At 33.1% G+C, this 144,179-nt stretch overlaps 3 protein-coding genes, 1 long non-coding RNA gene and 1 pseudogene across 13 annotated transcripts; 1 reads left to right on the top strand and 4 right to left on the bottom strand.

Moving 5' to 3' along the window:
- Positions 1-965: 965 nt before the first annotated feature.
- Positions 966-3,148, top strand: LOC139482566 (uncharacterized; annotated as a pseudogene).
- Positions 3,149-56,137: 52,989 nt separating this feature from the next.
- On the bottom strand, positions 56,138-72,095 carry LOC139529731 (alpha-N-acetylgalactosamine-specific lectin-like). 4 transcript variants are annotated; one of them, XM_071325601.1, is made up of 9 exons: positions 72,029-72,095; positions 66,880-67,003; positions 66,497-66,564; positions 64,604-64,732; positions 62,506-62,670; positions 59,772-59,860; positions 58,810-58,924; positions 56,956-57,181; positions 56,138-56,269 (listed from the first exon to the last, which is right to left on the bottom strand). In XM_071325601.1, exons 3-9 carry the CDS (start codon positions 66,558-66,560, stop codon positions 56,260-56,262), a joined length of 798 nt encoding a protein of 265 aa, XP_071181702.1. In that variant the 5' UTR covers positions 66,561-66,564; positions 66,880-67,003; positions 72,029-72,095; the 3' UTR covers positions 56,138-56,259. The 4 variants fall into 4 exon arrangements, with proteins under 4 accessions (XP_071181702.1, XP_071181700.1, XP_071181703.1 ...); XM_071325599.1 differs by lacking the exon at positions 72,029-72,095 and adding an exon at positions 67,787-67,869; XM_071325602.1 differs by lacking the exon at positions 66,880-67,003 and having other exon boundaries at positions 72,029-72,073.
- A 4,790-nt stretch (positions 72,096-76,885) lies between these two features.
- LOC139529730 (brevican core protein-like) lies at positions 76,886-95,992 on the bottom strand. Of its 4 annotated transcripts, XM_071325596.1 has the most exons (9): positions 91,655-92,410; positions 90,749-90,872; positions 90,366-90,433; positions 88,473-88,601; positions 86,384-86,548; positions 84,239-84,327; positions 83,283-83,394; positions 77,619-77,859; positions 76,886-77,011 (listed from the first exon to the last, which is right to left on the bottom strand). In XM_071325596.1, the coding sequence occupies exons 3-9, from the start codon at positions 90,427-90,429 to the stop codon at positions 77,002-77,004; spliced, it is 810 nt and encodes a 269-aa protein (XP_071181697.1). In that variant the 5' UTR covers positions 90,430-90,433; positions 90,749-90,872; positions 91,655-92,410; the 3' UTR covers positions 76,886-77,001. The 4 variants fall into 4 exon arrangements, with proteins under 4 accessions (XP_071181697.1, XP_071181695.1, XP_071181696.1 ...); XM_071325594.1 differs by lacking the exons at positions 90,749-90,872; positions 91,655-92,410 and adding an exon at positions 95,896-95,992; XM_071325595.1 differs by lacking the exon at positions 90,749-90,872 and having other exon boundaries at positions 91,655-92,409.
- Positions 95,993-100,745: 4,753 nt separating this feature from the next.
- On the bottom strand, positions 100,746-120,035 carry LOC139529728 (brevican core protein-like). 4 transcript variants are annotated; one of them, XM_071325590.1, is made up of 8 exons: positions 119,939-120,035; positions 114,352-114,419; positions 112,459-112,587; positions 109,757-109,921; positions 106,367-106,455; positions 105,411-105,522; positions 101,489-101,729; positions 100,746-100,879 (listed from the first exon to the last, which is right to left on the bottom strand). In XM_071325590.1, the coding sequence occupies exons 2-8, from the start codon at positions 114,413-114,415 to the stop codon at positions 100,870-100,872; spliced, it is 810 nt and encodes a 269-aa protein (XP_071181691.1). In that variant the 5' UTR covers positions 114,416-114,419; positions 119,939-120,035; the 3' UTR covers positions 100,746-100,869. The 4 variants fall into 4 exon arrangements, with proteins under 4 accessions (XP_071181691.1, XP_071181694.1, XP_071181692.1 ...); XM_071325593.1 differs by having other exon boundaries at positions 101,595-101,729; XM_071325591.1 differs by lacking the exon at positions 119,939-120,035 and adding an exon at positions 115,634-115,734.
- Positions 120,036-134,725: 14,690 nt separating this feature from the next.
- Positions 134,726-137,579, bottom strand: LOC139482743 (uncharacterized). The gene is made up of 4 exons (XR_011654938.1): positions 137,486-137,579; positions 136,791-136,893; positions 135,656-135,768; positions 134,726-134,969 (listed from the first exon to the last, which is right to left on the bottom strand). It is a non-coding gene; the product is annotated as an uncharacterized lncRNA (long non-coding RNA).
- Between the last annotated feature and the right edge of the window lie 6,600 nt (positions 137,580-144,179).

Below are 144,179 nucleotides of genomic sequence, written 5' to 3'. Positions count from 1 at the left end.
AGGAATATGATTGGTTAAAAGCGTCCGCGTGCAAACCGTGTATATTTGATATTAGGTTAGTAGGGAGGCGGGGTTTATCTCATACACGGTTAGTAGTGGAGTTACGTCCCTTTATATTCCTTATTAGGTAAGAAGGGGGCGGGGCTTATTTAATACACGGTTAGTAATGGTGTTATGTCCCTTTGTAAAAAACAAAACGGTACTGAGAAAAAATCTTAAAAGTTCCAACAGACGAAGAAATTGATGATTCAGATTGAAACAAATTCATAAAACACATTTAAACCTTACAAGTCGTTATTGTTGGCATCTGTTTTTGTAGGATTAATGGAAGTATTTTCTTAGCGCTAACAGTATTGAAGACTTGCTCGTTTTGAGAATCACTAGTCTTATTTTCACACGTTAAGATAGTCGGTAAGATAAATTCGTTACATAGTGTGCTAGTGACGTAATACGGTATATATGGGGTCAGTAAATTCCATATGGGGATTCGAGCTTCGCTCTCACCCCATATGGAATTTACTGACCCCATATATACCGTATTAGGTCACTAGCACACTATGTAACTAATAATATTAATGGGATTTTACCCATTTCAAATGTGGGGCGATTTTTAAAAAAAGTGGGGCGATTTGGTAAACCAGTTTGGGGCGTTTTTTAAAAGTGGGTCGAGTTGGTGAAAAAATGGGGCGATTTGTACGTTGGACGATTTGTCCTGCTTCCTTTAGGAATGATACAAATATAAGTTATTACAATTTTTGCGGTTCAAATAGCATCTAACAACATTATATTAACTTATGGTGTTGTCTGTTGTTTGATATAGATGTTTTGATATATTTTGCACAACACACACAAAAAACTCCCTGTTTTAAATATCCAATGACGCATTAATAAAACATCATTATCGACGGAGTAACATATACTAGTATATGAGGAAAACATGAGTTTGATCTTTGGTGATTTATTTATATTTATTTCATATCGGTTAAAAATAAGCTTCTCTTATTGGATAAAAAGAGGCCACATGACATTCATTAATCTTCGGTAATTAATTCCAGCGGTCACTAACAGAACAAAAGTTTTAAACGGACCGGAAAACCGGTCATTAACAATAACTTTTACATGATATGGACCGGTGGGGCGTGGTTTGTCTATTTGAGTGACGTAACGTAATAAAACGCAATCGCGATTCAGACTTGTTTACATTTGACAGTTGGGAAGATGGAAGAATCGTCTGCTACTGCAGACAACTATAATGAACGTTTTGCAATACTTTCTGAAGCTGACAGAGATAAACTTCTCAGCAACAAGAATGCCGAGAGCACCAAAGCAGCAACAAAATATGCAGTCAAGACTTTTCACGACTATTGCATGGCAGCGGCGAACTATCAGACGATCGTGGCCATTGACCTGCTTCCCGACAATGCTCTTGATCAACTACTTGAAAAGTTCTATCCATCACTAAGAAACAAGAATGGAGAAAAGTATGCTGTCCAAAGCTTGAGGTCAATACGAGCCGGCATTCAAAGGTAGTTACACTCGAGTTGCATTATGAATGTTTACTGTTTGCCAGTCTGGAACTTTATTTATATTTGTGCTAGTGCATTTTTTTTATAGATAATTATGTTACTTTGTGTGTTGATAATTTTAAATATCAATGCATTCCAAACCCGAATCAATTTGTTAACATGTTCTCCAGGCACGTTCTTTTAATTTTCTGGTTAGATATATAAACAAGAAGATGTAGTATGATTGCCAATGAAACAACTCTCCACAAAATTACACAAAAATTGACAACAATGAGCAAATCCCATACCCCATAGTCAGCTTTAAAGTCCCTGATTCTTGTGGGTGTACACTGCAACTGAATTTGAATAACTAGTTTTAATTCATGTACTTTTTACACATACTATAATCATGATAAATGTCAAAATGTAGTGAATTGTATGTGTATTTATATGTGTCATTTATTTTTCAGGTACTACACTGAACCACCACGAAGACGGGAGATCAATATTATCAGTGGTGAAAATTTTAACCGTAGTAAGGCTATGTTTGAGGCTGTTTGTATAGACTTAAAAAAAAGTGGACTTGGTGATGTAACACACAAACCTGTGATTCATGATGAAGATATGGCAAAGATATCTGCCTATTTCAAAACTTGGAAAACAGATCCAGTAGTCCTTATCAGAAAGGTTTGGTTTGATCTAATGATGTTTTGCTGCCGTAGAGGAAGGGAAGGACTGAGAGAACTTTCCAAAACTTCCTATGTTGTTGATAGTGATGGATTGGGTCAAAAATACATTAAAAAAATGGATCAGAATTGACAAAAAATCATCGCACTGATGTAGAGGATTCGTCGGGTGGCGTAATTTATGAAGAAAAAGATAGCAACTTGTGTCCAGTTGCTTCTTACACTTATTATTTAGGGAAATTGAACCATAAATGTGATGTACTTTTTCAGCGTCCGCGACCAAATTACCATACAGCAGATGAGACATGGTTTGAGAACAAACCACTTGGAAAAAACACTTTAGGTGCATTAATGGCAAAAATCTCAAATTGTGCTGGTTTATCAAAAGTATATACCAATCACTCCATCCGATCAACATCTATAACAACTCTGAGTGAAAGTGGTTTTGAGGACAGAAAAATTAAAACTGTATCTAAGCACAAGTCACTACAAAGTATTGAAAGTTATTCCAGGGACTCTTCACTTCCACAAAAGAAAAAGATGTCAAAAGCTCTTGCGTCATCATTATACAGTACTACAGCAGAGATACATGTACCGTCTACGGAGAATAATGCAATCAGCAGTGTCAATAACATTAATCCTTCGACAGGAAATGCTGTTGCCATTAGAGCATCAACAACTGTTGCAGCAGTACCACACAGTGTTCAAAACACTAATGCATCTAGTACATGTATGCAACTTGATGATATTGATTTTCTCAATGACAGTTTTATCAGTGAGTCTGCAGACTTTGATCAAGTACTAAAAGAAATTAGTTCGTCTCAAAACAATGTGCAAAACAATTACTCAAAAAAAGAGTCCATGAGCAACAGAAATGATCATAGCATTAATATTCAAAATGTGTCTGGAGGAGTCTTTAATTTCTATGTTTCAAAAGACTGAATTTATACATGTACTATGTGGATTTATTCCAGTTGAACATTTTCCTGTTTTCATTTTATATTGCAGTTGTTGTTGAATTGTTAACCATATAATGTTTTTGTTACTTATAAAGTTATAGAAAATTTTATTTTGTATTTCATATACTGAAAATTGCACTCAAATGAATGGCAGTGACTTATAGTCATTTAAAACTATGACCGATCTTCACTCTTTCTTATATAAATACATACACATGAGGTTACTTTGAATTTATGAATTCTTTTAAAAACATGGTTTCTCAATGAAATAAACATAATAGTTCTAGAAAAACTGGTCATTATCGTGATATATGGACAGCCCGTAGGACAGTGGTATTGACTGCGACAGCGATAATGACCTCGCCTTCGGCTCAGTCATTATCACTATCTTAGTCAATACCACTGTCCTGTGGGCAGTCCATATATCACGATAATGACCAGTTTTTCAAGAACTATTATATAAGTATAACCATTCTAACAGTGCATGTATTTAAATCTAAACAAAACAAAAAAGTTATGTCTTTCGTTCGAAAAAGAAATTACGGCCACAAATCTGAATTTTGCGCAAATTTACAAAATTTCGACCTCATTTTCCTCAAAAAGTAGCACATGAAGGTATATTTTTTATTACATATTTAATTTAATCAGGTAAAACATAGCCTATATGCAAATTTTCACGAACTTGTAAATACAGGATCAAAACTGTATCGTATGCCCTTAAAACTGAGCTACAGGTGCAGAAAAAAACGTATTTTTTTTTATTAAACCTCAGATACTATTGTGCTGGATATAAATGTCTTTGTTCAATTATCTCCATTAAAACAATATAAAACGCATTTGGTCGAGTTGTTATGCATTTGATTATGGATTTTGGAATAATAATGGGCTGTCCCGGGTAACATTTGACGATGAAAACTGAAGTATTAGACTTCTTTACGACTTTTTTCGGCATATTTTCATTATTGTTTTTTGCCGCAAATTGCCATTAAATGGCATCCCATTATGATATATTTGTTTGACGGCTAATTGCGTCTTTTTCTGTCACGCCAGGCAAATCTGCAAGGTTTCATTGTGTCCCATCTCCATTTTCGAAACTGCTCTAACGAAAACAGTTAAAAAATACGGATAAATGATGTCATCAGGTGAGAAAATGATATAGCTAGTTTAATGTTGTTTTTCTGTAATTAATAAATTTTAAACGCAAAATCGGTCAAACACAAAAACAAAAAAGATCCAAATTTTTTTAATTTGGTGAATAAAATGTCACACGTTCATTTTTTGCAAAAACGTTGCGTACAATCGTGATTTAACCAAAGTAAACTATGTTAAGTTTTTGCACTTGATTGTCGACAATGAAATTCTTATATAGACATGTTATTTTTCTAATCTTTTCAAAATATATATATATATTGATCTCCATAGCATTCGAACTGTCCGAGAAAAAAATGTTTGAAAATTGGTGAAAAAGATGTCAGACGCATTAAATTTCTGACGGCGGCAACTTGACGTCGTTTCGAATAGCCAAAACAACAAAAAACGCAGTGCAATAAAAACACACAGAACAAGCGTACAACTTATATTAATCGATTGCATGTATTTGAGAACTACATATATACTGACCGGCTTTAGAAACGCAACAATAGATTATTTTGGTGTTATTTTTGAATGAATATGCCCCCGTAAAAAAGCGATTACTGCATGTTACAAGCGCAAAAATAATTGTCACAAAGGTCAACAAAGTCTGTCTGATATGTTTTGGGCTCTTTTTTGCACCTTCTGGTTTTGCATTTGTTCAACCCATTAATTGGTTTTGGCAATTATACGGTCGGAACTTGAGGGCTTTTAAGGTTTTTCTTCAGTCGATTCTTTGGCAATTCAGTTGATGGGAAACATTTATGGCATGAATCTGTACTCAATGGCACTCGGCAATTTGATTAGCAGTTGACGTTGCGGCCGTAAACCTGTCTGGCAAATGACGTTGCGTAATCAAATTCTGTTGACGTGTCATTGTCTCTAAACGTGTATCTGTTCATTGATGGCCAACAAAAACAAGGTGTCTACTTGTATCGTTGTCGGAAGGACAGTAAGACGAGTTTCTGAAGTCATACAGTATGGTTGCAGCATGTTTATGTTTTAATGTTTGCAGTATTCTTAAGGGGCAATTCAGTTTTTGGTTTCTCAGTCTTGGTCAAATGGAGATGCAACATTTTTAAACTAGTTTAAGTGAGGCAAAGGATTGAAAGAACCGTTTCACAAAGCAAAACAACCGAAACAATCTTTCATGGGTCCAAAATTTCGCTTTGAGAAATTCGTGCGACTTAAAAAATTCGGTATGTTCAATAACCACAGGTTAGTCAGATTTTGATTTTTTTGTACGGAGAAAGAAGTATGATAAGCATGGAAAGTAGTTGTAAGAAAATCAAACAAGATTTAGTTAAAAAAATCAACAAAATGAGTGTTGCGTTTCTAAAGTCGTTCAGTATATATAGAGAGACTTTTGAAACTACGATTTGATTTATCTATATTTTACTGATTTTCCGGATTCTTTTTGTTATTCCGTGATATTGATAAGTGTTGCCCTCAACCCGGAACAGATTGCATGTTTTATTTTTATTCGCAAATTTTAAATTAAGTGCAGAACTTGCAAAGTTTTTAAAACAAGTAAAACTTGGGTGCGTAATTGTACGAGCATTTCTTTTGCGTTTCTATCTTATAGCACTAAAGAGGCTTCTTTAAAATTTACGGACAAAATATTTTTCGGATGATGCTCCCAATGTCGGTTAAAAGCTCATTAGAGCTTGTTTGTCTACGTTTATATACCTTGCCAACTAAAGCTTATTTATTATATATTTATTTATTTACAAGATTGATGGTTTATATAAATATACAGTGTTAATTTCCATTGTTTAACCCAAGCGTACATTTTAGATAAATAAATTGAATGAAAACTACGGTTCCTAATTTGTGCCTTGGAATTAAAAATTCGATATGCATCATTACTTTCTTTTGTTTACAACTCTGTCTTGTATTGTTCTGGTCGTACTATTTCAAATATTCAATTTCATGACTGTATCATGTGTATCCATAAGTTTACCATAGTACTATCATATGGTTGGGTTAAAAATTAATGGTAAACCCTTAGGCTAGTTTTTACTGTTTTAATGTTTAATCTTACCGTTTTAATTTCTTGACATAACTGCACGACTCGATTCTCAATTATGTTAAGATAATCGTTGCAAAGAATCCTGCTCAAACTTTAGTGAAAGACGGGGTTAATCTTGCTTTGTTGCGAGAGTTTATATTCTTTGTTGAAGGCAATTGTAGTGACCTGCAATACAAGTTCCATTCAATTGAGTTTAGTTATTATATGTCTTGTGTTTCTGTCTCTGCCCTAGGTTTTCTATATGAGTCTATTGGCACGAGAAACTTCATGTGAGCTTGACCTTTGCCCTCAATGTAAAACTTGTATATTTTGTTTGAATTAAATGGAAAATTAACTGTATGATTGGCATTCGTACCACATCTTCTAAGATATATTAGATACATAAGATATATTGTTAGTTTAGTGTACCACAATGACCCTTTTATCAAAATCCTTTTTTTTTTCACAAGAATCTCTTGACCAGACTATGACTTTTTGACTCTTGACCTTTGCATATTGGATGTGTCTCTTGGTATGATTACCTTGACGTCAAGTCAGGAGTCTCTGGTTTTTGTTAGTCTTGTATATTTTTAATTGTAAGTTGATTTTATAATTTGAAGTTTGAACTGGTACACATTTTGTTAAGAGCCCGACTTTGGAAGAGGGATTTTCTCGCTTTGTTGAAGATATAAAAAAGAAGATGTGGTATGGTTGCCAATGAGACAACTATCCACAAAAGACCAAAATGAAACAGACTTTAACAACTATAGGTCACCGTATGGCCTTCAACAATGAGCAAAGCCCATACCGCATAGTCAGCTATGAGGACTCATAAATGGCCTTTGACTGCTTTCTGCTCTTTTGACATTGTTACTGTCTCTTTTACACATTCCACATTTCCATTCTCAATTTTTTAGAATGTTTGGTTCAAATGAAACTAAATCCTTTAATTTCCGTGAATATCAAGTAAGAACATTTACTGCTTCAGTAGCATCATGTTCTGCCAGCTGTGATAGATAATGCAAAATGTTTCAATCATTTTACCTTAGATTTCATTTCATGGACATGTAGGTATGGATAGTCTGCTTTTACATCATAAAAATTCACACAGAAGGTATACGCATATCAATAAACTGAACTCAATGCTAAGAACCATTAAAGTACACTTAGACAGAGAGCTCAATCTAGTGAAACACTTTGTTAAGTTGGTCACATTTAACTTGATATCACTGTCTGTTACCAAACTGCACCGAGATCCTGAAAAAAAATGTGCAAGTTCAGTTTATTTAAAAAAGAATTCAATGGAAGAAAATAAGCTGATTACTGAAATAAATGTAGAATATGTCTATTAATCACAGATGCCCCTGCTTGTGAAACTAGAGGCTCTCAAGAGCCTGTGTCGCTCACCTGTTAATGTGTTTACTGATGTCGGCTATCTTTGTTGGTAGGCGGGGTCATTAGACACTCTTTTTAAAAATAGATACCCTAGTATTATGATTGTGGCCAAGTTTGGTTAAATTTGGCCAAGTAGTTTTAGAAAAGATTTGTATACAAGTTACAAAAATGAGGAAAAGTTGTTTAATATTGACTCTAAAGGGCAATAACTCCTTAGGGGGTCCTCTAACAATTTTGATCATGCTGACTTATTTGTAGATCTTACTTTGCTGAACATTATTGCTGTTTACAGTTTATCTCTATCTATAATAGTATTCAAGATAATAACCAAAAACTGCAAAATTTTCTTAAAATAACCAATTTAAGGGCAGCAACCCAACAACAGGTTGTCCGATTCAACTGAAAATTTGTGAGGGGTATATCTTATTCTGATGGACATTAAAATCTTGAAAGATTTGCCCTAAATGTCTTGGTTTCAAAGATATAAAGCAAAAACTGCATTTTACCACTATGTTCTAATTTTAGCCATGTCGGCCATTTTGTTTGGTAGGCTGGGTCATCGGACACATTTTTTAAACTATAAACCACAATGATAATTGTTGCCAAGTTTGATTAAATTTGGCAAAGTAGTTTTAGAAAAGAAGATTTTTAGAAAAGTTACAAAAAATGATGAAAAGTTGTTAAAAATTGACTATAAAGGGCAATAACTCCTTAAGGGGTCGACTGGCAATTTTGGTCATGTTGACTTATTTGTAGGTCTTACTCTGCTGAACATTATTGCTGTTTACAGTTTATCTCTATCTATAATAGTATTCAAGATAATAACCAAAAACTGCAAAATTTCCTTAAAATAACCATTTCATGGGCAGCAACCCAACAACAGGTTATCCGATTCGTCTGAAAATTTCAGGGCAGATAGATCTTCACCTGATTAACAATTTTACCCCATGTCAGATTTGCTCTAAATGCTTTGGTTTTTGAGTTATAAGCCAAAAACTGCATTTTACCCCTATGTTCTATTTTTAGCCATGGCGGCCATCTTGGTTGGTTTGACGGGTCACGCCACATATTTTTTAAACTAGATATCCCAAGGATGATTGTGGCCAAGTTTGGTAGAATTTGGCCCAGTAGTTTCAGAGGAGAAGATTTTTGTAAAAGTTTACAGACGACGGACGACGGACGCAGGACGACGGACGACGGACGCCAAGTGATGAGAAAAGCTCACTTGACCTTTCAGGTCAGGTGAGCTAAAAAATGAGTAAACTTCCACATATAGATGCAGGATTCGCGTAATTTTGACCGTTTTGTGACCATAAGCATTGTGAATAAGTTTCAAAACATTTGGCTGAGGCAAATTAAAGTTAAAGAACGGAAACAATAGATTTAGCAGTTTTCCTATCTCAAGGCTCCGGGTTGACATTTGTATCATTGGTACTCTTACCACAACTTTTAACATCTAAAAAAACATGAACAGTGTCGCCATCGTGACCCAATATTGAGCTTTACAGATCTGTGTTATGGGGTAATGTGAATCGCGTATAAGGTTCATAACATTTGATTGAGTCAGACTTATTTAAAACAAAGGAAACGAAAGAGTCAGCACTTTTTATATTTTTTTAAAGGGACATGATAACTCTTGAACGGTAAAAGTGATACTTAAAAATTTCAAATTTGATTTTGTGTTGAGGTGGGGATCCCGCTTACATGTTCAACCCGCCTTATTCGGTATGTATGTGCTTGTGGTAAGTCAGGAGCCTGTAATTCAATGAATGTCGTTTTTTATGCGTTACATACTTGTTTTTCGTTCATTTTTTGTACAAAAATTTGTTCGTTTATTTTCTCGTTTGGATATTGTTTTACAGTGTCATTTCAGTGCCTTTTATTGCTGACTATATGCGGTATTGACTTTGCTCATTGTTGAAAGCTGCATATGACCCACAGTTGTTAGTGTTTGTGTGATCTGGTCTTTTGTGGAGAGTTCTTATTGGCACTCATGCCACATACGGGGGAGGGTTGGGATCCCGCTAACATTTTTAACCCCGCCTTATTTTATATGCACGTGCCTATCTTGTTTTTCGTTTATTTTTTGTACATAACTTATACCGTTTGTTTTCTCGTTTGAATTGTTTTACATTGTCATGTCGGTGCCTTTAAAGGCTGACTTTGCGGTATGAACCTTGCCCATTGTTGAAGACCGTGTTGGTGACCTAGGCTACATTGTATAATTGTTAATTTCTGTGTCATTTAGTCTCTTGTGGAGAGTTCTCATTGGCACTCATGCATCAGCTCCTTTTATATATTGTGTTTAGGTTTTGAAGTATTTGATTGAGGCAAACTAAAGTAAGAAGAGCAGAACCCGTTTTTATGGGACATTCGGGACGGACGGACTAGTGTAACTCTTTATGTTCCTAAATCATGGCGCCAACACAGAAGTTCTTACTATTGTGCTGGTGATACACATCCCACTAGCACTGTCATTAACACATGTACAATTAATTTTATTATAAAAATAATATTCAATCTTAATCTTGATTTCTTTATTTTTGGCCGAATGATTATATACATGCCCTTCACAACGACTGAATGAGTATCAAATTTGACAAATTTATTGTACATAATTATACATTTTTTTATAACTTTTTTTCCAACTAATTAAAGCTTACCAACTTATTGATCATAACTTTCCTTTATATGTCTTTTAATATTCTGTTTTGAACAAAAAGATTTCTAACATATACTTCACATGTATTTCTTTCAAATCTGACATTATTAAAAATCCATTAAATAAAATTCAGTCGAACTTGATAATAAATGTGCAATCAAATATATATGCAAGTCGTCAACTGGTCAAGTGGCTAGATGCACATATCGTTAGCCATATAAACAACATGTCCTAATTGGGTGGTTTTAAAACTTCTAGCATAGGTGGATCCAGGGGGCGTCCCCCAAACCCTTTGTAGGAGAAATTTGGTTGATTATATAGGGAATCATTGAAGCATGAATGAAGCGGGCCCCCTTAGGAAAAGTTCTGGATCCGCCACTGTGTAGACATATTTACGTAAATAAGGGATGAGTAAAGGAAAAAAAAAGAAAACAGCATGACTGAATTAAATAAAAAGATGTTCGATGTACTGTATACTTCGGTTTGTTTTAAAAATCTATACGATGCTTTATTTTTATATAGTTTCCTTATCAAAATAATTAAAATGAGAAGATAAATACCTTATAGCTTCCTTTACCGTCGATGCTAAAATGTTTAATGTTATAAAATAATTTTAGCGTCTTTGACCTACTTCACCTTTTTATTCGGAGACTTGCGGTTATCTTCTGTTATGTTCAACGGGAACATTAGAATGATCTAGAATAGAACTAAGATGGAACACCAAGAGCAGATCCAGGGGGGGGGGGGTCCTTCGTGGGAAAAATTTGGTTGATTATATAGGGAATCATTGAAGCATGAATGAAGCGGGCCCCCTTAGGAAAAGTTCTGGATCCGCCACTGTCTAGACATATTTACGTAAATAAGGGATGAGTAAAGGAAAAAAAAAGAAAACAGCATGACTGAATTAAATAAAAAGATGTTCGATGTACTGTATACTTCGGTTTGTTTTAAAAATCTATACGATGCTTTATTTTTATCTAGTTTCCTTATCAAAATAATTAAAATGAGAAGATAAGTACCTTATAGCTTCCTTTACCGTCGATGCTAAAATGTTTAATGTTATAAACTAATTTTAGCGTCTTTGACCTACTTTACCTTTTTATTCGGAGACTTGCTGTTATCTTCTGTTATGTTCAACGGGAACATTAGAATGTTCTAGAATAGAACCCAGATGGAACCAAGAAGTTGGGTTGCCTTAACCAAACAACCCGGATGTTGAACCAATTACCATGGTTTCGAACCAAAGAACCAAGGTTCAGAACCAGAAAACCCAGATGGAACCAAGGTTTAGAACCAGAGTGCCCGGATATAACCTAATTGCATTCGGAATTCTCATGACTTTTTATACCTTCAATGTATTTTCCAAATCATTTATTTATTTAGTATATTTATATATAATTTATTATGTATCTTTGAGACGATACGAATGTATTACTGTGACAATTAAGAAAAAACTTACACTTTGTCAGAAAATGCACTAAACCGGATAATATGTTAAAGTACTTTAGAAAACTTTAAGACAAATTCGCTGGACATCAGTTCCGTGCATAGTGGCAAAATGCACAACTTAAAGGTTTGAAAGAAAACTTATTATCCATACTAAGCACTGTCTTTTTCGATACTGGGCACCCTACTACTAAGCACTGTATTATAATGCATGACTATTCCGAAAAGTACGGTTGCAAAGAAAAATTTGAACTTATTTTCTGCGCAGCGAGGTATGTATCTATGTGTCCGTTATTTATCGAAATTAGAGGTAGACGAAGAAGAAAGTTTACCGGATATTTCATGTATTATCACCTTATATTATCGGTTCAGTATAAGTCACGACATTTTTTTTTAATGTTACTAAACCGACATTTGTTTCAAACACGGATATCAAATTTTCATTCGAAATTATATCGAAATTTCGTGAAAGGGACCTTAGGACGCAGCCGGGGGCTTTTTAAAGAATCAAGTTTTTTTTCGCGGGAACGAAATAATACAATCTGCGGCAGATTTTTAAAAAACTATTGTGGGAAACATTTGAACGATACTAAGTTAATGTATTGTAAGCGCCGAATATTTAGATATGTCGAGAGAAGACATGTAGATCGTGACACAATTGTCCTTTAAATCGTTCCTAATATTAAAAGTATCTATCAAGTTTTTTTTCTTCTTTGGACGATGCTTATTTGACATTTAGGTGCCTGTCATGTTATTCTTGTGAAAACTATTTGATTGGTATTTACAATGACTGTATGAACAATTCCATTTGAAGTATAAGGCGACCATACCGACAGTTGTCGAAAACAAATGAAACCGCAATTGGGGTCCCGCAGAAGATGTGATATGATTGCCAATGAGACAATTAACTCTCCACAAGAGACCAAAATAACACAGAAATTAACAACCAAAGGTCACTGTTCAGCCTTCAACAATGAGTAAAGCCCATACCGCATACTCAACTATATATAAAAGGCCCCACAATGACAATGTAAAACAATTCAAACGGGAAAACTAAGAGCCGTATTTATTTTAAAATGAACGAAAAACAAATATGTAACACATAAACAAACAACAACCACATAATTACGGACTCCTGACTTGGGACAGGCAAATGCATACATAATGTGGCGGTGTTAAACATGTTAGCGGGATCCCAACCTTCACCCTAACCAGACAGGTACATTAATACCCCGTTCACACTATGCATTTTTAAACCGGGTTCGACCCGAATTAATTAATCCAGATTAAATTCCAATAGTGTGAACACGTTAAACTGGGGCGAACCCGGATTAAAATTACCCCTCATCTGAGGTGGAGTTAATGTGGGGCGAACCCGGATTAGTTACCCCACATTCTAGTGTGAACGCAAAGTGGAGTTAATGTGGGGTTGTTGCCATAGCGTTACGTGACGTTTTCTGCCGTCTGTCATTGCCAATACAGAATATAGACATGGATGCCGAACATAATTCTTAAAAAAAGAGAGGTCTAACCTGGAGTGACCAGGAGACGAAGGCTTTACTTTTAACGTGTGGAGAAGGGAAAATTCAGTCAGAATTGGACAATTCAACAAGAAACACTCATGTATTTTCTTCAATTATAAGAACAATGGGTGGCTTGGGGTATCTTCGTACGGCACCGGAATGTAGACAGACAATTACAACTCTTAAAAGAAACTACTTTAATGCAAAGAACAGCAACAAATTGAGTTGAAATGGCAGAACTTGTAGATATTATGATGAACTTGAGGACATTTTAGAAGGGCGCCCGGCAGTAACCCCACCGAAAATTAAGGACTCCTCTGAAAACCATAGCTCGAGAAAAAACTCTTCTGTTGAATGTTTCTTTGTTGATTCTGAAGTTTTGGATCATTCTTCATCAGTAAAACCTGGAACTAAACAGTCCCACCAATTCCGTGAACGGGGTTTGCTCCATATCCTCCTTTCTGTCCGCGGTTGTAAATTTGAGCGTCTATTCATCAATATGCATTATGATAAGTTGTTTCTTGCCATATCATATGAATATGGATAGTAAACTGCACATTGCCAGAAAACAAAGAAATGGTTTTTTCAGTATATGGATATGAATAGTAAACTGCACATTGCCAGAAAACAAAGAAATAGTGATGACAACGTTAAATACGTTAATATAGTAATGCAAATAGACAGGAAATAATAAAAAATAAATTAAAAACATTGATTTACAAAAATTTTATCTGCTAACCGAGTCCCTGTGTACCGTAGCGGTTTCCACTTCGTTTGTTGTCACAGACACTGATTACAAGATGTTGCGCATGCGTGTCTATTTTTGTTGAAGGGAAAAACCCAAAGTGGGGTAATTCTTTTTCAAGTGTGAACCGGTGTAATTAATTCGGATTAACTAACCCGGGTTCGACCCGGTTTAGATTTCATAGTGAATCATAATTTCCTGTCGATATACACATCTAAATAGTATGTCCTTATTACCTACAAGGTTTCATGAAATTCTGCGGTGTGTTTTCAGAGGAGTTGTGAGGATAAATTGTTGCAGAGGTATATCGAAGCACATAAGTTCAAAGGGGCGTAACTATTAGAAAAAAAATTTAATTGTAAGTTCTTGTCGATATGCAAATCTACTTAGCATGTCCTTATTATCATGAAATTCTGTTGTGTGGTTTGAGAGGTGTTGCGATGACAAGAAACATGACCGACGGACTGATTTTCGGACGGACAGGCAGACAGACAGACAGACGGACGGACAGACAGGCAGACAGACAGACAGACGGACGGACGGACGGACGGACAGACAGGTCAAAACATTACACCCTCCGCAACTTCGTTGCGTGGGGTATAATTAGTGTAAGCATATAAGAGATAATTGCCCCTTTCATGCAAATGGCGATATAGCAAGATCTTTTCTCTCACAAGTCAGAGGGAGAGGGTGTCAATTTGTTTAAAAGTGGGAGTATTAGGAAAGGGGGGTTGAAATTTCAAAAAAACACTAGACTTTGTTTGTCTTAGATGATTTTTATTTTAAATTTTGTTTCTTGCGTATAATTCGGAGTTCAGTATGACGTCCGGTATCACAGAACTAGTATACATATTTGTTTAGGGGCCAGCTGAAGGACTCCTCCGGGTGCGGGAGTTTCTCGTTGCATTGAAGACCCATTGGTGGCCTTCGTTTGTTGTCTGCTCTATGGTCGGGTTGTTGTCTCTTTGACACATTCCCCATCTCCATTCTCAAATTAATGTAGGTGACGCGTGTAGTTTAAAATAAACAGTTTCATAGTTTAACGATCATGGTCATTAAAAATATATAGAGGGGACACCTCCTAGTATATTTCGATCTAGTACCATGATCAATTTAGATCTGTATCTGTAGGAGAACGTTGTGGATACAGATACCGGCTTTAATACCACGGTAGAGAGAGCACCGTCGATGTATTGACGATGCACGAGAGTAGTTTCTGAACGGCTGTCAACGCTCGGTGTACGCACTACGCTTCTTCAATGTGGTTCTATTCGAATACACTTTTTTTTGGAAAAAATGAGTTAGAATATTGTTGTATTTTACTCGTTGAGATCTCAAAACACCTCGTGTAGTTTTTTATCTGCATGTTTGTTCTCAACATTTCTTGACTGATAATTGTTAAATTGGGCCCTTGGTAGCAATTAAGTGTTCTTTTTGGACGAGCTTTTTTTGTTAAATTATCTGGTTCTAAATCACTGCGACCACCTCGTACAGAAATATTAGCTTCTGACTTGAGCGTCTTGTTTGTATGTCTTGTAGTTTCAGTTTGGTGAGCGTGCTTGAGACGCAACCAACTTCTCTGGATGTGTACTCTCCTGTTATAAATCTCGCCGGTTGTCGGTATATTCTTTCAAGCTTATTGGTGTTTGTAGATGTGAACTGGTCCCATACTATTGACGATATGATATCCCATTATTGACCTGAACATTTAAATATATGCGGTTTTCTCACATTCCGGTTGACAATATCTCAAATTTTAGGGCCTCGATTAGTTTTCTGGTTCCTTTAGATTTTATTACAAAATAGTGCATATTCAACACAGTTTTGATATATATTCTACATTAATTAACTAAGTGACTCATTTAAAATATTTTTTCATTCAGTTTGTTTTGCAAAGTACTTATATGACATCATTAAACATTTGTATAGATATAGGAAGATGTGGTATGAGCGCCAATGAGACAATTCTCCATCCAAATAACAATTTATAAAAGTAACCCATTATAGGTCAAGATACGGCCTTCAACACGGAGCCTTGGCTCACACCGAGCAACAGGCTGTAAAGGGCCATTCAAACGGGAAAAACCAACAGTCTAATCTAAATGAAAAACAAGAAACGAGAAACACGTATAAACTATATAAACAAACGACAACTACTGTACATCAGATTCCTGATTTATGTTCATTACTCAGGAGCCAAATAAATAAAGACTGTTCGTCCATTTGTTTCATGTATAAAAACATATCATTAGATAATTATATTCTTTTCTGAAATTTTAATGTTGAGATTTTGGGATTAATGAATGATGGTTGTCAAACCATTTCTGCCATTATACATTGAGTCTAAAATTCGCGGGCCCAGGACAATATTAGTATTTTTCCAGCACCGTCTTATATTTCATGTTTTTAGTCTTGTTTTGACCCGGGTAAATATTAATTAGAAATTTCTTGCCAAGTGACAGTAATATATTTGCGAAGTTGATAAGGAAGCCCGTTCCAGCGACACATCTATATACCTTCATAAAGGAAGTGACATATGGTCTCATTGCAGGTTTCACGAGTGACCAGTACATTAAACAAACATGTTTATACGAGGTTACCTCAATATAAAACCGAGTCTCTGTTATACATGCCATATACAACAAACAATGTATTTATCTATTTGTTATCTATTAAATGTATGCGCTGTTATAGATTTAAAGTCCTTTGGTATATATTCCATATGGCGGTACTCCTACTTACAAGAGGCTTATACACCGAAGAACCCGAGCGCCATCTTCTTCTTCTTTATTCTTTCCTCCACTATCTGGAGTACCACTACTTTTGTAGTGTAGCACGGAAAAGCAACTGATTGATACTGTAAGCAACTGTGTGCCTGTGCAGGAATATTGTACAGTGAATATGATCGGTGCATAAACCAGTATTATTTCGCCTAAAATATATTGTTCAAGATACTGGTGTAAAGGATATCAACACAGCCTGGCGTACCCACCACCAATTTACCACGCAACGGCAGTTGGTCTTATCAAAAATGAGCTAAGGCTGCGATCCCAGCTGGGTGCTCAATTTAAACATAAAACTTGAGTGTATTAAAATAACTTAATGTCAAATCACTTTTGTACACGTTCAGGTAACTGTTCCATCACCATATTATATACATTTGTACTCCATTTAAGGCACACATGTTATGTCAATTATACACTAATCAATGTATATTACTTTAAATGTTCATGCACTGGGGCATATACTAAAATCTAAAATCACTTCATGTGCCACCAAGTTATCAATGTTACTGTGACAGTTTGTAACTCAGCATATAACTCAACTTTCTATTGATCAGTCTAAATTAAACCAATATGCACATCCTTATTGGTACTTCGCTTAAGTCTCCTTACACTGCACCAGTAGCCGTATATCTCCTACTTCACTAAAAAAACACACAAGTTAAGTTAGGGAGAAACTCAGTAGCTTTACAATACACAATAGTTACTTTATCACTTATTTGGGACATATATTTTATTATCTGAGAACAACTTAGCCATTTATATCAACCCTTAAATTTCCTTACAAACTGAAATATAAGTATTGCCAAAAATATAAGAACACAAGGCTTATACTTAACATTAAATTGACATATTAAACCTTACACTTTTGATTAATAGTAACTTAATAAATTGCTTTATTTTATTTTAAACTATTTAAAAATGATTTTAAATGACATTGCCATCCTAGCTGCCAACTAAATCCAGTATAGAACATCTTTTATGGTGTAAGGCATATACCATTCCTCTTGTTACGGCCTCAATTTTCTCCATAAATAAGAAGTCTGTATTAATATTGGAACTTGTTGACTAGAAACATCCAAAATCACTCTCAATAGCACTGAATTGTTTGAGAAGACTAAATTTCCTATTTCATGATTAAAGTCATAAAGCAGAGTTCTTAGCTTTGGAATAAATTGATTCCTCACAGTATCTGTACTAGCGAATTGTAGCAAGAAATGTTCAGTATCTTCGATCTCATCCATACACAACGGACATATCGCACTTACTTCACACTTGTTAAATCTACTACGATTCGATTGCAGTGTATACACTCCTGTAAGTAATCTAGCTTTTACATTAACTTTCATTATAGAAATAGAGTCAAGTCCTGTGTTGGCCCAAAAGTTATGAACAGTTCCACAATTCATTGACATAGGTGCAAAAAGCGAAGAGTAGACTTTCCTTCTGCCATATTCGTTATCTTCTGTCTCCAGAATGTTTCTATTCTCTATTTCACATAGATTTTCCTGCTTTCTCTATTTGGAATTGAATTTAAGATGTCAAAAATAGATTCAAATTCATACAATGAGAGTATATCGTTCACATATATAAACCAGCTATGAGAGGTGTTATCCTTCATCACAAGTTGTCTAATACAAGATTCCTTCTCTATATCGTTGTTTCGCACAATGTTGCCAAAGTTCACTAAAATTTGTCTATGTAAAAACGCTTCTATTGGCATCTAGCCAGACAGAATATATATTGCTGCATCAGCGGTTCGTTCTGGCAAAGTTTTGCAGAATTTTAAGTTGTGATTTCTAAAAAAAAATTCAATTCATCCAATTCCTTTCTGCTAAGTGTTACACAGTCTAGTCCAAAAATTAATCGTGGGCGAACATATGTATTCCATAATTTAATGACTATATTTGGTTTGACTCCATTATATCCATGCATACCTGCACCCATTAGCGAATAGCAGGTTCGTCTAGCTAATTTAATTCTTTCTGGATTTTCTTATCCCAGGCATAGATTACCTTAGCCGTATTTGGCACAACTTTTTGGAATTTTGGATCCTCAATGCTCTTCAACTTTTTACTTGTTTGGCTAAATAAATATTTTGATATGAGCGTCACTGATGAGTCTTATGTAGACGAAACGCGCGTCTGGCGTACTAAATTATAATCCTGGAACCTTTGATAACTATTTACACCACTGGGTCGATGCCACTGCTGGTGGACGTTTCGTCCCCGAGGGTATCACCAGCCCAGTAGTCAACACTTCGGTGTTGACATGAATATCAATAATGTGGTCATTTTTACAAATTTCCTGTCAACAAAACTTTGATTTTTTCGAAAACTATGGATTTTCTTATCCCAGGCATAGATTACCTTAGCCGTATTTGGCACAACTTTTTGGAATTTTGGATCCTCAATGCTCTTCAACTTTTTACTTGTTTGGCTTAATAAATATTTTGATATGAGCGTCACTGATGAGTCTTATGTAGACGAAACGCGCGTCTGGCGTACTAAATTATAATCCTGGTACCTTTGATAACTATTTACACCACTGGGTCGATGCCACTGCTGGTGGACGTTTCGTCCCCGAGGGTATCACCAGCCCAGTAGTCAACACTTCGGTGTTGACATGAATATCAATAATGTGGTCATTTTTACAAATTTCCTGTTAACAAAACTTTGAATTTTTCGAAAACTAAGGATTTTCTTATCCCAGGCATAGATTACCTTAGCCGTATTTGGCACAACTTTTTGGAATTTTGGATCCTCAATGCTCTTCAACTTTTTACTTGTTTGGCTTAATAAATATTTTGATATGAGCGTCACTGATGAGTCTTATGTAGACGAAACGCGCATCTGGCGTACTAAATTATAATCCTGGTACCTTTGATAACTATTTACACCACTGGGTCGATGCCACTGCTGGTGGACGTTTCGTCCCCGAGGGTATCACCAGCCCAGTAGTCAACACTTCGGTGTTGACATGAATATCAATAATGTGGTCATTTTTACAAATTTCCTGTTAACAAAACTTTGAATTTTTCGAAAACTAAGGATTTTCTTATCCCAGGCATAGATTACCTTAGCCGTATTTGGCACAACTTTTTGGAATTTTGGATCCTCAATGCTCTTCAACTTTTTACTTGTTTGGCTTAATAAATATTTTGATATGAGCGTCACTGATGAGTCTTATGTAGACGAAACGCGCGTCTGGCGTACTAAATTATAATCCTGGTACCTTTGATAACTAATGATACCAAACATTTTTCTACTGAATTTCGATTAATTCCTACATGAGTATATGAAACAACATGTTCTACAGGTTTTTCATGTACATAATTCATACACACATTTTTCATTTCTTCTACTCTTGAAAGTCATAATTTTACTTTTAGCTTCACTAATAAAATATCTATCTTTATTTACAAAAGTTTCTTGTAAATTTAACATTGTGTGTAACGAAATAGCATCTTCCGCTAATAATACAATATCATCTGCGCATGCTGGTGAGGCAATATGTATCGTTCCAATACGGAACCCCAAATGCTTGTTTTGATACCAATCTAATAATGGATCAATTTAAAGTTTATACAGAGTAGGAGACAAAATACCACCTTTTCTAACTCCCTGTTGCTCATTAAAAGCTCTTGAGAAATGTCCATCCCACTTAACCTTTGATCTCATTTGCTGATACCATTTATATACTACAAACCAATCCTCATCCTTAATTCCAGACTGAAAAAGTTTTAACATTAAAGAGTCATGCCACACAACATCAAATGCTTTAGAGGCATCAATAAAGGCTACTTTCTTGTTACGATCCTTTGCGTCAGCTTGCGCCTCAGTAAGTAATAAAGCTGCATTTGTTGGAGATACCCGTTTAGTAAAACCACGTTGCAATTTATTTTGAAGTGTTTACCATGACTCTTGTGTATTGGAGTAATAATTCCAGACTGAAAAATTTCAGGTACATCTCTTTCTTGTAAAACACGATCAAAAAGAGCTTTTAATATTATAGGTACTATTTGTCCACCACATTTCAAATTTTCACTCATTATATTAAATTCGTCAGGTAACTTTCCATTTTTCCTTTTGCCTATAGCTGCTGTAAATTCATCTAAAGTTGCATATTGCATTCCCTTATTCCCTGAATTTTGTAGTGTCAAAATATTTTGTATATTACGCTTCACAATTTGATGCTGATGATCACAAAATGATGAACTTGTAGATAAAGTACTTAATTTTTCGAAATACGAGGCCCAGCCATCCCTTATTTCTTCTGAGTACTCAAGATTTATGCCATCAATAACTAATTTAGGCAGTTTCTTAACTTGCCCAGTTCTTTGTATATTAATGAGTTTGTAAAAGAGCTTCTGATTTGAAGTATATGAGTCCATTATTTCATAATACAGTTTATATCTATTATTGGCATCCAGCTGCCTCTGAGCTTGTCAAAGTTTCTTTTTAGCAAATTCTCAGAGGTCTTCTGATTCGAGGTCGCGGGGTAGGGGTCGAGGCGGAGTAAAACCAGCTGCGTGTGGTCCTGGAGATCGACGACTCTCCTCACACAACAGATTTTCAACACTTATCGACGAAACTGAAATGGAAATCGAAAGTGTTCCGCCACCCGAAAGGTTACAATCTCCGGGTGAGCGAAATACGAATGCTGGCAAACTCGACAGCATTCGCCCTTCTATTATCAAATAATGACTAATATCATCCAATGGAATTGCCGAGGTCTTAAAATAAATCTTCTCGAATTAACACTTCTAGTTCAGTCATTTTTACCTATTGCATTTTGTCTTCAAGAAACTCATCTAAAAGAAAGTGACAATGTATCTTAAAAAGGATACAACATGTATAGCACTTTTCTAAGGTAGATGAACGTGCTGCAGACGGATCATCCATTTTTGTGAAGGACAACGTCATTCATAGCACAGTCCAACTCACCACGGACCTGCAGACAGTTGCAATTCGTTTATCATTAGACAACACAATTACATTATGTTCGATATATATTACACCCAATTCAATTATAGATAAAGCAAAACTCAAAAACCTCACTGATCAATTACCCGCACCATTTATACTTATGGGCGACTTCAATGCCCACAATCCATTATGGGGTAGCAAGAATCATAATGCCAAAGGTAAGATCATCGAGGACTTTGTCTCTCAAGAAGGATCATGCATTTTTAATGATGGATCTTATACTTATCTTCATCCTTGAAATGGGTCTTATTCTTCTATTGATATCACTATTTGCGATCCCTCTCTTCTTCTGAATTATTCATGGCGTGTTCATAATGATCTATGTGGAAGTGATCACTTTCCAAAAGAACTTGAACATCTTTTTACTTCTGCCCAACATAGAGTACCACGTTGGAAACTTGACAAGGCGGACTGGTCCTTGTTTTAGAATCTCTGTCAAGCGGAACTTCAATCAAAGATGTTTGAGACTGTACAATATCCAATTTTAACTTTTAATACAGTTTTAACGTCAATTGCTGACAGAACTATTCCTAAGATCTCGACAAATCCGAAACATCCCAGCAAACCATGGTTTGATGACGCTTGAGATCAAGCCATAGGTGACCGTAAAAAATCTGAAAGACGGTTTAATCAACAACCAACGACGGAAAACTGGAGTAATTTCCGTATTTTTCGCGCTAAGGCACGGCGGACTTGTAGGCAAGCCCGACGAACATCCTGGAAAAAATTTGTCTCGGGGATAACATCTCGCACTCCGATGACAAAAGTTTGGAATATGGTACAAAAAATAAAAGGTAAAAATTCCAAAGCCACTGTTAAACATTTGAAAGACGGCAATGATTTATTAACATCTGAAAAGGATATTGCCAACAAGCTTGGTGAAACTTTTGCGAAATCTTCTTCTTGCAACAACTACTGGGAAGATTTTAAAAAAGTTAAAAAACAAAAAGAAAAAATTAAATTAAACTTTAAATAAAATAATGGTGAAAATTATAATAAACTATTTTCTCTTGAAGAACTTAAAACATCTCTGTCAAAAGCCCAGGATACAGCTTGTGGGCCTGATGATATTCACTACCAACTCTTAAAACACTTGTCAGATTTCTCGCTGGAAGCTCTCTTGCAGCTCATGAATAACATCTGGGAATCTGGTGATTTACCATCAATCTGGAAGCTTGCAACCGTCGTGTCTATTCCAAAACCAAGTAAAGATCATACGGATCCTATAAATTATCGACCAATTGCTCTTACCAGTTGTGTCTGTAAAACACTCGAACGGATGATCAATGATCGCCTTGTTTGGTTCTTGGAATCAAATGGGCTATTAGCCAATATCCAGTGTGGATTCCGACAGGGCCGCAGTACTCTTGATCATCTTGTTCGATTCGAATCATATGTCCGTAATGGTTTTGCGAAAAATGAACATGTGGTGTCGGTCTTTTTCGACCTTGAGAAGGCCTATGATACTGCATGGAGATATGGTATTTTAAAAGATCTATTTGATATGGGGTTGAAAGGCAATATGCCAAATTTTATTTCTAATTTTCTCTCTAACAGACAATTTAATGTTAGAGTGAATTCGACCATGTCTGATCTGTATGATCAAGAGATTGGTGTCCCTCAGGGCAGTATTTTATCTGTTACATTATTTAGTCTTAAAATCAACAGCCTTGTTGAAGTTTTAAAAAGTAATATTGAAGGTTCATTGTACGTTGATGATTTTTTAATATGTTACAGAGCCAAAAATATGAATAACATAGAAAGACAATTACAATTATGTCTTGGAAGAATTGAAAAATGGGCCTCGGAAAATGGTTTTAGATATTCCACGTCAAAAACGGTCGGGATGCATTTTTGTAACAAAAGGAAATTGCATCTCGATCCAGAACTCACTTTTTACGGCAACCCAATTAAAATGGTTGATGAAACCACATTTCTTGGGTTAATTTTCGATAAAAAGTTAACCTTTCTACCACATATCAAAATGTTAAAATCGAGATGTTTAAAAGCATTAGATATTTTAAAAGTTGTCGGCAGTACTGACTGGGGTGCTGATCGCAACATTTTACTTAATTTATATAGATCTCTAGTTAGATCTAAACTAGATTATGGCTCTATAGTGTATGGCTCTGCAAGGAAGTCCTACATTGTACATACAGATTCTCGATGCTGTGCATCACCAGAATTTGCGTCTCTGTCTTGGCGCATTCAAAACCTCACCAGTTGAGAGTCTGTATGTAGAGGCTGATGAGCACTCATTCTCTAAGAGATGTTTGAAGCTTGGACTTCAATATGCAGTCAAACTCAAAGCCTATTCAGATAATCCTGCCTACAGCTGTGTTTTTAATCAGATTTATGAAGATACTTTTGCAAAACATGAAAATAAAATTCCTCCGTTAGGTATACGTTTAAAACCACATTTAGCTTCTTTTGATTTAAAATCTGCTGCTCAAGTTAAAACTTGTAAAGGTCCTCCATGGGAACTTCCAAAACCAATAATGATATTTGATCTCCGTGAACACAATAAAAATAAAACAAATCCTCTTTTAATTCAGCAACACTATGCTGAAATTAGAGCCGATTATCTAGATTTTTCAACTGTCTATACTGATGGATCAAAAGATGGTGACAGAGTTGCATCTGCTGCTGTCTCTAGGGATAGAGCTGCAACTCTCCGTTTTCCATCTGATGCATTCATCTTTACGGCTGAAGCAGAAGCAATTATTTTTGGCTTTGAAATTTATTGCTTCTTCAGATAAATCCAAATTTATTATATGTTCTGATTCACTTTAATGCTTACACGCTATACAAAATACTAAAATTAAAAACCCAACAATTATCACAATTTTATATATAATGAGGAATTTAAAAATTCTTCTGAAAGAAATAATATTTCTTTGGGTTCCGAGTCATGTTGGAATCCTTGGAAACACAGCGGTAGACCTTGAGGCATAGAGTGCCCTGGGTGACCCTTTATCTAACTGTGATAGATTTTTAAATTTAGAAGGAAAAAACAGTGATCAACTCATTTTCTGTACGGTAAAAAAAAAAAAAAAACAGAAGAAAAAGACAGATAAAAAAAAAACCCAAAAAAGCGATCTCTGATCGACTTAAAAGGAATCAAATATGAAGCCGAAGCATAATATCCAACATGTGAAGGCCGTACACAGTATCAACATTTTCAGGACTTGGTTCTGGCTCACAAAACATGCGACGGGGTTTACTAATCTAATTACATAAAAAAAACTCTTCTGCATGGTCATAGAAGAAATTTAAAAAGAATCATAAGTACAAAAAAAAATTAAAAGATTATAAAACCGGCAAAGATTTGTCAAGGAAAAAAGAATCAGCGAAATAATGTCTGACCCGTTGACAACAAAATAAAATACAGCAATGACAGTGTAACATATAAAACCAACGATACTTGATTAACACGGACCCCATTAAACTCTATTGCAATTCCCGCTTCTTGCAAGAAACTCAGAGGTCATTTTCGAGAACAGTGGAATAGATCTACGATGAAAAGGACAACGTCTGTTGTTTTATCGGAACAAATGCAATTATATTGGAGAATCAGTTCGTGAGGACGACCATATAATTAAATGAGGGGAAACAATAAGTCATTGGACTCCCAACCCCTGCTTAGCACTATCCAAAAAGAATTTACAATGACAAAGCTCTATAGTAACTAGTATGTTGAATTATAAATTCCATACACAGGTATGTACTGCTTAAATGTTGATACATCCCCCCTTATTCAAAAAGGAAATACACCAATTTTAACAAGGTATCTCGATCTTTTCCTTCGAACTTTGAAATCAATATGTTTTTACCCCTCCCAAAATTGAATATGTACATCGGGTAAGGTTTAGATCGTTTAAAAAAAGTCTCGACCGTGTTTACAAGTGTGATAACAGACGGACAGACAGTCCAGTAATAATGTTTCAGAAATTCTCAGAAATTTTCATAAACACTTTTACAGATATACATTTGTTTTTTTTTGGAATGCGGCATAATCATCAATTTAAAGAGAAAGCTGATCAGGATGCGGAATGATTGCAGTTATTTTTTAATCAATTAAACGTGAGATGTCGTGTAAATACATGTAATAAGAATATTGTATGATAGAGAAATATTTGTATTTACATTTTATATTTTTTATATCTTCTGTAGCTATATATAACCACCAAACCGAATTTATATATCGTAATGATAATCAGACGTTTTTGTCTATGAGACGACCCCTCCATTTTACCTGAAAACTGTAGGTGTCACTAGTCGGTATCGAGAGTTGTTGAAAAGGTCTATTAGATGTCGTATTGGTTATGTTCCAGACCATATGCGTATTTGGACCGTACGTCGGACCGTATGAGTATACGCGTACGGTCCGGTACGAGCTAACCATGCATGTTATTTTATCATATGGGTAATTAATTAAATTGAAATAACTAAGCATTTATCACAATCTTTACTTTACTAGTGATTTTTAGTTTTACAAATTGTTATTGATATATCTAAAAAGAGATATTAATTTAAGAAGTCTAAATTTCGAGAAATAATATCTGATCTAAAATATGATGTTACTTATCTTTCTTAGGCTTTCATCGCCAATGGAATACAAGTGTTGCTGTACGCCACCCATCATTATGGACGTTTATACGTTGCATGAAAGATCAACAGGGATCAGCGGAGACTTCTATTGACGCTGCAAATAGGGGAGATAACCCTCCAAAAAAGAAGGAGAAAGTGGAGGGTAAATGGAAAATAGGCTGCAAAGATTAAAACAAGAGTATATGAATGGAACAAGAAATTTGATAGACTACTGGGAAGCTGTTTGTCATTGTGTTGTCACATTCTAGGCCACAGAAGCATATAGTGTGATGTCCGGCAAAAGTTAGATGGACATATAATTGTTTAACATTACAACTTTACTTTGTTTTATGTTTCTGTCAGCATAGTACTCCAAGAGAAGATAATAAAACCTTGGTATTTTTTAGTTTGTGCCAGTTTTAATGATACAATGTCCTTCGATGGTATGGATTCACATCATATCCGATCGTATTCAAACAAAATTTTATGTAGTCTTCAGATGATTTTTAATCTAATAGTTGTTTTGTAACCCTCTTTTTGTTAAATTCTGATAGTTTTCAATTGCCCCATATCTATACTTCTCCCTATCTAGCCATCCATGGATTTGTTTTCCGCAGCAATTTTTGAGACACCGTTAAAGCTATAATTTTCTTGGAACTTAATATGTATATTTAGATTGTTTTTTTTTTTAGATAAGCATTTTGTTTCATCAGCATAACTTCAATTTCCCCCTTTTTTTTTAGATGACACTAACACAGATGTTGAGCGAGGATATAGAAAAAAAAAGTATTTTGAGGTCCGTAATATCATAGGTCAAAGAAAATGTCAGTGAAATAGAGTGAGCGGTAACACCGAGCTGTCCTTGTGTTTATGGTACCTAGCCACAAATAATTCATAACGGATCTTACTAACCTAATTGCAAATGTAAAACTTTTTTTATTGCCTTCCTTGTATAACAACATTCAATCCAGAGCAAGTTATTTGAAAATCATCATTAACACCATAATGGGTACGTTTTCAGTTGGTTGCCTACTCTTAAATATTGTCATACTTTGTATATAGATATTTTATGTAACGAAGTTTCCATCTGTCACATGACCATTGCATTTTGAACTGATTTTTCATGATTCAGTGAATCAAGATTTATTGTAATGTTAATTTCTCTCTTATTATGAGTAATAGGACAACTTTATTTGGTATGCGTGTTCTTAACAAGGTCATCATTCCCGTCTGACAGTTTTCACGTGACCTTGATCTCATTTGATAGACCAGTGAGCAAGATTAAGTTTTCAGGTGGTCAATAGTCATTAGATATAGGAAGATGTGGTGTGAGTTCCAATGAGACAACTCTCCATCCAAATGACAATTTATAAATGTAAAGTAAACCATTATAGGTCAATGTACGTCCTTCAACACGGAGCATTGGTTCACACCGAACAAGCTATAAAGGGCCCCAAAATAACTAGTGTAAAACCATTCAAACGGGAAACGGTGTAATCTTTATAAAAAAAACGAGAAACACGTATAAATTACATAAACAAACGACAACTACTGTACATCAGGTTCCTGACTTAGGACAGGTGCAAATATTTGCAGCGGAATTACACGTTTGAATGGTACCAAACCTTCTCCCCTTTTCTGAAACAATAGTATAACATCACAACATAAACACAAAAACACGATAAAATATCAATTGGAAGGATTAACTCAATCAAAAAACGTAAATTAACAAGTCAATATCTCAGATACTATAAGCAATAGGTCTAGTAAAGTTGATGAGGATTGTAAGGTGTGGATGTACAAGTGGCAGTTGTCATCTGACCTTGACATAATTTCTATGGTTCAGTTTTTGAGTTTTTGTCTTTTTCCTATAACGCTATGCAATATGTCTATTTCATAAAGTGTATGGAATTATTTAAAATGGACATGTCATTTAGGTCTTTTGTGGATAGTTGTCTCATTGGCAATCATACCACATCTTCTTTTGTATATGTCAGTCTCTGCAGGTTTTTTTAACCTTGACCTCATTGCACATTGCTTAGTGTTCAGTTTTTTTTTTTTTTTTGTTTGGTCTTGGTTTTTATACGACCGCAATTTGGTTGTCACGTTGTCGTCGTCAGCGTTCTCCGAAGAAACTTGGTTTCTGGACAAAAAGTTTAGTGTAAGTGAATAGAAATCTATGAAATTTAATCACAAGGATTGAAACCACTTAAAGAAGGCTGGGATTGATGTTTTTCATTGACAATCTTCATTGTTTTACTCATTGATCAATTCTATTGGAATTTGAATAAACAATGGGTGCGAACGGACCTAGGGCGCGAACGGCCCTAACACCGAGAAGAGACAAAAAAACAGTTTATGTTATTACAGGGGACCTCAATATCGTCCAGGACAGAGAGGTTAAAAACTTTTTTGAAAAAAGGACCAAAATATCGTCCTCCATCTAAAATAGATTGGAAAGAGTGTCGTCATTTTGTAAAAAAAATGGTGTAAACGGGAAAAATCTGATAAAAAATCTCTTGATTCTTATTTAAATAAATGTATGACTGTGGAGAGAATATCACATTTTGAAAATAATTTAGAAGTAAATAACAGAGTACATAAGATAAGATAAGATAAGATAAGATATTTTTATTTCCAATTATGGGCCCCAAAGGGCATAAACATTACAACATCAATAATTTTTTTTTCATAATACAATACAAACAATGAGATAAAAAAAAAAAAAAAAGTTAAACGAGAACTATTTAAGTTCTTAAAGAATACGTAGATAAAGAATCTATAGTATGTTGGTTTTTTTTTTAATACTAATGCATTTTATTACAAGTGTGGTTGATATAGATAACAAACAAGCAGCCCAAAAAGAAAAAGAAAAAAAAAAAAAAAATAGATATCCACATATGTATAGTACACAAAAAGTTGGATCAATTAAATATATAATAATTAGCCAAAAAGAAAGTAGAAATTAAACATGTCCATGACTCATCCTGTGTCAGCAGCAAATAGGAAAGCATTATGGTTTCCTAAAGGCAGCTGACACCAGGGGACGATACCTTATGGGACGATACCTTATGGGCCATAGGCATGTAAAATGTGTGTAAATGTCTCTTTCCTACCTGTATCAAAAGCAAACAAGGAAGCATCATAGGTAACTTGAATGCAGTTGATACCAGGGGACGATGCCTCAAGGATATAAGAGAACATTTGAATAAATAATATATCTTAACAATTATTTTTTTTTTTTTTTTAATCGGCTAGTATGCTTGTGATATTCAGATGAATATAATTTTCTATGTCCAATCAAATGTATATACACACATAGATTTCCTTTAACTAATCTTCACTAAGGAAGATGTTTGTATATAAAATTATATATTATTTTAAGTAACTCAACATTTTCTACACTAAATAACCAGATAATTTTGCTTTGACTGTTCATATGATTAAAATAAGAATTATATTGTGCAATACTAGCTAACATACAATTTCTATCATCCTCAAATTTGTTACAATCAAATAGAAAATGAGCCTCATCTTCGACAGTATTGGAAGAACATTTATTACATATTCTGTTAATTCGGGGAATACCCTGATATCTACCTAATTCTATTTGTAATCTATGAGAAGATACACGTAATTTAGTAAAACTTCTTCTAAGTTCAAAATTCTTGATCAATGTTAGATATTTTTCAAAACCAAAATTTGTTTTATATAAAAGGTAGGTTTTCAGTTTACTGTCTGAAAATTTATCTATTTGTTTTTTCCAACAGCTAATAAACAATGTTGATAGCTTGGTTTGTATATATTTCTTAAATTTGTATAAGGATTCACAAAATGGAGCATTTATGGCATTTGTATAGTCAATACCAAGTATTTTAAAAACAACATTTATTGAACCATACCATGATGTTATATTCATGTGATGTAGTGTCTTTGATTGTGTATATGCCTCTTTTAATAGAGGAAAATTATTACCTAAATTCTCTAATCTATACCAGTACAATAGCATTCCTTTTATAATATTAAAATATATTGGAAATCTTCCAAGTTCAGATAACACTGCAGCATTTGTTGTTTTCTTGTGTACCCCAAGTATAAATTTACAAAATTTTATATGAAGTTTCTCACAGGGTAAACCTGAATATAATTTTTCAAAAGATATATCTTCCTTCTTACATTTAGAGGAAAGAGAATTAAACATCCCCCATATTTCGCTACCATATAATAAAATAGGTTTTACAGTGTGGTCAAAAACATGAATACTTGTTTTTACATCAGGATTAAGTGATAAAAGATCTTTCCTTAATTTGAAATGAGCTTTCAGGGATTTTTTGTATAGTTCATTTTGAGCATAACTGAATGAACCAGATGAGCTTAAATATAAACCTCTAGTAGGTATTTGTATTTTGAAACACATTCCAGATTTATATTCTGAAATGTGAATATCTGTTTTACATGTCTGCCTGCCTTGTTGAAAATCAGCACCTTTGTCTTATTAGTATTCACATTGAGACACCAATCTTTGCAAAATTTATCAAGCATTCCCAGCTTTTCTCGTAGTCCTTCAGCTGATGTAGATAATAAAACAATATCATCAGCATACATTAAACAATGTAGATCTTTGTCATTGACATTAACTGGGTCTCTAGTATCTGACAAATATCTGGGCAAATCATTTATGAATATCTTGAATAAATTCGGACTGAGGTTGTCACCTTGTTTGACTCCAATATCTAATGGGAAAAAATCACTTACTTGATTTTGAATTTTGACACATGATTTGCTAATTTCATACATACTTTTAATAATGTTATAAAAATAAGACCCAGCCCCAATATCTAGTAGTTTAATCTTGATCCCTGTATGTATAACAGTATCAAAAGCCTTCTGAAAATCAACAAAACAGGCAAACAGTCTACCTTCTTTTGAATTACAGTATTTGTTAATAAGACAGTTTAAAATAAACATATGATCTGCAGTTCTGGCTTTCCTTGTGAATCCAATTTGACTATCATGTATAATATTATGTTCCTGAAGAAATTTGTCCAGTCTTAGACTTAATATTCTATTAAAAAGCTTTCCAATTGCACTTGTTATTGTTATTCCTCTATAATTGTTAGGGTCACTTGTATCGTTGCTTTTAAAAATTGGTGTAATATAACCTTCAGCCCAAGATGTTGGGTATATACCTGAAGACAGACAAGTATTAAACATCTGTTGAAAACTTTTTAAAAGGAAAGTCTGTCCATTCTTTATCATATTATTACTAATGTTATCCAAGCCTGATGATTTATTGCATTTTAAGTGTGAAATGGCTTTGGATATTTCAGACTCAGTGATAAAGGAGTCCAACTCGTTGAAACATTTTGAGTTTTCTAACTGTTTCAGTTTTTCACATAGCTCTGTATATCTACTTTGAAATTCACCTTTCAGTTGTGACAACTTTTGGAAATGTAATATCAAAGTTGATGGTTGTACTCCACATTTTTTTTTAGTTTCATTTTTTTCCTGTAGTTCATTTATTAAGTTCCAATACAGTTTTGGATTCTCTTCGTGCAAGGAGTCCAGCTGACTAATCAATGATTGTTTGTATTGTTTGTATTTATATTTCCTTAGTTTGGAGTATTCACGATTCAGTTTATAAAAGTGATTTTTGATAATTGGATCATATGGAAATCTTGAATAAATTTTTCCATAATTAAGCAAGTTAGTTCGAGCTTGTTGTAAACTTGCGTCAAACCACTTTTTGTTTTTTTGTTTGTTTGTGTGTTTTTTTAAAGGTCGTTTAAGTGATAGATTTGCTGCTGATAAAAAGATGTTTGAAAGTTTTGATGATGCGTCATCTACTGATGTCTGAGTAAATTGAATTGTGCTGTTGTTGAATTCTAGTATGTAGTTTTGTAGTGTATCTGAAGAAAGTGTTTCTTGAAATTTTATTGCTGAACAGTCAGTCCAGATATAATTAGGTGTCATATTTTTCAACTGGATTGGAATATCATTTTCTCCAGGAACACAATATTTTGCAGATAATTCCCACTCAAGTTTACAATGACAATCAGATAATGTGGGAATAAATCTGGATACTTTAAAATACAGTACATTTTCAAGAATTTCTTCCGACACAGCAACATAATCAACCACACTTGCACCATTGGGGGTATAGCAAGTAAAATTACCAAATGTATCACCAAGAACTCTGCCATTTAAAATTCTTATTTGTTTACTAATGCAAAAATCCAAAACTTCTTTGCCTCTTTGATCAATTTTTTGGTCTCGACTTTTTCTTGTCATAATGTTTTTGTCAGTAGGGCATGTATCAAAAATTGGAGTAAATTTTGAATCATCGTTTACTATAAAGTCATTTTCAGAGCCTATTCTGGCATTAAAATCTCCACATATCAAAATTTCACCCATTTTTTTTATACTGAAAGATATCTTTTTCTATGCATTCAAAAACATCAGAAGAGAGTTCTTGGGTATATTTAGACGTAACAGGGGGGTTGTACAGTACACAAATAAATAGGTCACTTTTAAATCCAAAAAAGGATTTTTCTAATTTAATCCATTGATAATCTGGATTACTGTTAATCAATATTTTGACATGAGGTTTAACGTGACTTTTCTGTAGAATTGCTATACCCCCAAAATGACGGTTATTATTTGATAATTTTCTACATATTGGATGATAATGAAATTTGCCAATATTGTGTATTTGGGAGTTATATCCCACATGAGTTTCGACTAAAAAAACAATGTCGTTATTCTCTATATGTTTCAGAAAAAGGGGATCCTCTGCTTTATTCATGCCCTTTGAAAATAAGCCACCTATGTTCCAATAACCAAATTTTACAGAGGATTGGTTTGATTTTGGCATTTTGGTTGATACAATTAAATCTGGTATAAATAATAGAATAGATTTTCTATCTATAAAAAAAAAATAATAAAAATTTGTCTCTAAATAAAAGGAAGAGACAACAAGGAAAATATTCAGAAATGTAAATATTTGAAATAAGTAGATTTATTTAGAGGATAGTTTTTACAATGGTTTTCTAAATACAAATAGTCTATGATATAATGACAGATAATTTCTTTTCTATGTATCCTCTTTTAACTGAATAACTATTAAACTGATTTGGGTTGAATAAACATAATACACCTATTTCCAGAATAAGAAATAAACTTCAAATACTTTCAAAGCGGTTTGTGTGTGTACCGGCCGACAAAGCAGCCAACAATGTGGTTGTGGTATGACGAAAATACTACACGGACGTTCTTAAGAATGAACTTTTAAATTCATCTACATTCAAGTCCATCCGTTTCACAGAGAGTCATATAGTAAACAAGCATATCACAACCACATCAAAGCTTAAGGCTTCTTCTGAACATTTGAAGGTCCCTACTATGTATTGGCTACCTAAACTACACAAAAAACCATTTAAATATCGTTTCATCTCGGCCTCTAGTAAGTGTTCTACAACTAATCTGTCAGTGCTCTTAACTAGTTCATTAACTTCTATTAAAGAGCTTATCGTAAACTATTGTAATAAAATATATGAACATAGTGGTATAAACCATTTTTGGAGTGTAAAAAATTCTTTGGATGTTTTAGATAAATTACGGGCTTTTGGTGGTCCTTTTGATTCTGTTAATAGTTTTGATTTTTCTACTCTTTACACTACACTTCCACACTATCTTATTAAACAAAAGTTTTCCTATTTAATTAATGGTCATTTGGTAAAGCTGAATGTAGATATATTTGCTGCAACTCATTTAAAGCCTTCTTCTCTAATGAGAACGGTAAATATGCTAGATATACTTACTGGAGGTGTGATGAGATGATTGAAGCTGTTAATTTTCTCCTTGATAATATTTACGTACGTTTCGGCAACAAAGTTTATCGACAGGTTGTAGGTATCCCCATGGGAACTAATTGTGTCCCTTTAATAGCAGACTTGTTTTTGTACTGTTACGAATCACAGTTTATGACTAAACTCAGTAAAGACCCGTCGAAATTGCATTTAATTGATAAATTCAACAACACTTACCGTTATCTTGATGATATTTTTTCGTTAAATAATCAAGAATTTTCTCAATATACCGCTGACATTTACCCCAAGGAACATACTTTAAATAAATCAAATGTATTCGGTAATAACTGTCCTTTCCTGGATTTAGATATTTCGGTTTTAAACGGGAAACTACACACTAAAATTTACGACAAAAGAGACGATTTTTCGTTCCCTATTGTTAATTTTCCATTTTTAGATGGTGCTGTTCCTTTGGCACCATCTTACGGTGTTTATATTTCACAACTTGTTCGCTATGCCCGTGTCTGTTGTGACGTTTTTGATTTTAACGAACGCAACCTATGTATTACTGGTAAATTATAAAATCAGGGATATCGTTACCATAAATTTCTTAAAACCTTTACTAAATTTTTCTATAGATATATAGATTTGGTTTTGAGGTTTGGTTGTACCTGTAGAAAACTTATTTCAAACGGGATAGCACATCCTCATTTTTACGGAAATGTTGTTAACCGTGCCCGGAAATTTAGAAATGATCCATGTAAACTTGTTGCTCCTTTAAATAAACTTATTCTAAAAGGTTACCTATTCAACACTGTAATAAGATCATTGAATATTGTTTTCATTGGTATAAATATTGATTTTGTTATCAGTAGATTAAAAGCTAACTAAATATTACTAGTATGTTATTTACATATACATTTTCATGGATCTACAATCTGTCGATACCTGTAACTTGGCATTGCACAAGGTCATGTTTTTCTCTGGCTGTTTATGACGTCTTTACACTAAATCCATTGTATGTTGGATGTGTACGGATTGAGTGTTTAGTCTTAGAGGCATGATTTTTTTATTAGTTGTTAGTGGCTTTGAACTAGCTGTCAGATAACTGCGAGTACTCTCAGATCTGTTCATTGTGTCTTTTTGTGTCGGGATGTATAAGTACCCGGCCACGTCCACTTGCATTTTTTGTCTATCTGATGAGTTAAGCCTTTTTCAACTGATTTTTATAGTTCGTTCTTATGTTGTACTGTTATACACTGTCCCAGGTTAGGGGGAGGGTTGGGATCCCGCTAACATGTTTAACCCCGCCACATTATTTATGTATGTGCCTGTCCCAAGTCAGGAGCCTGTGATTCAGTGGTTGTCGTTTGTTTATGTGTTACATATTTGTTTTTCGTTCATTTTTTTACATAAATAAGGCCGTTAGTTTTTCTCGTTTGAATTGTTTTACATTGTCTTAGCGGGGCCTTTTATAGCTGACCATGCGGTATGGGCTTTGCGCATTGTTGAAGACCGTACGGTGACCTATAGTTGTTAATGTTTGTGTCATTTTGGTCTTTTGTGGATAGCTGTCTCATTGGCAATTATACCACATCTTCTTTTTTATATAACTTGTATGCCATTCAATCTGATGTAGTTGCTTTTATATCTTCTGGGCGAACACCGCTCAGGTACGTTCTTGATGACTTTTCAATTTGTTCAAACAGTATACATGGTATAGGATATAATTTTTTATCCAATTGAACTACCCTTGATTCCATTTTTTTAAATTTTACAAACTGCTTGCGTTTTAATAGTATATTAATAAGTTTATACATATAGTACGATATCCATATTCTATGAAGCAGAAGATCGAGCCTCCCCTCCCCTTCAGCAGAAGAGCTTCGTTTCGGACCATCGGACTGTCGGATTAACGGACTCACTGTCGGATTATCGGACTACTGTACTGTCGGAATTTAGGGGTAACGGATTATAGCTAGGCTCCCGACATGAGCACTATCAAAGTGAAATAGGATGCATGACAAAACAAATATTTGTGTGTCTTTAACTACACAAAGGTGGAGTAAAAGTTTTATTTTCAAAATATTTATTGATATTCTATATAATCGAAAAAAGAATTAAAAACATTTATTAATAAGCTAACTATTATCTTTGGATTTCAGGTGATTTTTGTATGTTTACAACAGTTGTTTATGTTGAAATATAATTCATGGGAACTATTATCGCAACATACTGTTGATTATATTTTTCATCACGACTAATTCTGGATGCGGGATTTTATCGCTGTGATGAAGACCCAATGGTGGCCTTCAGCTATTTTTTGCTATTTGGTCGGCTTGTTTTAGATGCATGATTTTTTTATTATTTGCTAGTGGCTTTAAAAAAGCTGTCAGATAACTGCGAGGCCTAGGACTTTCAAAACTGTTCCTGATGTCTTTTTGTTGTCGGGATGTATAAGTACCCTGCCACGTCCACTCATATGTTTTTGTCATCTGATGAGTTAAGCCTTTTTCATTTGTTTTTTTTTTATAGTTAGTTCTTATGTTGTACTGTTATACCACTGTCCAGGTTAGGCGGAGGGTTGGGATCCCGCTTTCATGTTTAACCCTCCACATTATTTTGAAATCTGGACCCAGTTGTTCATCTCTCGGTTAAATTTTAACCAAGGGTTAAATATCATAACATTTGGTTAAATTTTAACCCTTGGTTATTTTCTGTTGTCCATCCTGTGGTTAAATTAAACCCTCTGTTAAATCCTTGGTTAAAGCAGATATATTTAACCCACATTTAGGGGTAGGGTTAAATATTTAACCAAGGGTTAAAATTTTCAAAAAAGCAGCACAACAACTTATTTTCAATATTCTAAATCCTATTGTTAAAAAACCGCGAGAATTTCGGGGAGAAATTAATCCCATCAACTTAACAGACTATTTCCTATTCTCAATGTATACAAGTATTATACAACTGTTTTTTCAGTTTAATCATTTATCTTTAACTCTTTTGGCGTTCAGGATTGAGTTTTTTTTAAGGATTATTTCTATAGCTCAGAATGTATCATGTGGATAAAATGTCCTATCCGCTGGATAAATGTAGTTGGTACTTTGGCTGGTGAAGTTTTAGTCATTCAATTTGGATAAACACGGCATTGATATTGATTTACAATGGGTTTTTTTTTAATTGAGATTTTTTAAGTTTCAGATAATTCATTGTTTATAACTTTTCCACCTAAATATATTTCATAAATGGTAATGTGAACCCCATGACAATTTGATCTTGGTGTAAATTTTCACCCCCTCCCCCCACCTCCGTAAAAAATCTTCACTTTACTTCAATCGTATATCGGACACAGTAAACACCCACTTGTGCCAAGTTGTGGTGTTTTATCTGCTAATTATGAAATCAACAACTCAAAATACATATAAGATATACATCCACTTGTATTTTTTGTCTATCTGATGAGTTAATCCTTAAAGTTTTTCAACTGATTTTTATAGTTCGTTCTTATGTTGTACTGTTATACCACTGTCCCAGGTTAGGGGGAGGGTTGGGATCCCGCTAACATGTTTAACCCCGCCACATTATTTATGTACGTGCCTGTCCCAAGTCAGGAGCCTGTAATTCAGTGGTTGTCGTTTGTTTATGTGTTACATATTTGTTTTTCGTTCATTTTTTTACATAAATAAGGCCGTTAGTTTTCTCGTTTAAATTGTTTTACATTGTCTTAGCGGGGCTTTTTATAGCTGACTATGCGGTATGGGCTTTGCTCATTGTTGAAGACCGTACGGTGACCTATAGTTGTTAATGTTTGTGTCATTTTGGTCTTTTGTGGATAGCTGTCTCATTGGCAATCATACCACATCTTCTTTTTTATATGTCAATCTATAGATCCGTGTTATTTTTATTGACATTGAAAGCAGTGTCCGGCTTCCAAGTACGCTATTCTTTAAATCGCACATTGCGATTATAAGTCCAGAAATTAAGAAAACAATACTTTATCAATATATATAGTGGTAGTTGTTCCGTACAATTGCACGCATTTAATATACAGACTATACAGGTACCAGTGATAGATTTAGAGTTGTACATATTATTATGAATCCATAGTTTCAATGTAATTACCCGTTGCCATGCGTTCTATCAGGTTCGCGTTACTGTGAGGTATAAAATAAGTGCTTCAACTCTGTACCCAATATCTGTTTTGTTCTAATTAAGGTTAAGATTTGAAACAAATCTATACTTCTAGGTTCTAAAAAACTATGATATTTTACTTTGCCGTTGTTGATTTTGACCAACGTATAACATTTATTTTAAATTTAGCACGTTTTTTGATACCAAATACCGGGTATGTAGATAGTAGTAGCAGATCCAACTAATATTAATTTCGCTATTGCTCTTGTATATTACCCCAATTAAAGCAGATGTCCTGACACCTTTTTGTTTTAAACTTATAGCTATAATTGACTTTTAGTTGGATGAAAGGGAGCCAATGAATATTTTCCATAATATACTAGTATATAAATTAAGTAAATATAAAAAGAAGATGAGGTATACAACTTTCCACAAGAGACCAAATGACACATAAGTTAACAGCTATATGTCACCATACGTTCCTCAACAATGAACAAACTCCATACCACATAGTCAGCTATAAAAGGCCCCGAAATATTAAATGTAAAATAAGAAATTGACGCCGACGCCCAGAACAGCATAACTATGTCTCACTTTTTTTACCCTGCCAAGGCGAGACCATTACAAATCATGCATCTAGAAGACTATTAAAATAAATTGTTTTTTTTAACAGAAATCCTGCTTGTCATAAATACTTTATTCCGAAAACACAATTGCAAAAGAATCATTCCTGTTGAATACACATGTAATTGGAGTATTTCATGCATATTCAGGACAAAAACAAAATATGCCAAGTCTTTAAGAATTGTAAGCACAAATATAAACTGGCTCTTTTGAAAGAGGCTTTAATGAATTATGTAGGAATCTTGCCTTGCAACAGGCTCATGATCTTTCACACCACAAGGAGATATTTCAGTGATTCTTTAATGTGCAGCTGATATAGTGACATTCGTCTGCATGAGGCATTGAATTTAACGTAAACCTTCCCGCCATGACGTTGATACATATCTATTTACAGCACAGAATATAAAGTCGTAGAAAGATTAAAATGAAACTTGCAAAAGGTAAAGAGAAGTTCCTTTTACTTTTGACCGAAAATATTTTTCAGATATAAAATTGTTCAAATTTTGGCAAGCACGCAATAAGAAACAGGATTTCTTACACAAAAGTGTTTTGTTTTTGGCCTATAATTGCTAACATCCACCTAATTTTAACTTAGGTGTACAGTTGTCTCTTTGGCAATCATTCCCTTGTCTCTTTATTTTTGTATGAATAAGGGGCATTGATTTTTGGGATTATGGCCCTTACTATGAGGAATAATAAAGAGACCAAAACGGGACATGTACATTTACCTATACTTTGTATAAATTTCTCATTTCTTGGCTATTTTCAACAGAGTCGTGGATTCTTTTTATTTTTAATATGCTAAACTGTATATTCAAATGCGTTTTTAAAGCGCCGGTCTACATTGAGGACCGATGGATCCCAAATTAAACTTCATTTGGATTCATACAAAAATGATTTTCCGGGGTTCTTATAAAAATATGCCAAATCTAACCGTGTATTTAAAAAAAAAAAAACCATCCCCCAAATACTTGTGGTTTCAGCTATTAAGTTATAGATATTTCATATCTTTTGGACAGTTTTGTGGTGTTTCGTAAATTATACCATAGCTTTTGTTGAACCCCCAGGCAATAACCTCACGAGACGAAGTCGAGTGAGGTTGCCGAGGGGTTTCAACAAAAACTATGGTATAATTTACGAAACAACACAAAACTTTCCAAAAAATATGAAATATCTGTTTTAACCTATTGCATCTTTCGCTGTTAAAAATTGTGTATTTCATATCTTTTTGTTTGTTTACTTCGAAATTATTTTAATAAGAATCTGTAAAATAACCCTTTTCGGACCTTACACTTAAGACTCCGCCTACTTTTTAAAACTAGCACGGGCTTCAGAAACAGCGGGTAATCAGTTTGAAAAGATTTTTCGACAGCGATGGATGCATCTTTACATTGGTGACGAAAAAACTGTTTAAGATGTTCTTTATAAGGACACAAGAAACTTCTAGTACAGATTTCTGATATTTTGGAAGATTGCTGCAATTCCAAACTTACGTACGGTACAATTGAACTGCAAAGGGTAGGTTTTTTTTCATTTTTATTATTTGTTTTCAAAATGTTTTAATTTTTATATATTAATGATTTTGAGGAAATTAATTTCACAAGAATCTGTCTGAGAGTTTGTATGAATTATTCCACGTTTAACCCGAAACCAGAAGCCCATGAGGGAGGGTAGGAGGCTTAAAAACACGAAATCCCGAGGTCCCGAAATTCGAAAAAAAAATTCCCGGATCCCGAAAGGGTCAATCCCGAAATCCCGAGCTTAAAAACACCCGATCCCTGACTCCCGATAAAGGTCCTATCCCCCCTCGCCCATGGCATACATTAATTAAACGGGATTTCAAAATGTTCACGATTAAATTCATTGACATGCTACGATATAATTTAGAAAAAAAAAAAATAGCTCATTTAGAGCTGGAAACAGTATATCTAACATATATATATATATATTCATGTTTAGAGTAAACAAACGCTATATCTAATTTAAACGGTCAAACAAAGAGTAGCCTCTTTAAAAGTCTAGATGTCAGCAGTGTTTAATGAACCGGGTGTGGATCAAACACTTTTAAAGTGGGGGTGGGGGTAAAGCAAGCCAACATTTGAAAATACTATTAAATAGGTTATTTGTTTACCATATTTAAAGATCTTTAAAAGGGGCATGCTTCGAGTCCCTTCCATCCCCTAAAAACTAACCCGCCTTGCCAAACAAACGGTTAGATGTGATTCATATAAAAAAAAATGTGGAGTACAACCATCAACTTTGATATCACATTTCCAAAAGTTGTCACAACTGAAAGGTGAATTTCAAAGTAGATATACAGAGCTATGTGAAAAACTAAAACAGTTAGAAAACTCAAAATGTTTCAACGAGTTGGACTCCGTTATCACTGAGTCTGAAATATCCAAAGCCATTTCACACTTAAAATGCAATAAATCATCAGGCTTGGATAACATTAGTAATAATATGATAAAGAATGGACAGACTTTCCTTTTAAAAAGTTTTCAACAGATGTTTAATACTTGTCTGTCTTCAGGTATATACCCAACATCTTGGGCTGAAGGTTATATTACACCAATTTTTAAAAGCAACGATACAAGTGACCCTAACAATTATAGAGGAATAACAATAACAAGTGCAATTGGAAAGCTTTTTAATAGAATATTAAGTCTAAGACTGGACAAATTTCTTCAGGAACATAATATTATACATGATAGTCAAATTGGATTCACAAGGAAAGCCAGAACTGCAGATCATATGTTTATTTTAAACTGTCTTATTAACAAATACTGTAATTCAAAAGAAGGTAGACTGTTTGCCTGTTTTGTTGATTTTCAGAAGGCTTTTGATACTGTTATACATACAGGGATCAAGATTAAACTACTAGATATTGGGGCTGGGTCTTATTTTTATAACATTATTAAAAGTATGTATGAAATTAGCAAATCATGTGTCAAAATTCAAAATCAAGTAAGTGATTTTTTCCCATTAGATATTGGAGTCAAACAAGGTGACAACCTCAGTCCGAATTTATTCAAGATATTCATAAATGATTTGCCCAGATATTTGTCAGATACTAGAGACCCAGTTAATGTCAATGACAAAGATCTACATTGTTTAATGTATGCTGATGATATTGTTTTATTATCTACATCAGCTGAAGGACTACGAGAAAAGCTGGGAATGCTTGATAAATTTTGCAAAGATTGGTGTCTCAATGTGAATACTAATAAGACAAAGGTGCTGATTTTCAACAAGGCAGGCAGACATGTAAAACAGATATTCACATTTCAGAATATAAATCTGGAATGTGTTTCAAAATACAAATACCTAGGTTTATATTTAAGCTCATCTGGTTCATTCAGTTATGCTCAAAATGAACTATACAAAAAATCCCTGAAAGCTCATTTCAAATTAAGGAAAGATCTTTTATCACTTAATCCTGATGTAAAAACAAGTATTCATGTTTTTGACCACACTGTAAAACCTATTTTATTATATGGTAGCGAAATATGGGGGATGTTTAATTCTCTTTCCTCTAAATGTAAGAAGGAAGATATATCTTTTGAAAAATTGTATTCAGGTTTACCCTGTGAGAAACTTCATATAAAATTTTGTAAATTTATACTTGGGGTACACAAGAAAACAACAAATGCTGCAGTGTTATCTGAACTTGGAAGATTTCCAATATATTTTAATATTATAAAAGGAATGTTATTGTACTGGTATAGATTAGAGAATTTAGGTAATAATTTTCCTCTATTAAAAGAGGCATATACACAATCAAAGACATTACATCACATGAATATAACATCATGGTATGGTTCAATAAATGTTGTTTTTAAAATACTTGGTATTGACTATACAAATGCCATAAATGCTCCATTTTGTGAATCCTTATACAAATTTAAGAAATATATACAAACCAAGCTATCAATATTGTTTATTAGCTGTTGGAAAAAACAAATAGATAAATTTTCAGACAGTAAACTGAAAACCTACCTTTTATATAAAACAAATTTTGGTTTTGAAAAATATCTAACATTGATCAAGAATTTTGAACTTAGAAGAAGTTTTACTAAATTACGTGTATCTTCTCATAGATTACAAATAGAATTAGGTAGATATCAGGGTATTCCCCGAATTAACAGAATATGTAATAAATGTTCTTCCAATACTGTCGAAGATGAGGCTCATTTTCTATTTGATTGTAACAAATTTGAGGATGATAGAAATTGTATGTTAGCTAGTATTGCACAATACAATTCTTATTTTAATCATATGAACAATCAAAGCAAAATTATCTGGTTATTTAGTGTAGAAAATGTTGAGTTACTTAAAATAATATGTAATTTTATATACAAACATCTTCCTTAGTGAAGATTAGTTAAAGGAAATCTATGTGTGTATATACATTTGATTGGACATAGAAAATTATATTCATCTGAATATCACAAACATACTAGCCGATTAAAAAAAAAAAAATAATTGTTAAGATATATTATTTATTCAAATGTTCTCTTATATCCTTGAGGCATCGTCCGCCTTATTACGCGGGTCATTTGAGTTCACTTTTCAAGTCTTCCGTCCATTGCTAGCTCATTTTTATTATTTTATATTTGCAATTCGTATTTAAATGTTATTTAACTAAAAAACTAAACCCTGCCAAGGCCCAAATATTCTTGGAATCTTGTAGCCGGCTGTTCCTGATAGTACCACCCCCCTCTTTTATCAACAATATCGAATCTATATGTCCGAGACAAAGCTAGCAAAATATCTCAGAACACATAACTTTGTGCCTCCAACAGGACAAACAAGACGGCGCCCTGTCATTTTATCTGACAGCAAAGGATTTTCATTAAGAAACAATATCATAAGTCCATTTGACCAAAATATTATATGGTGGTGCAAGCAAGGTGTGACAATTGAGCAAAGTTTTGCCTGGCTCAAAAGAAATCTTCCCACTAAATTATATGAAATTGGAGACATTGCTCTATATGTCTGGCTTGGTACATGTAATCTGACAACCAAAGAAAAATCCTCAAAATACATATCTATTACAACTGATAATTCTGATACTGTTGACAAAGTTATCTCCTGTATTGATGACATCAAGAACTATATACAAGATTTTCCACAAGTCAAACTTATTTTCCTTGAAGTACCAGTATACTCAATAAAAGCTTACAATCAACATCAAAAACACTCCGACCCGAAAACTTTCAAGCAACAAGACGAAACACTTGCAAATCAAGTCTGGCAAGTAAATGAGAAAATAAGAGCTACGAACCAAATCTTAAATACACGCTCACCTAATTTTTCACTTTTCCTACAAGCCCGCAAACAACACCGTACACGGTCAAGAGTCGAAGCCTGGGAATACTTCAATTACAACCTGTACAGGGACGGGATCCATCCTGGCCAGAATCTAGCAAGAGTTTGGTTACGTGAAATAGCAGAAAGAATAAAAATTGATTGCTGGAGCAAATCTGAAGTCAAATCCTAAATTCTTATACTTATATTTAACAGATACAGGCCAGTCTGCATGGGATGCCAAGCTAACTAGGTTCTGTATCTAAAACTGGAACAACATACACAACAGCAATAGTACATTGTTTGTATATAAAAACCTTGTCCGTCATATAGAATACCAACATATAACTGAAATTTAACATCTATAATATTTTTACTCTTCTCACAACAAAAAGTTTATTATACAGACTGCATGGGATGCCAAGATAACTGCTATTATAAACTTTAGAATATGATAAATTCTAATAGAATTTAAGAAAATAAAATTAGTAAAACCAGCCTCAAAGACACATAAATAAGTATATTAATCCGTAGCTTCAAATTCAATAGTCATACATATAACAAATACAGACCAGTCTGCATGGGATGCCAAGCTAACTGATTCTGTACCTAAAACACCTTCGTAAGAGCTTATTATCCTCTCAACAAATAGTTTTGATACAGACTGCATGGGATACCAAGCTATCTGTCATAATAAACATTAAATATACAACCAATTTATAGACAAAGAAATAAATAAATAAAAGATACAATAACTTTATCAACATGGGCTCCAGGGAAATAACAAGGCCTACAAGAACTAGACACCCTCCCATGACATACACACCAAGTGTTACTCGATCACATGGGAATAAGCATATGTCCTACAGGCTAAATGCCAAGAAGGCACTAGATAAGAAAATTGATGCAACAGACAGGGATCACTCCTGTGATATGGAATTTAAAGATGGTACACTAGTCATAACATGCAATGCAGGAGCTTATGAAATCTTGAAATCCTCCATATATAAATATTACGACCAATCTGAAGATAGAACATATAGGCTACACACCAAAACAAGCAAGTCAAGTCTACCAGATGTCAGCAAACAACCAATGATAGTTGAGGAATCATTATCTGTCAAAAATAGAGATCCATCCTTGTCTAGTCGTCAGCTATTTAGAATAAACATGTTCAACACCACATGTAGAATCGATGCTAACGGATATATGGTACAAACATTTATTCAAGAAGACCTCGATAAAATATGCGAAGAACTATTGGTCAATAAATCATCTTCTGAGCTAAATAACAAAATCAAGCAAATGTGTAAGCTCACTAAAGACCAAATAAATAATCCAAAAAAGGAGCAAGCTAAATCCATCTTATCAGCTAAGCCCATACTCAACAAAACTGTGCAAACCAATACTTCCACAGGTAACAGTGATAAGGACAAGAAAACATGTGTTATTAAACAGCATTCTCACCATATAGTCCAAACACAAGTTGAGCTAAATAGTTATAACCAAGATAGTCATAACCATCAACCAAAAACAACACATAGATTAATGACCACCAATGATAAAGATCTATGCGACTCTAGCCCTACACGTATAAACAGTCATTATAACTCAATTACTAGTCTAAATGATGAACTTATTGACTCTGAGTTACATACACTTTCTCGTGAAGGCGAAGAAACAACAGATGAAATCTGCATAGTATGTGGATCTGCTATTATAGATGAAAATAATGTAGAATGTACAATATGTGGACAATGGCTGCATACTGTTTGCGAAGGAATATCCGAAAACTCGCTCAATAACCATACAGCCTACGTATGCTCATCATGCAGAATCCTAGACGATACAATTCCATATGACGAATCACTGCATAATGAAATGATCCAACAAAGGGATGAAACCCATCCAAAACAGCTAGTATATGAAACAAAGAGTCAACAGGATACTGATGCTAAAAAAATATGCCATACAACTGAAGCTGAAGCAGAAAAATCTGATCCATGCCTACCTGTTCTACCAGAATCAGCAGTTAAAGAAGATCTTACCAAAAATAATATACATATTCCACCTATTGAAGTGAAAACCAAACCAAAGCGAGCAAAAAAGAAGGACAATCTAGAACAAACTCATCTTGAATTACAACTGGCTGAAAGTCAAACAAAAATCAGCAATCTTCAAACAGTCAATCAGGAATATAGACAAACAATTGACTTACTATCATCTAAATTAGGCATACAATCTCCATTAGACAACAACAGCCAACTTCCATTTAACCAACAAATCCATCAGCTTGAAGTGAAATTTGAAGAGCAAATTAATAAAATGAAACTGGAGTTTGAGCATCAACTTAACATCATATCCATTCAAATGAAACACAATACAGAAATCAATGAGCTGAAATGTAAACTTCATCATATGGAAAATGAATGTAATCAACATAAATCTATCATAAGTGGAAATCAACAACCACCTAGTCAATCTCCACAGATGAATACTCAATTCACTCCATTTCCAAGATGTCAGAATGGGAACTCAAATCAACAAACTCAACAACCACTAAACCATCCACATACACCTGGGCTACAGTGGACAAGACCTCCAATATGGACTAAACCACCACAATACCAAGCACCTATTGGACAGGATAGACCACAGAATGAGAACTTTCCTCAACAGGCACTAAACAATCCACAGATACCTGGTGTACAATATACAAGACCTCCAATGTGGACTAGACCACAACCCTATCAAACACCTATGGGATTGGTATTCGCCCCATATGCTCCTCATGTGCAACAACAAAAAACACACATAAGCTATGATACAAGGCATAAAAATGTTCAACCACCTCGCCAAAGAGTAAATACCGAAACGCAAGGACAAAAACGGTCCAGAATGCAAAGAAATCATCAAAAACTGGCGAAAACCACTAACACCAACAGTGAACAAGTTTACAAGCAACAAACTCTCCATCAAGTGCAAGAAAATCAGGAGCCCAACCAAAATTCTCATCAAAATCTGGTACAAACTCCAGAATCAAATCAGGCTAACACCCAAATAAGGGATGGACATGTATATACAAAACATGATATGGACACATCTCATAGTACATGTAAGCCAGATATTCCACCGTCTAGAAGTAAATTACATCATAGAAGTATTTCGGAACCAGCCTTAAATAATGAACAAATAAACTCAAACAAGCCTTTTTTAGGAGCAGGCAGAGCCTCATCAGTAAACTGGACAATAAACCACATGAATTTATAATAGGAACCATCAATATTCAAAATATAAAAGGCAACACCCTGTATCTTAATTCAATCCTGGATACAGTGCAAATTCTATGTATACAAGAACATTGGCTGCTATCTTTGGAAAAAAATATAGCAATAGAAATAAATAAAAAATTCTCGTCAAATATCAAATCAGTGGATGACGAAAACCCACTAATAGACTTTAAATCTATCCGTGGCTACGGAGGAACAGCAATTCTGTGGCAGAAAGATCTAAACAACACAGTTAATATAATGCCGGATGGGAATTCTCGTATTCAAGTGATAACAATAAACAGCAGTCCAATTGCAACATGCTTAATTAATACCTATATGCCATCTGCACAGAGTAGTGGGGACATTGAATATAAAGATACACTAGATCAAATCTCCGAAATTATGGATAAGTATAGAGAAACATACCAGATAATTTTATGTGGTGATATGAATGCGTCTTTACATCGTGACAATAGGAAACGGGACACCGTCTTTGGAGAATTCAAAAATATAAACAATCTCCATATACCAGATGGTTATCCAATAAAGCCAACCTTTTTTCATCACAATGGCAAATATACCTCACAAATTGACTATTTCTTGTTTGATGAAAGAATTATACAGCAATCAAATCCAAATGTGAAAATAGCTATGAGGCATCCTACAAATACCTCTGATCATACTCTAGTCACTGCAAATATGGCTCTAAAGGTTAAAAGATGTTCTCTACGACCTGTCAAAATATATACAAGGCCAAACTGGAGAAAATGCGACAAAAGCCTCTACAAGTCAACTATTGAAAGTAGTCTAGACAATACATCTGGAGAAAAGAAATTCTCGGGTACCGTAGAATCACGTATACAAAAATTGGAATTAACACTTCATAAAGCTGGTACAAAATCTATTCCGAGCTACAGGAAGCTGAAAAAACTAAAATCTGTTGGGAAAGGCATATGGAATAGCAAAATTAGCCAAGCATCTAAAGAAGCCAAGTCTGCACATAGGAACTGGATAGATAAAACCAACAAAAATCAGGATGCAGATCAAGAAAAGCTGGCTCTCAAAAACAAAAAACGTCATCTGAGACAACTACAGAGACAGGCACATGCATCAAAGAAGGAAAAGTTCATAAATGAAATCATGCAAGCTTCAGAAAAAGACAGCAAAACATTCCATAAATTAATAAAGCAACAACGATCTAATCATTCATCAAATACTGACGTTCTTTACATTGGAAACGAGAAATTTGAAGGAGAAAGTATTCTAAAAGCATGGACAATACATTTCGAAAAACTCGGAACACCAAATCATGACAAAAATATCTTTGACCTGGAACGCTTCCACCTGGCTAAATTGCAAAATGACATCATTTTTGAAAATCAACATTCCAAAAAAGAAATTAAACAAGCAACACCTGAAGAAGTTAAAAGTGCAATTAAGAACCTAAGCACTGGCAAAACATCAGACGAAAATGGTATATGTTCTGAACATTACAAATATGCTGTAGATGAATTATCAGAAGAAATCGCAAGCATAATCAATGATATTTTCTCCGATTTGGATGTTCCAAAAAATCTAAAAAATGGTTTATTAACACCTGTTCTTAAAAAGAAGAAGGATAAAACCGTACCTGGAAATTACAGGGGAATTGTTGTAACAAGTATCTTTTCTAAAATCTTTGAATCAATCGTTAAAGGAAGGCTAGAATATGAGCTACTACCATCACAAAATCCATTACAGAGAGGGTTTACAGAGGGCGCATCAAGCCTCTTTGCAGCCTTTATTACAACTGAAACTATTCTAATATATCGTCTTCTTCAAATATTATTAGAACTTGTTGCACTGGATGCAGAAAAGGCATTTGACACCCTGAGTCATGAGATCATGTTAAATAAGCTTTATCATGATGGAATTGAGGGAGATATGTGGATCCTACTACGGAACATCTATCAAGATCTGTCTCTCAAAATCAAGTGGAATAATGAAACATCAGAAAGTATTAATATCATGCAAGGGGTTCGTCAAGGAGCAAAATTATCATCTCTGCTATACAAGCGATACAATAATACCATTCTCAATGCAATATCCAGTAGTAATCTAGGCGCAAAAATAGGCAACATACAAGTAGGCTCTCCTACATGTGCGGACGATATTGCCTTACTGAGTGAGCGGTCAGATTTACAGGCAATGCTCAATATTATAGACTTCCACACTAAAAGAGACATGGTTAAAATTAATCCAGACAAATCAGAGATAATGTGCGTATCTAAAGGATTAAAGCAACAAACGCATTCATACAGCTTCAATGGAAAAGAAATAAAAAGAGTAGAAAAGCTGAAGCATCTAGGTATCACCAGGGCAACAAATGGCAAAGTCAACTTGGACGAAAGGCTAAAAACTGGCCGGCAAACTATATATGCCTTGCTAGGTTCTGGCCTACATGCCAGAACAGGAATGTCACCGCTGGTACTTAAAAAGATCTGGAAAACATATGTTGTCCCCCGCTATCTTTATGGACTCGAAGTACAAATATGCATGAAAAAGGATGTATCTGAACTAGAAAAGTTACAGAGGAAAATGTTCAAACAATTTCAATGTCTACCAGATAGGACAGCATCTGCAGCAGTATATATACTAATAGGAGCTGAACCCATTGAATCGATACTGGACAAAAACATGCTAGCCTTATTTCTTTCAATTTCTCGCCTAGATGGCTCAATAGAACATCAAATCCTAGAATGGGAACTAGAAATCAGCACAGAATTTGACAATTCCTTCATCTGTCGTATAAGCAAAATTTTACAAAAATATCAACTCCCAACAGCAGAAGAAATTATGAAAAATCCTCCATCAAAATATATTTGGAAAAAACAACTTCAAAAAGCCATAAATGATTACTGGTCTTCAATTTGGACAGAAGAATGTAATACAAAATCAACACTCAAACATTTATCGTTGCAAAATAATCCGGTAAATAATCCGCATAACATTTGGAAATGTGTTCGAAATAATCAATATGACATCAAAAAAGCGGAATTGAAATGTAAGCTAGTAACTGGTACCTACATGCTTCAAAGTATAAAAGCAAAATTCAGTAAAAATATAGTACTGCCTGACTGTAAGCTATGTAAGGACAATGATGAAACCCTTGAACATTTTCTCCTGGAATGTACTAGGCTAGGTGATGTACGACAAAAATGCATGGCGAAGCTAGTCAACAAGCTAAGAGAGATAGAAGGGGGTGGTACAATCGACGTCAGTAATGATGAAATACTGATGGAAATTATACTGGATTGTTCTAAGACAAATATACTGAATAATCAGCCAATGGACAAGCTACTGGATATAGAAAGGCAAACACAAGATCTTTGCTACCAGTTACATATAAAGCGAACAAAACTTTTATGTGACATTAAGTAAAAGAAATGTATGAAGGCTCTAATTATTTTAGATTTTAACTTTTATAAATCTAAAGTATATATTTAAATACTGAAATAGCAAATAAGTCTTACTAAAATGTTCTAGATTTTAACTATTAAAGTTTTCAAGTAATATAACACCGAAATCGTAAATATATGGTGTGTACTGTCTGCATGGGATGCCAAGCTAACTAGTACACTCTATAATATCTTCAAATCAAGAGCAATATCCAATATAGTCTGTACAGTCTGCATGGGATGCCAAGCTAACTTGTATCAGTCTATCAAGAAGTGCGTGATTTATACTTTTTAATGATAGCCTTGGCAGGGCACTTATAGTTTTATTAAATAAGCTGTAAATAACATTTTTATCATAATATAGTGGTGAACGCTATTGCCGCAATAGTTCTGTGTACATTTCTTATCGTGATATTGTATTTGCAACTTGTGCTGTGTACATTTTTATTGTGATACAAGTGGTGAACATTAGCTGCATACATTTTTACCGTGATATCGTGTTGATTCTTATTACCGCAATTGTGATGTGTATATAATATTTTTAACTTATTATCGTCGTAATATTTTAAGACTTTTAAAATATCTCTTTTAGTCGTACATATTTTTAATGTAAATATAAAGATATCCGCATTCTCGGTGTGTAAATTAAATTGCTCATCCGATAAGTGGAGTGCTCCGATTAAACGGAGGTGAATACCTGTACAGAACAGAACAGAACAGAACTGCATTCAAGTTACCTATGATGCTTCCTTGTTTGCTTTTGATACAGGTAGGAAAGAGACATTTACACACATTTTACATGCCTATGGCCCATAAGGTATCGCCCCCTGGTGTCAGCTGCCTTTAGGAAACCATAATGCTTTCCTATTTGCTGCTGACACAGGATGAGTCATGGACATGTTTAATTTCTACTTTCTTTTTGGCTAATTATTATATATTTAATTGATCCAACTTTTTGTGTACTATACATATGTGGATATCTATTTTTCTTTTTTTCTTTTTGGGCTGCTTGTTTGTTATCTATATCAACCACACTTGCAATAAAATGCATTAGTATTAAAAAAAAAACATACTATAGATTCTTTATCTACGTATTCTTTAAGAACTTAAATAGTTCTCGTTTAACTTTTTTTTTTTTTTTTTATCTCATTGTTTGTATTGTATTATGAAAAAATTATTGATGTTGTAATGTTTATGCCCTTTGGGGCCCATAATTGGAAAATAAAATATCTTAAAAAAAAAAAAATATCTTATCTTATAAATGTAGCTGTACAGTGGAGCCTATGGAAAGTTCACCATTTAATAACCGAAAATCAACATATTTTTAAACTTTATTTTTTTGTTCTGGGAGCGAATCTCGGTTCATTTAAAATACAGGAATACAGAGTTGGTGTATGTGGGTTCGATTCCCACCCTAAGCAATCATTTATTTCAGCTGGTGCAAAGCGGGCAGTTTAGCTTAGTGGCCCCACACTGACTTTGTTGTTTCTATCAAAAAATTCAGGCGGCTGCGGCCAGGTCTTGACAATTTTTTTCTTTTGAATACCTTTTACAACAAAACCATGGTATAATTGTGAAAATTATACCATGGATAGCTATGGTATAATTTTCGGTTATTGAGATTTATACTCGGGTTGCACTCCCATAGGTTACATTGTACAGCTATAGGTTAACGACATATAAACCAAGATTCAGACAATTTCAGTCATTAAGGGAGATCAGTTATTAAACTGTCAAATTTTAGCTCGGAGAACTAGAACATTGTGTTCCTGAGAAGAATATTAGAATTTATTTCATAATATCTATTTTGTCTTTAATCTTTATATATAAAGACATTTAATAACCAAACGAATATGTTTCCCTGTCGTCATAGTACTCATGCATATTATCCAGAACCTAACCACATATATATAATACCTTTAATTGTGTGTGCCAGCATCACGTCCAACTATGAATTAACGTTTTCTTTCCAGTAGTCCCCTGTTATACATTACATTTAGTCTAAATAGTTATGTCGTCTTGAAGGAATGCGTCACAAAAAAAATAGCCTTTCAAGACGTCATAACTATTTGGAATACATTTATGATAACTTTCAATGAATGTCGGTTTTTTTAAATGATTTTATTATTCTTCAACAATATTTAAAACCGACAAGTTTTTTTTTCTTAAAGCAGCAACCATTTGATTTTCGGGAGGGGGGAGGGGGGGGGGGTATGGATTTTTTTCAGAACAAACTTTTTTCAGCGAAAAACAATCTATTTTTGGGGGGACAAGTCGAAAACAATTTTTTTCTTTCAATTTTAGCATTATTTTTTTTCTATCCATAGCCCCCCCCCCCCGAAAATTAAATGGTTGCTGTCTAATAGCCCCTCCCCCATATTTCCCCGCAAAGAAAAAATATGAAAATAAAAAATATACAATCCCCCTCCCCTGAAAATGAACGTAAAGCAAATAAAAATATGTACATCTATTCACCATACCAAAAAAAGAATGATGATCAACATATGATTTAATGCTGAGATGATAATTTTCTTCCAGGTTTATTGTTTCTATTTTTAGACATAAACGCGGTCGTGTTAGAGAGCACCCTTTTCTTCTTTATAAGTTTACGTTACAGGTTACGATCAAAGATAGAAGATGATATTGTCTTTTAAAGTATAATATATAGCAACATTACAGTCTACCCTAACTTTATAGTGTATTCAGTATACTATCAGTATGTTTACATTAAATACACTATCCTTTTGTACCTATGAGGGGGAGGACAGGGGGGTACCCTTCTCCCTTCTCCCACCCTCTTCTCCTTTCTCCTACCCCCGTTCTCCTTTCTCCCATTAGAATAAAACATCTCCTTTTGAGATATTTTTTCTGGAAATATTAGAAAAAATTTTAAAAGGAGAGATATTTTATTTTTTCTCCTTTCTCCAACTTTTTCTCCTTTCCCCCAGCCTTCCTCTCCTTTCTCCTACCCCCTTTCTCCTTTCTCCCACCACCTTTCTCCTTTCTCCTACCCCCTTTCTCCCTGTCCTCCCCCTCACCTATGGTTAGGAACACTTTTGTGAAACACTCGCAGCTGAAATCTTAATTTGCATGGGACGTGTATGTATTTAGATCTATTTATATATGTTTATTCTTTATTTGTGCTTTGTGATTATTTACTTGGGATGAGTAAAAAGTAGCTGTTTTAAAAAAAATACACCAATTTTGCTTTCGAGCAATTGAAAACTAGGCAACGGATAGTGGCACTGGTCTGGTGAGCAATAATTTGCCAAATTTAGGCCTTTTTTGTTTGTTGTTTTTGTGTTGGTTTGTTTGGAATTTAAAAAAAAGATAGTATTTTCTCGACTAAATGTTGAACTTTCAAATCTTCATCTTTGCTGAAATAAGTTTTTTTTAAGCCTTTTTTGTCTGAGGTGACTGATGGACAACAATACAAGTGGACGTGGCCGGGTACTTATACATCCCGACACAAAAAGACACAATGAACAGATCTGAGAGTACTCGCAGTTAACTGACAGCTAGTTCAAAGCCACTTACAACTAATAAAAAATCATGCATCTAAGACTAAACTATCAATCCGTACACATCCAACATCCAATGGAGTTAGTCTAAAGACGTCATAAACAGCCAGAGAAAAACATGACCTTAAAAATTGTGCAATGCCAAGTTACAGGTATCGACATATTGTAGATCCATGAATATGTATATAAGATACTAGTAATATTTAGTTAGCTTTTAATTTACCGATAACAAAATCAATATTTATACCAATAAAAACAATATTCAATGATCTTATTACAGTTTTTAATAGGTAACCTTTTAGAATTAGTTTATTTAAAGGAGCGACAAGTTTACATATGGATCATTTATATATTTCCGGGCACGGTTAACAATATTTCCGTATTAATGAGGATGTGCTATCTTTTGCATTTACAAAATCCATTATCGAACATTCTAAAATGCAGTTAGAGAACAATTTTGATCCGAAATTCAAAACACTTCAACATTTTCAAGAGGACATAACCCAATATAAATATACATGATGCATATTGGTTGTCGTATGTTAATGTAAAATGTTTAAGGCACTTTATAGCTTTGGGTCCGTGTTGAAGACCGTACCTTGACTTATGATAGGTTTTTTTTCTAAATTATTATTATGGAAAGTTGTCTCATTGGACGGAGTTTAAGAAGTTCGCGTATTTAAGATTAGTCCATCAATAAACAGGGGTTTTGGGATAAACTCATCAATGAAGTGTCCAGTTATTCGTCCCATATCATACACTCAGTTCGTTTATATATGCGTCGGTGCCACTGATGGGTGAGTATGATTCAATTAAAATTATAACGACAATCATCCCTATCACACACATCTTCAAATAGACTGTCCTTATGCAAATTAAAACATAAGCTCTGCCCGATCAGTTGAAATAACATTAGTAATAGTTGTCAGTTATGATTTTAGTGTTCCTGGTTGAGATTTATCTGACAAGCACCATATAAGGAACACGATATTTATGTATCGAAAGTGTTATTTTGATATGAGCACTGGGTCGATACCCCTGCTGTTGGACTGTTAGATCTCGAGGTTATCTTTATACCACTTATCAACATCCGGTACATGAACTGACATGACATATATTGGATAAGAAGGTGAGGAATATTTGCCAATGAGACAAAGTTTATAAGAGAGTAAATAAATAGAATTTGCACATATAGGACCGAAAACATCATGTGAAAAAAAAAACTAACAAGAAAAGTAACGACCTGATTGATTTACCAAACAATGAAACAAATCCAAGAAATGTTATAAAGCAATTAACGACAACCATTGATTTGAAAGGCTACTGACTTGGTTCTTGCACACATAGAAAAGTAGTGGGTCAATGGTTTCACATCACAACATACGAACAATAACTTATTTCATTATAATGGCCAGGTGATGACATAGAGTTTGATTCAGAAATTTGGATAGCTTCTTCTCTTTAGCATATGTATGGTCATTGTTGTCTTGTTATATTTTCCCATACATACTAACATATTTATTCATCCATGACTTTCAAATTTTACGGTTCTACATGTATCGATAGAATTTATTATATAAATATCACCAAGAACTATAAACCAAAAAAAGTTTTGTATTTAGTCTCTCAATATTTTATTAGAAATGCAATATATTCCATGTTTGGCTCCTAAGTTATTAAATAGCATGTCTCCCTCAGATAATTCAAATCGCTCTCACAAAACCGGCAATATTCAGGTCAATCTATAAAATGAAGAATATTAAATATTATATATAATGTTTGAATTTAGTTTTAGGTAGCAAACCATTTTTGGATAAGTTCATCTGTTGATGTTAGCAATATCTCACCGTTAATATCTCGTTTTGACATATATGAAAAAATAAAGAGAGCCTTATAACGATGTATCGTCAATTCAGCCACGAACATATAAGACACAACAATAGATATACGGAAATCTGGTATGGGTGCCAATGAGACAAATCTCAATCCAAGTCGACGTCACAACTTGTTAAAGTAAACCATTATTGGTTACATTCCAAACTACGGTTGTTTACGTTCATAACAATTGAAAATTAAAGCATTTAAAGAAAATAAAATTACTCGTTGATACGGTTTTTGAATATTTAATTGTTACATTCTTTTAATGAAAAGAGACACATCCACATATGCTTTTAATACAGTTTAAAAAAAAAAAAAAAAACACACGAATTGCGAGAATTTAACTTAATACTTTGTATACCTTGTATTATAGAATAATGCCCGAATCTTTTTTCGTTCGTATCGCATTATCATTCATAGATATGAAACAACTATGTTGTAGACTATGCCATATACATAGACAATTACACAGGTCCTTGAGCAACTTTTAAAAAAACCGCATATTTCTAAAAAAATTTAACAAATTAAATGTTGGTGCAATGCTACTTACTTAGTTTTGCAGATATATCTCCTATAAGCTGAACAATTTTCGTCGTGCCATTTATTAGCATATTTAGAGTCTAGCACAACACACTTAACGAGTGGGCCTGGATTATCTTGGCTATCTACTTTATCAGGTTGCTGTGGTGACCAATCACTGTAGTTAAAAGGTACACCAGACTCCCACTTAAATGACTGGTCATTGTCATCATATACTAGGCCAATCCAGTATTGTACTTGAAATGATAGTTCCAACATGATAAATACATATGGTGTGTTGAATTGTAAAACAAAACCGAGCATCAGAGCTACAAATTGTATGCATTTCTTTTGAAAAATTATTAATATGATTTCATTAACAGCACAGTTTCGATATGCATGCAATTTCAACGATTTATAATTGACACTATGCAATTAGAATTCGCGTTAATTTACCCAATGACAATGTAAATCTACAGACATAAAATGGTATTTTTGATGATAACAAACACATATCATTATCAGAATTGAATGCTTATGATATTCTATATCGTTATATATATATATATATATATATATATATATATATATGGATCTATATGGATTCACGCATTTTCATATAATACACACACGGTGTGACAACAACTAGTACACCTTAGTGTAAGAACATGTAAAAAATCAGAAATACCAAACTCGGAGATAAAGCATAGAAGGAAAATCCCTAGGCTATTTTCCAAATCAAAAGCTCATACACATTTGAATGAATTGATAAAAACTGTCATATTTCAGACTTGGTTTAGGTGTGACGAAATTTATTTTGTGATTTTATCTTTTATCAAATATTTGCTTATTATTCATAAATTGTTATTTATGAAAGTCAGTTCACTATCTTATATGCATGGCTAAAAAAGGTATGTATCCATTGCAACCTGATTTCCACCATACTCATGCATTTACACGTCAGGTGACTATCATGTGACAGGAAGCACGTAGTTTGTCATACAGGTAAAGTGGTTAGGCAAAACAAACCTAGATTTCGAGGCGAACAGACATTAAGTCTGCTGCAGTTCAGATATATTTTGTGATATCACAAGGACACAGACAATATGATGAATTTGCCCAGAAGTTTGTCCATGCAATTATGTGCTCAGTTTTGGAGCAATAGCGTTGATATGGTTAGACAACGTACATGTACGTTCAATTTATTGACTGAAAACGTCCCAAATACCAATTGAGTTTAATGTTTCATACGATGGCCAATATTATGTTATGTGGCAGAAGTTATGTAATTTGCGTATATAGAAGGTGTGGTCAGTTTTACCGGAACTTAATGTGTTTGATTTTCCAGAAGTGGCATATCAGTATTAATCTGTGCAATTAGTGCAATATTTAACGAAGAAAATATAGAGTGAGCCATACATCGTATTATTGTTATTAATGATATGCAATACAATATTAAAAAATGAAAAGTTTAAACACGTAAAAGGTTAGATTATTTCAATTTGAGAACAATTGATGTTCTAAGCAACGTCCCAGATCTTGACCACAGAGAGAGAGTCTATAGTGGTACATGTAGCTGTGATAAAACATTTTGCTGATTTGTTTCAATATATACTAAATAACTCTTTAAGTGTGTTTACTATTTGTATTCATTTGCATGTTGTAATTATATTTAGGACTGTTTAATATTGTGCAGTTAAGTTTCAGTGAATATCATTTTTACTTGTGTTTGTACGTCATTACAAGATACATTTTCTAATGTATGAGTAAAAGTGGTGGTACAGCTAGCTAAACCTCTCCTTTGTTTGACCGTCTCATGACATTAAATTATATTGACAACGATACGTGAACAAAATAATCAGACACATTAGCTAACACTTATTACGTTTTTCCCGGGCATTGGGCATTTCTGTTATTAGTGTAGCTACAACTAATATAAAATTGTTTTCGTCTTCACTTTCAATACTGGTCAAATGTCCACCTTGAGACCTGCAGATATCCTACAACAATAAAACAACTATGGTTTTTATTCTATACACAAGATACTCGTTTATGTATATAAAGACGCGTCAGTGAATCGGATTTGTTGAAAATAAAGTACGAAGCGTACACTGGTAAGTCATATCCAACTAAATAAACATCACGTGACTTTGGTGCTGATTAACCTGACTCGTTTTTATCTTTTTTAAATGTTGGTGCTGACAGTTTCATTTTTGTTTGAATATCTCTCTGGAGATTCGTTCAAAAACGTTTATTGTGCTCCTTATTTCCCCGTTGACTCAATTTTAAATCTAGCGACACCATATCTTATTTTTCTTCAAATTCACAAATTCCGTAAATAAAAGTAATACCTAACAACTCGATTCAGAATATTAAAACACATATCTGACGGAAAATTTTCAAAACAGTTTATTGTTATTGCAAATACGTCCATCATCGGTTGAAAAAAGTGATTTTGCGAGATTTTAAAAATGACAGATGTGTTTTAAAATTTTCATCATCGTTTATTTTTCGTGCAGAATCTGTGATGTGTCTGTTATATTCCTCAATGATATTTGGTTATGGTTGATTTCAAAATATCTTAATGAAAACTAATTTAGTGTGAAACAAATAACACGGGGACATTTATTTTGAGAGATATCCAGAAACGAGTTAACATTGAAATCACGGAGCGTAATTTTCCTGCTTGATTTTAATTTTCCAGCCTTATAATTTTACCGTTATGCAAATTCATAAATTTATTGCTATTTGTATTAATTGCAATTAATAAAGAATTGAGTAATAGAAAATTAAAACATGTAATGATTAAAACGATCAAATAGTATTTCAAGATATTAAATTGCTTACCTTCGCGTCAGAATAAGGGGTGTTTGAACAAACGAATTTGTACTTATACCCACGAAAGTAGGCCACCGTGTCAGGACATGCCGGTGATACTAAAGTTATAAAGATATCAAAATTAATATTTCCTGTTTTTATGTTCAGACACAATGACTGTGGTTCTTAAAAGACAATAACAATCAAAACCAAGGAGTAAACCAAAAGACTCACAAAACCAAAAGACATTTACGTCAACAGTTACAAATAATAAATAAAAAAACAACACGAAATCCAATAAAACCCGGGAGTGAAACCATTTCCTGCACCGTATATGTCGCCCGTCGTGTTATTTCTTTGTTCAGTTCGGTAATGATGGAAGGGTATTATGACTGAGGAAGAATATCATATATGAATTCTGGCCCACTTTTGTCATAATGGCCAATCAGCTCAAGATGGCGACCGTAAAATGTCTTGAGTGATGACCTTAATTTGATTGATTCATAGCCCTTTTGAAAAAGCAGTATTCCTCGTTCAACAAAATCAACGTACTTTGAGCAAGCTCTATTGTAACGTTTTAGTTGAGACACATATACTTCATATGCTCGTGCCGCTTGGATGTTGCTACACAAAAATGGAAAGTTGACTATAGGAAAATTAAAATCATCGTGTTTGTCGTAAATTTTGGTATTTAACCTACCATCAATAGTCATTTAAGAAAAAGGTCTAAATATGAAACAGATGTATCTGTGTCGGTAGTATCTTTAATATCAAGTTAACTTATATATATTTAATGTAAGTGATCACTGAATCTATTATTATTTAGAGAAAGTGCATCATCAATATACCGAAGGGTGAAATTAAAAGACTGCGCTAATTTCTTTTCCCCTTTCTGTACAAGCTCTTGGATAAATTCTGCTTCATAAGAATACAAAAACAAATCTGCAAGTAGGAGAGCGCAATGGGTACCCATTGGGATTCCAATAGTCTGTTGGAAGACCAAACCTACAAATTCAACAAAAATGTCAAACGTGGCAGTGATATCCTCTTTGGTGTATTTTTTGCTTGACTCTGTATGATTTTCCACAAAGTAATCTGAATCCCTGCCTATAACTAGATATTCAAAACGTCTAGTGCCTTTTTTGTTAAAGAAACATAACCTGACGAGGTCTTTCAGTCGACCTTTAAGTTTAGTATGTGGAATATTGGCATAAAGAGTTGAATTTTAATGTTGGTACAATGTTTTAATGATTGAGATTGTAAATTCACCAATAACTATTTTGAATTTTTCAGTATCCACATCTGATTTACACCACTTCTTGAATACGTCGTTTCGGAATATTTGTAAAATTTATGTTTTTTGTATTATTCCGAAGTAAAATCATTATTTCGTACACCTTTCTTGATGTCATCAATGATGATCCTTTGTCCTATATGCTCTTCAACTTTGTTAGTTTTTTTTTCATCAGAGCGTGACTGGTTAGTCTTGTGCTGGAAACGCGCGTCTGGCGTATTAAATTCTAAACCTGGCACCTTTTGTTAGCTATTATTAGTGTGTTTCTCAGTTCTATATGTTCTCCCATTTTTTTTTTTGTATTAAAGTTCTATCAGGTAATGTTGTCATGTCAATGTTATATTAAACATCGCCATAAAAGCAGGCGGTTTGGCATGCCACAAAACCAGGTTCAACTCACCATTTCTTTTATCAAAATGTCCTATACCAAGTAAGGACAATCGCCATTCTTATATAATAGTTCGTTTCGGCGCGTGTTACATTTTGATGTTGTGTGTCTGTTGTGTCGTTGTTCTCCTCTTATATTTCCCTCAGCTTTAGTTTGTAACCCGGATTTGTTTTATTTTTGCTCAATCGATTTATGAATTTCGAACAGCGGTATACTACTGTTGCCTTTATCCATGCAAGCTTAAGTTAAATAAGTCCTAAATATAGAAACCATAGTTATAATCCTTAATAAATTCTTATTTATTTTTAAACTCGTATATATCGAAGAGACCAGCTGTCTTAACGTTACACTCTGATTTTCTGGAAGTTTTAGCTTTGACCTTTGGTCAAATTTAACGACGACATCAATATTTTGAGGCTAGTTCTTTCCTTTCCAATGATGTTAAATACAGCCGTGTGTTATTCCGTTTACTCACATAGATAAAAATCGTTGGTTCGGGCTCCATTCTTATATTACAAGTTCATAAACTCATGATAAATGCCAATATTTGAAGCTTTGTATTTGCATCAGACGCTCGATTAAAAAGGTTAAAAAGGCCAGATAAAGTACAGCAGCGCTGACGTGTCTTTCTGGTTCATCTCATTTAGTATCCGAATATCTTCCCACTTAATTGGCGAAATGATCTCGTGTTTACGTCTTAATCAATAATCAATGTTACAAAACTAGTATATTGTTGATATAGATTATCCATGATACTTTCTATTTGCTACATATAACACAACAATCACAGGAAACAGCAGTCCTTGAATATTCTGACTTGGGCTTGGGACATAAGAGCTCGAATATTAGATGGGTAACTATAAAAATGGGGAAACGTACAAATGTACTTAAATGCAAAGATAAACAAAATGAAAAAGGGCCGATTTACCTAGATCCAATGATGTCTGTCGGCAGAGAGGCCCAACGAAATAGTGCATCAATGGATGGAAAAATATCAACCTTATGATATGGGACGAGTTCTGACGTCACACTGACACACCTCGTCTCGAACTTAGGAAATAGATGTTAGTAATTGTTCTTACCACATTGTAGAATATCCCAATGCCATACTGATGATTTACATGAGAGAGATTCGTTTCCAGCAAGTACAAATCCTGCATCACATGCAAAATGTGCCGTTAAGCCATCATTACTTCTTGTTACTGTTACAGAACCATTTTTTAGACTGTCGATTGGAATACACTGAGCTGTTGTTTAAGAAAAAAAAAATCAACAAATACAAAATAGATTAATGATGGTAAATGTTTCTTTCTTCCTTCGTTGGTCTTGTTTTCAAATGTCAAAAGAAATTGCTAAACTGGGGGAGGCATATCGATATATGGGCTGTATCGTATAAAAATCAATTTAGTGCATTAGAAATTTATTTAATATGTTATTTTTCTCGGACTAACAAATCTCTACAACAAGTCTACAACTGCTAGAAAATTGATAAGTTATCAATGGTACAAAACAGACAAGCTTTTGTATTTGAGTTTTCTTAAATGAATCAATGTATAAAGCCGTGTTCACATTGACCTATACTTGGTGGTGTTGTGTTAGTATAACTCACACGAAAACTAAACAAAAGTACGCTTCCATTGATAACAATGTTAACATATAGTTTAACTCATGTTTTGTCTACATGCAGTCGATAATAAAGGTAGAGGTTGTGTGGGTTAAGTGTACACACAACTCAACATTCAGAACATTTCCTTTTCTTCATCTGTAAGCACGCTGATGTAAAATACGTTTTCTGATACGTAATCAAGACATATTTAATATCTTAAAACTCCTGCAAATTATCAAAATGGTTTTTATAAAGGAGCAACCTCTTAACTTCAAAAAATGAAGAGGTTGGAAGTTGGGTTATTGTCAGAATTCTTTTCGAACAAGTTGTATAGATGTGAGCAAATCTTATGTACAGGTAATTAAACAAGTTGTGGAGATGTGAACAAATCTTATGTACAGGTAATTAAACAAGGTGTAAAGATGTGAACACATCTGATGTACAGGTAATTAAACAAGGTGTATAGATGTGAACAAATCTTGTGTACAGGTATTTAAACAAAGCTAAGTGTATAGATGTAAACAAATATAACGTGAATAGTACATTAAACTAATTGTATAAATGTAAACATGTTTACTATACATAGCGTTTGGTGTGAGCATGGTCTAACACATCTACATGTATATGTTCAGTAGATTGATTTGTAGCAGCTCGTATTGTATTGTATAGACAAACGTCGAGTCTTGAGTAAAAATTCTAATTCTGGTATCAATGATGAATTCAAACGCATGAGGGCATAAGATAACGTGTCGATCCTTTGATGAATTTTAATCTAAGCAATTCAAATATGTAATAAAGAAATCAGTGGTGGATCCAAAAATTTTCATAAATGGGGGCCCACTGACTGACCTAAGAGGGGACCAGCTCTAGTCACGCTTCAATGAATCCCTATATAAGCAACCAATTTTTTTCCCCAAAAGGCGGGGGCACGGGCCCCCTTAATCCGCCTCTGAAAATACCTGTATGTGATACTTTCAGAGATATAAGGGGTCAACACTTCAAACAGTTTTGGAGATTTCTATCCTATTGATAGACACACCGATTTTTTTTTATTATTTCAATAGATAAACAAAAGGCCCATATTAAATGAACCAAAATACAAATCTGTTTTACATAAAAATGCTCTTAATATTTACAACAGTCTTGTGAACCAATTTACTTTTAACAAAGTTTCAGGATTTAAGAAAGACACCTGTAAATTTGCAGAAGGAAATGTTTGTTATCACCTTGCAGGGATTTGAAGTCATGCTATTTTTGATATCGAGACAACACCGAATGCACTGTGTCCACTGTTCTATACAACTCGCTCACCTAGACTGAATGAAATAATTCACTTTTCGAGGGGCCTTGTTCCTTTCGTCATCATTTAAATCTGGAGTTGTTAGATATATAATACAGATATATTGCATCTTTATAGAATTAGTAAAATTAATACACTCGACGGAACATTGAAGTAGGACAAAATATTTTTCTGCTTATTATAGCTAAGTTCACCTTTTAAATGATCTAGCTTATATTTACGCAATAAAATGCAAAAAAGTATGTAAGTTCACGAAGACTGGTTGTATACTTACATACGCAACATGGCTTTCTGTTACAGCATTTGCCTGACTCTTTCCATCCTGAACCAAAACTACTCTCACAAGTGGAATCTTTTGTTTGGCCGCATCTGCCCTGTGAGGCTATACATTGACGAGTAAGCTCTAAAAATTTAAGATCTTTTGTTTTAAAATTTCTCTACATCTGCATCTTTGGAAATTTGAACAGTAATTAATGTGTTATTAAAAGATTAGGTTAAATGTGGCAAGGATAACGGGAATACAATTGTTTCTAAATTGATACTTAAATTAAACTTTATCTTTTTCAATCAAAAGAGATGAAGAAAATTGATTAACTATTTCATTCAAATTTGATAGTGTAAATTCATTATATTCTTTAAATAAATCAAAATGATATAACTCCATTACAAGCATTTAAATGAAAATTATTTGAAATATATTTAGTCTGACAAATATTCGACTGCAATTCTTTGCATTAATTATTTTTAAAAGAGGGGCGAAAGATACCAAAGGGACAGTCCAATTCCTAGATCAAAATTAAAATGATAACGGCATTGAAAATGAACTTAAACATTATGGTTTGCTTTCGTGTGATATATTTACCACATACATATCGTGAATTCAACACAATCAACAATGCACTTGAGCATCGGGTTACATTCATTAGGATCACGTAGTTTTAAGCAGGAACAGCCTTATTTTCGAAAGCACCCGGTAGAAAGCTATTAAACCAATAGTTCCAAATGGTACAGTTGAAATCATCCCTTCGTAAATTTTACGGACGCCATCACGAGTTGGTTGACCGTTATGGACTAACCGTTTCACAAATGATATCGGATATGTTTCTAACGTCGTAACTAGAATCCCCTATAGCTAATATGACCTACAGAATCATAAAAAAGGAGATGTGGTATGATTGCCAATGAGACAACTGTCCACAAGAGACCAAAATGACACAGACATTAACAACTATCTTAAGGTCACTGTACGGCCGTCAACAATGAGCAAAGGCTATACCGCATATTCAGCGATAAAAGGTTTCCGATATGACAATGTAAAGCAATTTAAACGTGAAAACTAACAGCTATATTTATATAAAAAATGAACAAAAAGCAATTATGTTACATATAAACAAACGACAACCACTGAATTACTGGCTCCAGACTTTGGACAGGCATATACATAAATAATGTAGATGGACTAAAACATGTTAGCGGGATCCAAATTCCCCTTGACATGGGACAGTTGTATACCAGTAAAACATTAAAACGAAATCAGTGGGAAAAGGTTTAACTCATCAGATTGACAAAAATACAAGTGGACGTTGCCGGGTACTTGTACATCTGGACAACAAAAATACACTAGGAACAGATCTGAGAGTTCTTGCAGTTATCTGACAGCTAGTTCGAAGCCACTAACAACTAATAAAAAAAAGCATGCATCTTAGACTAATCAGACTATTTATCGGATTTGTTTTAACATGAACAACACGACGGCTGACACATGTGGAGCAAGATCTTCTTTCCCTTCTGGAGCACCTGAGATCACCCCTTGTTTTTGGTGTGGTTCGTGGTACTAATTCTTTAGTTTTTTATGTTGTGGTATGTGTACTATTGTCTGTCTGTTTTTCTTGTTCATTTTTGCCATGGCGTTGTCAGATTATTTCCGATTTATTAGTTTGACTGTCCCTCTGGTATCTTTTGTTCCTCTTTTAAAGCTTTGGCCGTTTTTTTCTATCCATTAAAAATCTAAATATCATTTTGTTATTTATATTTACAGTGATCCCTTTTGACAGTTTATTCATTCATATAAATAAAGGCAACAGTAGTATACCGCTGTTTGAAAGTCATAAATCGATTGATCCGGGTTACAAACTAAACCTGACTGGCTATATAAAATGTCGCTTACTTCCTGCATCAGCCTCATGGTATATGATGAGCGCAATCAGAGTGGCGTACAAACAGTTAAACATGGTCCTGGAACATTTACATATTTTATTTAACGTGTAGAATATTTATTTTATAAATATGGCATACAGTATAATATTTACAGTATTAATATGGAATACAGTATAATATTTACATTATTTATATAACATGATTTAGAACATCTACATTTATACATGTAATTAATTGATTAAACAATTTTCGTTTGTAGCACTTAAGTAAATATGTCTAGTACGAACATACAAGGAATAAGCTATTGATTAATTATTTGTCGTTTGTATTATGTGGTAACTATTTGTAGCATAATGCTCAAAAAGATCGTATAATTGAAGCTCTTATATTTACCTGCCCGGTCTGTAAAGTTTAAGAAAATATACTTTCTGGATGCTATCAAATCTGTGTTTCTATTTCATTGTTTATCACTGACAACATATTCACAAATATCTCGAAACAAATATAGTTCTCTTTTCTGATATTTAAAAAAAAATAAATATAAATCATAATACGAACCAGTATAAAAATATGACTTAATGTGTTATACTCAATACCTTCAAGGTTATATATATTTTAAAGACAAAACACACTCTGATTAGAATTTATATATTGTTTCTCGAATTCAAACCAAATAAAGGATGTTGCAAACCAAGTTTACAGTAATTTACAGATGTTTTAATCTGGTAAATGTATATATGAAAAGACATACTATCAAACATAATTGCAAGAATCGCTTAGGTGCGACATAGTGGCGGCTGGGTCCGTCGTTGTTTACTAAGAAGCACGTTCTCGGTGCATTGTGGAATTCGGCATTACCCAGATATATGTTTTGCACTTTGAATTTTGGACGTACCGTGTAACTATGATCAAATCGATAGTGAATAAGACTGGTTACACACGTTCATCATAGAATTAAGTTATTCATATTTCAACATTCGACCCTTAGAAATTTTATATATTTGACAAAACTATGATTAGAACCCCGCCATCCTGGTCAATATTTCAAACGTGAATAATCAGTATGAAAAGGCAATAGCAATCAAAACCAAGGAGTAAACAAAGACTCACAAAGTTCTAGTATTAGTTATGAAGAAGGTTAATGTTAGTAACGTTTTTATATAAAAAAAAAATGACCAAGCTTTCACTGTGTAAATTAATGTTGTAAGTGTATGTATATGACTTTAAAACAACAACTAGATTTTACCCGATATGATACAGTATGCAACGTCTATATATTAGAAAGTATATGTACACTTACCACGATGTATGAAAGCACACCTTTGGCTATGAAAATGATGTGGCGTCTCAGATTTTAGATCTTATTCAAATGATATATGAAGGCACATGGTTTGTAACAACGATTTGTAACATATGTTGTTTTGCGTAATTTGTTCATATTCATATGATTTACGAGTTTCTTAATGAGAATATCAACAGGTTGACAGGTGTAAAAATAACTTGAAAAATATCAAATAAAAGTACAGAATTTCAAAGTAAATTTAAAAAAAAGGGAAGTGATCAGTAAAAACCGACTATACCTATGCCCTACTATATAATCGAACGCATCGAATGAAAGGTATGCAAGTGAAATTTTGCTATAAAAGAGGGACGAAAGATACCAAAGGGACAGTCAAACTCATCAATCTAAAACAAACTGACAACGCCATGGCTAAAAATGAAAAGGGCAAACATAGAAAACTAAAGAATAAACAACACGAACCCCACCAAAAAACTAGGGGTTATCTTAGGTGCTATCGAAGGGTAAGCAAATCCTGCTCCACATGTGACACCCGTCGTGTTGCTTATGTGATAACAAATCCGGTAAATAGTCTAATTCGGTGGGTCACATTCATGAAAGGGAAGGGGATTGTAGTTACGACGTGAGGAAAATATCCGATATCATTTGTGAAACGGTTATTCCATAACGGTCAACCAACTCGTGATGGCGTCCAAAAAATTTACGAAGGAATGATTTCAACTTCACCATTTGGAACTCTTGGTTTGATAGCTTCCTTGTGAGCAGAAACCCTCTATCAAGAAAATCATGATAGGAAATGCAAACACGGGAATATCGTATCAATTGGGAGATATATACCCCATATGCAGGTGCTGCTGAAATGTTTCTACTTAGAAATGGAAAGTTCACAATTGGAAAGCTGAAATCATCTCTTTTGTCGTAAAGATTTGTTTTCAACTGACCCTCATTGTCAATTTCTAGATGTAAGTCAAGATATGAGGCCGACTTAACTGTATCTGTAGTATCCTTTATCTCTAGCTCGATTGTATAGATGCGTTCCAAATAGTCAACAAATTTTGAATTATTTAGTGAAAGAACATCATCTATGTAGCGAAAAGTATAGTTAAAGGATATTGCTTACTTCTTATCTGTCTTCCTAAGAAGTTCCTGCATAAAGTCAGCCTCATAATAATAAAGAAACAAATCGGCAAGTAGAGGGGCACATTTTGTTCCCATTGGAATGCCGACAGTCTGTTGAAAAACACGTCCTCCGAACGTAACAAATATGTTGTCAATCAAGAAATCAAGCATCATGATAATATCAGTTTCAGAGAATTGGTTGTTCGAATCAGAGTGATCCTTTACAAAGTAGGATTTATCCGTCCCTAAGACAAGATACTTGTATCTACGTTGGCCATTCTTTTTTTACGAAGCAAAGCAATACCAACTCTTTCAATTTGTCTTTTAGCTTGAAATGTGGAATACTAATGTAAATAGTAGAAAAGTCAAATGTTTTAATACTGTTACAAGATGAAAGAGAGTTAGATTGTATGTACTCTAAAAGATCTTTGGAATTTTTAAGTATCAATATCTGATTCACGTCCCCTCTAGAATAGGCAGTTTCACAAAAACGTTGAAGCCCGTCTTTGATTGCTGATAAAATAGATGTTAGTAATTTCGAAAGAGGTTTCATGGAGCACATGGAAGATCCAGCAATATACCGTTGTTTGTAAGGACACTTTTGTAGTTTAGGTATCCAATATAGTGATGGCAGATCCAGTTCTTCATCTTTGGTTGAAATTCCAAAGGAACACAGAACAGACCTATGATTATTCAGGATTTCCTCTTTGGTAAGTGTCGTGAGGGTATATATATGTTGAGTTTCCGAGTGAATTGTCAATACCTAATTCGTTTATCAAGCAGTTAATGTAATGAGTTTTACTCACAAAACGATGTTGTTTGGGGCTTTATCTGCGGGGACAACAACATATTTGTCATGGAGGTAGGATAGGTGTTTTGCAACAATTGGGTCGTTAAAGATTGACGTAGCATGAGCATTGATAGACACATACAGTTTCTGAATTCTGATTTGTATCAACGACCTCACTGCCTTAATCCATTCGGAAAGAGTGTCTACGTCTTCCTTCTCGCGCTTAGCCCATTGCCTGGCATAATCCTCAGCTGAATCCATCAAAATTTTAAAGTTGTATTTCCAATTGATGGATTTAGGCTCACGATATTTTAGACCTTTCGATAACACATTTCGTAGAGAAGTGTTATTAACAAGGTTGAGGTCACCGGTAATAACGTGGCCAGCAGGATTATATGTATATTGGGAACTAGCACAAGTGCAATCAGGAGGTTTAGACTTGAAGTCGTCAATATCGAGATCCTGCAAAACGTGTTTGTAATTGAAAATTTTAGTTGCAATAGGTTTGGTATAGGTATAAGAAATGATTGGTACATACTGGTCTTTGAAATAAGGAGGTATTTTCGATTGAACTACTCAGTAATTTATGATGAAGGATATTGCCGAAGTTGTCGCCATCGATACCTTTGTTGGCAAAGGAAATATTAAGGAAAGATCTTTTCTCTTTTTCATCTTTGCCAATGCGGACTGGCTTGAAAAGTCTGTGACTTGCAATATCCGAAATTATAGCTGTAATTTTGTATTGGTTTGAATGAGGGTTTGTAACAGTGGATTCCAAACAAAAATTGAACACTGTAAAGGATGTATTCTTCTGACGTTTCAGTCTCGTTGAGGAATCTCGTTCTATAATTATTTCTAAAATATGTGATACAAGTGGAAAATTTCAATTAATTTTAAAATGTTATAATCAAACTAAACTCTGTGAAAAATTGAGTATTTCCAATGACAGTTTTTGAGTAATCAATTTGTAAAATTTTATTTCCAATGAAGTCAGTCTTTTAGATTCTTTTTTGAGAAAATGGGTGAGGGATACAAAAAATGAATTTTCCAGAAACATGTACATCCCGCATCCCTTTTTCTTTTCAAATTTCTTAAATATGTATTTTTTCAACCATTTATAACAAAGAAGTTGAAAAAATATGGAATATGTACTTTAAACAGAGAAAAATCACGAAGGAGTAGGTCCGGTAAGGGCCGATTTTGGTCTCAAATTTCAGGTTCATCTAACGAAAGATTTTGAACAATTTTAAAACACTTAAGTGTCTAGTTCAACTGATTCGATTAGTTTATGTGAAAGATTTTAACTGATTTAGTCATTAAAACGCTCCGATTCAAGCCTAAATATTTAAAAACTTTTAAATATGCCAAAAAATGTCACTTTTCAGATAGTTTTTGTCAAGATGAATGTGGCCGCAGCCGTGTTTATCCTCAACCTTTATATATGTTATGTTTTATCATCAAATACAACTTATATTTCAATATAATGAATGAACACGACTGAGTCCACTTTCATTTAAGACGGAAAACATCTAAAATTTAACTAAAATGCTAAAAATTGTGACGATTTCAGTGATTTAGCATGACTTAATGATGCTAGTACCCGATATACGTGCATTGTATTGTCAAAAACAGTCCTCATTTATGTAGCAGAAGTATTCTACTATCCAATAAATAGATAAAAGATTACATTCTCACAATTGTGTAAAACTGCTATATTTTGGGGCCAACAAGGGGTCTTACTGAACCTACTCCTTTCAAAATTTGACAACATGGTAAATTTGACACAAAAAAGGTTCAAAATATGATAAAACTTTCTTATATTAACACTTATCTATAGTTTTGTTTTAATTCAAATTTATTCAGATTGGTCCCCTTCATCCTTATTGAAAGGATGACAAAAAGATTAATTGTTGAATTGTGATTTTTTCCCTGATAATGGCTCAAAAAATAGGTACAAAATTGATGAAAAATAGGAAAATCATCAAAATTGGGTACTTTCAAAGGACCATAGCAAAAGCAGAAGTGCACCACTATATGATTTTTTCTTTATCAATTATTGTTTTACAGTCATATAACTGTAAACGTGAATAATCAGTATGAAAAGACAATAACAATCAAAACCAAGGAGTAAACAAAGACTCACAAAGTCCTAGTATTAGTTATGAAAGAGGTTAATGTTAGTAACGTCTTAATATAAAAAAAAAATGATCAAGCTTTCACTGTGTAAATTAATGTTGTAAGTGTATGTATATGACTTTAAAACAACAACTAGATTTTACCCGATATGATACAGTATGCAATGTCTATATATAAGAAAGTATATGAACACTTACCACGATGTATGCAAACAAACCTTTGGCTATGAAAATGATGTAGCTTCTCAGATTTTAGATCTTATTTAAATGATATATGGATGCACATGGTTTGTAACAACGATTTGTAACATATGTTGTTTTGCGTAATTTGTTCATATTCATATGATTTACGAGTTTCTTAATGAGAATGTCAACAGGTTGACACGTGTAAAAATAACTTGAAAAATATCAAATAAAAGTACAGAATGTAAAAGTAAATTAAATAAGGGAGAAGTCAGTAAAACCTGACTATACCTATGCCCTACTATATCAACGAACGCAACGAATGAAAGGTATGCAATATATGTTCCCAAATAAGGACACACATTTGGAAGATCTTTCAATATATTTTCCAAACTAGGGACACATATTTGCAAGATCTTTCAATATATCCCTTTTTTTGGGAAAATGTATTGAAAGATCTTGCAAATGTGTGTCCTTGTTTGGGAAAATATATTGCAAGACCTTGCAAATCTGTGTCCTTGTTTGGGCCTATATATCAGGGGTATTATAAACATGAACAAAATCTGAAACCAAAAAAACAATACTTAAAACATATTTCGATTGTATTCTAATGAAATGCATGTCCTAGCTGCAGCCTAGTCAATTTATGGCTGCACATGCGTCCAGTCCGGTGATGTACATAAATTGAATTTGGAAATTTACCTCTTTATCATATCTATAAAATTAATCATGTCTATTATAACTACACTGAATTAGTATTGTTATTAGATTACACAGCAAACTGTTTCGACAATTTAACCACTTGTATTTGGCTTGGTCAAGAAAGAATAACATTTACAGTAAAACTGATGTTGTACATATAATATGTGGGAAAACAAATTTTGTATCTCATAATCTAAGACTTTAATACAATTTAATAGTAAGAGTAAACTAAGAAAAAAAAAATTCGAAAATCAATTGTCGGCGGAAAGTCATGCTATTAGTATCAGAGATCATCATCAATTTCACGGATCAGTGAAGCTTTAATAAACAATCATTTTAATTCAGATTAGGTTAAAAAAACGTGCAATATTGCTTTATAAAATGTTCTCTGTAGAACTGTCCTTATTTTCACGGAATCAAACTTGTTTTTCATAGATATACTTTAATGAATATTTTCCCCTAGATAGTCAAAAACTAATTTAAGGGATACTAAATTTAAGCTGAAGATTGAGTAAATTGTTTGAAACAGGAAAGGTGCAATTAAACTTAATTAGTTTTAAAAAAAAGGTTGCTGATACAAACTAAGCAAATGCTATTAATTTCCTACACTTTCGTACATATTTATATGAGCCTGAGAAAAAACAGGATACAAAAGTGCTTCAATTCCATGAGCTAGTCAAGAAGTACATGTACACGAAAGCCCACAATGTATTAAAAAAATCAAAAAAGAAATCAATAGAAATATGTATATATATATAAGCAACATATGCAAACATAAACATGTACTTTAGTTAAAAGAAAATTACAAATTAGCATTTTAAGTAACAGTCAATAGTGATTAAGATTGTATAATAAGTAAGTTCAAATTTGTATTCGAGATTTGTTTTGCGTATTTACACCACTGGGTCGATGCCACTGCTGGTGGACGTTTCGTCCCCGAGGGTATCACCAGCCCAGTAGTCAGCACTTCGGTGTTGACATGAATATCAATTATATGGTCATTTTTATAAATTTTCTGTTTACATAACTTTGAATTTTTCGAAAAACTAAGGATTTTCTTACCCCAGGAGTAGATTACCTTAGCCGTATTTGGCACAACTTTTTGGAATTTTGGGTCCTCAATGCTCTTCAACTTTGTATTTGTTTGGCTTTTTAACTATTTTGATCTGAGCGTCACTGATGAGTCTTATGTAGACGAAACGCGCGTCTGGCGTATAAAATTATAATCCTGGTACTTTTGATAACTATCTACACCACTGGGTCGATGCCACTGCTGGTGGAGGTTTCGTCCCCGAGGGTATCATCAGCCTAGTAGTCAGCACTTCGGTGTTGACATGAATATCAATTATATGGTCATTTTTATAAATTTTCTGTTTACATAACTTTGAATTTTTCGAAAAACTAAGGATTTTCTTACCCCAGGAGTAGATTACCTTAGCCGTATTTGGCACAACTTTTTGGAATTATGGGTCCTCAATGCTCTTCAACTTTGTATTTGTTTGGCTTTTTAACTAATTTGATCTGAGCGTCACTGATGAGTCTTATGTAGACGAAACGCGCGTCTGGCGTATAAAATTATAATCCTGGTACTTTTGATAACTAATTATATAACTCGTCAATAGGGATAAACAGATGGCTTAGAATCCTACAAATACAAGAAATCTTAATAAAAAAACTGTTATTGCAGTGGAAAGTAGCTAAGACAGATAGGTGAAATTTTTGTAAGCAAGAAGAAGACTATGCTCACTATTTTCTAAAGTGTAGATATTAAAATAAATATTTGCAAAAAATCTATGAACTCTTTAAAAGAAGTAAAATAGATTTTGATATTAAATTGCAACATCTGGTATTTGGATATAAAATCACAGATAGTAAATATTGCTTTTTGAATTATATACTAACAGTATTAAGTTTTTTCTATTTATAAGTCATACTATGTATCCGAGCAGAGAACAAAAACTGTTGATGTCTTTAGTATTTTTGAAAATGAATTTAATAAACGTATAGATGCATATCAATCAGGATGTCCAACGTTATTGTCAATTAAAAATAAATGTTAGCATTGATAAATCTCTGCATAAGACAATTATACATCCTTTATATTATTTTTTATAAGTCAATAAGTTAGATCAGCTGTTTATTTCCATGGATAACCAGTGGAGTGTAACAGGGTAAATCAAGAGAAGCTTGGACTCTTGGTGAAATTTGTAACAAGCAAGATTAGAATAATAAATATTATTATGTTGTTAATAAAATAATCTTGTACTAAAATCGCCGAAATCACTATATAGTGATTCTAACTATCCTACTTCCTGTGGATACATTTATTTTGGCATTGCAAAAGTCATGTCTTCTAGGACTGTTCATGACGTTTAAATACTAAATCCTTGAAAGTGTTTTAGTTGATTTTAGTCCTTCTCTGGTGCATGGATTCTATTATTGATTGTTGTTGGTTTTTATCTAGCTGTCAGAAATTGCGAGTACTCTTAAATCGTAATTTCTTGTTAATTTGACATTTGACAGAAAAACGCTTCGGAAGCAAGAAACTAGTACCACTGTTGTATTCAATTTTTTACATCACTTGGTCGATACCTCTGCTGGTAGACTATCAGTCCCCGAGGGTATTATTAGCCCAGTAGTCAGTTTTTCGGTACTGACATGATTTAACAAACTTTACTAAAATTGTCCGTTTATAAATTTATAAATTATTAAGAAACTAAGGTTTTAATTCCCTGAAGGAAAGTTGGCTTTAGATGAATATAGCTATATGATTTAGGTATTTTTGACAAATATAGCTCTTCAACGGTTTCGGTACTTAAACATCTTCGGATTTCAAATGTTTTGCTTTGATCGTTCCTAATGAAAGTAAATCCAGAAAAGCGCTTCGGACGCAAGGAATTATTAAACGTTTGTTTTCAATTTCTTACATCACCGAGTCGATACCTCTGCTGGTGGACTATCAGTCCCCGAGGGTATTATCTGCCCAGTAGTCAGTATTTCGGTACTGACTTGGTTTAACAAACTGTACATAAGTTGTCCGTTTATGAATTTAGAAAATATTAAGAAAGTATTGAGCTTTCAACTTCCTCAGGCAGAGTTGGCTTTAGATGAATTTGCCTTTTTATTTTAGGTACTGCGGATTCATTTATTTTCGTGGGAATCAATTTATTATTATGGAAAGTTGTCTCATTGGACGGAGTTTAAGAAGTTCGCGTATTTAAGAATTTAGTCCATCAATAGACAGGGGTTTTGGGATAAACTAATCAATGAAGTGTCCAGTTATTCGTCCCATATCATACACTCAGTTCGTTTATATATGCGTCGGTGCCACTGATGGGTGAGTATAATTCAATTAAAATTATAACGACAATCATCCCTATCACACACATCTTCAAATAGACTGTCCTTATGCAAATTAAAACATAAGCTCTGCCCGATCAGTTGAAATAACATTAGTAATAGTTGTCAGTTATGATTTTAGTGTTCCTGGTTGAGATTTATCTGACAAGCACCATATAAGGAACACGATATTTATGTATCGAAAGTGTTATTTTGATACGAGCACTGGGTCGATACCCCTGCTGTTGGACTGTTAGATCTCGAGGTTATCTTTATACCACTTATCAACATCCGGTACATGAACTGACATGACATATATTGGATAAGAAGGTGAGGAATATTTGCCAATGAGACAAAGTTTATAAGAGAGTAAATAAATAGAAGTTTACACATATAGGACCGAAAACATCATGTGAAAAAAAAAAACTAACAAGAAAAGTAACGACCTGATTGATTTACCAAACAACGAAACAAATCCAAGAAATGTTATAAAGCAATTAACGACAACCATTGATTTGAAAGGCTACTGACTTGGTTCTTGCACACATAGAAAAGTAGCGGGTCAATGGTTTCACAGCACAACATACGAACAATAACTTATTACTTTATAATGGCCAGGTGATGACATAAAGTTTGATTCAGAAATTTGGATTATCTTTGCTTCTTCTCTTTAGCATATGTATGGTCATTGTTGTCTTGTTATATTTTCCCATACATACTAACATATTTAGTCATCCATGACTTTCAAATTTTACGGTTCTTCATGTATCGATATCGATAGAATTTATTATATAAATATCACCAAGAACTATAAACCAAAAAATGTTTTGTATTTAGTCTCTCAATATTTTATTAGAAATGCAATATATTCCATGTTTGGCTCCTAAGTTATTAAATAGCATGTCTCCCTCAGATAATTCAAATCGCTCTCACAAAACTGGCAATAATCAGGTCAATCTATAAAATGAAGAATATTAAATATTATATATAATGTTTGAATTTAGTTTTAGGTAGCAAACCATTTTTGGATAAGTTAACCTGTTGATGTTAGCAATACCTCACCGTTGATATCTCTTTTTGACATATATGAAAAAATAAATGGAGCCTTATAACGATGTATCGTCCGGTCAATTCGGCCAGGAACATATAAGACACACAAATAGATATAAGGAAATCTGGTATGGGTGCCCATGAGACAAATCTCAATCCAAGTCACAATTTGTTAAAGTACACCATTATTGGTTACCGTTCAAACTACGGTTGTTTACATTTATAACAATTGAAAATTAGAGCATTTAAAGAAAATAAAATACCTCGTTAATACGGGTTTTGAATATTTAATTGTTTCATTTTTTAATGAAAAGAGACTTATCCAGATATGCTTTTAATACAGTTTAAAAAAAACCAAAAAAACACACGAATTGCGAGAATTTAACTTAACTCTTTGTATACCTTGTCTTATGGAATAATGCCCGAATCTTTTTTCGTTCCTATCGCATTATCATTCATAGATATGAAACAATTATGTTTTTAACAACTTAAATGTTGGTGCAACGCTACTTACTTAGTTTTGCAGATATATTTCCCATAAAATGAGCACCTTTCGTCCTGCCATTTATTAGAATATCTATGGTCTAGCGCAACACACTTAACGTTGTGGCCTTGCTCACCTCGGCTATCTAGTTTATCAGGTTGCAGCGGATATTGGGGATCTTGTGACCAATCACTGTAGTTAAAAGGTACACCAGAATCCCACTTATATGACTGGTCATTGTCATCATACATTAGCCCAATCCAGTATACAACTTGAAATAAAAGTTCCAATATGATAAATACATATGGTGGGTTAAATTGTAAAACAAAACCAAGCATCAGAGCTACAAATTGCATGCATTTCTTTTGAAAAATTAATAGTATGATTTAATTAAGAGCACAGTTACGATATGCATTCAATTTCAACGATTTCTAATTTACACCATGCAATTCGAATTCTCGTTAATTTACTCAATGACAATGTATATCTACAGACATAAAATGTTTTTTTTATGATAACACACACATATCATTATCATTTATAATTGAATGTTTATGATATTCTGTATGGTAATATACATACATATATGGATCTATTTATATGGATTCACGCATTTTCATATCATACACAAAAGGTGTGACAACAACTAGTACACCTTAGTGTAAGAAGATTTAAACAAGAGGCTCTCAAGAGCCTGAATCGCTCACCCTAATTTTTTTGGTTAAATCTCTCAGCAACGATTATTTGGCTTTTCAATTTATTTAAATGTTCTTTGAATTGTCCTATTTTCTTCAAAAGCAAAAAAAAAATCATTTTCTCCTATGTTCTATTTTAGCCATAGGAGCTATGTTTCTTGACATACAAGGAAATGAAATATAAAATTTATACTAGATACTCTGAAACTCATTTAGCCTAAGTTTGGCTGAAATTGATACAGCAGTTTCAACGGAGAAGATTTTTTAAAGTAAGTCAACATGATGAACAAATTGTGAAAAAAAGTCTTTAAAGGGTAATAACTCCTTAAGGGGTCAATTGACAATTTTGGTCAAATTGACTTATTTGTAGATCTTACTTTGCTTAACATTTTTGCTATTAACAGTTTATCTGTATCTATAATAATATTCAAGATAATAACCAAAAACTGCAAAATTTCTTTAAAATCATCAATTCAGGGGCATTATACCAGAAAAACCAGTAACCCAATTCGGCTGAAAATTTCAGGACAGGTAGACCTTGACCTAATAAATACTTTAACTTCTTGTCTTATTTGCTCTAAATGCTGGAGTTTTTGAGATATAAGCCAAAAACTGCATTTTACCCTGTGTTCTATTTTTAGCCATGACGGCCATGTTTTTTGACGAAATAAAAAATAAAGCACAAACTTTATTTAATACACCCTACTGATCATTCAGTTGAAGTTTGGTTGAGCAGTTTTAGAGGAGAAGATTTTTTAAAGTTAGCAAATATGATGAACAAATTGTGAAAAATTGTCATTAAAGAACAATAACCCCTTAAGGGGTCAATTGATAATTTTGGTCATATTAACTTATTTGTAGATCTTACTTTGCTGATCATTTTTGCTGTTTACAGTGTATCTGTATCTATAATAATATTGAAGATAATGACCAAATACTGCAAAATTTCCTTAAAATTGCCAATTAAGTGGCAGCAACCCAACAATGGGTTGTTTGATTCATCTGAAAATTTCAGGGCTGATAGATATTACCCTAATGAACATTTTTACCCCATGTCAGATTTGCTCTAAATGCTTTCGTTTTTGAGATATAAGCCAAAAACTGCATTTGACCCCTATGTTCTATTTTAAGTAACGGCGGCCATGTTTTTTGACGCATCAAAAATCGAAGCACACACTTTGTGCAGGATAATCTAAGAAACAATCATGCTAAGTTTCATCCAAATCCATTCAGTAGTTTCAGAGGAGAAGATTTTTTAAAGTTAGCAAATATGGTGAACAAATTGTGAAAAATTATCATTAAAGGACAATAACCCCTTAAGGGGTCAATTGACAATTTTGGTCATTTAACTTATTTGTAGATCTTACTTTGCTGATCATTTTTGCTGTTTACAGTTTATCTTTATCTATAATAATATTCAAGATAATGACCAAATACTGCAAACTTTCCTTAAAATTGCCAATTAAGTGGCAGCAACCCAACAATGGTTTGTTTGATTCATCTGAAAATGTCAGGGCTGATAGATCTTGACCTAATGAACATGTTTACCCCATGTCAGATTTGCTCTAAATGCTTTCGTTTTTGAGATATAAGCCAAAAACTGCATTTGACCCCTATGTTCTATTTTAAGTAACGGCGGCCATGTTTTTCGACGCATCAAAAATCGAAGCACACACTTTGTGCAGGATAATCTAAGAAACAATCATGCTAAGTTTCATCCAAATCCATTCAGTAGTTTCAGAGGAGAAGATTTTTTAAAGTTAGCAAATATGGTGAACAAATTGTGAAAAATTATCATTATAGATTGAAATAAACAATTAATTTCCCCATAGGCGACAATGGTAGCCTTTTTCGAGACACAGACTTTAGGAAGTTGATTTTTTTAACGAAACCTTGCTAGAATCAAAGAAAAGTTATTAGGACAGTATTTTTTGGTCCAAAAAATATAGGTTCGCGTTGCTTTTCTTAGCGTATTTTGTACTTATCTCCCATGCCTATCAATTTTGCCCTTAAAAATACGTGTCTTGTCCTAGCGTTGAAAAGTCATCTCAGTGCCTTTAGGGCTACGGAATAATTTTTATTTTGCCTTTTGTATAAAGCAGAGTGCACGAAGTCTCTAATAATAAAAAATAACGGGCGCACATATCGACCAATCAGGATTCGCCATACTCTAAATTCTGAATACCATGTTATGCTCATAAAATGGCTGCGCCCATAAAATCTAATGGTGTATTGTAACCTATACGGTATTTAATACTTTCTTGTATCGTGCAATTCATAGTGCGTTAGATGCACAAATATATATGCCACAAATAAATCATCTTCAAACCGTTCTGGCTTTACTCTCTGAATTTTCACAATTTTTTATCGGAGGTGACCCCAGTCGAAAAATGTGAAGAAATTTTTTTTGTTTTTTTGAGTAAATGCGGTACTGTTAAAAAGGGACTGAAGATAATGCCCACTTTCTCCAATGATTCTTTATATATCATCAAGTTCTGATTATATTGATACCAAAACCAATCCAATATATAACTACTACGGTGAATTTTGAACAACAGTTTTAAATGAAACCATTTTCGTATAAAAGTACATTTTTGAAACAGACTATAGCATTTCAAAATATGGAATATGTGTAAATATTTGTGTTTTGACATCGATAACTGTTTGTTAACTACAAGATGGCATGCTTATTCTTATTCTTTTAGTTTGTTATTCGTGTGAACATTTCAATGTTCGAAGGGGATCATTTCCGTACATTTTCGCTGAATTTGGTAATTTCGATAACAGCACTTGGGTCGAGATTGTTATGTTTAAAAATCGATTTATATTCACAAACTCTAGACGTGTACTTGCTCTATTCGAACAAATCAACAGAACTTCAGAAAATGACATATTCGTTCCACAGTAAGTCAAAAGTCGAGCCCACCCATGTTTCTAAGGTGAAACGCAATACAAATATGAAACAGACTATAGCTTAAAAACTAGATAATCAATATTTCATTTGTCACCAAAAAATACGGTTTCACATCAAATGTCAAGTAAAATGACTGTTTTTGACACTTTTTGAGCACTATGATAAAGAAATGTCGATGCTGTATAGATTGAAATAAACAATTAATTTCCCCATAGGCGACAATGGTAGCCTTTTTCGAGACACAGACTTTAGGAAGTTGATTTTTTTAACGAAACCTTGCTAGAATCAAAGAAAAGTTATTAGGACAGTATTTTTTGGTCCAAAAAATATAGGTTCGCGTTGCTTTTCTTAGCGTATTTTGTACTTATCTCCCATGCCTATCAATTTTGCCCTTAAAAATACGTGTCTTGTCCTAGCGTTGAAAAGTCATCTCAGTGCCTTTAGGGCTACGGAATAATTTTTATTTTGCCTTTTGTATAAAGCAGAGTGCACGAAGTCTCTAATAATAAAAAATAACGGGCGCACATATCGACCAATCAGGATTCGCCATACTCTAAATTCTGAATACCATGTTATGCTCATAAAATGGCTGCGCCCATAAAATCTAATGGTGTATTGTAACCTAAAGGACAATAACCCCTTAAGGGGTCAATTGACAATTTTGGTCATTTAACTTATTTGTAGATCTTACTTTGCTGATCATTTTTGCTGTTTACAGTTTATCTTTATCTATAATAATATTCAAGATAATGACCAAATACTGCAAAATTTCCTTAAAATTGCCAATTAAGTGGCAGCAACCCAACAATGGTTTGTTTGATTCATCTGAAATGTCAGGGCTGATAGATCTTGACCTAATGAACATGTTTACCCCTTGTCAGATTTGCTCTAAATGCTTTCGTTTTTGAGATATAAGCCAAAAACTGCATTTGACCCCTATGTTCTATTTTTAAGTAACGGTGGCCATGTTTTTTGACGGATTAAAAATCGAAGCACACACTGTGTGCAGGATAATCTAAGGAACAATCATGCTAAGTTTCATTCAAATCCATTCAGTAGTTTCAGAGGAGAAGATGTTTGAAAAATTGTTAACGACGACAGACGACGACGACGACGACGACGGACGCCAAGTGATGAGAAAAGCTCACATGGCCTTTTAGGCCAGGTGAGCTAGAAATCATAAAAGGAAAATCCTTAGGCTATTTCCCAAATCAAAAGCTCATACACATTTGAATGAATTGATAAAAACTGTCATATTTCAGACTTTTACATTATATTGACAACGATACGTGAACAAAATAATCAGACACATTACCTAACACTTATTATGTTTTTCTCTGGCATTGGGGTATCTTTCGTCCCTTTTTTATGTAATTTGCGTATATAGAAGGTGTGGTCAGTTTTACCGGAACTTAATGTGTTTGATTTTCCGGAAGTGGCATATCAGTATTAATCTGCAATTTGTGCAATATTTAAAGAAGAAAATATAGAGTGAGCCATACATCGTATTTTTGTTATTAATGATATGCAATACAATATTAGATAATAATGAGTTTAAACACGTTAAAGGTTAGATTATTTCAATATGAGAACAAATGATGTTCTAAGCAACGTCCCAGATCTTGACCGCAGAGATAGAGTCTATAGTAGTACATGTAACTGTGATGAAACATTTTGCTGATTTGTTTCAATATATACTAAATAACTCCTTAAGTGTGTTTATTATTTGTATTCATTTGCATGTTGTAATTATATTTAGGACTATTTAATTTTGTGCAGTTAAGTTTCTGTGAAAAGTAAAATCACAAAAATACTGAACTTAGAGGAAAATCAATTCGGATAGTCCATAATCACATGACAAAATCAATTAACAATACGCATCAAAAACGAATGGACAAGAACTGTGATGAAATATCATTTTACTTGTGTTTGTACGTCATTACAAGATACATTTTCTAATGTATGAGTAAAAGTGGTGGTACAGCTAGCTAAACCTCTCATTTGTTTGACCGTCTCATGACATTACATTATATTGACAACGATACGTGAACAAAATAATCAGACACATTAGCTAACACTTATTACGTCTTTTCAAGGCATTGGGCAGATCTATTAGTGTAGCTACAACTAATATAAAATCGTTTTCGTCTTCACTTTCAATACTGGTCAAATGTCCACCGTTAGACCTGCACTTATCCTACAACAATAAAACAACTATGGTTTTCATTCTGTACACAAGATAATCGTCAGTGAATCGGATTTGTTGAAAATAAAGTACGAAGAGTACATTAGTAAGTCATATCCAACTAAATAAACATCACGTGACTTTGGTGCTGATTAACCTGACCCGTTTTTATCTTTTTTAAATGTTGGTGCTGACAGTTTTATTTTTGTTTGAATATCTCTCTGGAGATTCGCTAAAAAACGTTTATTGTGCTCCTTATTCCCCCGTTGACTCAATTTTAAATCTACCGACACCATATCTAATTATTCTTTAAATTCACAAATTCCGTAAGTAATACTTAACAACTCGATTCAGAATATTAAAACACATATCTGGCGGAAAATTTTACTTAAAACATTTTAGTGTTATTGCAAATACGTCCATCATCGATTTAAAAAGGGGATTTTGCGAGATTTTAGAAATGGCAGATGTGTTTTAAAATGTCGCATTAATTTTCATCATCGTTTATTTTTCGTGTAGAATCTGTGTTGTTTCTGTTATATTCCTCAATGATATTTGGTTGATTTCAAAATATCTTAATGAAAACTAATTTAGTGTGAAACAAATAACAAGGGAACATTCATTTTGAGAGATATCCAGATATACTGTTTCCAGAAACGAGTTATCATTGAAATCACGGAGCGTAATTTTCCTGCTAGATTTTAATTTTCCAGCCTTATAATTTTACTGATAATGCAAATTCATAAATTTATTGCTATTGTATTAATTATAATTAATAAAGAATTAAGTAATAGAAAATTAAAACATGTAATGGTTAAAACGATCAAATAGTATTTCAATATATTAAATTGCTTACATGCGCAACATATCGAGAAACCTCTGAACAATCGAACGTGTACTTATACCCACGAAAGTAGGCCACCGTGTCAGGACATGCCCTTTTTACTAAAAGTATAAAGATATCAAAATTATTATTTCCTGTCTTTATGTTCAGACACAATGACTGTGGTTTTTAAAAGACAATAACAATCAAAACCAAGGAGTATACCAAGACTCACAAAACCAAAAGACATTTACACCAACAGTTACAAATAATAAATAAAAAACAACACGAAATCCAATAAAACCGGGTATGATATCAGATGTTCCGGAAGTGCAACTATTTCCTGCACCGTATATGTCACCCGTCGTGTTATTTCTTCGTTCACTTCGGTAATGATGGAAGGGTATTATGAGGAAGGATTTCATATATGACCCACTTTTGTCATAATGGCTAATCAGCTCATGATGGCGACCGTAAAATGTCTTGCGTGATGACCTTAATTTGATTGATGCATAGCCCTTTTGAGAAAGCAGTATTCCTCGTTCAACAAAATGAACGTACTTTGAGCAAGCTCTATAGTGACGTTTTAATTGAGACACATATACTCCATATGCTGGTGCCGCTTGGATGTTGCTACACAAAAATGGAAAGATGACTATAGGAAAATTAAAATCATCGCGTTTGTCGTAAATTTTGGTATTTTACCTACCATCAATAGTCATTTGAGAAAAAGGTCTAAATATGAAGCAGATTTATCTGTGTCGGTAGTATCTTTAATATCAAGTTAACTGATATATATTAAATGTAAGTGATCACTGAATCTATTATTATTTAGAAAAGTGCATCATCAATATACCGAAAGGTGAAATTAAAAGACTAGGCAAATTTCTTTTCTCCTTTCTGTAAAAGCTCTTTGATAAATTCTGAATACAAAAACAAATCTGAAAGTAGAAGAGCGCCATTGGTATCCATTGGGATTCCAATAGTCTGTTGGAAGACCACCCCTACATATTCAACAAAAATGTTGTCTAACAAAAAGTCCAACGTGGCAGTGATATCCTCTTTGGTGTATTTTTTGCTTGACTCTGTATGATTTTCCGCAAAGTAATCTGAATTCCTGCCTATAACTAGATATTAAAACGTCTAGTGCCTTTTTTGTTAAAGGAACATAAGCTGACGAGGTCTTTCAGTCGACCTTTAAGTTTAGTATCTGGAATATTGGTATAAAGAGTAGAATTTTAATGTTGGTACAATGTTTTAATGATTGAGATTGTAAATTCACCAATAACTATTTTGAATTTGTTAAATATCCACATCTGATTAACACCACGTCTTGAATATGCCGTTTCGGAATACTTGTAAAATTTATGTTTTGCGTATTATTCCGAAGTAAAATCATTATTTCGTACAAATTTCTTGATGTCATCAATGATGATCCTTTGTACTATATGCTCTTCAACTTTGTTAGTTTTTTTCTGGCTTTCGAACTTTTGTTATCAGAGCGTGACTGGTTAGTCTTGTGTGGGAAACGGGCGTCTGGCGCGTTAAATTCTAAACCTGGCACCATTTGTTAGCTATTATTCGTGTGTTCGGGCTCCATTCTTATGTTACAAGTTCATAAACTCATGATAAATGCCAATATTTGAAGCTTTGTATTTGCATCAGACGCTCGATTAAAAAGGTTAAAAAGGCCAGATAAAGTACAGCAGCGCTGACGTGTCTTTCTGGTTCATCTCATTTATTATCCGAATATCTTCCCACTTAATTGTCAAAATGATCTCGTGTTTACGTCTTAATCAATAATCAATGTTACAAAACTAGTATATTGTTGATATAGATTATCCATGATACTTTCTATTTGCTACATATAACACAACAATCAAAGGAAACAGTAGTCCTTGAATATTCTGACGTGGGCTTAGGGACATAAGAGCTCGAATATTAGATGGGTAACTATAAAAATGGGGAAACGTACAAATGTACATAAATGCAAAGATAAACAAAATGAAAAAGGGCCGATTTACCTAGATCCAATGATGTCTGTCGGCAGAGAGGCCCAACGAAATAGTGCATCAATGGATGGAAAAATATCAACCTTTTGATATGGGACGAGTTCTGACGTCACACTGACACACCTCGTCTCGAACTTAGGAAATAGATGTTAGTAATTGTTCTTACCACATTGTAGAATATCCCAATGCCATACTGATGATTTACATGATAGAGATTCGTTTCCAGCAAGTACAAATCCTGCATCACATGCAAAATGTGCCGTTAAGCCATCATTACTTCTTGTTACTGTTACAGAACCATTTTTTAGACTGTCGATTGGAATACACTGAGCTGTTGTTTAAGAAAAAAAAAATCAACAAATACAAAATAGATGAATGATGGTAAATGTTTCTTTCTTCCTTCGTTGGTCTTGTTTTCAAATGTCAAAAGCTAAACTGGGGGAGGCATATCGATATATGGGCTGTATCGTATAAAAATCAATTTAGTGCATTAGAAATTTATTTAATATGTTATTTTTCTCGGACTAACAAATATCTACAAGTCTGCAACTGCTAGAAAATTGATAAGTTATCAATGGTACAAAACAGACAAGCTTTTGTATTTGAGTTTTCTTAAATGAATCAATGTATAAAGCCGTGTTCACATTGACCTATACTTGGTGGTGTTGTGTTAGTATAACTCACACGAAAACTAAACAAAAGTACGCTTCCATTGATAACAATGTTAACATATAGTTTAACTCATGTTTTGTCTACATGCAGTCGATAATAAAGGTAGAGGTTGTGTGGGTTAAGTGTACACACAACTCAACATTCAGAACATTTCCTTTTCTTCATCTGTAAGCACGCTGATGTAAAATACGTTTTCTGATACGTAATCAAGACATATTTAATATCTTAAAACTCCTGCAAATTATCAAAATGGTTTTTATAAAGGAGCAACCTCTTAACTTCAAAAAATGAAGAGGTTGGAAGTTGGGTTATTGTCAGAATTCTTTTCGAACAAGTTGTATAGATGTGAGCAAATCTTATGTACAGGTAATTAAACAAGTTGTGGAGATGTGAACAAATCTTATGTACAGGTAATTAAACAAGGTGTAAAGATGTGAACACATCTGATGTACAGGTAATTAAACAAGGTGTATAGATGTGAACAAATCTTGTGTACAGGTATTTAAACAAAGCTAAGTGTATAGATGTGAACAAATATAACGTGAATAGTACATTAAACTAATTGTATAAATGTAAACATGTTTACTATACATAGCGTTTGGTGTGAGCATGGTCTAACACATCTACATGTATATGTTCAGTAGATTGATTTGTAGCAGCTCGTATTGTATTGTATAGACAAACGTCGAGTCTTGAGTAAAAATTCTAATTCTGGTATCAATGATGAATTCAAACGCATGAGGGCATAAGATAACGTGTCGATCCTTTGATGAATTTTAATCTAAGCAATTCAAATATGTAATAAAGAAATCAGTGGTGGATCCAAAAATTTTCATAAATGGGGGCCCACTGACTGACCTAAGAGGGGACCAGCTCTAGTCACGCTTCAATGAATCCCTATATAAGCAACCAATTTTTTTCCCCAAAAGGCGGGGGCACGGGCCCCCTTAATCCGCCTCTGAAAATACCTGTATGTGATACTTTCAGAGATATAAGGGGTCAACACTTCAAACAGTTTTGGAGATTTCTATCCTTTTGATAGACACACCGATTTTTTTTTATTATTTCAATAGATAAACAAAAGGCCCATATTAAATGAACCAAAATACAAATCTGTTTTACATAAAAATGCTCTTAATATTTACAACAGTCTTGTGAACCAATTTACTTTTAACAAAGTTTCAGGATTTAAGAAAGACACCTGTAAATTTGCAGAAGGAAATGTTTGTTATCACCTTGCAGGGATTTGAAGTCATGCTATTTTTGATATCGAGACAACACCGAATGCACTGTGTCCACTGTTCTATACAACTCGCTCACCTAGACTGAATGAAATAATTCACTTTTCGAGGGGCCTTGTTCCTTTCGTCATCATTTAAATCTGGAGTTGTTAGATATATAATACAGATATATTGCATCTTTATAGAATTAGTAAAATTAATACACTCGACGGAACATTGAAGTAGGACAAAATATTTTTCTGCTTATTATAGCTAAGTTCACCTTTTAAATGATCTAGCTTATATTTACGCAATAAAATGCAAAAAAGTATGTAAGTTCACGAAGACTGGTTGTATACTTACATACGCAACATGGCTTTCTGTTACAGCATTTGCCTGACTCTTTCCATCCTGAACCAAAACTACTCTCACAAGTGGAATCTTTTGTTTGGCCGCATCTGCCCTGTGAGGCTATACATTGACGAGTAAGCTCTAAAAATTTAAGATCTTTTGTTTTAAAATTTCTCTACATCTGCATCTTTGGAAATTTGAACAGTAATTAATGTGTTATTAAAAGATTAGGTTAAATGTGGCAAGGATAACGGGAATACAATTGTTTCTAAATTGATACTTAAATTAAACTTTATCTTTTTCAATCAAAAGAGATGAAGAAAATTGATTAACTATTTCATTCAAATTTGATAGTGTAAATTCATTATATTCTTTAAATAAATCAAAATGATATAACTCCATTACAAGCATTTAAATGAAAATTATTTGAAATATATTTAGTCTGACAAATATTCGACTGCAATTCTTTGCATTAATTATTTTTAAAAGAGGGGCGAAAGATACCAAAGGGACAGTCCAATTCCTAGATCAAAATTAAAATGATAACGGCATTGAAAATGAACTTAAACATTATGGTTTGCTTTCGTGTGATATATTTACCACATACATATCGTGAATTCAACACAATCAACAATGCACTTGAGCATCGGGTTACATTCATTAGGATCACGTAGTTTTAAGCAGGAACAGCCTTATTTTCGAAAGCACCCGGTAGAAAGCTATTAAACCAATAGTTCCAAATGGTACAGTTGAAATCATCCCTTCGTAAATTTTACGGACGCCATCACGAGTTGGTTGACCGTTATGGACTAACCGTTTCACAAATGATATCGGATATGTTTCTAACGTCGTAACTAGAATCCCCTATAGCTAATATGACCTACAGAATCATAAAAAAGGAGATGTGGTATGATTGCCAATGAGACAACTGTCCACAAGAGACCAAAATGACACAGACATTAACAACTATCTTAAGGTCACTGTACGGCCGTCAACAATGAGCAAAGGCTATACCGCATATTCAGCGATAAAAGGTTTCCGATATGACAATGTAAAGCAATTTAAACGTGAAAACTAACAGCTATATTTATATAAAAAATGAACAAAAAGCAATTATGTTACATATAAACAAACGACAACCACTGAATTACTGGCTCCAGACTTTGGACAGGCATATACATAAATAATGTAGATGGACTAAAACATGTTAGCTGGATCCAAATTCCCCTTGACATGGGACAGTTGTATACCAGTAAAACATTAAAACGAAATCAGTGGGAAAAGGTTTAACTCATCAGATTGACAAAAATACAAGTGGACGTTGCCGGGTACTTGTACATCTGGACAACAAAAATACACTAGGAACAGATCTGAGAGTTCTTGCAGTTATCTGACAGCTAGTTCGAAGCCACTAACAACTAATAAAAAAAAGCATGCATCTTAGACTAATCAGACTATTTATCGGATTTGTTTTAACATGAACAACACGACGGCAGACACATGTGGAGCAAGATCTTCTTTCCCTTCTGGAGCACCTGAGATCACCCCTTGTTTTTGGTGTGGTTCGTGGTACTAATTCTTTAGTTTTTTATGTTGTGGTATGTGTACTATTGTCTGTCTGTTTTTCTTGTTCATTTTTGCCATGGCGTTGTCAGATTATTTCCGATTTATTAGTTTGACTGTCCCTCTGGTATCTTTTGTTCCTCTTTTAAAGCTTTGGCCGTTTTTTTCTATCCATTAAAAATCTAAATATCATTTTGTTATTTATATTTACAGTGATCCCTTTTGACAGTTTATTCATTCATATAAATAAAGGCAACAGTAGTATACCGCTGTTTGAAAGTCATAAATCGATTGATCCGGGTTACAAACTAAACCTGACTGGCTATATAAAATGTCGCTTACTTCCTGCATCCGCCTCATGGTATATGATGAGCGCAATCAGAGTGGCGTACAAACAGTTAAACATGGTCCTGGAACATTTACATATTTTATTTAACGTGTAGAATATTTATTTTATAAATATGGCATACAGTATAATATTTACAGTATTAATATGGAATACAGTATAATATTTACATTATTCATATAACATGATTTAGAACATCTACATTTATACATGTAATTAATTGATTAAACAATTTTCGTTTGTAGCACTTAAGTAAATATGTCTAGTACGAACATACAAGGAATAAGCTATTGATTAATTATTTGTCGTTTGTATTATGTGGTAACTATTTGTAGCATAATGCTCAAAAAGATCGTATAATTGAAGCTCTTATATTTACCTGCCCGGTCTGTAAAGTTTAAGAAAATATACTTTCTGGATGCTATCAAATCTGTGTTTCTATTTCATTGTTTATCACTGACAACATATTCACAAATATCTCGAAACAAATATAGTTCTCTTTTCTGATATTTAAAAAAAATAAATATAAATCATAATACGAACCAGTATAAAAATATGACTCAATGTGTTATACTCAATACCTTCAAGGTTATATATATTTTAAAGACAAAACACACTCTGATTAGAATTTATATATTGTTTCTCGAATTCAAACCAAATAAAGGATGTTGCAAACCAAGTTTACAGTAATTTACAGATGTTTTAATCTGGTAAATGTATATATGAAAAGACATACTATCAAACATAATTGCAAGAATCGCTTAGGTGCGAAATAGTGGCGGCTGGGTCCGTCGTTGTTTACTAAGAAGCACGTTCTCGGTGCATTGTGGAATTCGGCATTACCCAGATATATGTTTTGCACTTTGAATTTTGGACGTACCGTGTAACTATGATCAAATCGATAGTGAATAAGACTGGTTACACACGTTCATCATAGAATTAAGTTATTCATATTTCAACATTCGACCCTTAGAAATTTTATATATTTGACAAAACTATGATTAGAACCCCGCCATCCTGGTCAATATTTCAAACGTGAATAATCAGTATGAAAAGGCAATAGCAATCAAAACCAAGGAGTAAACAAAGACTCACAAAGTTCTAGTATTAGTTATGAAGAAGGTTAATGTTAGTAACGTTTTTATATAAAAAAAAAATGACCAAGCTTTCACTGTGTAAATTAATGTTGTAAGTGTATGTATATGACTTTAAAACAACAACTAGATTTTACCCGATATGATACAGTATGCAACGTCTATATATTAGAAAGTATATGTACACTTACCACGATGTATGAAAGCACACCTTTGGCTATGAAAATGATGTGGCGTCTCAGATTTTAGATCTTATTCAAATGATATATGAAGGCACATGGTTTGTAACAACGATTTGTAACATATGTTGTTTTGCGTAATTTGTTCATATTCATATGATTTACGAGTTTCTTAATGAGAATATCAACAGGTTGACAGGTGTAAAAATAACTTGAAAAATATCAAATAAAAGTACAGAATTTCAAAGTAAATTTAAAAAAAAGGGAAGTGATCAGTAAAAACCGACTATACCTATGCCCTACTATATAATCGAACGCATCGAATGAAAGGTATGCAAGTGAAATTTTGCTATAAAAGAGGGACGAAAGATACCAAAGGGACAGTCAAACTCATCAATCTAAAACAAACTGACAACGCCATGGCTAAAAATGAAAAGGGCAAACATAGAAAACTAAAGAATAAACAACACGAACCCCACCAAAAAACTAGGGGTTATCTTAGGTGCTATCGAAGGGTAAGCAAATCCTGCTCCACATGTGACACCCGTCGTGTTGCTTATGTGATAACAAATCCGGTAAATAGTCTAATTCGGTGGGTCACATTCATGAAAGGGAAGGGGATTGTAGTTACGACGTGAGGAAAATATCCGATATCATTTGTGAAACGGTTATTCCATAACGGTCAACCAACTCGTGATGGCGTCCAAAAAATTTACGAAGGAATGATTTCAACTTCACCATTTGGAACTCTTGGTTTGATAGCTTCCTTGTGAGCAGAAACCCTCTATCAAGAAAATCATGATAGGAAATGCAAACACGGGAATATCGTATCAATTGGGAGATATATACCCCATATGCAGGTGCTGCTGAAATGTTTCTACTTAGAAATGGAAAGTTCACAATTGGAAAGCTGAAATCATCTCTTTTGTCGTAAAGATTTGTTTTCAGCTGACCCTCATTGTCAATTTCTAGATGTAAGTCAAGATATGAGGCCGACTTAACTGTATCTGTAGTATCCTTTATCTCTAGCTCGATTGTATAGATGCGTTCCAAATAGTCAACAAATTTTGAATTATTTAGTGAAAGAACATCATCTATGTAGCGAAAAGTATAGTTAAAGGATATTGCTTACTTCTTATCTGTCTTCCTAAGAAGTTCCTGCATAAAGTCAGCCTCATAATAATAAAGAAACAAATCGGCAAGTAGAGGGGCACATTTTGTTCCCATTGGAATGCCGACAGTCTGTTGAAAAACACGTCCTCCGAACGTAACAAATATGTTGTCAATCAAGAAATCAAGCATCATGATAATATCAGTTTCAGAGAATTGGTTGTTCGAATCAGAGTGATCCTTTACAAAGTAGGATTTATCCGTCCCTAAGACAAGATACTTGTATCTACGTTGGCCATTCTTTTTTTACGAAGCAAAGCAATACCAACTCTTTCAATTTGTCTTTTAGCTTGAAATGTGGAATACTAATGTAAATAGTAGAAAAGTCAAATGTTTTAATACTGTTACAAGATGAAAGAGAGTTAGATTGTATGTACTCTAAAAGATCTTTGGAATTTTTAAGTATCAATATCTGATTCACGTCCCCTCTAGAATAGGCAGTTTCACAAGAACTTTGAAGCCCGTCTTTGATTGCTGATAAAATAGATGTTAGTAATTTCGAAAGAGGTTTCATGGAGCACATGGAAGATCCAGCAATATACCGTTGTTTGTAAGGACACTTTTGTAGTTTAGGTATCCAATATAGTGATGGCAGATCCAGTTCTTCATCTTTGGTTGAAATTCCAAAGGAACACAGAACAGACCTATGATTATTCAGGATTTCCTCTTTGGTAAGTGTCGTGAGGGTATATATATGTTGAGTTTCCGAGTGAATTGTCAATACCTAATTCGTTTATCAAGCAGTTAATGTAATGAGTTTTACTCACAAAACGATGTTGTTTGGGGCTTTATCTGCGGGGACAACAACATATTTGTCATGGAGGTAGGATAGGTGTTTTGCAACAATTGGGTCGTTAAAGATTGACGTAGCATGAGCATTGATAGACACATACAGTTTCTGAATTCTGATTTGTATCAACGACCTCACTGCCTTAATCCATTCGGAAAGAGTGTCTACGTCTTCCTTCTCGCGCTTAGCCCATTGCCTGGCATAATCCTCAGCTGAATCCATCAAAATTTTAAAGTTGTATTTCCAATTGATGGATTTAGGCTCACGATATTTTAGACCTTTCGATAACACATTTCGTAGAGAAGTGTTATTAACAAGGTTGAGGTCACCGGTAATAACGTGGCCAGCAGGATTATATGTATATTGGGAACTAGCACAAGTGCAATCAGGAGGTTTAGACTTGAAGTCGTCAATATCGAGATCCTGCAAAACGTGTTTGTAATTGAAAATTTTAGTTGCAATAGGTTTGGTATAGGTATAAGAAATGATTGGTACATACTGGTCTTTGAAATAAGGAGGTATTTTCGATTGAACTACTCAGTAATTTATGATGAAGGATATTGCCGAAGTTGTCGCCATCGATACCTTTGTTGGCAAAGGAAATATTAAGGAAAGATCTTTTCTCTTTTTCATCTTTGCCAATGCGGACTGGCTTGAAAAGTCTGTGACTTGCAATATCCGAAATTATAGCTGTAATTTTGTATTGGTTTGAATGAGGGTTTGTAACAGTGGATTCCAAACAAAAATTGAACACTGTAAAGGATGTATTCTTCTGACGTTTCAGTCTCGTTGAGGAATCTCGTTCTATAATTATTTCTAAAATATGTGATACAAGTGGAAAATTTCAATTAATTTTAAAATGTTATAATCAAACTAAACTCTGTGAAAAATTGGGTATTTCCAATGACAGTTTTTGAGTAATCAATTTGTAAAATTTTATTTCCAATGAAGTCAGTCTTTTAGATTCTTTTTTGAGAAAATGGGTGAGGGATACAAAAAATGAATTTTCCAGAAACATGTACATCCCGCATCCCTTTTTCTTTTCAAATTTCTTAAATATGTATTTTTTCAACCATTTATAACAAAGAAGTTGAAAAAATATGGAATATGTACTTAAAACAGAGAAAAATCACGAAGGAGTAGGTCCGGTAAGGGCCGATTTTGGTCTCAAATTTCAGGTTCATCTAACGAAAGATTTTGAACAATTTTAAAACACTTAAGTGTCTAGTTCAACTGATTCGATTAGTTTATGTGAAAGATTTTAACTGATTTAGTCATTAAAACGCTCCGATTCAAGCCTAAATATTTAAAAACTTTTAAATTTGCCAAAAAATGTCACTTTTCAGATAGTTTTTGTCAAGATGAATGTGGCCGCAGCCGTGTTTATCCTCAACCTTTATATATGTTATGTTTTATCATCAAATACAACTTATATTTCAATATAATGAATGAACACGACTGAGTCCACTTTCATTTAAGACGGAAAACATCTAAAATTTAACTAAAATGCTGAAAATTGTGACGATTTCAGTGATTTAGCATGACTTAATGATGCTAGTACCCGATATACGTGCATTGTATTGTCAAAAATAGTCCTCATTTATGTAGCAGAAGTATTCTACTATCCAATAAATAGATAAAAGATTACATTCTCACAATTGTGTAAAACTGCTATATTTTGGGGCCAACAAGGGGTCTTACTGAACCTACTCCTTTCAAAATTTGACAACATGGTAAATTTGACACAAAAAAGGTTCAAAATATGATAAAACTTTCTTATATTAACACTTATCTATAGTTTTGTTTTAATTCAAATTTATTCAGATTGGTCCCCTTCATCCTTATTGAAAGGATGACAAAAAGATTAATTGTTGAATTGTGATTTTTTCCCTGATAATGGCTCAAAAAATAGGTACAAAATTGATGAAAAATAGGAAAATCATCAAAATTGGGTACTTTCAAAGGGCCATAGCAAAAGCAGAAGTGCACCACTATATGATTTTTTCTTTATCAATTATTGTTTTACAGTCATATAACTGTAAACGTGAATAATCAGTATGAAAAGACAATAACAATCAAAACCAAGGAGTAAACAAAGACTCACAAAGTCCTAGTATTAGTTATGAAAGAGGTTAATGTTAGTAACGTCTTAATATAAAAAAAAATGATCAAGCTTTCACTGTGTAAATTAATGTTGTAAGTGTATGTATATGACTTTAAAACAACAACTAGATTTTACCCGATATGATACAGTATGCAATGTCTATATATAAGAAAGTATATGAACACTTACCACGATGTATGCAAACAAACCTTTGGCTATGAAAATGATGTAGCTTCTCAGATTTTAGATCTTATTTAAATGATATATGGATGCACATGGTTTGTAACAACGATTTGTAACATATGTTGTTTTGCGTAATTTGTTCATATTCATATGATTTACGAGTTTCTTAATGAGAATGTCAACAGGTTGACACGTGTAAAAATAACTTGAAAAATATCAAATAAAAGTACAGAATTTAAAAGTAAATTAAATAAGGGAGAAGTCAGTAAAACCTGACTATACCTATGCCCTACTATATCAACGAACGCAACGAATGAAAGGTATGCAATATATGTTCCCAAATAAGGACACACATTTGGAAGATCTTTCAATATATTTTCCAAACTAGGGACACATATTTGCAAGATCTTTCAATATATCCCTTTTTTTGGGAAAATGTATTGAAAGATCTTGCAAATGTGTGTCCTTGTTTGGGAAAATATATTGCAAGACCTTGCAAATCTGTGTCCTTGTTTGGGCCTATATATCAGGGGTATTATAAACATGAACAAAATCTGAAACCAAAAAAAACAATACTTAAAACATATTTCGATTGTATTCTAATGAAATGCATGTCCTAGCTGCAGCCTAGTCAATTTATGGCTGCACATGCGTCCAGTCCGGTGATGTACATAAATTGAATTTGGAAATTTACCTCTTTATCATATCTATAAAATTAATCATGTCTATTATAACTACACTGAATTAGTATTGTTATTAGATTACACAGCAAACTGTTTCGACAATTTAACCACTTGTATTTGGCTTGGTCAAGAAAGAATAACATTTACAGTAAAACTGATGTTGTACATATAATATGTGGGAAAACAAATTTTGTATCTCATAATCTAAGACTTTAATACAATTTAATAGTAAGAGTAAACTAAGAAAAAAAAAATTCGAAAATCAATTGTCGGCGGAAAAGTCATGCTATTAGTATCAGAGATCATCATCAATTTCACGGATCAGTGAAGCTTTAATAAACAATCATTTTAATTCAGATTAGGTTAAAAAAACGTGCAATATTGCTTTATAAAATGTTCTCTGTAGAACTGTCCTTATTTTCACGGAATCAAACTTGTTTTTCATAGATATACTTTAATGAATATTTTCCCCTAGATAGTCAAAAACTAATTTAAGGGATACTAAATTTAAGCTGAAGATTGAGTAAATTGTTTGAAACAGGAAAGGTGCAATTAAACTTAATTAGTTTAAAAAAAAAGGTTGCTGATACAAACTAAGCAAATGCTATTAATTTCCTACACTTTCGTACATATTTATATGAGCCTGAGAAAAAACAGGATACAAAAGTGCTTCAATTCCATGAGCTAGTCAAGAAGTACATGTACACGAAAGCCCACAATGTATTAAAAAAATCAAAAAAGAAATCAATAGAAATATGTATATGTATATAAGCAACATATGCAAACATAAACATGTACTTTAGTTAAAAGAAAATTACAAATTAGCATTTTAAGTAACAGTCAATAGTGATTAAGATTGTATAATAAGTAAGTTCAAATTTGTATTCGAGATTTGTTTTGCGTATTTACACCACTGGGTCGATGCCACTGCTGGTGGACGTTTCGTCCCCGAGGGTATCACCAGCCCAGTAGTCAGCACTTCGGTGTTGACATGAATATCAATTATATGGTCATTTTTATAAATTTTCTGTTTACATAACTTTGAATTTTTCGAAAAACTAAGGATTTTCTTACCCCAGGAGTAGATTACCTTAGCCGTATTTGGCACAACTTTTTGGAATTTTGGGTCCTCAATGCTCTTCAACTTTGTATTTGTTTGGCTTTTTAACTATTTTGATCTGAGCGTCACTGATGAGTCTTATGTAGACGAAACGCGCGTCTGGCGTATAAAATTATAATCCTGGTACTTTTGATAACTATCTACACCACTGGGTCGATGCCACTGCTGGTGGAGGTTTCGTCCCCGAGGGTATCATCAGCCTAGTAGTCAGCACTTCGGTGTTGACATGAATATCAATTATATGGTCATTTTTATAAATTTTCTGTTTACATAACTTTGAATTTTTCGAAAAACTAAGGATTTTCTTACCCCAGGAGTAGATTACCTTAGCCGTATTTGGCACAACTTTTTGGAATTTTGGGTCCTCAATGCTCTTCAACTTTGTATTTGTTTGGCTTTTTAACTAATTTGATCTGAGCGTCACTGATGAGTCTTATGTAGACGAAACGCGCGTCTGGCGTATAAAATTATAATCCTGGTACTTTTGATAACTAATTATATAACTCGTCAATAGGGATAAACAGATGGCTTAGAATCCTACAAATACAAGAAATCTTAATAAAAAAACTGTTATTGCAGTGGAAAGTAGCTAAGACAGATAGGTGAAATTTTTGTAAGCAAGAAGAAGATTATGCTCACTATTTTCTAAAGTGTAGATATTAAAATAAATATTTGCAAAAAATCTATGAACTCTTTAAAAGAAGTAAAATAGATTTTGATATTAAATTGCAACATCTGGTATTTGGATATAAAATCACAGATAGTAAATATTGCTTTTTGAATTATATACTAACAGTATTAAGTTTTTTCTATTTATAAGTCATACTATGTATCCGAGCAGAGAACAAAAACTGTTGATGTCTTTAGTATTTTTGAAAATGAATTTAATAAACGTATAGATGCATATCAATCAGGATGTCCAACGTTATTGTCAATTAAAAATAAATGTTAGCATTGATAAATCTCTGCATAAGACAATTATACATCCTTTATATTATTTTTTATAAGTCAATAAGTTAGATCAGCTGTTTATTTCCATGGATAACCAGTGGAGTGTAACAGGGTAAATCAAGAGAAGCTTGGACTCTTGGTGAAATTTGTAACAAGCAAGATTAGAATAATAAATATTATTATGTTGTTAATAAAATAATCTTGTACTAAAATCGCCGAAATCACTATATAGTGATTCTAACTATCCTACTTCATGTGGATACATTTATTTTGGCATTGCAAAAGTCATGTCTTCTAGGACTGTTCATGACGTTTAAATACTAAATCATTGAAAGTGTTTTAGTTGATTTTAGTCCTTCTCTGGTGCATGGATTCTATTATTGATTGTTGTTGGTTTTTATCTAGCTGTCAGAAATTGCGAGTACTCTTAAATCGTAATTTCTTGTTAATTTGACATTTGACAGAAAAACGCTTCGGAAGCAAGAAACTAGTACCACTGTTGTATTCAATTTTTTACATCACTTGGTCTCTACCTCTGCTGGTAGACTATCAGTCCCCGAGGGTATTATTAGCCCAGTAGTCAGTTTTTCGGTACTGACATGATTTAACAAACTTTACTAAAATTGTCCGTTTATAAATTTATAAATTATTAAGAAACTAAGGTTTTAATTCCCTGAAGGAAAGTTGGCTTTAGATGAATATAGCTATATGATTTAGGTATTTTTGACAAATATAGCTCTTCAACGGTTTCGGTACTTAAACATCTTCGGATTTCAAATGTTTTGCTTTGATCGTTCCTAATGAAAGTAAATCCAGAAAAGCGCTTCGGACGCAAGGAATTATTAAACGTTTGTTTTCAATTTCTTACATCACCGAGTCGATACCTCTGCTGGTGGACTATCAGTCCCCGAGGGTATTATCTGCCCAGTAGTCAGTATTTCGGTACTGACTTGGTTTAACAAACTGTACATAAGTTGTCCGTTTATGAATTTAGAAAATATTAAGAAAGTATTGAGCTTTCAACTTCCTCAGGCAGAGTTGGCTTTAGATGAATTTGCCTTTTTATTTTAGGTACTGCGGATTCATTTATTTTCGTGGGAATCAATTTATTATTATGGAAAGTTGTCTCATTGGACGGAGTTTAAGAAGTTCGCGTATTTAAGAATTTAGTCCATCAATAGACAGGGGTTTTGGGATAAACTCATCAATGAAGTGTCCAGTTATTCGTCCCATATCATACACTCAGTTCGTTTATATATGCGTCGGTGCCACTGATGGGTGAGTATAATTCAATTAAAATTATAACGACAATCATCCCTATCACACACATCTTCAAATAGACTGTCCTTATGCAAATTAAAACATAAGCTCTGCCCGATCAGTTGAAATAACATTAGTAATAGTTGTCAGTTATGATTTTAGTGTTCCTGGTTGAGATTTATCTGACAAGCACCATATAAGGAACACGATATTTATGTATCGAAAGTGTTATTTTGATACGAGCACTGGGTCGATACCCCTGCTGTTGGACTGTTAGATCTCGAGGTTATCTTTATACCACTTATCAACATCCGGTACATGAACTGACATGACATATATTGGATAAGAAGGTGAGGAATATTTGCCAATGAGACAAAGTTTATAAGAGAGTAAATAAATAGAAGTTTACACATATAGGACCGAAAACATCATGTGAAAAAAAAAACTAACAAGAAAAGTAACGACCTGATTGATTTACCAAACAACGAAACAAATCCAAGAAATGTTATAAAGCAATTAACGACAACCATTGATTTGAAAGGCTACTGACTTGGTTCTTGCACACATAGAAAAGTAGCGGGTCAATGGTTTCACAGCACAACATACGAACAATAACTTATTACTTTATAATGGCCAGGTGATGACATAAAGTTTGATTCAGAAATTTGGATTATCTTTGCTTCTTCTCTTTAGCATATGTATGGTCATTGTTGTCTTGTTATATTTTCCCATACATACTAACATATTTAGTCATCCATGACTTTCAAATTTTACGGTTCTTCATGTATCGATATCGATAGAATTTATTATATAAATATCACCAAGAACTATAAACCAAAAAATGTTTTGTATTTAGTCTCTCAATATTTTATTAGAAATGCAATATATTCCATGTTTGGCTCCTAAGTTATTAAATAGCATGTCTCCCTCAGATAATTCAAATCGCTCTCACAAAACTGGCAATAATCAGGTCAATCTATAAAATGAAGAATATTAAATATTATATATAATGTTTGAATTTAGTTTTAGGTAGCAAACCATTTTTGGATAAGTTAACCTGTTGATGTTAGCAATACCTCACCGTTGATATCTCTTTTTGACATATATGAAAAAATAAATGGAGCCTTATAACGATGTATCGTCCGGTCAATTCGGCCAGGAACATATAAGACACACAAATAGATATAAGGAAATCTGGTATGGGTGCCCATGAGACAAATCTCAATCCAAGTCACAATTTGTTAAAGTACACCATTATTGGTTACCGTTCAAACTACGGTTGTTTACATTTATAACAATTGAAAATTAGAGCATTTAAAGAAAATAAAATACCTCGTTAATACGGGTTTTGAATATTTAATTGTTTCATTTTTTAATGAAAAGAGACTTATTCAGATATGCTTTTAATACAGTTTAAAAAAAAAAAAAAAAAAACACACGAATTGCGAGAATTTAACTTAACTCTTTGTATACCTTGTCTTATGGAATAATGCCCGAATCTTTTTTCGTTCCTATCGCATTATCATTCATAGATATGAAACAATTATGTTTTTAACAACTTAAATGTTGGTGCAACGCTACTTACTTAGTTTTGCAGATATATTTCCCATAAAATGAGCACCTTTCGTCCTGCCATTTATTAGAATATCTATGGTCTAGCGCAACACACTTAACGTTGTGGCCTTGCTCACCTCGGCTATCTAGTTTATCAGGTTGCAGCGGATATTGGGGATCTTGTGACCAATCACTGTAGTTAAAAGGTACACCAGAATCCCACTTATATGACTGGTCATTGTCATCATACATTAGCCCAATCCAGTATACAACTTGAAATAAAAGTTCCAATATGATAAATACATATGGTGGGTTAAATTGTAAAACAAAACCAAGCATCAGAGCTACAAATTGCATGCATTTCTTTTGAAAAATTAATAGTATGATTTAATTAAGAGCACAGTTACGATATGCATTCAATTTCAACGATTTCTAATTTACACCATGCAATTCGAATTCTCGTTAATTTACTCAATGACAATGTATATCTACAGACATAAAATGTTTTTTTTATGATAACACACACATATCATTATCATTTATAATTGAATGTTTATGATATTCTGTATGGTTATATACATACATATATGGATCTATTTATATGGATTCACGCATTTTCATATCATACACAAAAGGTGTGACAACAACTAGTACACCTTAGTGTAAGAAGATTTAAACAAGAGGCTCTCAAGAGCCTGAATCGCTCACCCTAATTTTTTTGGTTAAATCTCTCAGCAACGATTATTTGGCTTTTCAATTTATTTAAATGTTCTTTGAATTGTCCTATTTTCTTCAAAAGCAAAAAAAAAATCATTTTCTCCTATGTTCTATTTTAGCCATAGGAGCTATGTTTCTTGACATACAAGGAAATGAAATATAAAATTTATACTAGATACTCTGAAACTCATTTAGCCTAAGTTTGGCTGAAATTGATACAGCAGTTTCAAAGGAGAAGATTTTTTAAAGTAAGTCAACATGATGAACAAATTGTGAAAAAAAGTCTTTAAAGGGTAATAACTCCTTAAGGGGTCAATTGACAATTTTGGTCAAATTGACTTATTTGTAGATCTTACTTTGCTTAACATTTTTGCTATTAACAGTTTATCTGTATCTATAATAATATTCAAGATAATAACCAAAAACTGCAAAATTTCTTTAAAATCATCAATTCAGGGGCATTATACCAGAAAAACCAGTAACCCAATTCGGCTGAAAATTTCAGGACAGGTAGACCTTGACCTAATAAATACTTTAACTTCTTGTCTTATTTGCTCTAAATGCTGGAGTTTTTGAGATATAAGCCAAAAACTGCATTTTACCCTGTGTTCTATTTTTAGCCATGACGGCCATGTTTTTTGACGAAATAAAAAATAAAGCACAAACTTTATTTAATACACCCTACTGATCATTCAGTTGAAGTTTGGTTGAGCAGTTTTAGAGGAGAAGATTTTTTAAAGTTAGCAAATATGATGAACAAATTGTGAAAAATTGTCATTAAAGAACAATAACCCCTTAAGGGGTCAATTGATAATTTTGGTCATATTAACTTATTTGTAGATCTTACTTTGCTGATCATTTTTGCTGTTTACAGTTTATCTGTATCTATAATAATATTCAAGATAATGACCAAATACTGCAAAATTTCCTTAAAATTGCCAATTAAGTGCCAGCAACCCAACAATGGGTTGTTTGATTCATCTGAAAATTTCAGGGCTGATAGATATTACCCTAATGAACATTTTTACCCCATGTCAGATTTGCTCTAAATGCTTTCGTTTTTGAGATATAAGCCAAAAACTGCATTTGACCCCTATGTTCTATTTTAAGTAACGGCGGCCATGTTTTTTGACGCATCAAAAATCGAAGCACACACTTTGTGCAGGATAATCTAAGAAACAATCATGCTAAGTTTCATCCAAATCCATTCAGTAGTTTCAGAGGAGAAGATTTTTTAAAGTTAGCAAATATGGTGAACAAATTGTGAAAAATTATCATTAAAGGACAATAACCCCTTAAGGGGTCAATTGACAATTTTGGTCATTTAACTTATTTGTAGATCTTACTTTGCTGATCATTTTTGCTGTTTACAGTTTATCTTTATCTATAATAATATTCAAGATAATGACCAAATACTGCAAACTTTCCTTAAAATTGCCAATTAAGTGGCAGCAACCCAACAATGGTTTGTTTGATTCATCTGAAAATGTCAGGGCTGATAGATCTTGACCTAATGAACATGTTTACCCCATGTCAGATTTGCTCTAAATGCTTTCGTTTTTGAGATATAAGCCAAAAACTGCATTTGACCCCTATGTTCTATTTTAAGTAACGGCGGCCATGTTTTTCGACGCATCAAAAATCGAAGCACACACTTTGTGCAGGATAATCTAAGAAACAATCATGCTAAGTTTCATCTAAATCCATTCAGTAGTTTCAGAGGAGAAGATTTTTTAAAGTTAGCAAATATGGTGAACAAATTGTGAAAAATTATCATTAAAGGACAATAACCCCTTAAGGGGTCAATTGACAATTTTGGTCATTTAACTTATTTGTAGATCTTACTTTGCTGATCATTTTTGCTGTTTACAGTTTATCTTTATCTATAATAATATTCAAGATAATGACCAAATACTGCAAAATTTCCTTAAAATTGCCAATTAAGTGGCAGCAACCCAACAATGGTTTGTTTGATTCATCTGAAATGTCAGGGCTGATAGATCTTGACCTAATGAACATGTTTACCCCTTGTCAGATTTGCTCTAAATGCTTTCGTTTTTGAGATATAAGCCAAAAACTGCATTTGACCCCTATGTTCTATTTTTAAGTAACGGTGGCCATGTTTTTTGACGGATCAAAAATCGAAGCACACACTTTGTGCAGGATAATCTAAGGAACAATCATGCTAAGTTTCATTCAAATCCATTCAGTAGTTTCAGAGGAGAAGATGTTTGAAAAATTGTTAACGACGACAGACGACGACGACGACGACGGACGCCAAGTGATGAGAAAAGCTCACATGGCCTTTTAGGCCAGGTGAGCTAGAAATCATAAAAGGAAAATCCTTAGGCTATTTCCCAAATCAAAAGCTCATACACATTTGAATGAATTGATAAAAACTGTCATATTTCAGACTTTTACATTATATTGACAACGATACGTGAACAAAATAATCAGACACATTACCTAACACTTATTATGTTTTTCTCTGGCATTGGGGTATCTTTCGTCCCTTTTTTATGTAATTTGCGTATATAGAAGGTGTGGTCAGTTTTACCGGAACTTAATGTGTTTGATTTTCCGGAAGTGGCATATCAGTATTAATCTGCAATTTGTGCAATATTTAAAGAAGAAAATATAGAGTGAGCCATACATCGTATTTTTGTTATTAATGATATGCAATACAATATTAGATAATAAAAAGTTTAAACACGTTAAAGGTTAGATTATTTCAATATGAGAACAAATGATGTTCTAAGCAACGTCCCAGATCTTGACCGCAGAGATAGAGTCTATAGTAGTACATGTAACTGTGATGAAACATTTTGCTGATTTGTTTCAATATATACTAAATAACTCCTTAAGTGTGTTTATTATTTGTATTCATTTGCATGTTGTAATTATATTTAGGACTATTTAATTTTGTGCGGTTAAGTTTCTGTGAAAAGTAAAATCACAAAAATACTGAACTTAGAGGAAAATCAATTCGGATAGTCCATAATCACATGACAAAATCAATTAACAATACGCATCAAAAACGAATGGACAAGAACTGTCATGAAATATCATTTTACTTGTGTTTGTACGTCATTACAAGATACATTTTCTAATGTATGAGTAAAAGTGGTGGTACAGCTAGCTTAACCTCTCATTTGTTTGACCGTCTCATGACATTACATTATATTGACAACGATACGTGAACAAAATAATCAGACACATTAGCTAACACTTATTACGTCTTTTCAAGGCATTGGGCAGATCTATTAGTGTAGCTACAACTAATATAAAATCGTTTTCGTCTTCACTTTCAATACTGGTCAAATGTCCACCTTTAGACCTGCACTTATCCTACAACAATAAAACAACTATGGTTTTCATTCTGTACACAAGATAATCGTCAGTGAATCGGATTTGTTGAAAATAAAGTACGAAGAGTACATTAGTAAGTCATATCCAACTAAATAAACATCACGTGACTTTGGTGCTGATTAACCTGACCCGTTTTTATCTTTTTTAAATGTTGGTGCTGACAGTTTTATTTTTGTTTGAATATCTCTCTGGAGATTCGCTAAAAAACGTTTATTGTGCTCCTTATTCCCCCGTTGACTCAATTTTAAATCTACCGACACCATATCTAATTATTCTTTAAATTCACAAATTCCGTAAGTAATACTTAACAACTCGATTCAGAATATTAAAACACATATCTGGCGGAAAATTTTACTTAAAACATTTTAGTGTTATTGCAAATACGTCCATCATCGATTTAAAAAGGGGATTTTGCGAGATTTTAGAAATGGCAGATGTGTTTTAAAATGTCGCATTAATTTTCATCATCGTTTATTTTTCGTGTAGAATCTGTGTTGTTTCTGTTATATTCCTCAATGATATTTGGTTGATTTCAAAATATCTTAATGAAAACTAATTTAGTGTGAAACAAATAACAAGGGAACATTCATTTTGAGAGATATCCAGATATACTGTTTCCAGAAACGAGTTATCATTGAAATCACGGAGCGTAATTTTCCTGCTAGATTTTAATTTTCCAGCCTTATAATTTTACTGATAATGCAAATTCATAAATTTATTGCTATTGTATTAATTATAATTAATAAAGAATTAAGTAATAGAAAATTAAAACATGTAATGGTTAAAACGATCAAATAGTATTTCAATATATTAAATTGCTTACATGCGCAACATATCGAGAAACCTCTGAACAATCGAACGTGTACTTATACCCACGAAAGTAGGCCACCGTGTCAGGACATGCCCTTTTTACTAAAAGTATAAAGATATCAAAATTATTATTTCCTGTCTTTATGTTCAGACACAATGACTGTGGTTTTTAAAAGACAATAACAATCAAAACCAAGGAGTATACCAAGACTCACAAAACCAAAAGACATTTACACCAACAGTTACAAATAATAAATAAAAAACAACACGAAATCCAATAAAACCGGGTATGATATCAGATCAGGGATCTCCATGGCCTGTTTAACGATGGGGCTCCGCCATCGTTCAAATGTCTTGCGCCATCGTCAAATGACCTGCGCCATTGTTCAAATGTCTTGCGCCATCGTCAAATGACCTGCGCCATCGTTAAATTGTCTTCCGCCATCGTTCAAAACTGTTATTGTTTTAATAGCCCGACGCCATTTTTTTAGCAATTATAATCAAATGCATGTAATTGCATAACCCTCAGGCTTTTTTATATTATAATCCAATACAGTTCTAACACTTGAGGGATATCCGGATTAAGAGATCGATAATCACTTGTACCTGAGCTTGTACAGGTAGATCAACAAACCAGACAGGAGAATACAATCTGAAGATAAACGATTCATTTGTCGAATTATTCAACTAAGTTTCCTCAAATTCTATGATAATTTAGATTGAATAAATAAATTAATAATCCCAGTTACAAAGAAAACAGTTTAAAAAGTTGAACACGTGCTTTTATTTTGACTTACGCAATCGACATCCCCCCTTTTTTGAGAAGTACAAAATAAGACGTAAAACAGTTATTATTATTTCATTGCAAATAACTCGAGTACAGCTGTATTGGAACGATAATATAAAATAACTTTAAAAGTTAAAAAGTTAAAACTTTTATTTCCTGTAAAGAAATGTCGTATCGTAATTCCGAATTCATTTCGTAGTTTACAATCAAATTGATACATCCGCATTTCCGGTTTCTATTCAGACTCGAAAGATGCATGTTGCATAGCATCAATTTGCTAGATAAGATGGATAAAATCATTAAAAACCTTTTAATTTGTCAACGTTTGCTTTACAAATCTCTTTAACATTTTACATAACCCGTACGAATCGTTTTGTTGTTGCTGCAAATCAGCCATACCGGTAATGCGGTAATGGGTTCATGACTTCTGAATTTTAAAAAATAAGCTCTACATGATTTTTAACCCCCATAACAATTACCAAAATAGCAAGAAAACTACATGTGGACCTTCATGACAGCTTTTGGTCATTCTCGACTAAAGTTGGGGGCATGAAGGCTTGGCCTTTGAAGTTATACTTCTATTTACAATGAAAATTCAAATAAATATAATTTAAATAAGCAATAAGTTAGCATGTTCACCAATCCTTATGTGGAGGGATGGTATACTTTCGATCACGCTTCACTGTACGGCGCACGAACGGTTTGTGATGGTGAAATTTCCTCCATGGTTCAATTTTCATCCATGGAGATCCCTGCAGATGTTCCGGAAGTGCAACTATTTCCTGCACCGTATATGTCACCCGTCGTGTTATTTCTTCGTTCACTTCGGTAATGATGGAAGGGTATTATGAGGAAGGATTTCATATATGACCCACTTTTGTCATAATGGCTAATCAGCTCATGATGGCGACCGTAAAATGTCTTGCGTGATGACCTTAATTTGATTGATGCATAGCCCTTTTGAGAAAGCAGTATTCTTCGTTCAACAAAATGAACGTACTTTGAGCAAGCTCTATAGTGACGTTTTAATTGAGACACATATACTCCATATGCTGGTGCCGCTTGGATGTTGCTACACAAAAATGGAAAGATGACTATAGGAAAATTAAAATCATCGCGTTTGTCGTAAATTTTGGTATTTTACCTACCATCAATAGTCATTTGAGAAAAAGGTCTAAATATGAAGCAGATTTATCTGTGTCGGTAGTATCTTTAATATCAAGTTAACTGATATATATTAAATGTAAGTGATCACTGAATCTATTATTATTTAGAAAAGTGCATCATCAATATACCGAAAGGTGAAATTAAAAGACTAGGCAAATTTCTTTTCTCCTTTCTGTAAAAGCTCTTTGATAAATTCTGAATACAAAAACAAATCTGAAAGTAGAAGAGCGCCATTGGTATCCATTGGGATTCCAATAGTCTGTTGGAAGACCACCCCTACATATTCAACAAAAATGTTGTCTAACAAAAAGTCCAACGTGGCAGTGATATCCTCTTTGGTGTATTTTTTGCTTGACTCTGTATGATTTTCCGCAAAGTAATCTGCATTCCTGCCTATAACTAGATATTAAAACGTCTAGTGCCTTTTTTGTTAAAGGAACATAAGCTGACGAGGTCTTTCAGTCGACCTTTAAGTTTAGTATGTGGAATATTGGTATAAAGAGTAGAATTTTAATGTTGGTACAATGTTTTAATGATTGAGATTGTAAATTCACCAATAACTATTTTGAATTTGTTAAATATCCACATCTGATTAACACCACGTCTTGAATATGCCGTTTCGGAATACTTGTAAAATTTATGTTTTGCGTATTATTCCGAAGTAAAATCATTATTTCGTACAAATTTCTTGATGTCATCAATGATGATCCTTTGTACTATATGCTCTTCAACTTTGTTAGTTTTTTTCTGGCTTTCGAACTTTTGTTATCAGAGCGTGACTGGTTAGTCTTGTGTGGGAAACGGGCGTCTGGCGCATTAAATTCTAAACCTGGCACCATTTGTTAGCTATTATTCGTGTGTTCGGGCTCCATTCTTATGTTACAAGTTCATAAACTCATGATAAATGCCAATATTTGAAGCTTTGTATTTGCATCAGACGCTCGATTAAAAAGGTTAAAAAGGCCAGATAAAGTACAGCAGCGCTGACGTGTCTTTCTGGTTCATCTCATTTATTATCCGAATATCTTCCCACTTAATTGTCAAAATGATCTCGTGTTTACGTCTTAACCAATAATCAATGTTACAAAACTAGTATATTGTTGATATAGATTATCCATGATACTTTCTATTTGCTACATATAACACAATAATCAAAGGAAACAGTAGTCCTTGAATATTCTGACGTGGGCTTAGGGACATAAGAGCTCGAGTATTAAATGGGTAACTATAAAAATGGGGAAACGTACAAATGTACATAAATGCAAAGATAAACAAAATGAAAAAGGGCCGATTCACATAGATCCAATGATGTCTGTCGGCAGAGAGGCCCAACGAAATAGTGCATCAATGGATGGAAAAATATCAACCTTTTGATATGGGACGAGTTCTGACGTCACACTGACACACCTCGTCTCAACTTAGGAAATAGATGTTAGTAATTGTTCTTACCACATTGTAGAATATCCCAATGCTTTACTGATGATTTACATGAGAGAGATTCGTTTCCAGCAAGTACAAATCCTGCATCACATGCAAAATGTGCCGTTAAGCCATCATTACTTCTTGTTACTGTTACAGAACCATTTTTTAGACTGTCGATTGGAATACACTGAGCTGTTGTTTAAGAAAAAAAAATCAAAAAATACAAAATAGATGAATGATGGTAGAGTGGGGTGCTCATTTTCGCCGCATCTTTCCATGTTTTCTACAGTTTATGTTCAGGTCTAAATGTTTTTGAAGTATACTGATATTTCTATATGAAGATAACTTCACATGCAAAATATGCTTAAGCTTGAAAACCGGTTTGTTTTAAGAAAATCATCTGAAAAGTTAGATTAAAGGGTGTTTGAAATTTCCGGATGTTTTGTCAATGGGGGACACATATTCGCCGTTTTTACACATCTATTTAAAACCAAATAACCGCAGCTTTTAACAATTTTTATCAAATCAATTACATTATAGATGAATAGCAGACATTTCAAAGGTATAAAGAATTCAAAATTAGGGCATTCAGTCAAATATTTACTTAGAAATACTTCTTTGAAATCGTGTTTTTTATTCAGGAAATTGTCCGAAAATCGTTGTCCGTTTTTCGGTCATTTTCGGTAGGAGCCGCAATTTTGTCTCAGTTTAAAAAAATATTATATTTGTTATAAAAATATAATTTACGGGTACATTTCTTCCATTTCAGCCATCCTTCGAAGTTTTTACACCTCAAAATCCTTTAACGGCGAAATTGTGTCCCCGGCGAAAATGAGCACCTCACTCTAAATGTTTCTTTCTTCCTTCGTTGGTCTTGTTTTCAAATGTCAAAAGAAATTGCTAAACTGGGGGAGGCATATCGATATATGGGCTGTATCGTATAAAAATCAATTTAGTGCATTAGAAATTTATTTAATATGTTATTTTTCTCGGACTAACAAATCTCTACAACAAGTCTGCAACTGCTAGAAAATTGATAAGTTATCAATGGTACAAAACAGACAAGCTTTTGTATTTGAGTTTTCTTAAATGAATCAATGTATAAAGCCGTGTTCACATTGACCTATACTTGGTGGTGTTGTGTTAGTATAACTCACACGAAAACTAAACAAAAGTACGCTTCCATTGATAACAATGTTAACATATAGTTTAACTCATGTTTTGTCTATATGCAGTCGATAATAAAGGTAGAGGTTGTGTGGGTTAAGTGTACACACAACTCAACATTCAGAACATTTCCTTTTCTTCATCTGTAAGCACGCTGATGTAAAATACGTTTTCTGATACGTAATCAAGACATATTTAATATCTTAAAACTCCTGCAAATTATCAAAATGGTTTTTATAAAGGAGCAACCTCTTAACTTCAAAAAATGAAGTGGTTGGAAGTTGGGTTATTGTCAGAATTCTTTTCGAACAAGTTGTATAGATGTGAGCAAATCTTATGTACAGGTAATTAAACAAGTTGTGGAGATGTGAACAAATCTTATGTACAGGTAATTAAACAAGGTGTATAGATGTGAACACATCTGATGTACAGATAATTAAACAAGGTGTATAGATGTGAACTAATCTTGTGTACAGGTATTTAAACAAAGCTTAGTGTATAGATGTGAACAAATATAACGTGAATAGTACATTAAACTAATTGTATAAATGTAAACATGTTTACTATACATAGCGTTTGGTGTGAGCATGGTCTAACACATCTACATGTATATGTTCAGTAGATTGATTTGTAGCAGCTCGTATTGTATTGTATAGCCAAACGTCGAGTCTTGAGTAAAAATTCTAATTCTGGTATCAATGATGAATTCAAACGCATGAGGGCATACGATAACGTGTCGATCCTTTGATGAATTTTAATCTAAGCAATTCAAATATGTAATAAAGAAATCAGTGGTGGATCCAAAAATTTTCATAAATGGGGGCCCACTGACTGACCTAAGAGGGGACCAGCTCTAGTCACGCTTCAATGAATCCCTATATAAGCAACCAATTTTTTTCCCCAAAAGGCGGGGACACGGGCCCCCCTTAATCCGCCTCTGAAAATACCTTTATGTGATACTTTCAGAGATATAAGGGGTCAACACTTCAAACAGTTTTGGAGATTTCTATCCTTTTGATAGACACACCGATTTTTTTTTATTATTTCAATAGATAAACAAAAGGCCCATATTAAATGAACCAAAATACAAATCTGTTTTACATAAAAATGCTCTTAATATTTACAACAGTCTTGTGAACCAATTTACTTTTAACAAAGTTTCAGGATTTAAGAAAAACACCTGTAAATTTGCAGAAGGAAATGTTTGTTATCACCTTGCAGGGATTTGAAGTCATGCTATTTTTGATATCGAGACAACACCGAATGCACTGTGTCCACTGTTCTATACAACTCGCTCACCTAGACTGAATGAAATAATTCACTTTTCGAGGGGCCTTGTTCCTTTCGTCATCATTTAAATCTGGAGTTGTTAGATATATAATACAGATATATTGCATCTTTATAGAATTAGTAAAATTAATACACTCGACGGAACATTGAAGTAGGACAAAATATTTTTCTGCTTATTATAGCTAAGTTCACCTTTTAAATGATCTAGCTTATATTTACGCAATAAAATGCAAAAAAGTATGTAAGTTCACGAAGACTGGTTGTATACTTACATACGCAACACGGCTTTCTGTTACAGCATTTGCCTGACTCTTTCCATCCTGAACCAAAACTACTCTCACAAGTGGAATCTTTTGTTTGGCCGCATCTGCCCTGTGAGGCTATACATTGACGAGTAAGCTCTAAAAATTTAAGATCTTTTGTTTTAAAATTTCTCTACATCTGCATCTTTGGAAATTTGAACAGTAATTAATGTGTTATTAAAAGATTAGGTTAAATGTGGCAAGGATAACGGGAATACAATTGTTTCTAAATTGATACTTAAATTAAACTTTATCTTTTTCAATCAAAAGAGATGAAGAAAATTGATTAACTATTTCATTCAAATTTGATAGTGTAAATTCATTATATTCTTTAAATAAATCAAAATGATATAACTCCATTACAAGCATTTAAATGAAAATTATTTGAAATATATTTAGTCTGACAAATATTCGACTGCAATTCTTTGCATTAATTATTTTTAAAAGAGGGGCGAAAGATACCAAAGGGACAGTCCAATTCCTAGATCAAAATTAAAATGATAACGGCATTGAAAATGAACTTAAACATTATGGTTTGCTTTCGTGTGATATATTTACCACATACATATCGTGAATTCAACACAATCAACAATGCACTTGAGCATCGGGTTACATTCATTAGGATCACGTAGTTTTAAGCAGGAACAGCCTTATTTTCGAAAGCACCCGGTAGAAAGCTATTAAACCAATAGTTCCAAATGGTACAGTTGAAATCATCCCTTCGTAAATTTTACGGACGCCATCACGAGTTGGTTGACCGTTATGGACTAACCGTTTCACAAATGATATCGGATATGTTTCTAACGTCGTAACTAGAATCCCCTATAGCTAATATGACCTACAGAATTATAAAAAAGGAGATGTGGTATGATTGCCAATGAGACAACTGTCCACAAGAGACCAAAATGACACAGACATTAACAACTATCTTAAGGTCACTGTACGGCCGTCAACAATGAGCAAAGGCTATACCGCATATCCAGCGATAAAAGGTTTCCGATATGACAATGTAAAGCAATTTAAACGTGAAAACTAACAGCTATATTTATATAAAAAATGAACAAAAAGCAATTATGTTACATATAAACAAACGACAACCACTGAATTACTGGCTCCAGACTTTGGACAGGCATATACATAAATAATGTAGATGGACTAAAACATGTTAGCGGGATCCAAATTCCCCTTGACATGGGACAGTTGTATACCAGTAAAACATTAAAACGAAATCAGTGGGAAAAGGTTTAACTCATCAGATTGACAAAAATACAAGTGGACGTGGCCGGGTACTTGTACATCTGGACAACAAAAATACACTAGGAACAGATCTGAGAGTTCTTGCAGTTATCTGACAGCTAGTTCGAAGCCACTAACAACTAATAAAAAAAATCATGCATCTTAGACTAATCAGACTATTTATCTGATTTGTTTTAACATGAACAACACGACGGCTGACACATGTGGAGCAAGATCTTCTTTCCCTTCTGGAGCACCTGAGATCACCCCTTGTTTTTGGTGTGGTTCGTGGTACTAAATCTTTAGTTTTTTATGTTGTGGTATGTGTACTATTGTCTGTCTGTTTTTCTTGTTCATTTTTGCCATGGCGTTGTCAGATTATTTCCGATTTATTAGTTTGACTGTCCCTCTGGTATCTTTTGTTCCTCTTTTAAAGCTTTGGCCGTTTTTTTCTATCCATTAAAAATCTAAATATCATTTTGTTATTTATATTTACAGTGATCCCTTTTGACAGTTTATTCATTCATATAAATAAAGGCAACAGTAGTATACCGCTGTTTGAAAGTCATAAATCGATTGATCCGGGTTACAAACTAAACCTGACTGGCTATATAAAATGTCGCTTACTTCCTGCATCCGCCTCATGGTATATGATGAGCGCAATCAGAGTGGCGTACAAACAGTTAAACATGGTCCTGGAACATTTACATATTTTATTTAACGTGTAGAATATTTATCTTATAAATATGGCATACAGTATAATATTTACAGTATTAATATGGAATACAGTATAATATTTACATTATTCATATAACATGATTTAGAACATCTACATTTATACATGTAATTAATTGATTAAACAATTTTCGTTTGTAGCCCTAAAGTAAATATGTCTAGTACGAACATACAAGGAATGAGCTATTGATTAATTATTTGTCGTTTGTATTATGTGGTAACTATTTGTAGCATAATGCTCAAAACGATCGTATAATTGAAGCTCTTATATTTACCTGCCCGGTCTGTAAAGTTTAAGAAAATATACTTTCTGGATGCTATCAAATCTGTGTTTCTATTTCATTGTTTATCACTGACAACATATTCACAAATATCTCGAAACAAATATAGTTCTCTTTTCTGATATTTAAAAAAAAATAAATATAAATCATAATACGAACCAGTATAAAAATATGACTTAATGTGTTATACTCAATACCTTCAAGGTTATATATATTTTAAAGACAAAACACACTCTGATTAGAATTTATATATTGTTTCTCGAATTCAAACCAAATAAAGGATGTTGCAAACCAAGTTTACAGTAATTTACAGATGTTTTAATCTGGTAAATGTATATATGAAAAGACATACTATCAAACAAGAATCGCTTAGGTGCGAAATAGTGGCGGCTGGGTCCGTCGTTGTTTACTAAGAAGCACGTTCTCGGTGCATTGTGGAATTCGGCATTACCCAGATATATGTTTTGCACTTTGAATTTTGGACGTACCGTGTAACTATGATCAAATCGATAGTGAATAAGACTGGTTACACACGTTCATTATAGAATTAAGTTATTCATATTTCAACATTCGATCCTTAGAAATTTTATATATTTGACAAAACTATGATTAGAACCCCGCCATCCTGGTCAATATTTCAAACGTGAATAATCAGTATGAAAAGGCAATAGCAATCAAAACCAAGGAGTAAACAAAGACTCACAAAGTTCTAGTATTAGTTATGAAGAAGGTTAATGTTAGTAACGTCTTAATATAAAAAAAAAATGACCAAGCTTTCACTGTGTAAATTAATGTTGTAAGTGTATGTATATGACTTTAAAACAACAACTAGATTTTACCCGATATGATACAGTATGCAACGTCTATATATTAGAAAGTATATGTACACTTACCACGATGTATGAAAGCACACCTTTGGCTATGAAAATGATGTGGCGTCTCAGATGTTAGATCTTATTCAAATGATATATGAAGGCACATGGTTTGTAACAACGATTTGTAACATATGTTGTTTTGCGTAATTTGTTCATATTCATATGATTTACGAGTTTCTTAATGAGAATATCAACAGGTTGACAGGTGTAAAAATAACTTGAAAAATATCAAATAAAAGTACAGAATTTCAAAGTAAATTTAAAAAAAAAGGGAAGTGATCAGTAAAACCCGACTATACCTATGCCCTACTATATAATCGAACGCATCGAATGAAAGGTATGCAAGTGAAATTTTGCTATAAAAGAGGGACGAAAGATACCAAAGGGACAGTCAAACTCATCAATCTAAAACAAACTGACAACGCCATGGCTAAAAATGAAAAGGGCAAACAAACAACAGCACACACGACAAAACATAGAAAACTAAAGAATAAACAACACGAACCCCACCAAAAAACTAGGGGTTATCTTAGGTGCTATCGAAGGGTAAGCAAATCCTGCTCCACATGTGACACTCGTCGTGTTGCTTATGTGATAACAAATCCGGTAAATAGTCTAATTCAGTGGGTCACATTCATGAAAGGGAAGGGGATTGTAGTTACGACGTGAGGAAAATATGCGATATCATTTGTGAAACGGTTATTCCATAACGGTCAACCAACTCGTCATGGCGTCCAAAAAATTTACGAAGGGTTGATTTCAACTTCACCATTTGGAACTCTTGGTTTGATAGCTTCCTTGTGAGCAGAAACCCTCTATCAAGAAAATCATGATAGGAAATGCAAACACGGGAATATCGTATCAATTGGGAGATATATACCCCGTATGCAGGTGCTGCTGAAATGTTTCTACTTAGAAATGGAAAGTTCACAATTGGAAAGCTGAAATCATCTCTTTTGTCGTAAAGATTTGTTTTCAACTGACCCTCATTGTCAATTTCTAGATGTAAGTCAAGATATGAGGCCGACTTAACTGTATCTGTAGTATCCTTTATCTCTAGCTCCATTGTATAGATGCGTTCCAAATAGTCAACAAATTTTGAATTATTTAGTGAAAGAACATCATCTATGTAGCGAAAAGTATAGTTAAAGGATATTGCTTACTTCTTATCTGTCTTCCTAAGAAGTTCCTGCATAAAGTCAGCCTCATAATAGTAAAAAAACAAATCGGCAAGTAGAGGGCACAGTTTGTTCCCATTGGAATGCCGACAGTCTGTTGAAAAACACGTCCTCCGAACGTAACAAATATGTTGTCAATCAAGAAATCAAGCATCTTGATAATATCAGTTTCAGAGAATTGGTTGTTCGAATCAGAGTGATCCTTTACAAAGTAGGATTTATCCGTCCCTAAGACAAGATACTTGTATCTACGTTGGCCATTCTTTTTTTACGAAGCAAAGCAATACCAACTCTTTCAATTTGTCTTTTAGTTTGAAATGTGGAATACTAATGTAAATAGTAGAAAAGTCAAATGTTTTAATACTGTTACAAGATGAAAGAGAGTTAGATTGTATGTACTCTAAAAGATCTTTGGAATTTTTAAGTATCAATATCTGATTCACGTCCCCTCTAGAATAGGCAGTTTCACAAAAACTTTGAAGCCCGTATTTGATTGCTGATAAAATAGATGTTAGTAATTTCGAAAGAGGTTTCATGGAGCACATGGAAGATCCAGCAATATACCGTTGTTTGTAAGGACATTTTTGTAGTTTAGGTATCCAATATAGTGATGGCAGATCCAGTTCTTCATCTTTGGTTGAAATTCCAAAGGAACACAGAACAGATCTATGATTATTCAGGATTTCGTCTTTGGTAAGTGTCGTGAGGGTATATGTTGAGTTTCCGAGTGAATTGTCAATACCTAATTCGTTTATCAAGCAGTTAATGTAATGAGTTTTACTCACAAAAACGATGTTGTTTGGGGCTTTATCTGCGGGGACAACAACATATTTGTCATGGAGGTAGGATAGGTGTTTTGCAACAATTGGGTCGTTAAAGATTGACGTAGCATGAGCATTGATAGACCCATACAGTTTCTGAATTCTGATTTGTATCAACAACCTCACTGCCTTAATCCATTCGGAAAGAGTGTCTACGTCTTCCTTCTCGCGCTTAGCCCATTGCCTGGCATAATCCTCAGCTGAATCCATCAAACTTTTAAAGTTGTATTTCCAATTGATGGATTTAGGCTCACGATATTTTAGACCTTTCGATAACACATTTCGTAGAGAAGTGTTATTAACAAGGTTAAGGTCACCGGTAATAACGTGGCCAGCAGGATTATATGTATATTGGGAACTAGCACAAGTGCAATCAGGAGGTTTAGACTTGAAGTCGCCAATATCGAGATCCTGCAAAACGTGTTTGTAATTGAAAATTTTAGTTGCAATAGGTTTGGTATAGGTATAAGAAATGATTGGTACATACTGGTCTTTGAAATAAGGAGGTATTTTCGATTGAACTAATTTATGATGAAGGATATTGCCGAAGTTGACGCCATCGATACCTTTGTTGGCAAAGGAAATATTAAGGAAAGATCTTTTCTCTTTTTCATCTTTGCCAATGCGGACTGGCTTGAAAAGTCTGTGACTTGCAATATCCGAAATTATAGCTGTAATTTTGTATTGGTTTGAATGAGGGTTTGTAACAGTGGATTCCAAACAAAAATTGAACACTGTAAAGGATGTATTCTTCTGACGTTTCAGTCTCGTTGAGGAATCTCGTTCTATAATTATTTCTAAAATATGTGATACAAGTGGAAAATTTCAATTAATTTTAAAATGTTATAATCAAACTAAACTCTGTGAAAAATTGGGTATTTCCAATGACAGTTTTTGAGTAATCAATTTGTAAAATTGTATTTCCAATGAAGTCAGTCTTTTAGATTCTTTTTTGAGAAAATGGGTGAGGGATACAAAAAATGAATTTTCCCGAAACATGTACATCCCGCATCCCTTTTTCTTTTCAAATTTCTTAAATATGTATTTTTTCAACCATTTATAACAAAGAAGTTGAAAAAATATGGAATATGTACTTAAAACAGAGAAAAATCACGAAGGAGTAGGTCCGGTAAGGGCCGATTTTGGTCTCAAATTTCAGGTTCATCTAACGAAAGATTTTGAACAATTTTAAAACACTTAAGTGTCTAGTTCAACTGATTCGATTAGTTTATGTGAAAGATTTTAACTGATTTAGTCATTAAAACGCTCCGATTCAAGCCTAAATATTTAAAAACTTTCAAATATGCCAAAAAATGTCACTTTTCAGATAGTTTTTGTCAAAGATGAATGTGGCCGCATCCGTGTTTATCCTCAACCTTTATATATGTTATGTTTTATCATCAAATACAACTTATATTTCAATATAATGAATGAACACGACTGAGGCCACATCAAATACAACTTATATTTCAATATAATGAATGAACACGACTGAGGCCACTTTCATTTAAGACGGAAAACATCTAAAATTTAACTAAAATGCTAAAAATTGTGACGATTTCAGTGATTTAGCATGACTTAATGATGCTAGTACCCGATATACGTGCATTGTATTGTCAAAAACAGTCCTCATTTATGTAGCAGAAGTATTCTACTATCCAATAAATAGATAAAAGATTACATTCTCACAATTGTGTAAAACTGCTATATTTTGGGGCCAACAAGGGGTCTTACTGAACCTACTCCTTTCAAAATTTGACAACATGGTAAATTTGACACAAAAAAGGTTCAAAATATGATAAAACTTTCTTATATTAACACTTATCTATAGTTTTGTTTTAATTCAAATTTATTCAGATTGGTCCCCTTCATCCTTATTGAAAGGATGACAAAAGATTAATTGTTGAATTGTGATTTTTTCCCTGATAATGGCCCAAAAAATAGGTACAAATTGATGAAAAATAGGAAAATCATCAAAATTGGGTACTTTCAAAGGGCCATAGCAAAAGCAGAAGTGCACCACTATATGATTTTTTCTTTATCAATTATTTTTTTACAGTCATATAACTGTAAACGTGAATAATCAGTATGAAAAGACAATAACAATCAAAACCAAGGAGTAAACAAAGACTCACAAAGTCCTAGTATTAGTTATGAAGGAGGTTAATGTTAGTAACGTCTTAATATAAAAAAAAATGATCAAGCTTTCACTGTGTAAATTAATGTTGTAAAAGTATGTATATGACTTTAAAACAACAACTAGATTTTACCCGATATGATACAGTATGCAACGTCTATATATAAGAAAGTATATGAACACTTACCACGATGTATGCAAACAAACCTTTGGCTATGAAAATGATGTAGCTTCTCAGATTTTAGATCTTATTTAAATGATATATGGATGCACATGGTTTGTAACAACGATTTGTAACATATGTTGTTTTGCGTAATTTGTTCATATTCATATGATTTACGAGTTTCTTAATGAGAATATCAACAGGTTGCCACATGAAAAAATAACCAGAAAAATATAAACAAAAGTACAAAATTTAAAAGTAAATTAAATAAGGGGGAAGTCAGTAAAACCTGACTATACCTATGCCCTACTATATCAACGAACGCAACGAATGAAAGGTATGCAATATATGTTCCCAAATAAGGACACGGATTTGCAAGATCTTTCAATATATGTTCTAAACTAGGGACACCTATTTGCAAGATCTTTCAATATATCCCTTTTTTGGGAAAATGTATTGAAAGATCTTGCAAATGTGTGTCCTTGTTTCGGAAAATATATTGCAAGACCTTGCAAATCTGTGTCCTTGTTTGGGCCTATATATCAGGGGTATTATAAACATGAACAAAATCTGAAACCAAAAAAACAATACTTAAAACATATTTCGATTTTATTCTAATGAAATGCATGTCCTAGCTGCAGCCTAGTCAATTTATGGCTGCACATGCGTCCAGTCCGGTGATGTACATAAATTGAATTTGGAAATTTACCTCTTTATCATATCTATAAAATTAATCATGTCTATTATAACTACACTGAATTAGTATTGTTATTAGATTACACAACAAACTGTTTCGACAATTTAACCACTTGTATTTGGCTTGGTCAAGAAAGAATAACATTTACAGTAAAACTGATGTTGTACATATAATATGTAGGAAAACAAATTTTGTATCTCATAATCTAAGACTTTAATAACAATTTAATAGAGTAAACTAAGAAAAAAAAATTCGAAAATCAATTGTCGGCGGAAAAGTCATGCTATTAGTATCAGAGATCATCATCAATTTCACGGATCAGTGAAGCTTTAATAAACAATCATTTTAATTCAGATTAGGTTAAAAAAACGTGCAATATTGCTTTATAAAATGTTCTCTGTAGAACTGTCCTTATTTTCACGGAATCAAACTTGTTTTTCATAGATATACTTTAATGAATATTTTCCCCTAGATAGTCAAAAACTAATTTAAGGGATACTAAATTTAAGCTGAAGATTGAGTAAATTGTTTGAAACAGGAAAGGTGCAATTAAACTTAATTAGTTTAAAAAAAAGGTTGCTGATACAAACTAAGCAAATGCTATTAATTTCCTACACTTTCGTACATATTTATATGAGCCTAAGAAAAAACAGGATACAAAAGTGCTTCAATTCCATGAGCTAGTCAAGAAGTACATGTACACGAAAGCCCACAATGTATTAAAAAAATCAAAAAAGAAATCAATAGAAATATGTATATATATATAAGCAACATATGCAAACATAAACATGTACTTTAGTTAAAAGAAAATTACAAATTAGCATTTTAAGTAACAGTCAATAGTGATTAAGATTGTATAATAAGTAAGTTCAAATTTGTATTCGAGATTTGTTTTGCGTATTAACAGAAAATATGAGTCAAAACAAAACATAATAAAACAGTTAGAATACAGATCGCGATTTATTAAAAGGTAAAATCATAGGTCACTTTATGCCGTAAAAAAGATATTAACATACAATACATACAGTCTTGCGCTACTAATGACTTTTATATAGACGACACTCGCGGCTGTCTTACCAAGTTATAAGTATGATATCTTTATATTTTCTTCACTAACATGTAAACAGTTACCAAATGTCATAGTTAAACTGACAACTTTTACTAAATTGTTTCATAGAAACAGTGATTTGATTAGTAAATTTGGCTGTACTTGTAAAAAACGGTAACTAACATCCTAAATGTTACGGTACTATTGTAATAAAATTGATTGGTAAATGAGACTTGAATGTTTCAAACAATATCTTGTCAATTTTTAATATGAATTTTAGTGATATTAAATCTTTAAGATATTTTAAAGATATTCCTGCGTTTTATAAAGAAGTAATTCAATATTGGAATATGACTGGCGGGGGCCAAACACATTTCTCGATATTAGAAAGCAAGTAATATGGGGAAATATATTTATAAAATTTGGTAATAAACATATTATATTCGAGAACTGGATTATGAGTGATCTAATTTACATAAATGATATCTTCGATGATAAAATGTCATTATCGGAAATCTACATTCTTAACAAATTAAAGTTCACAATAAAGTGGATCGCCGAATTTCACAAATTAAAAAAAATCTATACCAGTAGAATGGATTCAAGTTGTTCAAAAAGAGATATCTGTCAAAACTACAGTTAATAATCAGAGAAATAAAATCATATCGAAAAATCATTTAATCGAGACTACATTATTAACAAATAAAATGTTATATAACTCGTCAATAGGGATAAACAGATGGCTTAGAATCCTACAAATACAAGAAATCTTAATATAAATTCATTGTACACATTTGTTTTGAATATATGACTGAAAATAGATTAAAAACATTTAGATGGAAATTATTACATTATATTGTTCCAACTAAAAAACTGTTATTGCAGTGGAAAGTAGCTAAGACAGATAGGTGAAATTTTTGTAAGCAAGAAGAAGATTATGCTCATTATTTTCTAAAGTGTAGATATTAAAATAAATATTTGCAAAAAATCTATGAACTCTTTAAAAGAAGTAAAATAGATTTTGATATTAAATTGCAACATCTGGTATTTGGATATAAAATCACAGATAGTAAATATTGCTTTTTGAATTATATACTAACAGTATTAAGTTTTTTCTATTTATAAGTCAAACTATGTATCCGAGCAGAGAACAAAAACTGTTGATGTCTTTAGTATTTTTGAAAATGAATTTAATAAACGTATAGATGCATATCAATCAGGATGTCCAACGTTATTGTCAATTAAAAATAAATGTTAGCATTGATAAATCTCTGCATAAGACAATTATACATCCTTTATATTATTTTTTATAAGTCAATAAGTTAGATCAGCTGTTTATTTCCATGGATAACCAGTGGAGTGTAACAGGGTAAATCAAGAGAAGCTTGGACTCTTGGTGAAATTTGTAACAAGCAAGATTAGATTAATAAATATTCTAATATGACGTGCTTCTTTCGCTTTGTAAACAACACCGTGATAAAATTCTCGATATATCTATACTTAGCGCAGACTCCAAGATGTACATAAATGGCTGTTTAAATATGCCTCCCACGTAAATCCACATGTATCGTAACCTATGTGTAAACGGTTGTGGATTTCGCTGTGTCAACAATAACAATTGAATAAAAACCCTACAGAACATTTATTCTGATTCTGACGCATAACAAAAAGAATTTACACATTTAGAGAACGGGAAAATGGACAAAAACAAAGTACATTAAAATTCCGCGAAATTCCAGTAATGATTTTGGCACATTAACGTCATTTCAAAACATGACGTCATACGAATGAAAATGTCAAAGCTGTTGGTTTTTCTATTGCGTTTACCTTCTAAACTCGGATACAATTGCATTAAAATAAAGTATTGAGGTAGGTGTTGCTTGTTTTCTGTTCTATTCCATTATTCGCACATTTACTAATTTCAGCAAGTCAACATGGCGGCTCCTTGGTTACAACATGTCAACAGTGAATTTAACGGTAGCTTACGATAAAAAAAATGTAAATTTAAAATTGCAAATGTTGGGTTTACTGAGAAGTAAAAAAAGTAATCACATTTTTTTTTCTAGCGGTTAGTTAAGAAATCATTCATGCAGGTTTATTAGATTTGTTTTACATTTATCGAACAGTGGGTAAAATAGAACAGCCACACACACGGTATACCCATCATCGCTGAAGTTTTTTAATGATCGTATTTGTCCTATTAGAATCTAAATAATTCATGGAAGCCATAGATTTGTTGTAAATTTACGCTCAGGATAAAATTCGAATATCACGGCCCAGGTCATGTGTAAATTTCCAACAAATCTAACGCTCAGGATAAAATTCGAATATCACGGCCCAGGCCATGTGTAAATTTCCAACAAATCTATGGCTTCCATGAATTATTTCTTAATTATTATGTTGTTAATAAAATAATCTTGTACTAAAATCGCCGAAATCACTATATAGTGATTCTAACTATCCTACTTCCTGTGGATACATTTATTTTGGCATTGCAAAAGTCATGTCTTCTAGGACTGTCCATGACGTTAAAATACAAAATCCCTTGAAAGTGTTTTAGTTGATTTTAGTCCTTCTCTGGTGCATGGATTCTATTATTGATTGTTGTTGGTTTTTATCTAGCTGTCAGAAATTGCGAGTACTCTTAAATCGTAATTTCTTGTTAATTTGACATTTGACAGAAAAACGCTTCGGACGCAAGAAACTAGTACCACTGTTGTATTCAATTTTTTACATCACTGGGTCGATACCTCTGCTGGTAGAATATCAGTCCCCGAGGGTATTATCAGCCCAGTAGTCAGTTTTTCGGTACTGACATGATTAACAAACTTTAATAAAATTGTCCGTTTATAAATTTATAAATTATTAAGAAACTAAGGTTTTAATTCCCTGAGGGAAAGTTGGCTTTAGATGAATATAGCTATATGATTTAGGTATTTTTGACAAATATAGCTCTTCAACGGTTTCGGTACTTAAACATCTTCGGATTTCAAATGTTTGGCTTTGATCGTTCCTAATGAAAGTAAATCCAGAAAAGCGCTTCGGACGCAAGGAATTATTAAACGTTTGTTTTCAATTTCTTACATCACCGAGTCGATACCTCTGCTGGTGGACTATCAGTCCCCGAGGGTATTATCTGCCCAGTAGTCAGTATTTCGGTACTGACTTGGTTTAACAAACTGTACATAAGTTGTCCGTTTATGAATTTAGAAAATATTATGAAAGTATTGAGGTTTCAACTCCCTCAGGCAGAGGTGGCTTTAGATGAATTTGCCTTTTTATTTTAGGTACTGCGGATTCATTTATTTTCGTGGGAATCAATTTTCGTGGATTGAGGAAACACAGCATGTTGGTGGGTATTTGATTTCGTGGTTTTGTCAAGGTCTGCATACAGAGCTTATAGCAAATGTGTATTTGTTTGAACATTTGAATTACTGGTTCACCTGTTCCCACCAAAACCACAAAAATTGGTATCCAACGAATAATAATGAATCCACAGTATCTTCAACGATTTCGGTACTTATACATCTTCGAATTTCAAATGTTTGGCTTTGAGCGTTCCTGGTGAAGGTGAATAAAGAAAAAGCGCTTCGGACACAAGAAATTATAAAACATGCTGTTTTCAATTTGTTTTGACATGTTTATGCTATTTTCAATGCTTTTTTCAGTATTTAATGTTTACTTATTCAGGACTATATATATCTGATCTATATACCAGCTTTGATAAATAATTGATATAACTATTATTTTTCACTTCTTCGAGATGATAAATCGGACTATATGAAGTTAAAATAATTCATTGTGGACTTTCAAAGCACTATAATGACATACATTCGGAATGATGTAACGTTAAATTGGATGTCGACGGTGTGTAGTATAAAAAAGCGTTTTGACACATACGACCAGACAGATAAAAAATAACGAATGAATAGCAAGTAAATTTTCTAAAATTATCTGAGGAAAATGTAAATAAAGTTTGTTATGAATCAAGTCACGTCCGAAACACCGAGTTGGTTACACACTGATCACCGAGTTGGTTACACTCGCGGATAAAAATAGCTGACTGTCAGTGGTATCGATGTATGTTAATGAAAGTAATTCTTCTATTGTGTGATGAATGTTTTGCCAAATAATAGTTTTGTTACTGTAAGTCAAGGGGTGTTGATATAATGCATATAGTTTTGTCACTGTAAGTCAAGGGTTGTTGATATAATTCTAGTTTTGTTACTGTAAGTCAAGGGGTGTTGATATAATTCATATTGTTTTGTCACTGTAAGTCAAGTGGTGTTGACATAATTCATATAGTTTTGTTACTGTAAGTCAAGGGATGTTGGTATAATTCACATTGTTTTGTTACTGTAAGTCAAGGGATGTTGCTATAAGTCATATTGTTGTGTTACTGTAAGTCAAGGGGTGTTGATATAATTCACATTGTTTTGTTACTGTAAGTCAAGGGGTGTTGATATAATTCACATTGTTTTGTTACTGTAAGTCAAGGGGTGTTGATATAATGCATATAGTTTTGTCACTGTAAGTCAAGGGTTGTTGATATAATTCTAGTTTTGTTACTGTAAGTCAAGGGGTGTTGATATAATGCATATAGTTTTGTCACTGTAAGTCAAGGGTTGTTGATATAATTCTAGTTTTGTTACTGTAAGTCAAGGGGTGTTGATATAATTCATATTGTTTTGTCACTGTAAGTCAAGGGGTGTTGACATAATTCATATAGTTTTGTTACTGTAAGTCAAGGGATGTTGGTATAATTCACATTGTTTTGTTACTGTGAGTCAAGGGATGTTGCTATAAGTCATATTGTTGTGTTACTGTAAGTCAAGGGGTGTTGATATAATTCATATTGTTTTGTTACTGTAAGTCAAGGGGTGTTGATATAGTTCACATTGTTTTGTTACTGTAAGTCAAGGGGTGTTGATATAATGCATATAGTTTTGTCACTGTAAGTCAAGGGGCGTTGATATAATTCTAGTTTTGTTACTGTAAGTCAAGGGGTGTTGATATAATTCATATTGTTTTGTCACTGTAAGTCAAAGGGTGTTGACATAATTCATATAGTTTTGTTACTGTAAGTCAAGGGATGTTGGTATAATTCACATTGTTTTGTTACTGTAAGTCAAGGGATGTTGGTATAATTCACATTGTTTTGTTACTGTAAGTCAAGGGGTGTTGATATAATTCATATTGTTGTGTTACTGTAAGTCAAGGGGTGTTGATATAATTCATATTGTTTTGTTACTGTAAGTCAAGGGATGTTGGTATAATTCACATTGTTTTGTTACTGTAAGTCAAGGGGTGTTGATATAATTCATATTGTTTTGTTACTGTAAGTCAAGGGGTGTTGATATAATTCATATTGTTTTGTTACTGTAAGTCAAGGGGTGTTGATATAATTCATATTGTTTTGTTACTGAAGTCAAGGGATGTTTATAAAATTTATATTGTTTTGTTACTGTAAGTCAAGGGGTGTTGATATCATTCTAGTTTTGTTACTGTACGTCAAAGGGTGTTGATATAATTCATATTGTTTTGTTACTGTAAGTCAAGGGGTGTTGATATAATTCATATTGTTGTGTTACTTTAAGTCAAGGGGTGTTGATATAATTCATATTGTTTTGTTACTGTAAGTCAAGGGATGTTGATATAATTCATATTGTTTTGTTACTGAATATCAAGGGGTGTTGATATAATTCATATTGTTTTGTTACTGAATGTCAAAGGGTGTTTATAAAATTTATATTGTTTTGTTACTGTAAGTCAAGGGGTGTTGATATAATTCATATTGTTTTGTTACTGTGAGTCAAGGGGTGTTGCTATAATTCATATTGTTTTGTTACTGTACGCCAAGGAGTGTTGATATAATTCATATTGTTTTGTTACTGTGAGTCAAGGGGTGTTGCTATAATTCATATTGTTTTGTTACTGTAAGTCAAGGGGTGTCGATATTATTCTTATTGTTGTGTTACTGTTAGTCAAGGGGTGTTGATATAATTCAAATAGTTTTGTTACTGAAAGTCAAGGGGTGTTTATATACTTCACATTGTTTTGTTACTGTAAGTCAAGGGGTGTTGATATAATTCATATTGTTTTGTTACTGTAAGTCAAGGGGTGTTGATATAATTCACATTGTTTTGTTACTGTAGGTCAAGGGGCGTTGATATAATTCTAGTTTTGTTACTGTAAGTCAAGGGGTGTTGATATAATTCATATAGTTTTGTTACTGTAAGTCAAGGGGTGTTGATATGATTCATTTAGTTTTGTTACTGTAAGTCAAGGGGTGTTGATATAATTCATATTGTTTTGTTACTGTAAGTCAAGGGGTGTTGATATAATTCATATTGTTTTGGTTACTGTAGATCAAGGGGTGTTGATATAATTCACATTGTTTTGTTACTTTAAGTCACGGGGTGTTGATATAATTCATATTGTTTTGTTACTGTAAGTCAAGGTATGTTGATATAAGTCATATAGTTTTGTTACTCTAAGTCAAGGGGTGTTAATATAATTCATATTGTTTTGTTACTGTAAGTCAAGGGGTGTTGATATAATTCATATTGTTTTGTTACTGTAAGTCAAGGGGTGTTGATATAATTCATATTGTTTTGTTACTGTAAGTCAAGGGGTGTTGATATAATTCATATTGTTTTGTTACTGTAAGTCAAGGGGTGTTGGTATAATTCATATTGATTTGTTACTGTAAGTCAAGGGGTGTTGATATAATTTATATAGTTTTGTTACTGTAAGTCAAGGGGTGTTGATATAATTCTTATTGTTTTGTTACTGTAAGTCAAGGGGTGTTGCTATAATTCATATTGTTTTGTTACTGTAAGTCAAGGGGTGTTGATATAATTCATATTGTTTTGTTACTGTTAGTCACGGGGTGTTGATATAATTCATATTGTTTTGTTACTGTAAGTCAAGGGATGTTGATATAATTCATATTGTTTTGTTACTGTAAGTCAAGGGGTGTTGATATAATTCATATTGTTTTGTTACTGTAAGTCACGGGGTGTTGCTATAATTCATATTGTTTTGATACTGTAAGTCAAGGGGTGTTGATATAATTCATATTGTTTTGTTACTGTAAGTCAAGGGGTGTTGATATAATTCATATTGTTTTGGTTACTGTAAGTCAAGGGGTGTTGATATAATTCATATTGTTGTGTTACTTTATGTCAAGGGGTGTTGATATAATTCATATTGTTTTGTTACTGTAAGTCAAGGGATGTTGATATAATTCATATTGTTTTGTTACTGAATATCAAGGGGTGTTGATATAATTCATATTGTTTTGTTACTGAATGTCAAAGGGTGTTTATAAAATTTATATTGTTTTGTTACTGTAAGTCAAGGGGTGTTGATATAATTCATATTGTTTTGTTACTGTGAGTCAAGGGGTGTTGCTATAATTCATATTGTTTTGTTACTGTACGCCAAGGAGTGTTGATATAATTCATATTGTGTTGTTACTGTGAGTCAAGGGGTGTTGCTATAATTCATATTGTTTTGTTACTGTAAGTCAAGGGGTGTCGATATTATTCTTATTGTTGTGTTACTGTTAGTCAAGGGGTGTTGATATAATTCAAATAGTTTTGTTACTGAAAGTCAAGGGGTGTTTATATACTTCACATTGTTTTGTTACTGTAAGTCAAGGGGTGTTGATATAATTCATATTGTTTTGTTACTGTAAGTCAAGGGGTGTTGATATAATTCACATTGTTTTGTTACTGTAGGTCAAGGGGCGTTGATATAATTCTAGTTTTGTTACTGTAAGTCAAGGGGTGTTGATATAATTCATATAGTTTTGTTACTGTAAGTCAAGGGGTGTTGATATGATTCATTTAGTTTTGTTACTGTAAGTCAAGGGATGTTGATATAATTCATATTGTTTTGTTACTGTAAGTCAAGGGGTGTTGATATAATTCATATTGTTTTGGTTACTGTAGATCAAGGGGTGTTGATATAATTCACATTGTTTTGTTACTTTAAGTCACGGGGTGTTGATATAATTCATATTGTTTTGTTACTGTAAGTCAAGGTATGTTGATATAAGTCATATAGTTTTGTTACTCTAAGTCAAGGGGTGTTAATATAATTCATATTGTTTTGTTACTGTAAGTCAAGGGGTGTTGATATAATTCATATTGTTTTGTTACTGTAAGTCAAGGGGTGTTGATATAATTCATATTGTTTTGTTACTGTAAGTCAAGGGGTGTTGGTATAATTCATATTGATTTGTTACTGTAAGTCAAGGGGTGTTGATATAATTTATATAGTTTTGTTACTGTAAGTCAAGGGGTGTTGATATAATTCTTATTGTTTTGTTACTGTAAGTCAAGGGGTGTTGCTATAATTCATATTGTTTTGTTACTGTAAGTCAAGGGGTGTTGATATAATTCATATTGTTTTGTTACTGTAAGTCACGGGGTGTTGATATAATTCATATTGTTTTGTTACTGTAAGTCAAGGGATGTTGATATAATTCATATTGTTTTGTTACTGTAAGTCAAGGGGTGTTGATATAATTCATATTGTTTTGTTACTGTAAGTCACGGGGTGTTGCTATAATTCATATTGTTTTGTTACTGTAAGTCAAGGGGTGTTGATATAATTCATATTGTTTTGTTACTGTAAGTCAAGGGGTGTTGATATAATTCATATTGTTTTGGTTACTGTAAGTCAAGGGGTGTTGATATAATTCACATTTTTTGGTTACTGTAAGTCAAGGGGTGTTGATATAATTCATATTGGTTTGTTACTGTAAGTCAAGGGGTGTTGGTATAATTCATATTGATTTGTTACTGTAAGTCAAGGTATGTTGATATAAGTCATATAGTTTTGTTACTCTAAGTCAAGGGGTGTTAATATAATTCATATTGTTTTGTTACTGTAAGTCAAGGGGTGTTGATATAATTCATATTGTTTTGTTACTGTAAGTCAAGGGGTGTTGATATAATTCATATTGTTTTGTTACTGTAAGTCAAGGGGTGTTGGTATAATTCATATTGATTTGTTACTGTAAGTCAAGGGGTGTTGATATAATTTATATAGTTTTGTTACTGTAAGTCAAGGGGTGTTGATATAATTCTTATTGTTTTGTTACTGTAAGTCAAGGGGTGTTGCTATAATTCATATTGTTTTGTTACTGTAAGTCAAGGGGTGTTGATATAATTCATATTGTTTTGTTACTGTAAGTCACGGGGTGTTGATATAATTCATATTGTTTTGTTACTGTTAGTCAAGGGATGTTGATATAATTCATATTGTTTTGTTACTGTAAGTCAAGGGGTGTTGATATAATTCATATTGTTTTGTTACTGTAAGTCACGGGGTGTTGCTATAATTCATATTGTTTTGTTACTGTAAGTCAAGGGGTGTTGATATAATTCATATTGTTTTGTTACTGTAAGTCAAGGGGTGTTGATATAATTCATATTGTTTTGGTTACTGTAAGTCAAGGGGTGTTGATATAATTCACATTTTTTGGTTACTGTAAGTCAAGGGGTGTTGATATAATTCATATTGGTTTGTTACTGTAAGTCAAGGGGTGTTGGTATAATTCATATTGATTTGTTACTGTAAGTCAAGGGGTGTTGATATAATTTATATAGTTTTGTTACTGTAAGTCAAGGGGTGTTGATATAATTCTGATTGCTTTGTTACTGTAAGTCAAGGGGTGTTGCTATAATTCATATTGTTTTGTTACTGTAAGTCAAGGGGTGTTGATATAATTCATATTGTTTTGTTACTGTAAGTCAAGGGGTGTTGATATAATTCACATTTTTTGGTTACTGTAAGTAAAGGGTGTTGATTTAATTCATATTTTTTTTGTTACTGTAAGTCAAGGGGTGTTGATATAATTCATATTGTTTTGTTACTGTAAGTCAAGGGGCGTTGAGATAATTCATATTGTTTTGTTACTGTAAGTCAAGGGGTGTTGATATAATTCACATTGTTTTGTTACTGTTAGTCAAGAAGTGTTGATATAATTCATATTGTTTTGTTACTGTAAATCAAGGGGTGTTGATATAATTCACATTGTTTTGTTACTGTAAGTCAAGGGGTGTTGATATAATTCATAAAGTTTTGTTACTGTAAGTCAAGGGGTGTTGATACAATTCATATTGTTTTGTTACTGTAAGTCAAGGGGTGTTGATATAATTCATATTGTTTTGTTACTGTAAGTCAAAGGGTGTTGATATATTTCATATTGTTTTGTTACTGTAAGTCAAGGGGTGTTGATATAATTCATATTGTTTTGTTACTGTAAGTCAAGGGGCGTTGAGATAATTCATATTGTTTTGTTACTGTAAGTTAAGGGATGTTGATATAATTGATGTTGTTGTGTTACTGTAAGTCAAGGGATGTTGATATAATTCATATTGTTTTGTTACTGTAAGTTAAGGGACGTTGACATAATTAATATTGTTTTGTTACTGTAAGTCAAGGGGTGTTGATATAATTCATATTGTTTTGTTACTGTAAGTCAAGGGATGTTGATATAATTGATGTTGTTGTGTTACTGTAAGTCAAGGGATGGTGATATAATTCATATTGTTTTGTTACTATAAGTCAAAGGTGTTGATATAATTCAAATTGTTTTGTTACTGTAAGTCAAGGGGTGTTGATATAATTCATATTGTTTTGTTACTGTACATAAAGGCAACAGTAGTATACCGTTGTTCAAAACTCATAAATCCATGGACAAAAACAAAATCGGGGTAACAATCTAAAACCGAGGGAAACGCATTAAATATAAGAGGAGAACAACGACACAACACTAAAATATAGCACACACAGAAACGGACCAAGCATCAGACAAAATCCCACGAGAATAACAAATATAACATCAAAACCAAATACATGAATTTGGGATAGACAAGTACCGTGACACATCTTATCGCAATGTGAAATTACACTAAAAAATAAGAGAAAACAAACGACGCAACGTTAAAATGTAACACACACAGAAACAAACAATAATATAACAATGGCCATATTCCTGACTTGGTACAGGTCATTTTAAAAGGAAACAATGGTGGGTTGAACCTGGTTTTGTGACATGTCAAACCTCGCACTTTAATGGCAATGTTAAATATAACATTAAAATGACAACATAATATTACAGAACTACAGTACAAATAAATAGGATAACGTATTAGACAAAGAAACACATGATTAATGAATAACAAAAAGCATCAGGTTTAAAATTCAATACGTCAAAAACGCGCCTCGTCCACACAAGACTCACCAGTGACGCCCAGATATAAAAGATCGAAAGCGAAAAAAAGTACAAAGTTGTACACCACTGAAGATCAAAAGTTGAAAAAGGCTATGTCAAATACGGCTTTATTTTTATGCTTGGGATATGAACATCCTTATTATTTAGAACAATTAATACTATTGCAAACAGTAAATTTTATCAAATGAATATAACAGATATACATAATGAAACTGAAGTCTTAACTCATTACAGAAACCAAACACGAATACATAATGCAAAGACCAACACAGAATAGACACACCCGACTCAGTCCAGGCCTCAACGCAGTAAATTATGAAAATGACGTCATATACGATGGTAAAAAAGCATTACAAATTACGTCACATTTGAATTTATGAAATTTATGAAACAGCAGAAAAATGACGTCATATATGAAAAACTATATCTCAAAAGTAAGATAGAATTAGAATTGATTAATGATTATAATAGAACTAAATACTGATATTGCATTTAAACACAATGCATATTGCAATACTTATTAATAGCAATTAACTATAATATATATATATGTCCAGTTTGTTATGAATCCAACTTCAAACGTAAATTATCGTACAGATTACGCTGACCAAAATTACATCTAATAAATGACGGCGGTGATTAATTTTCTTTCCATAACACATAAATATAATAGAAAAGACGTCAACACATTTGACAAAATCCGATGAGAATTACAAATACAACATTAAACATTTAAACTAAATAAATGAATTTGGGATAGACAAGTACCGTAACACGTCTTATAGTAATGCGAATTCACACTCAGCAAAACAGTCACAATCGGGAATAAGTCACGTTTGGTAATTAAAAGATTAGACGACATAATGACAAACCACAATCTACCATGTGATAAAAATGTCCTTAGCTAGTTTGGTTAAAGACACATCGTATGGATCCACCAATTCGTGATGGTGTCCATAAAATTTACGGAGTGTCAATTTTAATCTGTCCTCCTCATAACTTTGTTGGAGTAGTTTCTGCGTAAGGAGCACACTCCTGTATATGAAGTCCGTATAGTGTGCACAAGCACGTGAATAACGTATCAATTGTAAACACCATACGAAGGGGCAGTTGGTATGTTACTGCTGAGAAATGGGAAATTGATAATTTGGAAGTTGAAATCGTCCGATTTGTCATAGATTTTCGTGTGAAGTCGTCCATCTACGTCAATATTGAGGAAAAGATCAAGGTATGAAGCAGTCCTTCTAGTATCAGTAGTATCCTTAATTTCAAGTTCACTGGGATACATGAGATGTAAGTATTGGCTGAAGTATGGGTTATTCAATGATAGAACATCATCAATATATCGGAAAGTAAAATAAAAGAATTTCGCAAGGTGCTTTTTCTTTTTGTCTTTTAGAAGGTTCTGAATGAATTCTGCTTCATACGAGTACAAAAACAAATCAACCAGCAGGGGTGCACAATTAGTGCCCATTGGAATACCGATTGTCTGTTGAAATATAAATCCTCCAAACTCAACAAATATATTGTCGATCAAAAAGTCCAGCATTTTGATAATATCATCTTCAGTATATTTTCTGGAAGATTCAGTGTGATTCTTCTCAAAATATGAATTATTGTAACCCAAAACAAGAAATTTGTATCTAAGATTCCCATTTTTATAGAAAAAGCTCTGTTGTATGAGATGTTGAAGTCGATCTTTCAACTGAGCATGGGGAATAGTAGTATATATAGCGTAGAAAAATCAAAAGTTTTTATGTTGCTGCAAAATTGCAAAGATTGTGATCGAAGGTTAAGCAGTAGATTTGTATTATAATCAATTTCTTTATTTTTTGCTATCTAATTTTACAGATAGAACAACTAAATCTAAACACGTGATGTTGAATTTTGTATTTAATTGTTGATATCATTTTGAAATTTATATTGGCTTAATCATGTAGCTATTATTTGTAAATAAAATATTAATAACAAATGGAAGAAATCTAATAAAGCTTATAAAATGCAAGTCCTATAAACAAAATATGCAAGTTGTAAACAACACTTCCGACACCATTTCCTGCAAAGAAAACAAATGTTTTTAAACTGTTGCGTTTGAAGCATGAAGGTAAATGCATCATGGTACAATGAAACCTTAATTTTAGAACAATTTATTAATTTATCACCTAGCGAATCGTCGGGACATGCCGTCAATTATTACATAACCGTTTTACATATGATATCGGATATAGATATAGGAAAATGTGGTATGAGTGCTAATGAGACATCTCCCGATCCAAATAACAATTTATAAAAGTAAACAATTATAGGTCAGATATGTTCCTTATTTCGTTACTTCAATCCACTTTCCTTTTCACAACTATGACGATTAACTGGGTTCGTTATAAAATGTGCGACACGACGGGTGCCGCATGTGGTGCAGGATCTGCTTACCTTTCCGGATCACCTGAGATTATCCCCAGTGTTAGGGTTGCTTTGTATTTAGTTTTTAATACTCTGTGTTGTGTTCTATTATTTGTCTTTATGTCTTTTCTTCTTTAGCCATAGAGTTGGCAGCTTATTTTTGAAATATGAGTTTGACTGTCCCTCTGGTATCTTTCGCCCCTCTTTTATCCCTGTAAAATGATTCAAAACATTTGAAAATAAGGATATCATAATAAGGATTTTGTACTTTAGACGGACATAATTATACTTATATATATATATATATATATATATACATAATATTGCATACATCATACATACCACTACCACAATTGTAGGTCGAAATTAGCTTTTTGGTAATGGCGATGTTATTATCTAGATTCTTATCGCAGTTAGCAAATGAATTCAAACAATTCAAATGGACAAGTGCAGCACTGGGATTTAAATAAAAAAAAAATATCATAGACATTAAAATGCAATAAAAAAATATTATTTTTTATAAGATACATAATCTGATGTTCAAAAGTTGTCGTTTGTTGATTTGTTTCATAAGTGGGTCTCGTTTCTAGTTTCTTTAACACTTATATCGTTGGTTTACCCGATTGAATGGTTTAACAATAGTCATTTTGGCGCCCTTTATAGCTTGCTGTTTTGATGACGGTACTTTGACCTATACTGGTTTACTTTTACAAACTGTGACTTGGAGGGAGAGTTGTCTTTCAGGCACTCATACCACATCTTCTTATATCTACATCAGTTTTACCAATTTTGTCATAAATATTAAAAAAGGAAAACATCGTGATGAGTATTCTATTTGATGTATTTCAACAGCTGTCTGGCATTCATGTAACTGTGAATATGATTTCCAACCCTGCATGTGCATTTAAATGTTAGATGTAGACGAACAAAAATATTGTCACTTTAGGAAAACTTTAATAGAGTCAATTGTGATAATAAATATCTCTAAAGTGATGAAAGTAGCAAAATGTCTGAAACAACATATCAAGAAAGATATGAGCTGATATAGGAAAAACGTACAGGCCATGCCAGGTAAGCGTTTAGACCAGGATCTACTTACGCCTCTAGAGCACCTGAGATCACCCCCATTTTTTGGTGGGATTTGTATCGTTTAGTCTTATGTTTTCTATGTTTTGTCTTCTGTACTAATATTTGTCTCATATGCGAATCGGAGAGGGGCGGCTAGGGGGCCTGGGTCCCTTTACATGGGAAAAAGTTGATTATATAGATAATCACTGAAGCATGACAGGAGCGGCCCCCATTAGGTAAGTCAGCCTCCCCCTTATGAGAAGTTCTGGATCTGCCATTGTGTCTGTTTATCTTTTTATTTTTATTAATGTTAGTTTATTTTCAATCGTTGAGTTTGACTGACACTCTGGTATCTTCCGTCCCTCTTTTAAACAATAAAACTACAAGTATTAAATAATGAAAATCTTACCTGCATATTTTTCGCTTGTCAAGTATATTCGTATATACCAATACGTTGTTGAACTCTTTTAGACAAGAATGCAATCTTGAAGAATCACAATCCTGGGCGACGGCTAGGGAATAAAGCATTAGAATAACTTTTCGCTATTCAAATAATATGCACAAGACAATACAGCCTCTTCGGAATTTGAACTTTGACCCTTTGTTTATTTCATTTCGATTTTTCATACCCCCTCCCCCTCATATATCGTTTACATATATTAGATTATAGCCGATGTGGTATGCATGCCGTTATCTCTTGATGTATGTTTCGAGTACTCTAGAAAATATCAATTTACGATTCTGTTTTACAGTCAGAAAATTAAGTATTATGCCATTCTCCATGAATACAGATAAAGCAATCACATCAATACAAATTTATCAGAGATTTTATGCCGAGTGACCTCTGTATTTTTCTTTACGTGAAAAAAAACAACGTTTGTGTTCTTGTTCCTTTTTCGTTTATTATTATTGTTGTGTGATCTTTTTTTAATTTTGTTTATTTAATCATTATATCTCAACTTTAAAGAAATAAAGACATTAATGAATGAATTCATGAGTGCTCATGACTAATGATGGACAGTGTTGAAATCAATTAAAATAACTACGCATTTATAAATTTGAAAAACAATACACAACATATGTGAAAGGGAAGAAATACCTTACCTTGTATGATCATACCAATAGACACAAAACATATAATAAGAGCTATGCCAGACGGTATGTGCATTCTTCTTGTGTCCACCCTGTACAAATAAACACACATACATAAAAAGGAAGTATACACTTAGAAACAGAAACGTGAGGGTAGGAGCGCCTTTAAATAAGTTTGAACCCCACACTCTGTATGTGCTTGTCTCGTGTCAGAAACCTAAAATTCAATGGTTGTCGTTGGTTTATGTCTATCATAATGTTTTACCTTCATTATTTTGTACATAGATCATGACGCTAGTTCTACATTTGCCAATTTGGTGCCATGTATTGCTGACAATGCAGTATTTGTGTAACATATTGTTGATGGCCTTTCGGTGACCTAGGTAGTTTCTGTGTTATTTGGTCTTTTGTTCAGAGTTGTCTAATTTGCCATCGTCCCACATTTTCTATTTTATAAATGAAGAAAAACATGAAATCGTATGCACCTTATTATATACGATAATAACAACTAGAGGCTCTTAAGAATATGTGTCGTTCATGATTACCTAGGTCTATGTGAATCTTCAACTAGAATATAATTCAGTAAAAAAAATCTTTTTGTTAATTTTCTATTGCTGATTGTTTCTACAAAACACCAAAAAAAAAACCACAATCAATGTAACCAATTGTCCTTTAAAGGAAATCACTTCTTTACAGAGTCCGTCCGTTTGACTTTTTTGTAGATCTTGTCTACAGATGTTGATCATATTCGCCTTTTAAAAGTGTCTATATATTTGTATATTTGTAGATAATAGGCAAAAAGCAAGAAATTGATATTAATTGTAATAATTAATGTTTGTTTCTGTGTGTGTGTGTTACATTTCGGTGTTGTGTCTCTGATGTATCGTAGTTCTCTTATATTTGATACGTTTCCCTCAGTTTCAGTGTGTAACCCGGATTTGTTTTTTTTCTCTATCGATTTATGAATTTTGAACAGCCATTAAAGAGCAATAACTCCAATAAGTAATCGACCGAAAACAAACAATTTGCAAAATTTGTCATCATAGGTTAATACTTGTACCTCCCGCAAGAAGCCGTTTAACAGTTTTGATGAAAATGGACAATAACAAATTCTTAAAATTGAACCTTTTATTTTGTCAGTGTTACTAGGTTTTTAGCGGATTTTAGAATAATGGACACATTTTGAATTTGATCCTTATATTCTATTTCAGCCATATTGACGTACGACTATAAAGAACAGACGTCAAGTTGTCAGAAAGCTCATATGGGCATTTGAGTCATGTGAAATAATTATACACTAGTGCCACGATTTCAGTCTGAAACGGTCATGTTGGTCTGATCATATCTTAATTGACTGGATTTACCGCTAGAGAAAAACGTCCAAGACTTTTTAGACCGTTCAGACGCCGTTCCGATCGATTGTCTCATCAGGTAAATCAGTCCGTTAAAGCATGTCAAGATAAACAAGACTGTATCTTCTAGCGAGCTGTTTAGATCCGTTACGACGGTGTCGGACCAAAACAGTCTATGGATACAAAATTACGTTAGGATGTTGTAAGACCGTGTTCAGATTTTAATAATTTTGACACAAAACGGGTGAAACTTTCCAAGTGTTTATCAGGGAATGCTCCCCTTTAAAGAATAAATTAAAAATTAGAAAGAAGACGGTTAATGTTAACTGAAAGTCTACCATGTCCATTTAATTAAATAAAGAAAATAATCAATTCCAATTCATTCTTCTTCCTATTATTTAACATATTTTATATTAAAAAACATAAGTAGTTCAAAGTCATAATGCTGTACAAACTGCTGCGAATTGAGTTAAAAATCAACAGATTGCCGAAATAATATTTATTTATTAAATATAAGCATCTGAAACTTTATATTTAATGGTTTACAAGTGATTGCAAATAAATGTTTATGCTATTACAGACTGGTGCCGTGGTAAAAAAAATAGTCAACTTGACGTAACATATCATTTGTATACCCTTAAATATTACGAATGTCGGGATAAACACTTGAAAACGTGATCTAAATATGTTTAGTTACATTTTTGGTGTACCTTTTTTTTAAATATCGGAAATTAATATGTATTATCATTTAACTTTTTATGTTTCCTATATAAATTTCATTTGAGTTATTAGTAAATTTGAGGTAGGGAAAAACTGTAACTATGTATGTCTTTTGTCGTCTTCCGTTTATTGTCGTGGAATTGTCCGTTCATTTTTGCCCGACTTGTGTGTTTGACTTTCCGTCTTTATTTTTTATTGTGTCTATACTATCAGAGCCTATTATAACTTTTTTACATACCAGATTGAGAAGCCTTCGTTAAAAAATAAAGTTTGATGATTATTGAGCAAGTCTGTGAAATATTGAAAAAAGGACGTTCCGGAAAACACAAGTCGCTATATTAAATGCTTGTAAAAACTCCGTAACATGTGGTACGCTCATATTAATATACCTTTCTGTTAAATAAGAAAGTGTGAAAACAGTTATTGAAATTCACCTCAAAAAGGGAAACCAAATAGTGGCTATCTAACTTATTTTTCAAATATCGAATACACCAAGGATTTGTATAATATTTATAAACAAATATACAAATCCTTGAATACACAAATAAATCTCTAACCTATTCACGCTGGCGATTTTTTTTTACTAACAGGTGTCTGCTGGCATTCGATTGGACATCTGTTTAATGTAGGCGTAACAATTCATCACATTTATCCAATCAGCTGTCTTGTGTGCGATGACATACAGTCCACATAGTTCAGGTTTTTTTTAATGATTTTTTTTATTCATACACAATATACATACACTATAAAACAAACAATATCCAGCCCAAAAACGACTTACGAGACACTATATTATAACAAATAACTATTTAAAACTTCTATGATTGAAACTTTCAAACTAAATGGTAGACCCCAACACCCAACATAGAATGGTTTACATTTTGAGTTAGACTGCTCTATAATTTGATATAATTTGTTTCAAAAGTAGTACATTGCACTGTGAGCATCTTTTTTCTTTTAGATAAGCACGCGTGATTTTATTATTAACAAGAAATGCTATACGAAATGACTAAGATCACTTTATTTGTACTCGCTACAAGAATACAAGAATAACAGATTGGTGTGCCTGTCTTTTTGTTCAGTTACTAAAGTTCGTAAAATCAAAATTATATTTTACAACAATGCACATATATATTGTATATGTTATTCCAACACTTACATTTTTTTCTTTTAATTGTGTGGCTATTTAATGACCATTTTTATTTAAAGCCTGGGTTTGCATACTTCAATCTTAAGTACGTTTGAAGTCTACATATATCACAGTACTTAATAAATATTTTGTGTTAAACGTTAAAGCAAATGACAAAGCAAACAATCCACACACAAAAATGACACCTAGAGGACACATATACTAAGCGATAAAAGAAAGGATGCACTTTTATATTTTTAATATTTAAAAAAAAAGTAAAGATATAAAAACTTAATTCACGCGTTCATTAGGTAAAACTACGTCCCATACATATTGATTTTTTACCTGTACAACAGGTGAGTTCATCACAGATTTTGAATTCTAATTTTGGAAATTTTGCACGTGCAGAAAAAATAGTAAAATTCAACTTAATTTGATTTTATTCAACACCTGTTACTGTATCCAGTCGTAAGTTCACAAAATTTCAAGAACACATTTCAAACTGACCCGTCTTACGCATGATTCAAGCCGGCAAGGGTATGACTGTTGTGTCAAGTGCAATTGGCTATAAACGTTTGACATTATATCGGCTACAGCAGAGATTCAAAGGGACTGGATCTACGGCGGATCGACCTCGGTCTGGGCGGCCACGGGTAACAACTATTGCTGATGACATATTCATTCGTATACGGCATTTGCGGGATAGGTTTATGCCTAATAGGGCATCGACTGGTTTTGTTCAGTGCAGATGTATCAGTGTACAAACAGTCCGTAGAAGACTCCGGTCTTTTAATCTTCGTCCTAGACGTGCTTATAGGGGATCTACACTGACACAACGACACAGACAAGAGCGGTTAAGATGGTGTCAAGCTCGTTTACGATGGAGACTCAATAATGAATGAAGCAATATTTTGTTTTTGTCCAGATTCACTCTCTAGCATTCAGATGGTCGAGCAAGAGATTATAGACAAATAATCGGAAAATTCATAATAACATGGCAAAAATCAAATAACAAAACACATCAAAAACGAATGGACAAGAACTGTCATATTCCTGACTTGGTACAGGCATTTTCAAATTTAGAAAATGGTTGATTAAACCTGGTTTTATAGCGCTAACCCTCTCACTTTGATGACAGTCTTATCACGACTAGTTTTGATGTAAGGTAGACATTTCTACATTTTAACCAGAAAGCAAAAACAGATTCATAGATGAAAACGAGACTGTTAAACTAGTAACAAAGTGTGCTATTTATATCATTACAATGTACTCTGTTTAGATTGTAAGTGCATGCATACAAGACATATAAACATATCATATAAACATATAATAGATGAAAGAAAAAACACCAAAACAGCAAATTCGTAAAACAAAATTAATAATAAAAATTGAATACACAGGATGAGTTTATAATTTCAAAATATACAATATCTTAACTTTAAACTTCTTTTTGCATTGTTCGAAAAAAAAAACGATCAAGATTTATGTTTATCTTCGATAAGTCGATATATAGCTTCATGTAATAGGTATGTTATAAATTATTACCTGTTTACTTAATATGTGGTACTACGGGTAACATGGAAGCTTTGAAGGATTTTCTATCGTTTTTTCTATTTATATACTTGCCTGCTTTGTCATTTCGCCTGTAACTTTTGTCCAACCACGTTTGTATGTCACTCTGTAGTCAGATGCTAGATGAATTGGTCTACTGAATATGTAAGTTACAAAACAAAAGAGATGAAAGATACCAGGAAGTAGTGATATAGAAAATAAGGAAAATGTTTTACAACAGTGCTGTAAATCTATCTATGTTTGAAAAAATATTTCCATACACTTTATCTCTAAGGAAGAAGGAAGAATAAATATCGTTGGAACATTATTTTTTCTTTCTTTTGTTTCTTGTAGATTTAGCATATTTAAAATTATACTTAACATGCTTAAGGAAGTAAGGAAGTAGTTGGAAATGTTAAAAACAATTCAGAAAAATCTGATTATATTGCAAACATTTTTTTGCGTTGTTAATTAAATAAAATGTAGGTTGTTGAGGTTGGTTGCCAGCTGCATAGTTGTCACACAAAGGAATCGTGTGAATTATACTGAAAAAGATTTTTTTATTTTATATTATGTTAAAAGAAAACAATTATATGATATTATACGGGTCGTACGGGTTATTGCATCGGAAATAAACATATATATTCTAAAACCAATAATTAGCATGATGCGGTTAATTTTTTTCTCTCATATATTTTATAAAGGTAGGATTCTAAAACTTTAACGGTAGGAATTATGCATACTTTCATATGATGAAGACATTATCTTTCAATCAGATAACCTTATAGGTGGCACGGTAGTATTTCCTGGCCCATAGGGATAATGATAGCCTTTTTAGAATTTTCACCACTTTCTAACACTGCAAAAAAATCTACATTCACACTTAACTGAAGTACTTTCATTTTACTATTCAAAAATGAATTTGAATATGTATCATGACCGTTTACTTTTTTTGCTATTTTTAGAAACCTAAGGCAACTAGTAATTTTAGGTCTTTTATGGTGCAGTGAATACAAAATTTAAAAAAAATCTCAAAAATTCATTTTCATCTGTATGTAAAATTATTTCATATTTTTCTACACCTGATTCATCCCTCAGTTTGGGAAAGTATGTTCAGTTGATACTGTATTTTTTGTCCAATCACACTGTTTAGATACATTTACCTAAGTAGGGTACACAAAAGAGCAACCTAAATTCTGGAATGCAAATACTACCGTGCCACCTATAGGGTTACTAGATACGAGATATATAAGAAATGAAAAATATTTTATTCGTTCAACCATTTAAATGAAAGTTTAAATAGTGAAATAATATATCGCTTTTAGCAGCCAGTATGGTTCATTTTGGCAAAATAAGCTAAAAAAATATTGATGATGCAAGTGAATAATAGACCTCATTGAATCCGTATTCAAGTGAACTTCAATTTAACACCTAAGCTAGAGATGGATACTGCATGCACATAGTTCGTACAATTATAGAGGAAAAGAATGTCATCAGTGAAAGTGAAACGATGGTAAATCCCTTGAATGAAAAAATCGTTCCACAAAAAAATCTTTAACAGGTAAAAACGATGATTAACATATAGTTTTAATCTATAATATGAAATTAAACAGACATAGAAATTGAACATGCCCGAATTTGATATCTATGTATTACTATATGTAAGTTAATATCGATTATGTTGCGATCGGAAGGCTTCGTTGTCAGCTCGACAGTTAATTAGATCGCATCTAGACTAAAATACACACTAGACCATGCCCGAATATTCTTTATCTTAGACTCTCTTATTATTTGTATATATGTTTTACATTGTTGAAAATTAAGTATGAGAATTTGAGTCAAATCGGTGAACAAGAATTTCACAGCTAGTGCACCTTTTGTGGTTTAAAAAAAAAATAACACCACATACAGCATGTACAGTAATATGTTTCAGTGGCGTATTATTATTATATAT

The sequence above is a fragment of the Mytilus edulis genome, chromosome 7 (genome assembly GCF_963676685.1).
Source record: "Mytilus edulis chromosome 7, xbMytEdul2.2, whole genome shotgun sequence".
Lineage (NCBI taxonomy): Eukaryota > Metazoa > Mollusca > Bivalvia > Mytilida > Mytilidae > Mytilus > Mytilus edulis.
This window is presented reverse-complemented; position numbering and strand designations above follow the sequence as displayed.

What these genes read in the sequence shown, in the direction of transcription:
- LOC139529731 (XM_071325601.1), bottom strand. Translation starts at nt 66,560, where the DNA reads ATGTTTAACTGTTTGTACGCCACTCTGATTGCGCTCATCATATACCAT. An exon ending in CCATGAGGCTGATGCAGGAA is followed by an intron (nt 64,733 to 66,496) that starts GTAAGCGACATT and finishes TTAAATTTTTAG; the next exon opens with AGCTTACTCGTCAATGTATA. An exon ending in CAGAAAGCCATGTTGCGTAT is followed by an intron (nt 62,671 to 64,603) that starts GTAAGTATACAA and finishes CTTAAACAACAG; the next exon opens with CTCAGTGTATTCCAATCGAC.
- LOC139529728 (XM_071325590.1), bottom strand. Translation starts at nt 114,415, where the DNA reads ATGTTTAACTGTTTGTACGCCACTCTGATTGCGCTCATCATATACCAT. An exon ending in TTTCTCGATATGTTGCGCAT is followed by an intron (nt 105,523 to 106,366) that starts GTAAGCAATTTA and finishes TTATTGTTGTAG; the next exon opens with GATAAGTGCAGGTCTAAAGG. An exon ending in GCCCAATGCCTTGAAAAGAC is followed by an intron (nt 101,730 to 105,410) that starts GTAATAAGTGTT and finishes TTTTATTTCAAG; the next exon opens with TTGTATACTGGATTGGGCTA.
- LOC139529730 (XM_071325594.1), bottom strand. Translation starts at nt 90,429, where the DNA reads ATGTTTAACTGTTTGTACGCCACTCTGATTGCGCTCATCATATACCAT. An exon ending in TTTCTCGATATGTTGCGCAT is followed by an intron (nt 83,395 to 84,238) that starts GTAAGCAATTTA and finishes TTATTGTTGTAG; the next exon opens with GATAAGTGCAGGTCTAACGG. An exon ending in GCCCAATGCCTTGAAAAGAC is followed by an intron (nt 77,860 to 83,282) that starts GTAATAAGTGTT and finishes TTTTATTTCAAG; the next exon opens with TTGTATACTGGATTGGGCTA.